Raw genomic sequence first — 137,329 nt, 5'->3', positions numbered from 1 at the left:
GCCCTTCCCTCTGACAGACCTGAGCTCCTGGGTCTGCACTGGGGACTGCCAGCGCGGGTGGGGGTGCGGGAGGGGGAGTCCGGTCTGTGCCCCCAGCTGAGGGCAGCCTTGAGATCCCCGCACATCCAGAGACGAGGGCCCTGGGCGGGCAGGGAGGCTGGGGGGACGCCGCCCCTTCCCACCAGGGGCTCGGGCCCAGGGGCAGCGTCAGGGGCAGCAGCATGGCTGGGCCGTCCTGACCTGCGCCCGCCCCTCCAGGACGGGAAGGGCCTCACGGGGAGTCCTTTGAGACAGGAAGGCCCGTGGACAAACACACTCTTGTGAGAGGCCTGAACGCGCACCTGCAGAGAGCAATTTAGATTAAAAAGGACCACTCCTGGGAAGGCCTCGCGGTGTGAATTAAGTTAATCAATCTGGCCTCTTCCTGAAGATGGAAGACGGGAGACCAGGGTTCTCTGGGCGGAACGGAGCCTGGGGAAGAACTTACTTTTCCTGTCTGCCCGGCCCTTCTGTATTTCCGTTTTGGGGGTGTTTTGTTGTGTTGTAAAATCTCTATGGCATGAAGCAGCATTTTCAGCCATTTTAATATGCACAGCTCAGCGGCATTAAGGACACTCACACTGCTGTGTGAACACCACCCCACCACCCCCAGAACTCTCTGGTCTCCCCAAGGGAAGCCCTGTCCTCAGCATCGCTGACCCCCCTCTCCCGCCCCAGCCCCCAGCCTCACCTCTCTGCTTTCTGTCCCCGAGACCGGGCTGCTCGGGGGCCTCACAGAGGGAGAGTCCGGCAGGCTGTCCCTTCTGTGTCTGGCTCAGCTCACTGAGCACAAAGCCCTCACAGCTTGCCTGCGCTGTCGCGGAGGCCAGAGCATCCTCCCGTTCCAGCTGGAGCCCCATTCTCTCCTGCGTGCACACCACGGCTGTGGATCCGCCAGTCCGGCGATGGCACCAGGATGTTTCCACGACGCCACTGTGAACGCAGGTGCACGGAGTCCGTTCAGGCTCCTGCTTTCAGTTCCGCTGGGTCCACAGCCTGGAATGGAACCTCTGAGTCAGGCAGTAGCTCTGATTAGTTTTTTGAGGAATCACCAGGCCGTTTTCCGCAAGGGCTGCACGTTTTCTGCTTTCATCAGCCGTGCACAAGCGCTGCTCTTTCCACATCCTCGCCAACACTTGTGATTGTCTGGGTTTTTTTAACAGCCATTCAGATGGGTAAGAAGTGGCATCTCTTGTGGTTTTGATTTGCGTCTCCCTGATAACCAGCACAGCTGAGCATCTTTCCACACGCTTACTGGCCATTCATATGTCTTCTTCGGAGAGATGACTTTCAGACCTTTGCCCACTTTTTAGTGGTTGGATTTTGTTGCTATTGTTGAGTTGTGGGTGTTCTTTATATATTGTGGATACTAATCCCTCATCAGACGTATGAGTTGCAGGCACCTCCTCCCATCTGTCGGTTGTCTTTTGACAGTGTCCATTCATGCCCCGTGTTCGTAGTCACCCCTCTAATCACTATACTGGGCCAAGAGTCAACCCTGTGGACACACCTCTGGAGTGCCAGCCCAGGCCTGTTTGGGGCCACAGCCCTGCTCACAGGGACAGAGGCCAGGTGGGAGGGGGAGGGCAGGGAGCCAGAGGCCAGGTGGGTACTACCCACGGGGCGCAGGAGGGCAGCCTGAAGTGGGCGGCCACAGGGGCCCCGGGGCAGAGCTGGCCTGTGCACGCAGCTGCCAGTGGGTGAAGGGCGTCGCATGGCCACCGACAGGGACCCCCTTGTGCCTATTTGCGGTGTGAGCCGGCACGTGTGGGGTGGGCAGAGAGGGCCCAGCCAAGGCATTGAGGGCCGGGGCCCCACCCTGCCGCCTGACACAGGCCCTGGCTCTCAGGAGCTAAAGCTTCTATTTAAAGAAAAGCTTGATGTGTAAAGGGAGCTGGTGCCTCAGAACCTGTGATGCCCCCTGCCCGGCCCCAGCCCCGAAAAAGAAGCCGAAATGAATGTTCCATAGCAAAGAAGGGAAGCCAGGGACGCGCTGCGGGTGGTTTAAGCTGCAGGAGGAATCCTCCCCCAGCTCCCACAGGGGCCCATACACAACACACACACAACAGACAACACACAGACACACACATACTAGACACACAGACACACACAGACACACAAACACACACAGACATCAGCATTAGACACACTCAGACACACACACAGACACACACAGACACACACATACTAGACACACAGACACACACATACTAGACACACAGACACACACAGACAACACACACACACAGACACTAGACATACTCAGACACACAGACACACACACACAGGCACACACAGACACACACATACTAGACACACAGACACACACAGACAACACACACACACAGACACTAGACATACTCAGACACACAGACACACACACACAGGCACACACACAGACACACACAGACACACACATACTAGACACACAGACACACACATACTAGACACACAGACACACATATACTAGACACACACGAACACACACAGACACACAGACATCAGCATTAGACACACTCAGACACACACACAGACAAAACACAGACACACACATACTAGACACACAGACACACACACACAGGCACACACACAGACACACACAGACACACACATACTAGACACACAGACACACACAGACAACACACACACACAGACACTAGACATACTCAGACACACAGACACACACACACAGGCACACACACAGACACACACATACTAGACACATAGACAACTCACAGACACACAGACAACACACACAGACACACACAGACACACACAGACATCAGCACTAGACACACTCAGACACACACAGACATTAGACACACACCAATACACAGATACACAGACACAAGCACACACACAGTGGCACACACAAATATTAGATATGCGTGAACACACACATACACACAGAAACAGCACAAAACACACTCGCTCGAGTGTTCAGAGCGAGAGGCCCGCACTTCCCTCCTCCAGGCGTAACCCCGGGAGCCTGCAGGACTCGCGTCTCACCAGCATAACACCCTGTCTCCAAAAGGACCCGGAGGGCCAAACCCTGATCAGGGTGGAGGTGGGGCGATGCTGGGGGGACGGTCCCCTGACGCGGGAAGCCAGTCTCCCCGCCCCGCCCTGGCCTCTCCAAGGGCACAGGGCAGGGCCACGCACAAGGCAGGCAGACAAGGGGGCTGACCTGCCCGGAGCCCCTCAGCCTCAGGCCCCTGGGCACCTCCCACCCCCAGGCCAGCACACCTGCCCAGGCCAGCAGCAGGAGGGCCGGAGGCCCAGAGCAGGCAGGCAGAGGTCGAGCCCACGCTGTGGGCACCGCTGAGACCCTGGCAGAGGCCCTGCCACGCCCTCACCTGCCTCTTCCCAGGGCAGCCGCGCAGCTGATGCTGTGGTGCCCGCCTCCCCAGGCCCAGGGCCCACCAGGCCACGTCACTGAGCTCCTGCTGCCCAGATGGACAGGCTGTGGTGCCCGCCTCCCCAGGCCCAGGCCCCACCAGGCCACGTCGCTGAGCTCCTGCTGCCCAGATGGACAGGCTGGCGGGTGGTCCTCACGGTCCCTTGGCCAGGCAGGCCCCACCAGCCCAGCGGGAGGCCCCTCCTGGAAGTGATGGAAGTGACAGGTGCTGTCCACTGGCCCTGAGAGGCAGGGCCTGGCCCCCGCTTCTACAATCTTCTGCTCAGGGCCTGTTTCAAGGGCAGCCCGCCTCGGCCCACAGAGACACGGAGGTGGCCGGGGGTGGTCTGGCCTCTGAGAGGCGGGGCCTCTGAGTGGTGTGACCCTCAAGGTGGGGACACAAGGAGGAGGGTAGGGGGAAGCGGGAGGTCTGGAAAGCCTACCGATCCCACCAGAGGGCCTGCCCCGGGGTCTCTCTGCAGCACCCCTCTTCTGGGAAGTCCCCACGCTCGCTGCCGGCCGGGTCCTCCCCGACCACCCGCGACCCTGCCCACCCCCAGGGCCCCTCCCGGGTGAGCTGCGTGGCCGCCTACCCACCCTGCGCGTGGGACCAAGTCGGTGAGCAGACCGCCCAGTGGCTCCTCCAGTTGGTCGCCGGTGGCCGGGAGGCCAGGGAGGGCCCCCGACACAGCCTTGGCCTGGGCCCTGCCGTGAGGAGGCGCCCCTGGGCCACTCCCCACCTGTGGGTGACGGGCAGCTCAGGACAGGTGCCCTCCGAGCGCTCCCTGGCTCAGCCCCGGGCGCACCGGTGAGACTCGCACTTGCTGCTTTCAACTTAGTCTGCGTTGTCTTCTTAATGGCAGCGTCAAATAATAGGTCCTTTGTTCTCGTCCAGTGGGAACGACAGAAAATCATTGGATTGATCCTTGGCGGGCGCTGTGCCCGTGAACTCCCGTACCGCTGGAGCCTGGCTGTCTATCAGCTGGGTAGCCAGGCAGTGGCCCCGGACTCAGCGTGATTTCTACCCCCGAGGGCTGGACGCTGAATGGGCGGGGGCGGGGGGGGGGGCAGCCGGGAGCCTGAGCCCAGACAGCTGCCCCACAAGAAGAGGTGGGTGGGGGCGGTCCTGGAGTCAGGGGTCCCTGTTCTCACACCTGCAACATAGAGGACGCTGGGCAGTGCCCTTCCTGCACATGAGTGTGAGCACGGAGACAGCAGGAGGCCAGCGGAGGGCGTCCCCAGGGGCACAGGCCAGCACAGTGGGCATCGAGGGCATCACAGCAGGCGCCGAGGGTGGGCATCACAGAGGGCGCAAAGGGCATGACAGAGGGCGCCGAGGGTGGGCATCACAGAGGGTGCAAAGGGCATGACAGAGGGCGCCGAGGGCAACAAGGCGCGGGGCGGGTCGCGCCCCCTGCTGGGCCCTGCCGCGTGGGAGAGCAGCCCCATGCGGGACGGTGCCCATCGGGGTCCAGTCAACAGGCCAGGCTGAGGCCCCTTGGCCCAGGCCGAGGCTGTGTCGGGAGCCCTCCCTGGGCAGGGGTCCACGGGGAGCCCGGTGCTGAGCCTCTCGCTGCCGCGGCCCCAGACCGTACACCCGTCCACCCTGGTTCCCCAGAAGGGATGCAGGCTGGCACGACACCCCAGAAATACGGAGTGGCTCTGATGCGCACTGCTCAGCGCCTGCAGAATCCACGCTCACAGGAGACTTGGTCTGTGGGAGTGGGGAGGCCCCTCGGAGGGAGCGGGGAGGCCCTTCAGAGGTGGGGAGGACCCCTCTGGTTCTGGGGTTGAGGCTGCAATGCAGGTCAGTCATTAGGTGCCCACGCACCCCCCACCCCCACCCCGGAGCCCAGGAAATGGCTCCGGGCCGAGAGCAGGACTCGAGACCCAGTGGCCTGACCAGTGTCCGATGAACCAGCCCTCCGAGCAGATGGGGCGGCCACAGGTGCCTGCGCCATCGCCCTCGTCTGGGGTCTGGAGGCTGAAGGTGAGGCGCAGGCAGGGGTTCAGGAATGAAAGGCAGGGGTGGGGGCACTGGGGAGGACACAGCGGGGACTCGGGCGGGGGCTGGCGGTCCTCCAAGCACCTCAGGCTGCCGGAGGGGCCAGCGTTTCCTTGGTGGTCCCCGAGTCCCCGCCCCTACACACCATAGCTGAGTTGGCCTGGACCCTGCACTCCCAGAGCGGTGATGTCACTAAGAGCCTGGGGCTGTCACCAGCCAGTCCCCAGGAACAGCGGCCCAGGACGGATTTCTGTCCGGAGCCCCGCGACAGGTAGGGGGACCGTGATGAGGGGCGCTAAGCCAAGGCCCTCCCCCGCCCTCCCCCCCCCGGGGAGCAAGGCAGACGGGCGCACCAGGTGAACCCCAGTTCGACACCATGCAACCACCCGCGGCGGCCCTGAGGTCAGCGCCCCGGAGTCCTCCCGCCGGATCCCCGGCCACCGTCTGAGCTCCACGGCGCCGGCCCGGCCCTGCGCCCCGGACGCGGAGGAAGCGGCGCCCCGAGGGGGCGACCTACCGTAGTAGCGGCTCGGCTCGCGGCAGTAGCGCAGGATGGGCAGCGCGTCCACCGCCGGCGGCTCCGGGGAGGGTGCGGGGTCCGCGTCGGGGCCCCGGCCGGAGCTGCAGCTCTGACCGCCGCCGCCCCCAGGCCCGGGCCCCGCGTCCCCCGTCCCGCCCGCCGCGGGGGTCACCACAAAGCGCTGGGACATGGTGGCCCCAGCGGCAGCCCCGGTCTCCGGGTGCGGGCGCTGCGAAGGCGGCGAGGACGCGGGCGGGCCCGGTGTGGGGAGGGCGGGGAGGGGCGGGGCCTGGAGGGGCGGGGCCGGACGGGCTGCACCCGAGAGGCCAGTGGACCCTGAGCCCCTGGGACCTAGGCCGGCGCGGGTGTGGGCGCCGGGGGCCGGGCGGGCGGGGCAGCCCGGAGCGCAGAGAGGGACGCGGGCACCGCGGAAAGCCGTCCGGCCGTGGGCAGAGGCTGTGCCCACCTTCGCAGAGCGCCCCTGCGCTCCCCAAGACGCTGAAACCTTGTTCTGGAAGCCGGTACTGTCTCTTCAGGAGAGCGCAGTCGCGGGGTCTCCTTGCAAAACCTCGGAGACCCCGCCCCAGGCGCCAGGGCTGGTCTGGGGAGAGACAGGCCAGGGACGCTGGAGGTCCGGCGGGGTATGGGGAGTGCGGCCACCCCCGAAGCAGCCGGTGGCCTGGGGACCTTGAGAATGCCCACTGAGGGCCAGGACCAAGACTCCCCAGTGACCAAGGGTGGAGGCCTCCCACGGGGAGACTCTGGGGGCTAGGGACCCTGGCCTGGCATTTCCCACCCCCCACTCTGGCCTCTTGGCCACCAGGGTCTAGTCATTCAGCCCAGGAGGTCAGGCAGATGGCCTCCCTCAGAATTCTACCTGGTAGAAGCCCCGGGAGGGCAGGAGGGCTAAGGTGGGGCTGGGGAGGCAAGGGGGCCCTGGGCAAGAACTAGCCACCTGTCCCTGGGTGTCCACGGCAGGGCCCCCAGGGGTGCCCAGTTTGCTTTCCCTCCAGCCTCAGGTTCATCCGCCTCGCACCTCACTCACGTGCACCACTTCACTCATTCATTCATTCACTGAATGTGTACTGGTGCCTAGCAGAGCCCAGCCCTGGGATGATGCAAGGAGGCCGGAGTCCCTGCAGCTCTGAAGCCTGAGTTCCATATGAGAGGCAGCGACAAGAGCTCTGAGTAAGAGACAGAAAGAGAAGGGGTCTGGGGGTGAGATTTTAAGTGGGATGTTGCAGCAGTGCCAGAAGGTGGTGACATTCAGTCAGTGACTTGAAGGAGGTGGGTGTTCAGCAGCAATAGTTTCCCTTCATTCACCTCTTGATCCATCATAGCTGCTCCTGGTCCAGCCCTCACATTTGTATTCCAGTAGTGGAGGGAGGAAACAGTGGAAGGGACAATCAGCACCCCTCCCCAGAACGTGGCCCAGAAACCAGACACCACACCGTTAGCCAGAATGTGGTCATGTGGCCACACCTGCCTGTTGAGAAGACTGGGACATGGACCTGCCAACGTTTGGAGATCTGCTAACGAGGGAAGATGAGAAGTTAGGGTTAGAGGCCCCCAGAGCACAGGGGGAGAGGTGGAGAGCTGTGGGTGAAGACTCCCCTCTTGCACTCACCCTCTCGTTATCTCCCTCACCTCCAACCACATAGCAGCAGAGAGGGTGAGCAGAGCCCTGTACTCACACCCGCAGGCACACCTGGCCTCTCCCATCTCTCTCCTGCTCACACTTACAGGCACACCTGGCCTCTCCCATCTCTCTCCTGCTCACACTTACAGGCACACCTGGCCTCTCCCATCTCTCTCCTGCTCACACCTGCAGGCACACCTGGACATTCTCATCTCTCTCCTGCTCACACCTGCAGGCACATCTGGACACTCCCATATCTCTCCTGCTCACACCTGCAGGCACACCCAGCCTCTCCCATCTCACTCCCGCTCACACCTGCAGGCACACCCAGCCTCTCCCATCTCGTTCCTGCACAGCCTTCCTGGCTTTTTCTAGGTGCTCAGAAGGCCCTCCTGGCAGAAGTGGGGTCTCCACAGACCCTCTGTTCCCCAAGATTCACAGGACGGCAGTCCTGCCTCAGCACCCCCACCCCTGGTCTTCAGTATTCTCTAGGCCATTTTTGCCTTCAATCTTTTCCCCTCAAGACGAATATTTGAATCACTGTGGAAAGTTTTCCCCCAAGTGCCGTCATGTTTTGATTGAAAAGGCATTCACTCTAAAAGTAAACTTGCTGGAAACTGTCTTTAAGGTGTTTAATCTTTCCACCCGGGTCCCACAAGTCTTTCTCATTATATTAATTCACGCATGTTCACATTTTTTGTTGCTACTGTAATGGATCTTGTAATTATGCTGAAATGTAAAAACCAAAACAGGACAAACATTACTGGCTGTTGTGTATTTGTTTTGTAACCTGCCACCTCCCAGAACTCTAAATTCCATTTTTCGCTTGTTTTCCCAGTTTCCTCTGTGGTTTGCAGGGATTTTTTTTTTTTAACCTGTAAAGAATGATAGCTTTGTCTTTCTTTGTTGCTTTTACTTCTTCTGTTTTCTTCCCTCCTTTTGTTCTTATTTTGGAATTTTCTAGAAATTCTGGGGAAATATGAAATAACGCGTTTTCCAGAACTGAAAAGGGAACAGCCCTGGAGGTCATCAGCAGTCATCAGAAGCACCCAGCTGGGAAAGGACCACTGAGCCCTCCTCTGCCCTGACACTCCACCCTGAGACCAGAGGCGGCTGTGGGCAGGCTTGACTCGGGAGGCCTTCTCTTCCCTCTGTCCAGGGCCCGTCAGGTGAGGTGCCCTCCCGGCCTCTGCCTGAGGACAGCCTGCACCCCCAGCCTTGCCTCTGCGGTGCCCACAGTGGCCTAGCCCAGCCAGGCTCCCTGTCTGTGGTCCTGGAAGTCTGGAAGACTCTGGGGCCGCGCTGACTTTGGCCAGTGGACCTCAGGTGAACAGGCCCACTGCACCCCCAGGCCCTCGGCCCCGTGTGGGCAGGGGCTGCGCTCTGAGGATGAGCAGGGAAATGGAAACAGACAATTGCAAAGCAGACGATAACAGTTGCGTCCCAGCCATACAAGCGTGCTAGGGGAGCACGCACGCACCCGCAGCCTAGCTTCCAGAAGCCAGGTCTCGTGGCAGCGCTCGGGCTCTTTAGGGGACCCTAAAGGCAAGTGTTGGAGTGGTTTGTGGACAGAAGGTGATGGGCTAGGCCTGGGAGGGGGGCTCTGGGCATCCACGGCAGTCAGTGCCATCAGCCATCTGAACAGGAGCCATGCTGCCCGCCTGACCGCCTGGCAGTCACTCAGGAGGTCAGGCGGCACTGGCCTCTCTGATGGGAGTGGCCCTCCTCGGCATGTCCCACTGGCCCTGCCAGGGCAGCCACAGGGTCAGACCAAGGCGGGCCCCCGCGGGCTGTAGTCCATGCTGGCCCAGGGGACCCACCGTCACCTGGAGCTGCCCAGAGACCCCGCTGCATCGGGAGGGACGGGACCGTTGTCATCTGAGGAGAGGAGCTGACAGCTTGGACGGTGGCCTGTCTCCAGGTCCCATCCAGACGGCCCAGGCCCTTTGGAGCCATCCTCCAAGACAACACATGTGTGGATACACGCGCATGCACACACACATACAAGGCACCTGGGGGCTTCATTCCGTTGCCAGGGAGGCCTGTGGTCAGAGGCCTGAACAGTCACTCCAGGGAGCTGGGCTCTGTCTGGTGGGAGACCGCAGAGGGGCTCGTCACTGACCTGGAGGCCGCGCCCCTCCCCATCAGCAGCTCCTCAGCTCCTGTGAGCACCTCAAGAAGGCCAGCGTCTCCTTGGAATGTTCCCCTGCCCCCCCACCCCAGAGCAGGCTCCCAGGGAGAGAGGGCTGCAGTGTGAGCAGAGGCTGATGGGGGAAACAGAGACAGAGATAGAGATCGAGAGAGCGATACAGTGGGGTGGGGGGCAGGGCCGCTGGCCTCCTGCTGTGCCTGAGCTGGGAGGCCTGCACTACCCCCTGAACAGCTGCGCTCAGGCCTCGGGACCCCTCTGGGCCCTCATGGGGCTGACCTGCCTTCAGAGATGCAGACAGGACGGCTGGGGCGGAAGTGAGGAGCGTGCAGAGCCGTGGGGATCAGGGGGCTTCCCCCAGCATGTGAGGCAAATCCCAAGCACCCGTGAGCACCCCTGGGGCTGGCTGGAGCTGGGGCTGAGCCTCCCCAGGGAGGTGCCCCTGGGGTGGAGGGCTGGTCCCGGGGGCTTCTGAGGTCTCAGGCTCAGATGACCTCTGCCCACCCTTCTCCAGTCTTCTCACCGCTGACCAGGGCTTTCAATTTTGTTCTGCTTGTGACTGTATCTGTAAACACCAGTGGGAAGAGCCTGCTGGCTGGGCCTGGGCAGTGGGCTGAGCTGGGTCGATTCCCAGCTGCCTGGAGGGGAACAGCAGACCCGAACCCCCGGGACCCAGGAGCAGCTGGCGAACCTGGGGTGGCGGGAAGCCTTCAGGAGTGGACCTGACCCGGCCCCGTGGGCAGCCACGAGGTCAGACGGGGCTGCAGATGCTGGGAGGGCCCAGCCCTGTGTCCGCACAGTGACTGCGCTGAGCCCTGTGGTCATATCCCTAGGTGGGCCCACTCCTGGGGGCAGCGACGAGGAAGCCGTGCAGCTGGGCGTCCCTGCTGGGGACCAGGAGCCACTGCAGAAGCAGGGCCATCACGGGCACTCCCCTGCAGCGCTTTTCTGCAGGAGTCTGACCGTGCGAGGCAGATGGCCTGAGCTGACGCCCGTCCTGCCCAGGCTCAGCTGCGTCCACCCCACCCGTATCATCCTGAACGATACCCAGAGTCCCAGGGTTTCACCTGCGAGCATCCAGACGGCCTTGTATTTAGTAAACCCCCTCCCTCCGTCTGTGGACTCAAGCCTGATGCTCTCTAGCTGCCCGAGACCACGCCCCCTCCCAGAGGAAGGCGCGGCCGCTGCGGGGTGGGGGTGGGAGGGAGGGTCAGCGGGGGCCCCCCGCTCTGCAGGTGGGTCCCTGAAGTGGGTGCTGCCTCTGCCTTCTAGGGCCTCTCCTTCCTGTCTTCTGAGCCAGGGGTCCGGGAGCCCCTCTTCCCCCGGGAACACTCAAGTTCACAAGAGAGTGAAAAGGCGTCGTAACAGCCGAGCGCTGACAACGAGGAGAGCGGCTCCTCAGGTGCCCTGAACTGCAACCCGTTCGGAAACTGTGGCGGGAGGCGGTCCATCCTCTCCAACAGATTCGTCTGCCATACTAACGCTCCTCTAAAAATAAAGCCCACGAGTGACGTCAAGAGGAAGGGGGAGCGTGAGCGTCCTGCGTCCGCGGGAAGGCCTCCCCTGGAAGGGGCAGGGTCTCCCCGGGCCGAGCCCCCCGTGTGTGCGTGACGGATGGTGCCCACTGGGCCTGGGGGCTCAAGGCGCCATCCTGCAGCCCGGCCAGGGCCCGAGGGCACGTGGCCTCCCTGGGCCGGATGCTGGAAAGGGACTGGGTCCGGGGCAGCTCCCACAGGGACGCCCGCCTCCCTCTCAGGCTGCAGGGGCGCCATGAGGGGGCTCCTTTGCCCAGAGCTGCAGGCTGGAGCCCGGGGCAGAGCCAGGCGGCCAGTCTGGGCCGGCCCCGCTGTCTTGGCCTCGCCGCCCCCTGTGGCTGGGGTGCTGAGTCACAGACTGCCCCCAGGAGATGGTGGACGAGGCTCCTTTGTCCCCCAGGGCGGGGGCATCGTGCGCCCGCTGTGCTGGGCTGCCCAGGCAGCCTTGCTCCCAGCGTTGCCATGACAAGCACGTGCCTGGCCGGCAGGCCCCGGGGGAGCACAGCCCGGAGGGCGCTGGACGCCCCCAAGGCCTGGAGCTGTGGCCAGTGGAGCCCACTGAGGGTGTATGAGCTTGGCAACCAGGGTCGCCTGGTGCCCCAGGCAGGTGCCCCCAGGGCCCGGTTAAGAGGCGGGGGTGACGCGGGGCCTCCCGCGGGGCCAGCTCCAGGGCCAGGTGGGTCAGGTTCCCGGGAACAAACTGCTCGGAGCAGCAGCAGCTTCCAGCCAACGGCCTGCACCCTCCTAGTCCTGCAGGGCCAGGTGAGACACGGGCCACCTGGGGTCCCAGCCCCGCAGAGCCCAGGAGGCTCCCTCTGGGTCACTGTGAGGGAGCCCTCCCCACCCCACAGGGGCGCCTGGGGTTGCGCCCTCTTGCCCGGGAGGCGGCTCCTCTCACTGCCTCCCGTTTCAGTTTCGCTTCCTTTGTGGCTCCTGGCTGTGAGGGCAACTCCCGCCCCTCCGGGCCTGCAGAAGATGAGGCTTGCTCTGGGCCCACTGCCCCTGTGAGATCCTCTGCAAGGCTGGGCTCCCTTGGCAGCTCTGAGACGCTTCCCAGTGAGGGGTGGGCTAAGGGTTGGGTGTGTTTCAGGGACAGCACTGCCCTCGGGAAAGGAGGCCCCTGCGGCTGCAGGATGCAAAGCCCGAACCTGGGGGGATGGTGTCCCCAGCCCCGGGCAGCCCCCCGCCTCAGCCAAGGCGGACACAGACCCGCAGCCACCGCATCTCACTGACTTTGGGATGCTCCCCTGGGCCCTGGCCAGCTGCCCAGCCCGACCCTCTGTGGCCGCCCATCAGGAGTCCATGGGCAGGCACAGTGAGGGGGGGTTAGGGGTTGGGGGGGTGGTTAGGGGTGAGGCGGGGGTTGGGGGTGGTGGAGGTGCAGACTGAGGGGTGTCGGGGAGCTCAGCAGGGATCAGGAAAGTCCCTGCACCCCTGAAAGGTGATGCCGGGCTGTAAGGCCTTCACTGCCAGGAAGGGGCGCCCCAGGCTTTTCGAGGATGCATAGTTGGACCCCAAACATGCAGGGCCCCCTGGACAACACCCGGAGGACTGGCTTTATTTTTGTGTCCATCCCCCACCTTCAGAACGTCCTCTTCAGGCTCTGAGCCACCCCAGTGCCCAAACCGGATGGTACCCACCAGCCCAGCAGGACTCCGGGGCACAGCAGCAGCCTGTGGCCCTTGATTCTCTGTGGACACCGCTGTATTATTTCCTGCTTCGCTCCAGCACCCAGGACGGTGCACAGTGCCTCGGACATTCAGAAACTGATGTGGAATGGTGGGTGGATGGAGGGTGGGTGGATGGAGGGAGGGATACAGAGATGGTGGATGGAGGGAGGGACGGGTGGTGGTGGAGGAGTAGATGAAGGTGAAAGGGTGGAGGGGGTGGATGGTGGATGAAGGGTGGATGGAGGAATAAATGGAGGCAGGGATACAGAGATGATGGCCGGAGAGAGGGACAGATGGTGGCTGGGGGTGGATGGCTAGTAGACAGAGGGGTGGATGAAGGATGAGAGGAGGGAGGGTGGACGGACTGATGATGGATAAATGGAGGGACGAATGGGTGCAGGAACCGTGGAGGAATGGATGGTTGATGGACAGTGGGCGGATGGACAATGGGTGGAAGAATAAACGCCTGAAACTCCCCTGACAGTGCAACTGTGCTTCGTCGCTCAGTCGTGTCCAACTCTGCGACCCCATGGACTGGAGCCCGCCAGGCACCTCTGTCCATGGGATTCTCCAGGCAAGAATAGTGGAGTGGATTGCCATACCCTCCTCCAGGGGATCTTCCCAACCCAGGGATCGAACCCAGGTCTACCCCATTGCAAGCAGGTTCTTTACCGTCTGAGCCATAAATTGGCACTCGGTAAATGTCAATTTTCATTCTTCTTTTCTTCTGAAACCTGTCGAAACAGCTATTATCTGCCCTAGACCCTCAAGGCTGTTTGGCTTAAGTTCCCGTCTTCTGCCTTTAATTGTGTGCTGAGCTCGGCTAGTGTCATGATTGCCCTGGGGGAGTTTAGATGAGGACGGGGAGAGGGAGAGAGGGGCGGGCACCGCGGGGTGAGGCAGGATGGTCCAGGGGTGGCGGGCTGGCCCTGAGGCTGCTGGGATGGTCCCGGGCGGGGCAGGACAGGAGACCACCCAGCAGGGCAGGTCCTGGCGGCAAGGGTCCCCGCAGCCCCGTGTCGCCCTGTCCTGCTGGGGAAGCCCGCATTTGCCCGGGCGCCGCCTCTCTGCACGGCCTCCCACAGGTGCCAAGGCCCCGAGGCCAGGCCTGAGCCCTGCCCCCCGGCTGCTGCTGGTTTGGCCATGGTGGGTGACGAGGGCTGGCTGGTAAACGGTGGGTGGGGGTAGGTGAGGGCTTGGGGGACATTTCTGCAGGGCCAAGGAGGAGGCCCCAGTCGGGGGCATCTCCTCCTCAGGCTAGGGCCAGGGGTACTTGGTCAGTGGCCGGCAGGAGGTGGGCTTTGTCCTCGCCGAGGACCCCCCAGCAGCAGAGTCCAGAGCTGTGGGGGTTTGACCAGCCTTGGCTGGGCTGACCTGGCTCTGGAATCAGGCCCAGGGCCCCAGGTCAAGGTGCTCAGACTCCCCACTGGCCCTTCTCTCACCCCCCGACCCTGTCCCCTTTGCTCCCAGGTCTTGGGGTCAGCCCCCAGCTGTAAGCCCCTCCCCAAGCCACACCTGCCCCACTTTGGACTCATGGACATGGAAACTTCGGCCACCTGACCCGCCACCTGGCCCAGCACGGCCACCCGATGCGTTGGGCTCCTCCCACCCCCATTCCCTTGGGAGGTCAGGTTTCCTGGGCTGGGCATCTCAACCAGCTCCAGCAACAGGGCCCCCAGGTAATACTGGCCCCGATCCTCCCCACGGCACCTCCCATGGCTCTGGCGACAGGTGGTACCCGGAGCCTGAGACCTTCAAGCCTCAAGGGATGGCAGACTCCAGCCAGCCCTGCCTTCCGCACCGGGTGGCCCGGGCACTGCCTGCAGGTGGGCGATCTGAGCTGCAAAGAATCCTCACGCCACGGCCAACTGGCTCCTGGAGGAGCTCTCAGACAAGGCTCCCAGTTCACGCAACCTCTTTGCACCCTCCAGCTACCTGTCCACTCATCAACCAGCCATTCCAGCTCCCGACGGTCAAGGCAGGCCTTCCAGAGCCAGGCCTTCTGGGCTTCAATCCGCAGTGGCCACAGACAGCAAGCACCCAGCTTCCTCAACGTTCTACAGTGGTTGTAAGAGAAAAAGCAACCCCTGCCATCCCTTAGAGCGTCCAGCACTGTGACCGCTGAGGTTGGCAGGAGCCTGGAACCCAGGGGAACGGCTGGGAGGGAGAGGGCTGGGCAGGAGGTCTGAACAGCCACCCTGCAGGGAACAGGCTGTTTTGGGTCCCGCCACTCCGAGGCCTGCTGGTCATCAGTTCTCCATGGTGTGTTTTCTGGTGACATTGTAGATAAATGATGACACTTGAGAATGTGGCTTTCAGTTCAGTTCAGTTCCTCAGTCGTGTCCGACTCTTTGCAATCCCATGGACTGCAGCACACACGTCATGAACCCCCAGCTTGTTCAAACTCAAGTCCATTGAGTCGGTGATGCCATCCAATCATCTCATCCTCTGCCCTCCCCTTCTCCTCCTGCCTTCAATCTTTTCCAGCATCAGGGTCTTTTCCAGGGAGTTGGTTCTTCGCATCAAGTGGCCAAAGTATTGGAGCTTCAGCTTCAGCATCAATCCTTCCAATGAATATTCAGGATTCATTTCCTTTAGGATTGACTGGTTGGATCTCCTTGCAGTCCAAGGGACTCTCAAGAGTCTTCTCCAACACAACAGTTCCAAAGCATCAATTCTTCAGCGCTCAGCTTCCTTTATGGTTCAGTTCTCACATCTATACACGACTACTGGGAAAGCCATAGCATTGACTAGATGGACCTTTGTTGCGAAAGTAATGTCTTTGCCTTTTAATACTCTGTCTAGGTTGGTCATAGCTTTTCTTCCAAGGAGCAAGTACCTTTTAATTTCATGGCTGCAGTCACCATCTGCAGTGATTTTGGAGCCCAAGAAAATAAAGTCTGTCACTGTTTCCATTGTTTCCCCATCTATTTGCCATGAAGTGATAGGACTGGATGCCATGATATTAGTTTTTTGAATGTTGAGATTTAAGCCAGCTTTTTCACTCTCCTCTTTCATCAAGAGGCTCCTCAGTTCCTCTTCGCTTTCTGCCATAAGGGTGGTGTCCTTATCTGAGGTTATTGATATTTCTCCTGGAAATCTTGATTCCAGCTTGTGCTTCATCCAGCCTGGCATTTCACATGATGTACTCTGCATATAAGTTAAATAATCAGGGTGACAACATACAGCCTTGTCGCACTCCTTTCCAAATTTGGAACCAGTCTGTTGTTCCATGTCAGGTTCTAACTGCTGCTCCCTGAGCTGCACACAGGTTTCTCAGGAGGCGCGTCAGGTGTCTGTGTTTCCGTCTCTTTCAGAACTTTCCACTGTTTGTCATGGTCCACACAGTCAAAGGCTTTAGCGTAGTTGATTAAGCAGAAGTAGATGTTTTTCTGGAACTCTCTTGCTTTTTCTATGATCCAATGGATGTTGGTAATTTGATATCTGGTTCCTCTGCCTTTTCTAATCCAGCTTGAACATCTGGAAGTTATTGGTTCACACAGTGTTGAAGCCTGAAAAGAAAGTGTTAGTCTCTCAGTTCAGTCAGGTCCAACTCTTTGCGACCCCATGGACTGTAGCCCACCAGGGTCCTCTGTCCATGTGATTCTCCAGGCAAGGATACTGGAGTGGATTGCCATTTCCTTCTCCAGACGACCTTCCCAACCCAGGGATCGAACTCAGGTCTCCTGCAGTGCAGTTGAAACCTAGCTTGGAGAATTTTGAGCATTACTTTGCTTGCGTGTGAGATGAGCGCAATTGCACGGTAGTTTGCACATTCTTTGGCATTGCCTTTCTTTGAGACTGGAATGAAAACTGACCTTTTCCAGTCCTGTGGCCACTGCTGAGTTTTCCAAATTTGCTGGCATATTGAGTGCAGCACTTTCACAGCATCGTCTTTCAAGATTTGAAGGAGCTCGGCTGGAATCCCATCACCTCCTGCGGGGAGAGCCACCACAAATGCCGACCCAGCTGAATTGGGTTTTTGTTTTTAGCTCAATTGTGAAAATCTGAAGTCAGGCTGTGGCTTCCAGGCTTGGGGACTCAGGGTCTGTCTGTGTAGGGAGCGTGCAGACCCGCCAGGGCCTGAGCCTCACCCTCCCTGCGGTAAGCCAGTGATCTGGGTGGGTCTGAGCCCACATGGACAGCACCATCCTGCAGCCATTCCCGCCACAGCTGCGGAGCACACCCCTCCTGACTCAGGCCCTAGGGGTGTCCCTCCTGCTCCCACTGCTTCCTCTCAGGGCCCTCTGCCCTGACCCTCCCCTTTGCTGGGCAACCACCCCTCCCCTGGAGCATGGAGCACCCCCCAGTCTCTTTCCACCAGTGGGCCTGGGAGACAGAGAGACAGACAGAGAGACAGGGGCCGGGTGTCATTTCAGTGATTTTGGAATAAGAACTAGTGCCACTTGCTAAAGAATGAACAGTTTTAAACTTTAGTGAGACTTTGGGACTTACGTCCCAGCCTTTTCTCTTTTCCTGAGGAGCGTCAGGAGAACCTACGTGAAAGCCCCAGGTGGCCAGGGAGCCGGCAGCTGAGTGACCCTCGGCCCGGTGCTCCTGCCCACTGCCTCGCCCTCCACACGGGGCTTCTCTGCAGAGCCCTGAGCTCAAGGCAGAGGGCGCTGGCTTCCCTCTCCTGGGCCCCATGAAGCCGGGGCTGGGAATGGACCGGCGCGTGGATAATGGCCTTGCAGCAGCAGGGCTTCCAGCAGCTGATGTGCAAACCCCAGTCTCCAGGGAGTCCTGGGGGCCCCGCTGGGGTGCGTGTGTGCACACGTGAGCGTGTGTCCCTCTGCCTGCGGGCGCTGCGTCTCTCTGAGCGCCCGCACCCCCTGCTGGCCTGTCCAGACATTACCGTCAGCAACGTGTCCTCTGGGTGTAGTGACCCGCTTCAACCAGGACAGGCTTGTCTGGGAGTGACCCTCACCCACCCCTATCCCGCCCCCAACCCTAACCTCCCCTGGCTGCCCGCTTCATGCCAGCGCCCCAAACAGATCTGGAAGGCGATCCCTGGGGTCCCACCTGGTGGAGAAGGTTATGGTACAGTGAAGACACAGGAGCAGCCCGAATAGGCCGTGTCCATCAGGGGTGGTGCCTGGAATGAATGGAAACCCTGGTGCATCCAGGGCTATCACAGGGCAGCGGTGGGGGGACGTCCCTGCTGGTCCAGTGGTTAAGATTCTGCGTTCCCAGTGCACAGGACACAGCTTTGATCCTCCGTCCAGGAACTAAGATCCCACATTCCACATGGTGTGGCCAGAAAAAAAGGGGGGGGCTGGGGTCTCGGCACCTGGCAGGCTGTGCAGAGAAGTGTGGTTTGTCTGCTTCATCGGTATTCGCAGTGACCACGATCTGCGGGAACGTCGCCATGAAAGGAATTGGGCTGCCTTAGCGCCCAGACGGAGGGACCCTCTGTCCAGTGCAGGCGGCCTGCAACCGTGCTCCTCCTCCGAGCACTGCCCCCGCCTTTATGGGACCCCCTCCCCTCCAGCCGCTGACCCAAAGGTGCCCCTAGCCTGGGCAGCCAGCTGAGGAGGGGCCGGTGACCTTGATGGGCGTGGCAAAGCCGGGTCCTCCCCACCCCTGCTGGGGGCCTCCATGTGCAATGGGCCCTCCACCCTGGGTCTGCCCACACGTGCCACAACCACTTCCTTCCTGGTGCCTGGGCTCCTCTGGGGCACGCTCCCAGCCCAGGCAGGCTCCTCTGTGCTGTGTCCTCCGCCCAGCCCCCCAGGGGCCTCGCTCTGTCCCCAGGCTCAGTGACCACCTCTCACTAGGGACACTGCTTGGCCCTGCAGTCTGGGAATGCGGGTCCCTGGCCCCCAGGAAAATGCTCGGAAGAGGGCAATGCCCAGCCCCCACCCCCGAATCCAGGCCACCCCTGCCTGCTCATCCCCAGGGCCTCTCTCCCCAGATTTAGCCACCCATGCTGAGGCTTTCAGCAACACCACACAGCTGTCCCTCTGCCTGCAGTGGAGGTCCCCGCTCCTCCCGGGAGGAGGTCCAAAGTCCCGGCAGCAGGACCCGCCCCTCCTCCTTCCGGGCCTCAGCTCGGGTCCAGGTTTAAGATTAGCAGCACCACCAGGGTCATGACAAGAGCCAGAGACGAAGGAGCTGATCCCGGCAGGACAGGCCGATTCCTGACTCGGGCCACAGGCGGCCTGCCAGGGCTCGCTCTGACCTTCCTCTCCGCCCGCCTGCGTGCCCGTGTGCTCTTGCCTGCCCCGAGCTCAGCTGTGCAGGTCCTGACCTGGGGGGTGACCAGCCCTCAGTCCTGAGCGGTCACCCTGCATGGCTGGTGAAACCCTTCCGACTTCCCCCGGGAAGCTCGGAGGCCCTCAGAGGACGCCTGGGCCCCAGCGCACTCCTTGCTGTGGACAGAGTTGCTTCCCCAGATTCACATGCTGAGGCCTGACGTCCTGTGGTTGCGTTTGGAGGTGGGGCTTCTGGGAGATATTAAGGTTAAACGAGGTCAGGGGTGGAGACCCGATCCCACAGTGTCAGCGTCCTTATAGGAGGAGGCCCCAGGGAGTCTGTCTCTCCCAGGGAGGACACACAAGACGGGGCGTCTGAGCCAGGAAAGGCCTCCCCAGGAGCCGGACTGGTCAGCACCTCGAGCTCAGATTTCCAGACCCCAAAAAACGACTGCTGTTTCAGCCTCCAGGCTACAGGTTTGCCACAGTGGCTGAGCAGGCCCAGCAGGCCCACCCCTGGGGTCCTTGGCGATCAGGAGCCGAGATCCACCAGCTGTCCAGTGGTTCCGAAGCCCCAGCAGCCAGGGAGGCCCGGGCAGCCCTTCAGCCCCACTGGCGTCCCTGCAGGGAGCTCCCCCCAGCTGCAGGGCTGGGGTCAGCTAGGAGCAGAGCAAAACATGGATCCCCACCACCCCCACCGTAGGCCCAGGAGACGGGCAGCCTCCAGGCCGGCGCTGACGGGCAGCATGCCAGCCCCCAGATGGTGCCCTGGGCCGACGAGGGGCCTTGAGCCTGCAGGCCTGCTGTCTCTCAGGTCAGCCGTTTCTGGGGTCTGGACTCGTTCCAGGGAACCCATCCCTTATCCTTAGCTGTGAAGTGAGTTTCGGGGTCAGAAACACCCCGTGGAGAATCTTCTGAATAAACATTCAGGCGGACGGGGTGGGTGAGTGAGAAACCCTCTGGGTGGGGAAGGCGGGTGGATGCCCCAGCCAGCACCTGCCCAGCAAGGACGCGTTTCCCTATGTCCCCAGCTGCAGGGTGGACCCTGCTGGTTCTTGGGCACTGAATGGTGCACCCAGCCCTGGCTGCAGCCAGCAGGGCTCCAGAGAGGGGAGGCCAAGCCTCCAGCCCGCCGGGTCTCCTCTCTGCCTCCTCTGCCCTGAGCTCCCCAGGAAGGGTGGGGAAGAGGCGGTTCATCCACAGAGAGGAGTATGTCATCCACCTTTGCGCCGGGCTCCAGGTCCCTCTGGGGAACATAAACAGGGGCAAACATCCTCTGGCACTCTGTGATCTGCACAGGTCCATCCGCAAAGCACCTCCCAGGCCACCTGGTCGCCAAGCCCCTGGTCACCTTCCCTCCAGGTTGACCATCAGCCAAACAGGTAGTGGTCCCCAGGCACTGGTGTGGATGGTCCTCTAGCCATTACTCCTTCATTTTTTGGGGCTCCAAAATCACTGCAGATGGTGACTGCAGCCATGAAATTAAAAGATGCTTGCTCCTTGGAAAAAAAGCTATTACCCACCTAGACAGCGTATTAAAAAGCAGAGACATTACTTTGCCAACAAAGGTCCATCTAGTCAAGTCTATGGTTTTTCCAGTGGTCATGTATGGATGTGAGAGTTGGACCCTAGAGAAAGCTGAGCGCCAAAGAATTGATGCTTTTGAACTGTGGTGTTGGAGAAGACTCTTGAGAGTCCCTTGGACTGCAAGGAGATCCAACCAGTCCATCCTAAAGGAGATCAGTCCTGGGTGTTCTTTGGAAGGACTGATGCTGAAGCTAAAACTCCAATACTTTGACCACCTGATGCAAAGAACTGACTCAATGGAAAAGACCCCGATGCTGGGAAAGATTGAAGGCGTGAGAAGGGGGCGACAGAGGATGAGATGGTTGGGTGGCATCACTGACGTGATGGACCTGAGCTTGAGCTCCAGGAGTGGGTGAAGGACAGGGAAGCCTGGGGTGCTGCCGTTTGTGGGGTCGCAAAGAGTCTGACAGGACTGAGTCACTGAACTGAACTGATTGGCTGTGCTCTGATTGCCTTGTGCCCTGATTGACTGGCGTCAAGAAGAAGCTTTGTGCATCGCCAACCTTCCGGCTGAAACTCATCTGGGGTCCTTGCGCTCGCAGTCAGCCGCTTTCGTCTGGTGGGGCCTGCTTCCTGCAGAAACACTTAGGAATGCATGTCAGGCCTTCGCCCGCGCCCGCGTCTTCCTGGCCACGGGGCCCGCCCTCCTGCTGAGAGGGTTTGTAGCCGGAGGCGGCGCGCCCCTCGGCTCTGGGTCGTCGTCGTGGTCGTCATGCCGGAAACCCGGCTCTTGGGGAGCTTGTCCCCTGGGGCCTGTCAGGCCTGCTCGCCCAAGGCCCTTCCTCCTTCCTTATACAGAGTGGTTTGCCTTCCCGCCTCACTTGGACGCACAGGTCCAGCGCGGCCTCCCCAGCCCCGCCTCTCCAGACTCGGAGAGCCGGCAGCATCCGCCTGGGCACAGGCTCCGTGGCCTGTGGCTGAGAGCTGGCTCTGCCGGGTGTGCATTCAGGCCCTGAAGCCGCGAGACCCAGGGTTCCTTCGGGGTTCCAGGCAGCCTCACATCTCCGGGAGCCCCCAGGAATCCCTGGGGGCCACAGCCCACTGGCCGTCCTGCTTCCACGCTGACCCCACCCGGCGTCTTACCCCAGTGGCCGTCTGACGCGCGCCTTCCATGCCACCCACAGCCTGCGGTGGTCTCTCCATTCACGGCCAGGAGCTCAGGCAGAGGCCTCGGCAGCTGGGGCTGCCCCGCAAGGCGTAGTTGGGGGTTGCACCTGGGCTGGGCGGGGCCGGAAGGTCCAAGAAGATCCCCCCTGCCTGTCACCTTGGTGTCCCCCACCTGGCCCCTTTCTCTCTCCAAGTGACCTCATCTCTCTCCGTGTGACCCCATCTCTCTCCACCTGGCCCCTTTCTTTCTCCGTGTGGCCCTGTCTCTCCGCATGGCCCTTCTCTCTCTCTGTGGCCCCGTCTCTCTCTGCGTGACCCCTTTCTCTCTCTGCATGGCCCCGTCTCTCTCTGCGAGAGCTGGTCTCTCTCCAGGCCTTGTCTTGCCTGAGCCACGTGGTTACCCGGCTCCTCGCTGCTGAGCAGTGCAAGCTGCAGCCCGGTCTCCATCTGAGGGGCGACCACGGGCCTCAGCACTTGGCGGGACCTGGGCCGAGTGCACCAGGAGCGGAGGAAAGCAAACCCAGGACTCCCAACACCCACAGGGGTGACATGAGTGCAGCCCTGCCGTTGCTGGAGAGTCACCAGTCAAACGTCCAGACCAGACACCACCGTGGAGCATCTGCCTCTGGGTCCATCTCAGCGTTAAGTCCTCAGCCAGCAGGGGACAGGAACACAGAACCCTCTAGCCTTCCAGGCAGGAGGGGCAGCTGGCAGAGGCTGTCCATCTCAGGACACCTGGGCTGCGGGCTGGGCCCCGGTGTATCTGGAGATGTGGGAGGCCCCCTCCTCCTGTGCCTGGAGCCCACATGCCCGCTGCGTCCAGATCTGGGTGCTGCCTGGGCCAGTCACCCACTGCCCATGATGCTCTGTGAACACAGGTCCCAGTGCGAGGCCCAGGAGAGAAACTTCTCTGGCTGCCCAGACACTGTACCCTCAGAGAAGCAGACTGGGCCCTCATCCCAGGGTGTGGCATGACTCCCGGGGACCACAGGGCCTGGCCCCTCACTCAGGCGCCCTCCTGTTGTGTGCGGGAGGGGCAGGGGCTGAGAGCACGTTCGCCTCTCCCCTCCTGCAAATGTCCTGGCGGAGGGCACTCAGGGGAGTTTGGCCAGACGAGCCCCCATAGCCCAGGCCCGTCATCACTTTCCAGACTCCGACCACCCACCCTGCATGACTGTCAGGGTCTCTGCCTCTCGTGGGAACAGAGGCAGGTCCCCCATGGGCTGTGTGGAGCCTGGCACCCGCGCCCACAGCTACCATGAGTTGTGGGGTCTGATCGCCCATAACTGACACCGTTGTTTCTTGTAGCTTCTTAATAGCTCATTATCCATCTCCCAGCACCTCCCGTTCTCCACTTCCCACAGTTCTATTAATACACAAAACTACGATACTTAGTATTTAGGAAAAATGTTATTTTTAAGAATGGCCGACTTTCCCCTGGATGCCCTGAACTCAGAATCAGTCAGAGGCTGTCACACCAGCTCACAGTGATGCTGGGCCTGGGAGGATACTCAGCTGGGAAGTGACATCATTCGTGTTCATGGCCCTCTCCTCCCTACCCTCAAGCCATGCCCCTCCTCCACCAGGCACGGGCACCGGCCATGACTCTGCTTCCTCCTGGTCCCGGTCCCTTGCCTGTCCCCGCCTCCACCGCCCGCTGGGGCCTGGCGACCTGAGCCTCCCAGCCCGTGCACGGTGGGCAGGTGTGGGTGCAGCTGCAGCTGCGCGGTTCAGGCTTGCAGCCCCGCACCCCGCACCCTCCCTCCATCTCCTCCTCCCTCGCCCCTCCATCCCTTCCTGCCTTCATCTGTTCCACTGTTTGTCCAGCAAACACAGCCTCAGCTCCCGCCACACTGGATGTTGCGGGAGCTCTCGGTTCTCTGCAGAACTGAGGAGCAGTCCATTGACTCCAGCATCAGGACCACCACGGAGCAGATAGTACGCTCACCTCCTTCACGGGAAACTCCCCTCCAAAGCCTAGGGCCTGAGTGGGGTCCAGGGCCAATGGGGAGCCAGCCCACCTGCCTGGCCTCTGAGCAGAGCAGTGACAGAGTTCCGGGAACAGTGGGACAGAAGAGGGGGGAGCTGGACACTTGTCCCCAGAGGGAGGGAGAGACCACAGTAGGGGAGGAGGGGATGGAGGTGGGTCTGTCTGTGCCCACAGCAGGGTCAGCGGTGGCAGAGGTGTCAGGACGCCCTCCACTGTACGGGAGGAGCGAGGGGAGAGGAGGGAGCCCTGGGCGGGTTCCCCGATCGAATGTCCAAAAAAGGGACCCCCCCACCTGCGGCACCCGGGCCCTGGGTGAGTGCGCGGGCATCCAGGCAACCGCCATGGGCACCTCTGGGAGGGAGACGCCCCTGGAGGGTGTAGAGGTGGGGGACCTGTGCCCCCACCACTGGACTGGGGTCTGGGGGGGGCACCAGGCCCCCTCCCCACCAGGACAGCGTGGCCCCCAGTGCATTGGGGTCTGGCGGGGCACCAGGCTCCCTCCCCCACCAGGACAGCGTGACCCTTGAAGACCCTCCTGATGACCCCACCAGGGCAGATGGCTGGGGCCAGGGTCTCCCTGAAGCCCCTCCCCTCCCAGGAGGGGAGCCCAGGGCTCCCCACCCCCTCCCTCAGGTCACTGCTGGAACCCCCGGCGCCCCTCCTCAGGCGCTCCCACCCTGCCCCCCTTGCCCTGCACACCAAGGGGGGGCCCGGCTTGTCTTTCCAAACTTCAGAGAGGAGTAGGGGGCAGGGCGGGGCTCAGGCAGGCCCCAGAATGGCTCCTCCTGGACCCTCGTCCTGGACCGTCGTCCTGGACGGTCCCATTTGGCACCTTCGGGCTGGCAGAGGCCCTTCGGGCTGCGCACAACAGGAGAGAGAGGGCATGGGCCACAGCGACTAAGGGTCTGTGGTGGGGCCAGGCCTCAACGTGGGCCAAGGTGACGCGGGGGATGAGCCATGGGGGCTGGCTCCAGGCAGAGCCCCAGGGCCGCAGGGGGCAGAGGCTGCTGGGTCACAGAAGGGAGGGCGGGAGGGGGCGGGCTGGGGGTTTGGATTCTCTAATGAGCCTTGGACAAGGAGAGGGGAGCTGGCTCCTGACCCCGGAGTGAGGAGGGGCCTTACCTGCTCGGGGGAACTGAGGACATGGGCAGGGGCTTTCCTGGGAGGCTGTCCCCTCCAAGCCCTGTGGACTTCAGGATGGAGGGCCCACCTGCTCCCCAGCCACCTCTGACCCTGCCTTTCCCAAACCCCAGTCCGAGCGGCCCCTCCTTCTTCCTCCAACCTCTGACCTGTCCCCCGTCTGAAGACCTTGGTCAGGCGCCCCACCCTCCTGGACACTTTGCCAGCCTCTCACGTGTTCAGAGCTGACTCAGGCACAGCCTGCCCCACGACCTTGCCCTGTGAACGCTGGCTGCCACCCAAGGCCACACCCTGGGCCTGGGCCAGTGGACCCTGCAGCCCGGTGAACGCAGGGCAGGCTCCTCCCTCACACCCGGGGCCCTCCGGCCGCAGGGCTCCCCAGCCTGGCCGAGTCCACCTCAACTCCCGGCCCTACCCCAGCCCTCACTGGTCCTGCTGCTCTAGAGCCTTCACCCCAGCAGCACCTCCAAATCTCCTGCGTCCGCTTCGCTCCGGGGCAGGGCTGTGTCCCGGGGGTGCGCCCCTGATCTCAGGAGGGTCCCCAGAGCTTGGTCTCCTTCCCCTGCCCACCTCAGGCTTTCGGTGGTGTCGCCGCCGCTGACGTCCACCCCAGCCTCTGCTGACCACCCTGACGTCACCTCCTGCCCAAGGCTCTGGGGGCGGAGCCTAGCTGCCTGGGGGCGGAGCCTAGCTACCTGGGGGCGGAGCCTAGCTGCAAGATCTGGGCGGCAGGAAGCTGATCACAGCGGTGGTGCTGTGCACCACGTCCCTGCCCAGAGCCAACGCTCCTCTACAGGAGTTCCTACAGAATGTGCGAGAGTGAGCTACGAGAGAGGCCGTCTCAGGACGTCCTCCCCTGTCTTCCTCTCTTCATTCAGCTCTCTCTTAGGGGCCACTCTTGACCTCTAATCCTGGACATCCCTGAGGTCTGCCCGTCCACCCCGCCAGGAGCCCCCAGACTGCCCAGTGATGGGTCGCTTCCCCCACGCAGCTGGAGCTGGCACTCAGAGGCGGGTCTCTGCAGCCCCTTCTGCGTCGTTCCCAGGGCCCCTCAGTGTGAGCAGCCAGCCCACCCTGGGTTGCCCCGCCCCCAGCCCCACACTGTCCCCTCAGCCGCTGCAGCCACACCATCTCGGCCCCGGGAGCTCCAAGGGGCCCCCAGCCTGCGGCTCGGATGTGGTGGGGGTGGTGAGCAGCCCCACTGGCCTGAACCCAGCTCTCCTCCGCAGCCCAGCTCTGACCCCAACCGCCTTGGTCATCCTTGAACGTGGGGGCCCTGGGGGTCCTTGCCCGGCCCCTCACCCCCACCTACGGCGACCTGTCCTGAACGGCGCCTGCAAGGAGTAGGCGCTCCGGACAGGGCGCTGCAGGGCCACTGTGCTGAAGGTGGTCAGTGGCCACTCCGTGAGGTGTCCTAAGGCCGGAGCCCCACAAATGTCTCCCTTTGTTCAGCTGTGCCTTCCCTCACAGAGGCTGCAGGAACCCAGCGGAGTCCAAACCTGGGGAGCCGCTCTGGCCCATGGTTCGCGCAGCTCACAGTGAGGACTGTTTCTGGCCCTGGGGCCCAGGGAACTGCACGTTCACGCAGATACGGTTCTCAGTGGTTGTTTGGGTGAACCTCGAATTTCATTCTCATGATACAAATGCTCCCTGCAAACTACATCCCCTCCCAAGCAACCGTGGTACACCTGAGGGGCAGCGGTGCCAGCTCCCCCCCACCCCTACCGCCTGGCAAACGTTAACACTGCCTCGGGTCAGATGCTCCCCAAAGGGCAGTTCCTGCCTACGTGCAGCTTCCCAGGCTGCCAGCAGCCGGGTCCGGCCCAGATGCCCTGGGCCTGGGACCAGGCACAAAGGCACAGCTGCTGAGCTCGGGGGACCCCCCCCCCGCCCCCCGCTCCATGGAAGACCCCACCCTCCCACCTGCTCTGTGTGGTCTCTGTCACCTAGGGTCTCCTCGATTGCTGAGGGAGGAGCCCTGCCCCTCCCCCACCCCAGGGGGACTCTGGGTCCCTGGGGAGGAGGGGGTGAGGAGGGCAGCCCCAGGGTCCCCTGAGTCCCTCCATGGGGCTGAGTAAGGGCGCTGAGTCAAGGGGAGCTGGGATGCAGGACGGGCTGACCTGGAGGCGGGGCTGCAGCGCCCGAAGGCTCTGGGCTGGTCTGGGGCGAACTGGGGAGGGGGCTTGAAAGGCCAGGATTGGGGAGAAGGGACCTGGGCTGCAGGTGCCCTGTCCAGGGGCACACGGGGCCCCCTGAAGGGGCACAGGTGGGAAGGCGGAGTTCCTGGGCTGCCCTACCCACCCAGGCCCCTGCCCACCTCGCCCCGGGGGTTTTCCCCAGGGACACTGAGTTGGGAGTGGGGTGCAGGGCCTTTTGGAAAAGTACTGGCCTGGAGGCTGCTGAGAAGTCAGTTCCTCAGGTTAATGGTTAATCTGCAGCTGAAGCGTAAAAACAACTTAACCCAAGCAGGGCAGCCACTGAGAGTGGTGGTGGGGGCGGTGTATGCGGGCCACGCTCACCCTTCTCCCTGCTCATAAACTCACGCCTCACTGCGGGGTGGGGGGCCGTGGCCAGGCCGCCCCTCTGCTCCTGAAGCCCTAGGGTCAAGCGGATGGATGTGAGGAGCCCCCACCCCCCCACCCCCACCCCAGACCCTCGGAGGCTCCTGCAGCCCAGCCCCTAGGAGAGGCTGGTGGAGTCCTTGTCCCCGGTGGAGGGACAGGCAGGTGGGAAGCCTGGAGGGAGCCTGGGCAGCAGGGAAGAGGGACGCAGTGGGTACAGCCACCAGCAGGAAGTGACTGCCTGCATCAGCGCTGGAAGTTGCACCACTGCACCATCACCAGCAGGAGGAGAAAAGATCCTCTCCCGCCTGGCAACAGCTTAGCCAATGAGAAGCCCCAGCCTCCTCCAATGGGCTACTTGTGTTAAGGCCCCGCCCACCTCCCCATCTCCCTATAAAAAGACGGTCCTCTCCCTGGCTCCCGACTTGCCCCCAGCTGACCAAGCTCACCTTGCTCTTGTGGCCGGTGTGGCATGACTATTTATTGTTTTAGTTTAGCATAAGGAAAACTCTCCAACAGCAAAGAGACATGAAAAATGTTAATTCAGCCAGGACTCAGACACACAAATGGACCCTGCGAGATACCAACTCCTGATTCAGTTGGCAAAGGTTAAAATGATGCCTAGCACCTCAAGGCAAGGGAGACCCACACTGCTGTGCGGAGGTCTTTCCAGAAAGCAAGTTTCGTACCCTTCAACCTGACAAGTCACTTCTAGAAAAATCTGTCCCAGGATTTCAAGATGGGGGAGGTGGTTTTGAACAAAGATGCTTACTGCTGCAAGATTAACAATAACTAAAAGCTGGAGCAACAGAACTGCCCAACAGTAGAAAAAGGGGTTCTAAACACTCTAATATGTCCGTACATGGGGGCTTCTGGGCAGTGTGAGTTTTGCAGTGTGGGAAAAGAGTATGCTAACTGGAAAATACAAAATGGTGATCACTGTAAGCATGTGTGCTGTGTGCTCGGTCGCTCAGTCATGTCTGATTCTCTGCGACCCCACGAACTGTAGCCCCCCAGGCTCCTGTGTAAATGGGGTTTCTCCAGGCAAGAATACTGGAGTGGGTTGCCATTTCCTCCTCCAGGGGATCTCCCCAACCCAGGGATTGAACCCAGGTCTCCCAGATTGTGGGCAGATTCTTTACTGTCTGAGCCTGATTGTACATATAATATACTTATCATGTGTGTATATGCACATATGTGTACACGCATGCACATCAGAAGAAAAGTGCTAAGTTAGCTTTTGAAAACCGTCTATGGATGGTGAAATCATGAATGCTTTTTACCCATGTCTTGAAATTGTCCTGCATTTTCCAAATTACATTGCACATTTCCGCTACAGTAATCACGTTATAAAAATAAAAATGTGCTCATATTACTATCGACCTGACAAGACTTCTTTAGAGCATTCAGCTAATGCCTCGTCTGCTTTTTCCAACCACACAAAGTAGGTCGGAGGGCTCAGGGGGTGGACCTGGCCCCCCGGAGACTTCCCACCCCACCCCACCCCACCCCCGCCACCACTGCTCCCCGCTGGGCCGTGAGGGCAGCTGTTACCACAACAAAGGCAGAATCGCACTGCATCCTCCCTGCTTATCTGGGGTTATTTCCTCAAAGACCCAGGTTGGTAACAATCAGTTCTCTAGATAAGCCGGCAGTAAACAAATAGGCGCAGCGGGAGTGGGGCTCCAGGGGACTCTGGCCTCTGGCCGGCGGGGCCGGGGAGAGGGGAGAGCGCAGAGCCAGCATCCCCGAGCTCCTCTGGACCCGGGGCGGGGCGGGGCGGGGCCGGGGATGCGCCCGCGAGTCCCGCTCGGGAGCAGGGCGTGGGGCGGGGCCCTTCCGGCGGGGGCGGGGGAGCGTGCCGGCTGTCACCGGTCACCAGACGCAGGACCGTTCTCTGTCCCTCCCTCTCCTGCGGTGACCCGGCTCCATTTTCCGAGAGGAGACTAAGGCAGAACAAACACGGACACAGAGGGAGAGGGTCTCAGGTGGGGGGTGGGGGGCGGCGGGGGAGGCTGGCGCGAACCCAGTGAGCTCTGCTGGGGGCTCAAGACTCCAGCCCGGGGCTGGGGTGAAGTGGGGGACGGCATGGAGAAGCATCAAAGGTCCCTGGGCCCTGAGACCGCGACTCAGTAACTCGGGCCCTGTGACCAGCCGTTCCAGAGCACCCCGCCCCAGGAGGCAAAGGTGGCCGTCTGGAACACCAGCGGGCCGTGGGGCCCCACCCGCCTCTGGTCCCGGAGGCAGGCGCAGCCGGGGTGGCCGGGGGACAGGATTCACGCGTGCTCGGGTCTGTCCTGGCCCTGCTGTCCGGGCCTAGGGCCACCATCCCCAACGGCCCAGGAAAGTGGCACCGCTCGGCTCATTTTCTGAGGGTTTAAAGTCTGGGGCAACCTCTTAACAGGAATCTGAGGAAAATATGAAGCTGGCTGCCAGCCCTACTGAGATAAAATCTGATAGAAAAAACAAAATTAATCAAGGATGGAATCCACTTATAAATGCTTCAATAAGCCATCTGGTCCTTTCAACTGTATTTTTAAAAAGTGAAAGGCAAAGATAAAGCCTTTGACTATGTGGATCACCACAAACTGTGGAAAATTCTTAAACAGATGGGAATACCAGACCACCTTATCTGTCTCCTGAGAAACCTGTATGCAGGACAAGAAACAACAGTTAGAACCACACATGGAACAGCTGGACTGGTTCAAAATTGGGAAAGGAGTACGTCAAGGTTGTATATTGCCACCCTGCTTATTTAACTTATATGCAGAGTGCATTATGCAAAATGCCAGGCTGGATGAAGCACAAGCTGGAATCAAGATTGCTGCAAGAAATACTAGCAACCTCAGATATGCAGATAATAGCACTCTAATGGAAGAAAGTGAAGAGGAACTAAAGAACTTATTGATGAAAGTGAAAGAGGACAGTGGAAAAGCTGGCTTAAAACTCAACATTCAGAAAATGAAGATCATGGCATCTGGTCCCATCATTTCATGGCAAATAGAAAGGGAAAAAGTAGAAGCAATAACAAATTTAATTTTCTTGGGCTCCAAAATTACTGCAGATGGTGACTGCAGCCATGAAATTAAAAGACGCTTGCTCCTTGGAAGGAAAGCATGACAAACCTAGACAGCGTGTTAAAAAGCAGAGGCATCACTTTGCCGACAAAGGTCCGTCTAGTCAGAGCTATGGTTTTTCCAGTGGTCATGTATGGATGTGAGAGTTGGACCATAAAGAAAGCTGAGCACTGAAGAATTGATGCTTTTGAACTGTGGTGTTGGAGAAGACTCTTGAGAGTCCCTTGGGCAGCAAGGAGATCAAATCAGTTAATCCTAAAGGAAATCAACCCTGAATATTCACTGGAAGGTCTGATGCTGAAGCTCCCATACTTGGGCCACCTGATGTGAAGAGCCAACTCATTAGAAAAGACCCTGCTGCTGGGAAGGCTTGAAGGCAGGAGAAGAAGGGGACAACAGAGAATTGTGTTGTTATGTGTATTAGCAATATACAATGAGAAGATAAACATTAAGAACAATATTATTCATAAGAGCGTCCAAAAAAGTCAGATGCAAGAAGAAATGTGACGGAAGACCTCCATGAACTACACACACACACACACACACACACACTAAAACGGGGACTTCCCTGGTGGCCCAGTGGTTAGGAGTCTGCACTTTCACTGCTGAGGGTGCAGTTTAAGCCCTGGTAAGGGAACTAAAGACCCTGTAAGCCACGAGGTGTAGCTGAAAAATAAAAAAAATTTTTAATCTATGAAACAGTATTGAGAGAAAAAAGACCTACACTCATGGAGGGTGAGCTACACTCATGGTTTGAAAACCCTATATTGTTAAGATCCCATTTAAACCGCGCTATAGATTGAATGCACTTGAATCACAATTCCAGCAGCTTTTCTGTGGAGACTTAAAAGCTTGCTCCACAACGTATGTGTCCTTAAAGAACACGGTCGGGAGGCATGAGACCTGTGATAAAGCTTCAGAGATGAAGGCTGTGAGTCCTGGAGAAGACGGTGGACAAAAAGACTGACGGACGCCTGTGGCAAAGCCGGCTCTGCAGGAGGCAGGACAGGGAGGCGCTGTGAGCAACGGAGCCCGGCCACCCCCTCCCCCAGGAAGGACTCCTGGCCCGCTGAAGGCTGCCTTAGGCAACATGGGGCAACTCCGCGAGGATTGTTGACTTAACTTGAACGCTCCCGGACTAAACATGAGGATGTCTTCACGAACTTGAGGGGGAAAAGGTCCTTTAAAGGCAGGCATGTGGGGCAGCACTGTAGGGAGGGCTTCTCATCCCCGGCACCCGGAGTGCGAGGGAAGAGGCTCGTGGGGCCCCGAGACCCAGAGAGCAGGGCCGCGTCCTGGAGGTCAGAGGGAGGGCCAGCATCCCAGATGGAAGGACACCCGAGTGGGCTTCATGGGAGGACAGCGGTGTCGCAGGTTAAAGCCAGCACGCGCTTTGGGCCAGCAGGGTCCCCGTGGCCACAGGGCACAAAGGCCAGTGGTGACTGTGTGTGTGGAGCATTCCCAGCCGGCTGGGAGGTAACTGGCTCGGTCCCCTTGAATGCGGTCCGGCAGCATCTTCTGCGGCTGGGCCCTGTGCCGCCCAGGAGGCGCCGTCCGCCTGCGGGTACCTCCCTGAGGGCACCAGGAGGTGGACAGGGGCTTCGGGGCTGTCCTGCAGCGAGAAGACGGATGGGTGGACAGACCAGGCCCTTCCTGCTGGGAGATGGCTGGGCTGGGAGATCCCGGGGGCCTCACTGAGCCCGGGAGCAGACCCAGCTGTGCCGTCAGAACAGCAGGGGGATAGACAGACGGACGGTGCTGGGGAGGGGCAGGGCCTCTGGGAGTGGGGATGCTCTGTCTCTCTCTTTTTAAATAATGCATTTATTTATTACTGGCTGCTCTGGGTCTCCGTGGCTGGCCATGGGCCTCGCTCTGGTGGTGGCGCTTTCTCCTGGCGGCATCTCCTGCTGAGGAGCGCGGAGTCTGAGGTGTGGGGGCTTCGGTAGCTGCGGCTCCTGCTTGCTCCAGGGAAGCCCCACGTTCTCACTCTTCATCTGGGTGGTGGCTCCATGGATGTGCCCGCTTTATGAAGAGTCACCAACGTGTCAGTCAATAACAAAAGACACGTGTTCACATACACACCACAGCGGTAGTTATGAGGACAGACTGCAAACGGCGGAGATGGGCCGCATCAGGGGACGCTTCTGCAGCAGTGGGCACAGCAGACAGGGCACGTGGGACGTTTCCTGTCAGTGTTTGAAAGGAACATTTCACAAAGCGTAAACAGTAAAACAAATCTAATTTTAAGCTTAAAAACGTTTCATTAGTTTAATGAAAGGAACACTCTCAAGACATAATGTTAAGTAAAAATCACGCACGTTTTCACGTCATGGGTGAGTCTGTGTCACTCACGCTTAGAAAACTGTGTAGAATAAGGAGAAAGCTCCTGGGGTGAAGTCTCTGACTTTCCTTATCGAGCACATGTTTGTTTTGTGATAAAAGTCGTTGGAGCGAACGTGAGTGAAGAGCCGGGAGAGGTGAGTGGATACAGGACGGAGGACGCGAGCCGGGAGCCGAAGGACTGAGCCCCGAGTCCTGATCCCGGGGGGTGCTGCCAGGGGGGCGTGGGCCGGGGCCGGCGCCTGCTTCAGGGGGTGGGCCGGCTCCGGGGGGAGCAGGAGGCGCCTCGGCTGGAGGGGGGCGAGGTGAGCGGGACCAGAGGCCTTTGGCCCTCGAGTCTTGGGAGCTGGTGGAGGTTCCATGCCTGGAGCTTGGGAGGCCTGCACCCCACCTCCTGCCAGCAGCTCTGACCCTGTCCCTATGTCTGCATTTCTGTCTCCCTCTCTGCCTCTGGGTCTCTGTCTGTCTCTCGCACCATCTCTGTCTGTCTCTCTCTCTCCCCCCGTCTCTCTGTCTCTGTCTCTGTCTCTCTGTCTCTGTCTCTCTTTATGTCTCTCTCTGTGTCTCTGTCTGTCTCTGTCTGTCCCTCCATCTCTGTCTCTCTGTCTCTGTCTCTCTGCCTCTGTCTCCCTCCATCTCTCTTTCTCTCTCTCTCTCTGTCTCTGTCTCTCTGTGTCTCTCTGTCTCTCTCTCACTATCTCTCTCTCTGTCTCCCCTGCCGGCCCAGCCCTGCAGTCTGCGTCCGTCCAGGAACCAGATGTCCCTGGGAGCGTATCTGGTCTCTTTCTTCGGGCCTCCACGCTCCTCAGACTTGCCTCCCCCATCCTGGGGGTAAAGGTCAGGGTCCTGACCGCCCCCTCCATGATCCCCACCCGGCTTCCCTGGATGAGCTATTCCGGGAATGTCAGCGTGATCCGTGGAGTGGCGTGGGGGTGGGCAGCAGGGCTGGTCCGGGGCTGGCTTAGATGGAGCCCCGTGGGGCCTCCTCTTGTGGCCCCAGCTGGGAGGCCAGGTGGGGCCACCTTCCCGTGACCCCCTTGGTCACCCGAGAGGGTCGCCCGGCTCTCTGGACGCGCAGACGTCCCCTGAGCCTCCTGGCCGGACCGCTGCGCTCAGTGGGTGGGAACCCTGCTTCCCGCCCTAACCCAGTGCCCAGCTCAGGCTCCTAGTGAAGGGACAGAAGCCCCACCTCCTGGCGGATGGGCACGGGAGACGGCAGGGCGATGGCTCTGAGCCCCCGGGGGGGACCCCACAGGGACAAGGGCCCCGCCTGGAGGCCCCCCAGCTGAAGCCGCACTCCCTGAGGAGCGGCGCAGAGCCCAGAGGGGCTGGGCAGCATCTACCATCTGGCCGTCGGGGGTCTCTGCCCCTGGAGCGTCCCGTGTGCGTACCATGAGGGGAGGTGTGGTGGGCAGGCTCCTGCATCCTGCAGAGCCAGGTAGCATCTTACTGTTGGGTGTCTCTGCCCCCCTCCGTGTTCGGTGTGGGCAGGGGGCGGTGGGGGCCAGGCTCACCTGAGCCGTGGGTCCCGTTTGCACAGGGGCGGAGCTGACGGCCGCCTGGCTGGTGGAGGGTCCAGGCGCCTCTGCAGATAAGGCATTAACAGTCTGGCAGCCTCGCCCTTGGGATCTGCTGACGCTTCCTTTCGGCCCAGGTGCTGGGGTGAGGTGCCAAAGGTTTCCTATAAAGCCCCAGGGCTCTGGCCGGTGGCCACTCGCTGAGCTCGCAGACCCGCCCGGACCACCATGGTGAGGCTGGCGCTGCCCAACCCTGGCCTGGAGGCCCGGATCCCATCGCTGGGCGAGCTGGAGCGCATCGAGCGGGAGGAGAGCAGCTCGCGGCCCAAGTGGGACAACAAGGCGCAGTACATGCTGACCTGCGTGGGCTTCTGCGTGGGCCTGGGCAACGTGTGGCGCTTCCCCTACCTGTGCCAGAGCCACGGCGGAGGTAGGCGGGCGGCAGGCGGGCAGGATGACCCCCGCGGCCGCGGCCCACCCGGGGCTGGGGCCCCGCCCAGAGCACGGGCCGGCAGGGACACCCTCCGTGGCCTCCTGGGGCACCGGTGCCCAGCCCCGTGCATCCCGGGTCATGTGGGGTGAGGCGGACCAGGCCCTCCAGGACCCAGGAGCCCTGCCTTGACCCCAGACCTGCTCTGACCCGGGACGCTCTGGACCTGGGTCCCCACAGCCCCGTCCCTCCACCTGCCCTCCGGGTGTGTGGGGGCTGCAGGGACAGAGGTCACCCCATGGTCCCCTCTGGCCCCGCACCAGCCAGGGGAGCTGGATGCAGGGAGGAGGCCTGGGGATGCTCCTGGCTCTGGGGGCTCTTGACCCCTTCCTTGGGCGGCACAAGTCAGTTCTCATGTGGAGAAACTGCGGGCTCCCTGTGGCTCTGTGACGTGCTTGTCCTCCGGAGGAGCAGGTGGAAGGGGCTGTCCTGAGTCCCCCCGGCAACCCCCCTGAATCGCCAAGGGCTCAGCTGCCTGGCAGGGAGGGTGTGTTGTTGGAACCTCTGGGCCAGCTGGCGCTTCCTGGGCTGAGGCTGCCACCTCTGGGGCTGGGGCCCATGCAGCCCAGGAGGTCGGGGCCGCAGCCTGAGTCGCAGCCTGTGTCCAGGGGGCCTTCAGGGAGGCCGCTGCCCCTCCCTCCGCAACTTGCTGTCACATCTCCTCGGGGGCCGTCCTGGTGGAGGGTCCCCGACTCGGGCACCAGGAGGAGGGCCTGGCTGCTCCCCTGCTCGTGGGACTTGGTGGCTGCTCCGGGCTGACCCTGCTGGTGGGTGAAGGCCCGTCGCTGGCCCCTGAGAAGAGGGGGCTGGACCCCAGAGCTGGGGAGGGACTCCCAGGGGGAACATGCTAGAAGCAGATTAGGGGTCTTCCCAGAGGTTGACCGGAGCATACACCATGAGATCAGACCCCCAGGAGGCCAGATGTACCCTGACTGGGAGCCTGGGGGGGGCCTGGGAGGATGCTGCTGGCTGAACACTGCCCCCCAGCTTGGGGGAGGGGGACGCCGCAGCCCCTAGGTGGGTCAGGACCCCGCCCCTGGTACCCCCATCCCTCAGGAGGCCTGTCCACTGTCCTCTGAGCCAGCTCGTGGGCTGGGAGCCCAGTGGCCCGCCCTCCACGCCCAGGAGACCATCCCTGAGACCAAGGCGGGTGTGGCTGCTGACTCGTCAGGGTGACGCTCCCATTCCCGAGGCCCTAGCCGTGGGGAGGGGAGCAGCTGTGTGGCTTGAGGAGCCAGCCTTTGAGGGTCTTAGGGGGCCTCCCACCCCTGCCCATCTGTTCTGGTTTGGCAAAAGCTTAGTTAGTTTCCAATTATTTCCAGGAGTTTTGGGTAATTCAAAAAAGTAAATGATCTTTTGCTTTATTTTTAACTTCATATTATGGGGAAAAAAAAAAGTCTATACAAAAAAGCAGAGAGAGCCACGATGAAGACCCACGATTTAGGCTCGACCGTCAGCGGCATTGTGGTGTTTGCTGTGAGTGTGGCCGTGAGCAGCTGTGTGCACGTTGCGTGACCCTGATCATGGGGTCATCATGGTCCCCCGAGCGAGCGGGAGCCTGGCGAGCAGGCGCTATGCCCCGCTGCCCGCAGGCTGGCCGCCCTCCCGTGCTCCCCCGGCGTCTGTGCTTCCCCGGCGTCTGTGTTCCCCCGGGGTCTGCACCGGGCAGGCGGCTGGGCCTGTGAGGCTGAAGGAGCTGGCCCCTAAAGGCAGGTTTGCTCCCGGAGGCGAGGCGGAGGCGGACGCGGACGGGCCTGGGGGCAGGACGGAGCGTAGGTCTCAGCTCACTTGGGTTTGAGGAGGACCGGCTGCTGCCTCCCTGGGCTCAGGGAGGTGGGGCCCTCCCCTGGCTCTCGCACCCGGCCCCCCGTGGACCAGGGATGTCCTTCTCGTCCTCTGGGCCCCTCGCTGGGCCCGCCCCCAGGCCTGCACGCGCCTTTCTTCCTGTGTCCCTGGGTGAGCGCCCCGTCGGGCCACTGCGCCAGGGTCTGCACACTTGCTTGTAAGTCCGGTCAGCAGGCAGTGTGCACGCTGCGGTCCGCCGCTCTGAGGATGAGGCTGGGGTCTGCAGGCCAGCTGCTGGCTCAGCTCTCCGACCCCGAGAGCCAGGAGGGGTGCCCACCTGGGGGAGCCTCCACTCCCCACCCGGCTCTGTCCTCCCCAGCATGGCACCCCCACCCTGCCCTCCCGAGCCCTAGGAGGGGCGCCCACCTGGGGGCGCCTCCACTCCCCGCCCGGCTCTGTCCTCCCGAGCATGGCACCCCTCTGACCATCCAGCGAGTGCTCAGGGGCACACGGGCTGGGCGCTGCCCCGGGGACCCTGCTGAGCAGGGCCCTCGGAAGCTTGGGGCCCAGGGGTCATGACTCTAGACGCTGGGCCAGCCTCAGGCCTCCTCCCCACCCCCAGGCCCTCTGGGCAGCGCCACGGGCTCTGGAGTCCCCTGGTGCGGGGGATCCTGGTGCCTGTCACCTGGAGGCCAGCTGAGCCCCCACAGACCTGCAAGGACCGGGTCCCGGCCGCCAGCAGGGAGGACCAGGGGAGGCAGGACCTGCCACTCAGCTTTGCCCCCCGCCTCCCAGGGCCGGCTCCACAGCCTAGCAGCCCGAGTCCTGACTGACGGCAGTGGGGCGGGGGTGCCAGGGAGGCCACGGGCGAGGGCAGATGGCGGTCCTCCCCTGTGCTTTGGGGAAGTGGAAGAGGGGCCCGCGGCCCTCCAGGGCATCTGGGGAAGCGGGCAGTGTCCCAGGGAGCCCGGCCATGGGAGCAAGAAGGCCCCCTCAGCTCCTGTCCGCTGTGGGGCAGGGGGAGGGGCGGGCAGCAGCCTCTGTTTCCACTGGGCTTCCCTCCTGGAAGCCGCTGAGGGTCTGTGGTCACAAAAGCCTTGGAGACCCCGAGGCGGAATAGTGCCCCACCTGACCCTGCGCCCCGGGGGGCTCTCAAGGCCCTCGCCCCCCTCCCCTCCCCTGCCTCGCTTCCCGAGTTCCTGGAACTCCTGCCCCCGCGTCTCTCTGCACACACGTCCTTCCTGGAGCTGATGGTCTCCACTCTCGTCTCCCGGGACCTTTGGAACCCGCTGGCCGCTGGGCACTCTGTGGCTTTCCTGCCTCCTAAGACCTGCAGCCCGCCCCGCCCCTCTGTTTGACACCCCCATTCCCGCCCCTGCAGCAGAGGGGTCAGTTCACAAATGGAAGACCCAACCCCCAAAGGGAGCCAAGAGCCGCCCATCCCTGGGGAGGGGAGGGGCCTCCGGTCGGTGCTGCCAGGGCTGGGGGTGCCCACCAGGCGGGCCTCACGACGTGGGCACATGAAGGGCTCGCTGGGCCCAGCCCACCTTTGGGGGCTGTGGTGGATGTGCCCTGGCCCCACCCTCCCCGCCTCTGTAGAAGCTGAGCCTCCGGTCCTGGAGGAGCTTGTGGGGGTGGCTGGGGGGCTGGTGTAGGTGCGGGGACCACGGGGAGCAGAGGAGGCTTCCTGGAGGAGGGGCTGTCTGAGTGGGGTTTTCAAGGATGCATAGGAGTTTCCCAGTGGTGGTGAAGGAGCAGGGAGTCCAGGGGGGAAAGTGGCATCATGAGAGGAAGGGACAGGATGGGGAACTTGTTTTCTTCTTGGTGGTTTTGCCCAACAGGTTTTCAAATCCAGCTCCTGAGAACCTCAGAGAGGCAAACCTTACTTCACCTTTACCTCCACGGACAGAGGGACGGGCGCTGAGCCCGCAGCTGGCCGAGCCCCAGACCCCAGGCTGCTGGCTCCCCTCCATCGAGGGGTCTGGCCTGGGGGGGCCCATTCCTGGTGCCTTTCCTTGCGTCCCAGCCCACACCCTCGTCTGCTGACCCTCGGCACACTGCTCCCCGCCCCACACAGCACCAGCCCTGGAAGAAGCTTGTGCCTGGAGCCCCAGGTGGGCGGCCAGGCATGCGGCCAGTGGCCCTGCAGCTTCCTGGCGTGGGGACTGAGGCCAGTCCACGGGTGGGAGAAAGTGCCCCTGGCCCTGGGGCCCAGAGGCAGACGGAGGAGGAGGAGAAAAGGCCAAGGGATTAGCCCAGGAGCCAAGAGGGGAGCCGGGTGCAGAGACTGGGAGCCCCCTGCCCATGTGCTCCAGGTTCCCCTCAACACACACACACACACACTCAGGCATAAGAGTACACATGGACACACTCAAACACACCTACACACACACTTTTACCTGTGCACACCCATGCACGCCCATACATACACAAGGACACACATGCACACTCATACACACATGTCACGCTTACACCAAGTGTCTGGATACATGTGGAGGCACCCACATGCTCACATATATGCACTCAGTCACATACACATGGATACACACACACACGTGTGGATAGACACATGCACGTACACATTGATTCACACACATGTACACACATGTATACACAGTGCCACGCCAGTGGGGACCTCAAGCTCAGGTCTGACACTCACACTGCCCAGGAGGCCATGGTGGGAAGGCTGCGGCCTGGCTGGCATCTGGGAGAGAAGCAGGCACAAGTGAAGGATCTAAGCCCTTTGAGGGGGAGCAGAGAACGTGTGTGTCGGGAGGTGGAGGCGGGGCGGAGAGGATGAGGGGAGGTGAGCAGAGGAGGGCAGGGAGACGGGGCTGCACAAACTGGGGTGAGGGGGGTATCTCACTCCTCGGCAGCCCGCACCAGACCCCGGGACAGAGGGGGGGACCTCAGCCCACGGCAGGCCACGCGGGACCCTGGGACGGAGGCAGGGACCTCACTCCTTGGCAGGCTGCGCCGGACCCCAGGACAGAGGGGGGACCTCAACCCACGGCAGGCTGCGCTGGACCCCAGGACAGAGCAGGGACCTCAGGGCGGGCGTCCCAGGCCACTGCTGGCGGTCCCGGTAACCAGGGAGCCCGACCACGAGGCCCCCTCAGACTGGACCTGAACACACTCTTAAGCCCTGAAGCAAGTGTTTCCAATCCTTATCGGCCAGTTTCAGCTCCCGAGCTGCCTGCCGACTACAGCCTGCGACCTTTGGTAACCGCGGCCGTGCTAATATCAGCAGGACTGCACTCGGCTCAGCACGGGGCCAGGCCGGGTGCACTGGACGGGCTGCCTCCCCCTGGTTCCCCCAGAGCCCAGGTCAGGGGGAGGAGCCCGGGCAGCTGGTAAAACCACGGACTGGGGCCGAGGATGGAGCAGCAGGAGGGGGCTCACCCCTTCAGGGGTCTGGGATGGTGGGCCCACGAGCACCATGAAGGCAGGTGTTCACGGGCCCCCTGCTTGGGGCCAGGCCAGGCCCTGGGACCCATCAGCAAGGGCGGACACAGACCCCAGGTCCAACTGCTCCCTGGCCCAGAGCGGGGTCCCCAGAGCTCAGATGCAGACCCCTTTCTGCGCGGGGTCTGGGCTGGCTTCTGAGCTCCTGGCCTTTATGCCTTCCCCACCTTCCACTGAGGATGCTGTGGGTCCACACCCCCAGGGAGCCTACCCTGGCGCGTGCCCCTCCCTGGACTCCTCCCACAGGCGAACGCCATCCTAGCGCTCCAGGGACTGGGGGGCAGGCAGCGTCCTGTGGGGACAGCGGATGAGCCGGCCACCTCGAGGAGAAGGCACAAGCTCCCCTGCAAATGACCGTCAAGGGCGTGGTCAAGGGCGAGGTCCTTAGTCACGTGACTGCCCTGACCACGCCCCTCCGGCCCCCGCAGGAGCGTTCATGATTCCGTTCCTCATCCTGCTGGTCCTGGAGGGGATCCCGCTGCTGCACCTGGAGTTCGCCATCGGGCAGCGGCTGCGCAAGGGCAGCGTGGGCGTCTGGAGCGCCATCCACCCAGCCCTCAAGGGCGTAGGTGCGTCCATGCCCAGGCTCAGCCTGGGGTCCGGGCTGGCAGCACACGCTGCCCCCTCTTCCCTCTACCTTTCAGGGAGGAGATGGCCCCGGGCTCCACGGCTCCCACCCTGAGGCTGTTGCCACCCCTTCCTTAGACTCTGTTGGGGGGGGGGGTGTGGGCTGGAGAGGCTGTCCTGGGTCCCCAGGGAACACAAGGCCCAGTGGGGGCAGATACAGGGGGAGAGCAGAGCCCCCCACTTCCTGCCCAGAGCAGGGACTAGGAGGGACGCTGACGGCAGGGGCGCCTTCCTGAGGTCAGGGACCCTTTTGTTCACCCACACTCAGTGGGCCAAGAGGGCCCCCCAGAGATTGCCTTTACTCCAGCACTCACCCTTCATTCCACAGTGACCACCTTCCAGTGACCAGCACCCCCATCCCAGCAGTGATCCCCTACCCCAGCAGTGACTGCCCACCCTAGTCGTTATCCCCACCCTGGCACCCCCATACTCCAGCAGTGCCCCATCCCAGCCATGACCCCCTCCACAGTAGTGACCCCCACTCCAGCAGTGACCCCCCATCCTAGAAGTGACCCCCGCCTCCAGAAGTGACCCTCCACTCCAGCATTGCCCTCACCCTAGCAGTGAACCCCACTTCAGCAGTGACCCCCACCCCAGCAGTGACCCCCCGACCTGAGCACTACCTCCACTCCAGCAGGGACCTCCCATCCTAGCAGTGAACCCCACCCCAGCAGTGACCCCCCACCCGAGCACTGACGTCCCCTCTCCCCCAGGCATCGCGTCCATGTTCGTGTCCTTCATGGTGGGCCTCTATTACAACACCATCATCGCCTGGGTCATGTGGTACTTCTTCAACTCCTTCCAGGAGCCCCTGCCCTGGAGCCAGTGTCCGCTCAATGCCAACCAGACAGGTGAGCCCTGGGTGGGCTGGTGGGGGCGGAGCTGGCCCGTGAGCAGCGCCTCCTGAATCTCTAACATCCACATGGTTGTCACCCAAGTTTAGCAAAAACGCGAGCACAGAAAGGGGCATGGCCTCCCTGTTGCACCCAGGGCCCTGCAGGGGATGTGGGCAGGGGTGGGGTAGGAGGGTCTGCCAGGATTAGACCACTCCTGCCTTGGCAGAGTCTCACTGGGGTCCCTGAGCCCAGGGGGCAACCAGGACCCTGGGCTGCTAGGTCTTGAGCAGAAAGAGTGTGTGAGGCTGAACACAGCCACCCAGTGTGGGCTCTGGCGTGAGACTCCAAAGACTGGTGACCTCCTGAATGACTGCGTGTCGTGACCAGGGCACTGACTCCCAGCTAAGCCCTCGGTCTGTGCCTGCCGGGGGCAGGGTTGGGGGAGGGGACAGGTAGTCAGAGCCCGGTGCACACGCTCCCTGTGTGCACAAGTGTGTGCACGTGTCTGCACGTGAGTATACATGCAAGTCTGTTTGGTGTGTGCATGCTTATGTGTGTCTACAAGTACGTTCGTGGGCACACGAGTGCACAAAAGTGTGCCTGTGTGTGCACACAAGTACACGCATGTTGTGCATGCTGTTGGGTGTGTCTCTGTGTGCGTGCACACACGTGTATGTGGTGCATGCTGTCTGTTGAGTGTGGGTGTGTGCACACGTGTAAGTACGTTGTGTATGCTGTTTGCGTGTGTGTGGGTGTGGGTGTGCACACACATGTGTGAGTTCATTGTGATGCTGTCTGTTGGGTATGTCCATGTGGTGTGCACACACGTGTGTGAGTTCATTGTGATGCTGTCTGTTGGGTATGTCCATGTGGTGTGCACACACATGTGTGAGTTCATTGTGATGCTGTCTGTTGGGTATGTCCATGTGGTGTGCACACACGTGTGCAGTGCGTCCTGGCGTCTGTCAGTGTCCTGGGCCCACGCTCTCCATGGCCCTCACTGGTGTGCTGCGGTGTCAGGTTACGTGGACGAGTGTGCCCGCAGCTCCTCTGTGGACTACTTCTGGTACCGCGAGACCCTCAACATCTCCACCTCCATCGATGACTCGGGCTCTGTGCAGTGGTGGATCCTGCTGGCCCTGACGTGTGCCTGGAGCGTGCTCTACGTGTGCACCATCCGGGGCATCGAGACCACAGGGAAGGTGCGAGGCTGTGGGCCTCCGGGGGACCGGGGGCCCCTTTAGCAGCTCTCAGGGTTCGGCCCCTGCCCGCCGCCTGTCTGGGCAGCGCCCCAGATTCAGTGCTGGACCAGACGGCTCCCAAACACACGCTTCAGAAGCCGCAGGCGGGAGCGACGGTGGTGCCCGTCTGGGTGGTGGGAGCTAAACGGTGACCATGGTGACGAGAGGACACGGAGACCAGAGAGGGAGGCGGGGCCCAGGGTGCGGGAGGAGGGGGCACGGTCCGGGGCTCAGCCCTCCTCCTCGCGGTGGGCCCCCAGCCCTGCCCCCCAACAGCTGCCGCCTCCCCCAGGCCGTGTACATCACATCCACGCTGCCCTACGTCGTCCTGACCATCTTTCTCATCCGGGGCCTGACGCTGAAGGGAGCCACCAACGGCATCGTCTTCCTCTTCACGCCCAATGTGAGTCTAGGCTTCCCGCCCACCCCTGGGCTCCACGACCCTGCTGGTCCCTGGACACCGGCCGGGCCTGCGAGGGCAGCGCGTGCCAGCTCGCGTGTGGCTCAGGCCACAGGGCCACCAGCTGTCGCCTTAGGGTCGTTTCCTTCTGGCCTCTGCTTGGTGGCCTCAGCTGTCATCTGGCCTCCCAGCTCCTGTCCCCTCCTTGGACGCCCCTCCTGGGATCCCCCCACATCCCGTGGTGCGCGGCTGAGGGTCTCTGTTTGGCCGCAGGTCACGGAGCTGGCCAACCCGGTCACCTGGCTGGACGCAGGGGCCCAAGTCTTCTACTCCTTCTCCCTGGCCTTCGGGGGCCTCATCTCCTTCTCCAGCTACAACCCTGTCCAGTGAGTATGCCGGATGGGGGTCCCATGGGGGCGGGGGGATGCTCCTCCAGGCACCTGGCGCGCAGAGCCCCAGTCTCCCCCTCGGACCAGCTGTGAGGCTGGAGGTGGGTGGGCACTCGCCAGAGCTGAGGCTCCGAGTCTCCCAGATCATGGGCGATGGGGCTAGAGGCAGGCAGGCCGGCTCCCAGCTGAAGGCGTTCTCAGGAGCTGTGGGGAGCAGCTGCAGCCGGCCCCCGGCCCCCCGTGCCATGGCCTGCGTGTCCGTCTCTCTCCCGAGGCTGGGGCGTCCTTGGCCTGCATGTCCGTCTCTCTCCTGAGGCCGGCTTGACCTTGGCCTGCAGCCGGGCCTCGCTGGGCCGTGCCCGCTCTCTGGCTGCTGAGAACGTCTGTGCTCCAGCTCCGTGAGCACCTGTTTTCGTTCCCCGTGCGTGTGCCCCAAGGCGGGGGGCCCTGGGCTTCGTGGCGGCTCCAGGTCTAAGCGTCTGAGGAGCTGCTTCCCCTCTGCAGTCCCTGTAGGGCGTGTGGGAGCGCTGGGCCCTCCCCGCCCTGGTCTGTGCCTGTCACTCTCAGATGCTTGGGTTCCGGCCACAGGGGAGGGCGTGGCGGCTCACTGAGTCTCGTGTTTGTTTTTTTGTAGCAATTTCTTTTTTTGCCTGCGTGAGTCTTCGTTGCTTTGTGTGGGCTTTCCCCAGTTGCAGCGAAGGGTGTCTTCTCTTGTTGTGGTCCACAGTCTTGGTTGCTCTGCGACCTGCACGATCTTCCCAGACCAGGAATCAAACCTGTGTCCCCCTGCGTTGGCAGGCAGGCTCCCATCCACTGCACCACCAGGGAAGGCCCTCACTGGGGTCTGATTTGCGTTTCCCTGGGGGTTCTTGACAGAGGCACCTGGAAGGATGGTGCCTCAGCGGATGGGAAGTCAGGGGTCATGCACCGAGCTGAGGGAGGCTTTAGGTGTCGAGGTGGATGGAGATGGGGTGTCCTCAGCCATGAAGGCCTGGGGTGGGCTGGGGGCAGCGTCTGTGGGGGCAGAGAGGGGGTAAGGAGAGGGAGGGAGGCGTCCAGGCCTGGGGATGGGGGCACCCGGCCCAGGCTGCCTCTTCGCGGCCTCTGTGGCTGGTGGTTGGAAGGTCCAGGCTGTCGTGCGTGAGTAGCGCTGATGCACCACCTCCTGAGCCCAGAGCAGACGCTGGCCGAGCAGAGACCTGAACACCAGCATCTTCAGCCCCGGCTCCAGGGTCCCAAGGGCGCGGGGGCACCGAGGAGCCTGCAGGCTGCAGCAGGCATGGGGGCCGTCACCTGGTGCCCGGCGAGCCCTCCCCACTCCCTGCCCAGCGGTGGCTCAGCCTGTCCGGCTGGCCCAAGACACAGCTCTGACCACCTGTGCCGACGTGGGCTGGCTGTGTGGACACCGCGCCCCCTAGCCTGTCCTCACCAACGCCGCTTCTGTCCACAGCAACAACTGCGAGATGGACTCGGTCATCGTGTCTCTGATCAACGGCTTCACGTCCGTGTATGCGGCCACCGTGGTCTACTCCATCATTGGCTTCCGCGCCACCGAACGTTACGACGACTGCTTCAGCACGTGAGTGGCCAGCGGCGCCCCGACAGCTGCGGGGCTCCACCTCCGAGGAGCCCGCCCGGACTGGTGTCAGCCTCGCTCTCTTTCCAGGAACATCCTGACGCTCATCAACGGGTTCGATCTTCCCGAAGGCAACGTGACGCAGGAGAACTTTGCTGAGATGCAGCAGTGGTCCAACGCCTCCGACCCCGTGGCCTACGCCAAGCTCAAGTTCCAGACCTGCGACATGGACACCTTCCTCTCAGAGGTAGGGCCACAGCAGCGGGCGCCTTGGGTGGACACCGAGCCTCCCCTGGGAGTCCAGTTTGGACAAACCTGCCCTGTGCCACACGGCTGCCCACCCTGGCCATCCTGCCCCGCAGGGTCCGGGCACTGGCTCTAGGGCACCAGCATCTACTGGGCCATGAGCCCCGCATGTGAGACCGTGAGATGCCCTCCATGGGCCTGACCTCTCCCGTGGCCTCGTGCCAAACACACAGAAACACCCCATGGTCCACTTTTACCGTAATTTCTCCTACACAAAGGTCAGACTCATTGTCACTGTCCTTCTGAAATCACTGGTGGCCATCGGGCTCCCGGGAGTCCCTCCCTGACACACACAAGCTCAAGTGCCAGCCCCCAGGACGAGCAACATCTGCTGTGATTGCTCGTGGGCCGGCATCTACTACTCTTAGCTTTGCAATTCTCTTATTGGGAGCCGCACAACATTTCGGGGTTGTGTTGAGCATTTTTGAGGGCCTGGCACTGCTTCTCCAGTGACAGCGCCATCTTGCCAGGAGTGGACACAGCAGAGGGTCCTCCCAACTTGGCTCTCCCTGGGGAACGTCACAGGGACCACGAGTCTCAATCCCCCTACCTTTTAAAAAGCGACCTTCTCAGGTGCCGGTTCTCACCTGGAAGCTCAGTTTGTGGGGGGTTAGTGAGTTTACGCAGTCATTTTATGCCCTCCTGCACCCCTGGTAGTCTTCCATTGGCCAGAAGCACCCGCCCCCCAGCCCTGGGCAGTGCTGACAGGCTTCTGCTTTCCCACGGATACAAGGATGTTAGATCCGGACTGCTCCTCTGCGATGTGGGCTCCATAGTGCTGTGACGACCCCCTGCAACCTCCCCATGGCTCTCTGAGTCCTTGTGTCCCAGGAATGTGTGCAGATGCCGTGACGGTGCCATGGGCCCTGCAGGATCCCGCCAGATCCACTGGCTCGTCATTCAGCCCCTCTGAGCTCAAGGCTCTCTGTGGAGGTTCAACCCCCGGGAACCCTGAGCCTCGAGAAGGGGGCCCAGTGCCCGAGGCCTCACTTACCTGCGTGGGCCACTCCGTGCAGAGTGTCATCCTTACGCACCCACAAGCACGTTTATGGCACTGCCTGCCCCGCGGGCCACTCTGAGCACTGGTGGGCGCACGTCCAGGGGGTCTGTTTCAGCTCTCACTCAGGCCCGCTGAAGTCGGCTTGCGTGATGGCCTCGGCTGTGGGTGGGGTGGGGGCACCCACCGGCGACCAGATGGCAGTCCACGCCCATCTGCCCAATGTTTCTGTCTGGGCTGCATGGGGCCCCAACCACCGCCAGACAATGTGGTCAACTTCCCAGCGATATAACCAGCTCAGCCTTTTAAAATACACCTGGAGCTAAAAGACAAGAGCTGCACTCACTCCACAGAATGGCCTGAATCATCCATGACTGTGTGGGTGCCGGCCTGGCGGGTGCAGAGCCGTCCAGTGTCAGGGCCAGACCGGCCAGTGGGCACCTCGGAGGGCCCTAGGTGACTCGCCTGCCACCCTGCAGGGCGTGGAGGGCACCGGGCTGGCCTTCATCGTCTTCACCGAGGCCATCACCAAGATGCCGGTGGCGCCCCTCTGGTCCGTCCTCTTCTTCATCATGCTCTTCTGTCTGGGCCTGTCGTCCATGTTCGGCAACATGGAGGGTGTGGTCGTGCCCCTGCAGGACCTCAAAGTCATCCCCAAGAAGTGGCCCAAGGAGCTGCTTACAGGTGGGCGGGGCCTGTGGAGATTGTGGGTGGGGCCGTGCGGAAGGGGAGTGGGGTGGGGTGGGCTGTGGGCAATGTGGGCGTGGCCTGTGGGTCGTGGGCGTGGCCTGTGGGTCCGTGGGCGGGGTCTGTGGGTCTGTGGGCGTGGCCTGTGGGTCCGTGGGCGGGGTCTGTGGGTCTATGGGCGGAAGCTGTGGGCGGGGTCGAGGCCATGGCGCAGCCTCCAGAGGGGGACTGCGGCAGGCATGGGGCAGACGCCCGTGACGGCACCCCACCCTCTGCCGCCATAGGCCTCATCTGCTTGGGGACGTACCTCATCGCCTTCATTTTCACACTGAACTCCGGCCAGTACTGGCTGTCTCTCCTGGACAGCTACGCGGGCTCCATCCCCCTGCTCGTCATCGCCTTCTTCGAGATGTTCTCCGTGGTCTATGTGTACGGCGTGGACAGGTAGGGGCCGGGGGCGGGGAACCCCATGGTAGGGGGTGCGCAGGGCCGCTCAGGTGTCTCTTCTGTCAGGCGTGGGGTGGGGGTGGCCTGAGCCTGGGAGGGCAACGGAGAGGCCATGGAGCTCACGGGGGTTGCAGACCCCGCCCTCTGCAGCGTCCAGATGCCCGCAGGCCTCGGGAAGGGCGCTGGCAGCAGCAGCAGGAGGCAGCCAGTCTCGGGGCGAATGGGAGAAGGCAGGACGGTGCACAGGCATTTGCTGTGGGTCGATGGGGCTTCCCCAGGACCCTGCCTGGAGGAGGGAGGAAGCTGGTGTTTTACTCCAATTCCCACTGCACTGCCAGGCCTGCCCCCAGGGGTCTGAGCAGGGCTCCTCTGCCAGACAGAGGCTCAGGCAAAGACAAGCGGACAAGTGTGGCAGGGTCAGCCGTCCCTTGGCCAGTCATTCAGGGCATCACGGATTGGCACGGTGTTGTTAATAGGACTTGGACTCACCACCGCTCCATAAACGATCTGGTGAAATCAATTAAGATTAAATGCACAAGCCCATGCAGGGGGCCCTGTCAAGACCCCCAGCGCTGCACCGCTAAGAGTGCTGGTGAGGCTGCCCAGGGTCAGAGCCACTGCCCTGCCAAGGAGACTGAGACAGGGAGCCGGACAGCTCCCGTCCTCGGTCCCCAGCAGCTCTGATCTGCCCTTCACATCAGTGTCAGCCTGGGGCCGAGGAGGACGTGGCCTCTGACGAGAGTCCACATGTCCAGCCTGGCACTAGCACCGTGGGATGGCGGAGCTTCCCAGAGAAGGCGTGTCTGCCAAGAAGGATGTGAGAGGTCAGAGTGCAGCATCGCAGAGGAGAGGCCGTCTCTCCAGGCATGGAGAGGCTGCCACCCTCTGCCTTCCGGGGACTAACGGCCCCTCGGCCTCTGCTTCCAGGTTCAACAGGGACATCGAGTTCATGATTGGCCACAAGCCCAACATCTTCTGGCAGGCCACGTGGAGAGTGGTGAGCCCCCTGCTTATGCTGGCCATCTTCCTGTTCTTCTTCGTGATCGAGGTCAGGGAGGAGCTGACATACAACATTTGGGACCCAGCCTATGTGAGTCCTGGGCCTCCAAGGTGGGTGGGTGGGGGCAGGCTCCCCCTCCCTCTAGAGGCAGGAGTGAATCACGAAGGGCAGGCGCGTTGCCCCGAGTGAGACCCCGGCTGCCTGGTTTGCTCACCTGAGGCCACTCTCTCTCCAGGAGGAATTTCCCAAATCCAAGGAAATCAAGTACCCAGGCTGGGTGTACGCCGTGGTGGTCCTTGTTGCTGGGGTCCCCTGCCTGGTCATCCCTGGCTTTGCCATCTACAAGCTCATCAGGAACCACTTCCAGAGGCGAGGGGACCAGCGGGCGCTCGTCAGCTCACTGTCCGCAGCCTCAGTGAACGGTGGCCTGTGGTCCTAGGCAGCCCAGCCCGTGGGGTGGGGGTGGTGTCTGAGGAGGGAGTGGGCTGCACGTGTGTGCACATGTGTGTATCATGTGAGGGTGCATGTGTGGGAGCGTGTACACGTGGGCGTGTGTGTCTGTGTGTATTGTTCATGTGAGTGTGCAAGTGTGAGAGGGTATCTACCGTGTGTGGGCATGTCCCTGCATGTGTCTGTGTGCATATGTGAGTGTATGTGTACATGTGTGGATGTGTGTAAGCATGTGTGCATAACAAGGGACATCCTCCTGGTGTGGTTACACACGTGTGAGTGTGCACATGGATGTGTGTGTGTGCATGTGAGCACATGTGTGAGCAGGTGTATACCTGAGCCAGTATGTGAGTGTATTTGCACACGTGTGAGTGTGTTCCAGTGTGCATGCATCTACATATTGTGCATGTGTGCTCATGCTTGTGTGTGTGTGCACAGCTGTGTGTGTACATGTGTGTGCGTGCATGCCTGAGGCTTTGCTTGCACATACATGTGTTGCCTTGCAGCACACCCGAGGGCCTGGGAGCTGAGGGCGGTCCACCTCCACCCGCTCCCAGAGAGTCAGCTGCCGTGGGGTGGGGCCAGCTGCGTGCGCCCCACTCATCTCGGCCCCTGGGAGCCAGTCTTGGTGCCTGTGCCCTTTCCTCTCAAGGTCCCCTCTGACCTTGGGATTCTTGTGGTGAGGTCGGGGCTTTCACCCCGTGACCAGGAGCAGCCTTCTAAGGCCCGTCCAGAAGAGGCCAGTGAGCTCGACAGAACTTGGCCAGCCCGGTGGGGCCCCACCCGTCTGACAGAGTCTTGGCCACACCCGGGTGTGATCTGAAGGCTGATCTGCTTAATCCCTGCAAGTGGCTGCCAGCAATAGATGAGCAGTTAAATAAAACTCAGCTCGGGTGACTTAAGGCAGACCCCCTGCCCCCACTTTGTACGTTCTTGAGAGGACATTAACTGCATGAATATTTAGCCAGATGTTGGAAAAGACGGGTTGTAGGATAACTTGGCCTTGGCCACCGAGGTGGAGGACCGCCCGTGCGTCCCGAGCGACGTCAGGGACTGTGAGGGCAGGGGGACTGTCCAGCTGTTGCTGCTCAGTGAAGCCGGCGTCGGCGCCTCCCTCCCGCGGGGGCGGGATGCCATGTCCAGCTTCATCTGAAGTTATGTGAACTTGGGTGTTTGTTTCCAAGAACCAGTCACCTCCACTTTCCATGCAAGAATCTGCAAGTTTATGTTGAACTGGACTTTCCAAGGATTCTCCGTGCAGGACCAGGGGGCCGAGTGGTGGGTGGGAGACTCCTGGCCAGCATCCTTGGCATCCACCTCCTCTACTCCCAGAGCTGTCTGACCCTGTTGGGAAAACTGCTCAGGACCCCTTAGATACACCCCGCTCCACTCCACCCCCAGGGTGCGTGGAGGGGAGACACACTCCCAGACGTGACCTGGGCGGGGCTGGACCGTCTTTGTCTCTTGGTGACGGGTTCTTTCACAGATGTGATGTTTTGCAAATTGTTAGAAATTTGGGTTTTGTGGATGTCATGTGTGCCTGTGTGAATAAATCACTCTCTTTCATAGTCTTTGCCTAAGTGTTGTCTAAATGAGAGACAGACGAGCCCCAGCCTTGAGGGGCTGCTGCAGGACTGCAGGTCTGCTGCATGCATGGAGGGCCCCCTCCCCCCACCATTGCCCCAGGCTCCCGGCCAAGTGCCCTCATGTTGGGGCTGCTGGTGAGGCCCCTGGGCGGGGGCACAGGGAGAGGCCAGGCCTCGCCACTGTCTTCCCTCTCCCACGCCTTTCCATCTGAGTTGCCCTTCCTCAGCGGGACCTGCTTCCGGGGCCCGGTGTTTGGGACCATGCAGCCCAGCTGAGAGAGGAGTATCCGAGGAAAGGGAGATTATGGATAAGGGGCCCAGTCCTGCCCTGGTGGAGGCGTCTGCTGGGTGGTGGGGGCAAGGGTCCAGGGAGCCCCCAGGGGGAAGCTTCAGCTGAACCCACCGTGTTGGCTCGTCACGGCTCCAGCCCCCAGACAGGAGGGAACCCGAGCTGAGGGAAGGGCTCGCATACCCCCTGAGCCTGGCCAAGCCCCTCCCCATGCCTGGCATCACCCCACCCTGCCACCCTCCCAGGGAACCCCTTGGGGACACAGGTCGCCATCCCACCACAGCTCACAGTGGGCTCACACCGGCAAGGATTCCTGGGCTAGGGGCTGGCAAATGCCAGGGGAGGGGAGGTCTTCTGGAACTCACCTGGACATCCTCTGCAGAGGAGCACTGGGAGCCAGCTGGAAGGGGAGCACTGGGAGCCAGATGGAAAGGTCACATTCAGACCATCTGAGAGGTCTGGACATCTTTGGAAAATAACTGGCTTAAAAGTAAACATGGCACCTGTCTTGGCAGCCCTACTTGGGCATTCACCCATGTCCACGCAAAATCCCATTGCAGATGTTCATTACAGCTCTTCCTCATGGCCACCCTGGTCAGTGCATGGTGGACACAGCACCCCACGGGCCATATAACCGCCCGCCAGGCAGGTCTCCAGAGACCAAGGCCCGTAGCCCAGCTCACACCGCTTACACAACGTCCCTCTCCAGGGAGGGAGAGCAGAAGCAGGCCGTCGGGGGTGCAGCCACACAAGGGACGGGGCCCCTCCGGGGATGGCCATGTCCACTGCGTCAGCCGTGATGCTGGTAGGTACCTGCAGGGTGCCTAGTGGGGGCCCGTGGGCGCTCGGAACTGCTCCTCACAGCCACACGTGAGCCAGCGGTTATTCCAGAAAGTTTATTAAAAGTGAACAACATCTATGGAACAGGTAAGCGGGGCCCAGCCTCAGAACCCCTGAACTTCTCGCGTTGGTGATGGCAGCCAGACGTTGGGCAGGAGTGGGCGGGGGAGGGTCCAGGGTCGGGAGGGGCGCTCGGTTGGAGGGGGCTGTTACCGATTAACCAGCTTTACTGGTTTTCCTTTAAATCACAAAAAAGCACACCCACAGGGCAGAAGGCTGGCAACTTCCTACCGCTGCGGAGGCTCCGGGCTATGGCAGGCATGGCGGGCACCCGGGGGCCCGACCCACCTGCGGATGGCAGCGGGGAGGAGCGGCCAGCGTGGGACAACAAACTCCAGTACCTGTTGAGCTGCGTGGGCTTCGCCGTGGGCCTGGGCAACCTCTGGCGGTTCCCGTACCTGTGCCAGACGTACGGGGGAGGTGAGCCTCCTGGGTATGCCCCCCCCACCGCGGCCTCCGGGGTGTGGGAACTCCCACCCGCAGGGATCTGTCCCCCGGGGCCCAGCTGGCGACAGCTTTGCGGTGCTGCTCAGCAGGCCGCCCGCCCAGGCTCCGTCAGGGTCAGGGCGCCGGGCCCCCCTCGCCAGCACTGTGTCCTCACTGAGCAGACCCCAGAGGGCAGCCAGGGGGCCGCAGCCACATGGGGAGCTGAGGTGCACAGCTGCCCTCAGGGGATGCACATGGGGTGTGGCTCGCTGTGTCCCCAGGCTCAGGGCGGAGGGCTTCCTGGGCACAGTCACCCCATTGTGGTGTCTGACCCGAGGCTTCCCCGAGGCCTGTGCTTCCTAGCGCCCGCGGAGCTCCCAGCCGACGCAGGCGCTGGTCGAGTGTCCCCTGCAGGGCAGCGGCTCTGGCCTCCTGCCTCGGAGACGGGGAGGCCGAGGTGGTGAGGATTCAGCCCATCTCCACCCAAAATGGGGGAGCAGGGGATCAACACAGAAGGCAGAGCTGCATGAGCACCGCCCACCAAGCTTCCTGGTCATGCAGACACGGCATCTTTGAGGTCTCCTTTTCCTGACAATAAGATCTGGGGCACGTGGGAAAATCTGAACATGCAGACAAATGGCCAGACATTCCTCTGTAACAGCTGCCCTGGCGCCAGAGCCTCCGTGGGTCCGGGGTGGGGAGGCGGCCGCACCTCCGTGAGCGCGGCGTGGAGAGCATGGAGCTCCCTGGAGCACCGGCGGGGACCTGAAGCAGGGCGCCCAGAGCTCCCAGTGCCTGTCGTGCGAGGCCAGGGCCTCGGCGACCCTCCACGCATGGGGCTCTGCCCACAGCCTGACCCGCTGCCCAGAGCGGCCGGAGCAGGGGCCCAGGGCCCCCGCCCCGTGGACACCGCCTGCCTCCGTCCAGACATGGAGGCCGCGGGCGCCACCCGCCATGCCCGGGGCTCCGAGACACGCCTGTACGGTCCAGGATCCAGCTTTCCCAGGCTGGAAGTGCTTGACCAAGTGCCACGAAACAAGCTTCTCACGCTGCGAGAGGCCCTTCTCCGTCTGCTCTGACCACCTCTGGAGACCCTGAGACAGGGCATCGCCTGGTTCGCACCCGCAACCCCCTGACGTCAGGACTGTGCCTCCACGTCATGGAGGGAGGCAGCGTCGTCACAGAGCTGAGCGGACGTGGACGCAGGGCCGGCCGGGGCGTCACATACACTCCACTCCGCAACGAGCAGAGGAGGCAGAAGCACGGTGTCCGGTGCTGACCCCGGCTGCTGACCGCAGGGCTCCAACCCGGGGGTCCCCCAGGGAGCTGCAGAGGCCCCGATTCCTGCTCTGCCCTGGAGGCCTATGGTTTAGTGTGGAGCCCTGGTGTCCAGCAGAGCGAGCCCTCTCGGCTCTTCCTTTAAACTCTGCCGCCGCCTTCCCGCATAAACTGCAGCCATGGCACGCGGGCCGGGGGTCGGGCCTGGCGTCCGGTGGGGTGTCCGGCCTGGCCCCTGCAGTCTCCACGGGCTTGGGATGCAGGTCTCTCCTCACCCCGTGTGCCCCTCTCCTTCCATCCTCCCGTGGCTCTTTCCTCAAGATCACGGGCGTGTTTCTCAGCAGCCCACAGGCCCTTGCCACTGTTCCGACCAGAGGCATCTTTTCTTACTGGACTGAACGGCTGTGTGCCGTGCCCAGCACCCCCCGGGCTCCGCCCAGACCCGCCCGCAGGGGACGGTACACAGCGGCCGGCCATCTGATGACTGTGTATTCCTTGTCACCGGCTCTGCAGTGGCCCTTCAGCTCTCGGGGCCGGAGCACCGAATGTGCGAGGCTTTCCCCACACTGACCAGGCCTCTGGTTCTCAGTGGACGCCGACTGGGTGCCCCAGAACCTAACCCCACCCTGCCCGCACAGGCTAAGGGCGGCCCCACAAGATGCCCCCTAACCTCAGATGCCAATCTGGAGTAGCAGGTCCCCAGGTTACCATGGCTTCTTCCGATTCTTTACAAATTCAAGGGGTCCCACAACCCCTCTTAAGACAGCGATTTGCTGGAATGGCTCGGGAAAACACTCAGGTCTACAGGTTTATCATGAAGTGTGCAACCCAGGAATGCTGTCCGGGAGCGATGCAGAGGCGGGGCCCCCCAGCACGGCCCCCTCCTGTGCCTCCGCCAGGCAGGCACCCTTGACGGGGCCCTGGGCCGCTGGCTGGTGACTCTCAGTCTGCCGCTGGGGGAGGGCCAGGCTGGGAGTCCCAGGTGTGGGGTCGCCCTGCCCCTCCATCTCCCGGCCTGTGGGGTCAACTGGGTGAGGTTGAAGGACATCAACAAGCTGTGCCCCTCGCCCGACCCCCCGACATGCCTAGGGAGCTCAGGGGCCGAGCCAGGACAGGACCAGACACACTCCTCTCAGTTCAGCACAGCATCCCAGATCTGGGGCCCCAGCACCGGGGTCCACGAAAGGTGGACCAGCTCTCCTCCTGCCTTGTAGTCTGTCAGAAACAAGCCTGCCCCGTGCCACCCCCATTGGCTCCTCCTGGAGTCAGCATGAGGGGCCGGGTGCCCCCCTGGACGTAGAGCCCCCAAGCCTGGCCCCCAGCACCCCAGCCGGGCCTGTGATCTGGGACCCCGTCCCCACGGTGGTTACGTTGGGGCTGAAATGAGCCTGATGCACAGGCTGGACGCTGCTCAGCACCAGGTCACAGAGATGCCTCCTGTCCCCCTCTCCCCAGAGCTGGGAGACTCGGCCACGGGCCAGGCCCCCTGTCCCTCCCCTCCCTGTCTGTCCCCTCTCCCCAGACCTCTCCTTGGGCCAGACCCTCTCACGCTGCCCTCAACCAGCCCCTGAGGCCTCCACCTGGACCCCATCCAGCTGGGGCCTCCCCCTCAGACCAGGCAGGGACGGGGAAAGGGGGCCAAGGATCAGTCAGCCTGGAGGCCTCACCCTTCCCGGATGGCGGCTCAAATGTGTGGGACTCAGGCCCTGGGCGTGCGGCCATTCCATGTCTGCCTTCGCCATGCTGCAAGGAGTGCGTCCTGGGGCCTGAGCGTGCCTCAGGAGGGCGCCTCCATCAGTAACCTGGACCCCGGGTCCCTGGTGACCCCTGGCCACAGCCCCCGCTGCAAGCCCTGCCCGCAGGGGCCCTCCTGCCCCTGGGAGGCCATCCCGGGGCCTCTGGGGCCTCCACCTGGAACTTAACTCTCTAATGCACTTTGCCTTTTTGCTGCTACGTGGGAGATACTGAGACGCACCGTCTGCCCACATGCTGGCCCCGGCGGCCCGTCAGGCCGACGTGGCCCAAGAGCTCCATGGCCTGGCTGCCCCCAGGGCTCTGACTCTGCGTCCACACTTCGGATGGTGATAGAAAAAGCCAGCACGAAGCTGTGCTGGTGAAGAGCACGGGGCCTTGGTTCGTGGGAGTGGCTCTCAGAAGCTGAACCCAAGCTTCCCGTGGACAGTGGGGAGAGCCGTGCCCACAGCAGCCCATGCTGTTGGTCGGGGCCTGATGGTCTGTGCTGCTCCCTGGGGTCCCCTGGACCCATGCAGGCAGCGGCTGCGGTCAGCCAGGCAGCGCTGAAGCAGCCACACGCTCCGGCCCAGGGCAGGCAGGTTTCCAGGGTCTGGACAGAGGATGTGCGGCTGAGACTCCCACAGCGCACACAGGGCCGATTCCGCCTCTGGGCACTCAGTCCTCCTCCCGACAGTGCGGGAGCATCCTGTGGGGACCCGCGTCTCTCCAGCAGGCCTGCGGGCTCAGGGGTGCCCAGCCCCCCGCCACCTGCCAGGACCCACGCCATCTACGCGGTGCAGAAGGGAGCCGCCGTGTCTGCCTGCCTGCCCTCAGGTTCTTGCCGAGAGGCAGCTCTGTCTGAGGGGCCTGGCACCCAGGCCCACCCTGCTGTGTGCACCCCAGCGTCCGAGCAGGAGTGAAGGGTTGGGAAGGGCTTCCCGCCTCAACCCAGGGCACAGCTTGGGGGACCTCCGGTGACTACCTCCTGCAAGGCCCTGCCGTGAGCAGACCAGCTCCCCGTCCCAGGAGCCCGGGAACCAGGGGTGTCAGGGCCCCAGTGAGAAAGCAGCTCGGCCCACGTGTCAGTGGGAACCCCACACAGCCCCAGAGGGTAGGGGACTACAGCTTTAACACAAGCAAACCCCCGACGTCAGGGCTGCCTCCCTCGGTGGCCAGGAATGCTCCTCCTTATCCCCCCACAGCGGCCTGTGTCGCCCTCACCAAGGCTGGGCCGGGCAGAGGGCAGGGCCCACTGACAGCCGCATCTCTGCAGGCGCCTTCCTCATCCCCTACGTCGTCGCCCTGGCCTTCGAGGGCATCCCGCTGTTCCACATTGAGCTCGCCGTCGGCCAGCGCCTGCGCAGGGGCAGCGTCGGGGTGTGGACGGCCATCTCGCCCTACCTGGGGGGTGTGGGTACGTGCCCCCCATGACCCCCGCCTGCAGCTGCTCCGTGGTGGGGGGGGCGGGGCTGCGTCTACGCGTGCTATGCGTGTTTGCTGGGTGTTCGCTTGTCACACCAGTGCATGCCCAGTGGTTCGGAACGGAAGGTGCAGGGGTCCCGGGCACGCAGGTACCCAAGGCAGGAATCAGGCGTGACAGCGGAGGCAGGAGTCCACCCCAGAACAGCAGCTCGCTGGCCCACGGTGCCCAGTCCATGTGCAAGGGGCCCTGAGCGCATGCGACCTGGGACCTCATGGCACCTGGGGAGACTGGGCAGAGGGCAGCCCTGGTTCCCCGAGTGACCGTGAGATGGGCTCTGCCGCAGATGGCCCCAGCGTCACCGGCAGGCCTGTGGCATGCCTGGTGGCTTCGGGCTGCCCGAAGGCCCACCTAGAAGTGGGCCAAGGCTGGCGGACGGGCCGCTGAAGGCCAGCCAGGAGGGTGCTGGCCAGCGGGCGGGCAGCAGGGGCCTCAGGGTTGACACAGGGAGTGGAGACACGGGCTGGGCGCGAAGGGGTCCATCGGGCCGCCCAGGGAGGCGCTGACCATGCCCGGTGCCCACAGGGCTGGGCTGCTTCACCGTGTCCTTCCTGGTCAGCCTGTACTACAACACCATCCTGACCTGGGTGCTCTGGTACCTCCTCAACTCCTTCCAGCACCCGCTGCCCTGGAGCGCCTGCCCGCTCGACCTCAACCGCACAGGTACTGCTGTTGGGAGAGATGCCCAGCGTGGCCGGCCCCCTGGAGCTGGGTCCTGCTACCCCGCGCTTGCCCGTTTGCTGTGGGACCCTGGGCCCCCCTCACTAAGTAGCACCCAGGCCCTCGAAGCTGCTCACACACCTGGCAAGGAAAAGCGTGTGGGTTGGGCTGCTCATCCCCCTGAATTAGGTCTTCAGGGGGACACCCCCCCAGCCCAAGTGCATGCCCTCTGCGGAGACCTCAGGTGTGGGCAGCCCTCTGCGGAGACCTCAGGTGTGGGGAGTACTCACGGTTTTCAAGTGCGCTCATGACCCCGGGTGGGCCTCTGTCCCCGAGGGCCCGCTGTGCCAGCTCGTGCTAGGCACCTGCTGGACAGGCTGAGCAGCTGCAGAGGCCCCCGGCGGCCAGCCCCCCGGGCCCGCTCCCAGGGTGGCGGGGTCCTGCCGGGTCCCTGTGGCCCGCGGCCCACCTGTGCGGGCCCTGCCGGCTCCAGGCCTCGTGCAGGAGTGCCGGGACAGCAGCCCTGTGAGCTACTTCTGGTACCGGCGGACGCTGAACGTCTCGGCCGACATCGGCGACGGTGGCCCGGTCCAGTGGCGGCTGCTGCTCTGCCTGGCGGTCTCCTGGGCCGCCGTGTACCTGTGCATCATCAGGGGCATCGAGACCACTGGGAAGGTGAGCCTGCGCGGCCCTGCCCCCGGGCCCCCCGGGCCCCGAGGGCCCCTCCTCACTTCCATCTCCTCGGCCTCTGGGGTTCAGAGGTTCTGTCCGTGTCCCTGGAGAGCTGGGCTCCTCTCACCGTGAGGTGAACCTCCTCGGCTCGGCGACAGTCTGCACTGAAATCCTCTCTGATGTTAGAACAGCCATTTCGGCTTCCTTGACTAAATTAATTTTTTTTCCAGCTCTTCTTCTTTTCGTCTGTTTGGGTCTTTGTGTTTAAAGTGTGGTTCTGGTAGACAGCACGCAGCTGGGTCTCGCTTTTCCCCCAGGCTGACTGCCCCGGCTTCTTCCTTTGGCGTGGTTGCGCTGCCCGCGCTGTCCATCTGGCCGGGCGAGGCCCGTCACCTTGTATTTATCTTCTGCTCGTCCCCTCTGCTCTTTGCTCTCGTGCCACTCTTTCTCTGAGGTGTTTTGGACGCCTCTCTATGTCCTTTGCTCGGCGGCTGTAACTCGGTGGTTGGATTTGGGGCTGCAGCCCACTCTGTCTCCCAGCAACGCCGCGCCAGGCCACAGAGGAGCCTCAGCATCGCCCTCTCCCCTCAGTGGCCACGCTGCCATCACACCTTTCGCTACAGCGTCATAAGCAGCAAGCGCAGTCTCAGCACTTCCTTGGTTCTTTGCCTCTCAGCCTGTGGGGTCTTAGGTCACCGATCAGGGACTGAACCCAGGGGCAGTGAGCGAGGTGAATCTTAACCTAGGGAATGCCTGCATTCTCAGCGTTTTTGTTTTAAACACTGCATTATCTTTTAAAGAGACTGAGGCAATGAGAAAAAATACTGAAAGTCACCTCGCTTCCACACAGAGAGGACCAGGGGAGCCTGAGTCTGTGCCTCCCACGTTTGCCTTTCAAACTGCACCCAGCTCCAGCTGCCCACCCCTCTTCCTCCTGGGCTTGGATGAGTCCGGTACTTTTCTCTTCCTCCCGGGCCTGGATGAGTCCGGTACTTTTCTCTTCCTCCCGGGCCTGGATGAGTCCGGTACTTTTCTCTTCCTCCCGGGCCTGGATGAGTCCGGTACTTTTCTCTTCCTCCCGGGCCTGGATGAGTCCGGCACTTTCTACGTTTGTCCTGACTTCAACGAGTGTAACTACACTCCATGCGTCTCTGTGGGGCCTCCCGACGGTGGTTGTGGAGGTCTGCGGGTCTGAGTGTGTGTGAGCTCCTGTACTTTATTTCAGTTAATGTGTGGAGGTGATAATTACTCTCAGGTGAGGGGCTCCAAGCTCGAGGGGATTGGAATTTCAGACCCAACCAACCAGCCAGAAACCCAAATAGTCCTGCACGAACGTCCCTGAACATGACCTGGGTGGCCCCACCGTGTCTGCATTTGGGGTCTGGGGCTCAGGAGGGAAGGGTCCCCGTTTGCCGATTTAATTTTTTGCAGACGCCATGTGTGCAGAGCCCTCCCCAGCCCTGAAAGAACTGGGGACTGGTCCTGCTCGGGGAGAGCGTGTGGGCAGGTGTGCGCCCCACGGACCCCATGAAGAGGCCCTCTGGGGCCTCAGCATAGAAGGAGGAGGGGCCTGTGGACCAGAGGGAGGCCACTGCCCACCGCGGTAGAACCCTCACGTGATCCTCGGGGCAGCCCAAGCCCCTGAGCGTGACTGGGGCCCACAGCCCACTGTCTCCAGTCAGACCCCACAACCCGGCAGTGGCCCGAGGCCGCTCCCGAGCCCCACTGACTCAGGAGTGGATGCAGAGGAGACTGATGACTGGCCTTTTCAGGCCATTTATTTCACGGCCCTGTTTCCTTACCTGGTGCTCACGGTCTTCCTGGTCAGAGGGCTTACGCTGCCCGGGGCGATGCAAGGACTGACCTACCTGTTCACCCCTGACGTAAGTGGGCCCCACACCCAAGCTCCCCCGCCCAGGCTCAGGAAACGAACAAGCCGGGCCCCCCCAGCCTGGACCCTCCCCCCTCAGCCAGGGGAGCAGAGACGGCCACAGGGAGGGGTGGTCCGGCGTCTCAGGGGTCAGGTTTGGAGGGCGGGGAGCAGAGAATGCGGCCTGGGGTGCGGGGGCGTGTGAAATGGGGGTGTGGGGGAGAGGCCTGGTGGGGACCTCGGTGTCCCCCGCAGGGTCCCAGACCCCACGTCTCTGAGGGGCTTGTCCAGGAACATGAGCCGCCAGGAGAGGAGCCACGGGGCCATTCCATGGTCTCTGGAGCCACAGGGGCCGCACAGCTTAGCACCCTCAGTCTCCCAGGCCGGGCCCCTTGCTGGGCACATGGGTGGCGTCTGTGGGTCCCCCAGTGGGAACACCAGGCCCTGTGTGCAGGGGGTCCCGCCTGGCCCGCGAGTCCTCGAAACCCCCAGCCTGCAGGGAGCTGAACCGACCCCGGATCTGACTCCCAGCCCCGAGAGGGCCGTCCTCCTGTGGATGGGCCCAGGGGGCATTCCGCATCAAAAGCAGGGAGCCCGAACTGGCCGTGTCATCACGTGCGCTCCTCACGAGTGGTCCCAAGCTGTCTTGGGGCCTGGGTGGGCACACGGCTCGTGGGAGCGTCCCGGGGATGCTGGGCACAGTCTTGACCAGGAGGCACCAGGCTGGGGGCCTGTCTGCGACCACGGGTCCCCATTCCCTTCCAGCTGCGGGTCCTGCAGAACCCCCGGGTGTGGCTGGACGCCGCCACCCAGATATTCTTCTCCCTGTCCCTGGCCTTCGGAGGACACATCGCTTTCGCCAGCTACAACCCGCCCAGGTAGGCTGGGGCTGGGGCCAGGGGCCGCGCTGCTGAGGGCGTGCCGAGCAGCTTGTTGTGACATCCTTCCTGGAACGTGGGGTCAACCGATGCGAGCCTCTGATAAGCACAAGCTCTCGGGGTTCCGGCAATCACTGAGTCACCCCGAGGGCCGGGAGGCTGCCGCCTTCTGAAGCAGCAAGTTCTGGAGCAGCTGCCGGAAGGGAACTGGGGTCATCAAAGCCAGGAACAAGGCTATAACCAGGGGCTGCCCGTGTGACACACGTGGCCATAAAAGCAGAAATACAGACTGTGTCAGCCTCCCGGGCACTTAGACGGCCGGGCGCCCGCCTCCTCACGACGCCCAAGCCTGACCATGGGTCATAAAACATGGCATGAGCGATGGCGCGCTGACAGCAGCCTCCGCGCGGGTCCGTGGGGGCAGCGGGCACGCGGGTCCGTGGGGGCAGCCTCCGCGCGGGTCCGTGGGGGCAGTGGGCACGCGGGTCCGTGGGGGCAGCCTCCGCGCGGGTCCGTGGGGGCAGCCTCCGCGCGGGTCCGTGGGGGCAGCCTCCGCGCGGGTCCGTGGGGGCAGCCTCCGCGCGGGTCCGTGGGGGCAGTGGGCACGCGGGTCCGTGGGGGCAGCCTCCACGCGGGTCCGTGGGGGCAGCCTCTGCACGGGTCTGTGGGGGCAGCGTGTGCGTGGGTCCATGGGGGCAGTCTCTGCGCGGGTCCGTGGGGGCAGCCTCCGCGCGGGTCCGTGGGGGTAGTGGGTGCGCGGGTCCGTGGGGGCAGTGGGCACGCGGGTCCGTGGGGGCAGCCTCCGCGTGGGTCCGTGGGGGCAGTGGGCACGCGGGTCTGTGGGGGCAGCCTCCGCGCGGGTCCATGGGGCAGCGGGCACGCGGGTCCGTGGGGGCAGCCTCCGCGTGGGTCCGTGGGGGTAGTGGGTGCGCGGGTCCGTGGGGGCAGCCTCCGCGTGGGTCCGTGGGGGCAGTGGGCACGCGGGTCTGTGGGGGCAGCCTCCGCGCGGGTCCATGGGGCAGCGGGCACGCGGGTCCGTGGGGGCAGCCTCCGCATGGGTCCGTGGGGGCAGTGGGCACGCGGGTCTGTGGGGGCAGCCTCCGCGCGGGTCCATGGGGCAGCGGGCACGCGGGTCCGTGGGGGCAGCCTCTGCGTGGGTCCGTGGGGGTAGTGGATGCGCGGGTCCGTGGGGGCAGCGGGCACGCGGGTCCGTGGGGGCAGCCTCCACGTGGGTCCGTGGGGGCAGCCTCCGCGCAGGTCCATGGGGGCAGTGGGCACGCGGGTCTGTGGGGGCAGCCTCCGCGCGGGTCCGTGGGGGCAGCCTCCGCGCAGGTCCATGGGGGCAGTGGGCACGCGGGTCTGTGGGGGCAGTCTCTGCACGGGTCTGTGGGGGCAGCGTGTGCGTGGGTCCATGGGGGCAGTCTCTGCACGGGTCTGTGGGGGCAGCCTCCGCGCGGGTCCGTGGGGGTAGTGGGTGCGCGGGTCCGTGGGGACAGCGGGCACGCGGGTCCGTGGGGGCAGCCTCCGCGCGGGTCCGTGGGGGCAGCCTCCGTGTGGGTCCGTGGGGGCAGCCTCCGCGCGGACCCATGGGGCAGCGGGCACGCGGGGGGTGGAGGGCCCAGGGGCCTCCAGTGGTCGCTCCTGCTGTGCTTCTGCCTCCGCTCTTGGACGGCAACCACTGTCGATTCTCACCTGGAGACCAGGCACCCACACCCAGGGCCCCCAGCTCGCTCCTGCCCCGAGGCCGCAGAGGAGACGGGCCCTGAGGGTTGGCACCAGCTGCCGCCTTGAGCTGGGGTCCCGGGCGGGGTGGTGGGGAGGGCTCTGAGAGGCCGCGCCCTGCCCCAGGCCTCCTCCCTGGGGCCCTAAGGCCGTGCGTGTCTGCGCAGGAACAACTGCAGGAGGGACGCGGTGAGCATTGCGCTGGTGAACAGCATGACGTCCCTCTACGCGTCCATCGCTGTCTTTTCTATCTTGGGGTTCAAGGCAGCCAGCGACCACGGGCGGTGCCTGGACCGGTGAGCGGGGGCCCTTGGGCACTGAGGAGTCAGGGACGGGGGCGGTCCGCCTGGAACCAGGGGCAGGACCCGAGCTGGAGGCTGGGTCTTGGCCGGGAAGACAGGTTCCAATGAGGGAGTTGTGGACAGGATGGGCCCCCGGCCAACGGCCGGTATCCTGACGGGAGGAGGGGCACACGCAGACACGGAGGAGGGGCGGGCTACAGGGAGGCGGCCACGGTGCAGGCATACCTGGGGCCCTCCCCTGGGCCATGGGCGACCCCAGCCCTGCCCATGCCTCGTCTTGGACTCCCTGCTCCAGAGCGAGGCGGTCACCGTCCTGTGGCGTCCAGTCGCCCAGGCTGCGGTCACTTCTCACCACTGTCCGGGAGCCGACCCCGTGAGGACGGCCCCACGGGGGAAGTCACCACATGGGATGGACGGCCCGGTGGCCTCCCGACGCAGGTTCCTGGGAGAGACCCACCAGAGGGGCACAAGCCCGCCCTCTGCCTGCTGCTGGAGGTCCAGGGCAGCTCGTGGATGATGGACTCGTTGGCAGTGTCAGCAGGGCACAGGGGAATGCCTGCCATGAACCCCTGGCCACGCGGGGGAGGAAGGGCAGTCACCCGCACCCCAGGCACAGCAGAGCACGTGCGGGGCTCGGGGACCCCAAGAGGCCGCAGTGGCCACAGCGTCCAGTGCGTCCCAGGGAGCAGCGTCCCACCACAGGCCAGCTCTTCCCGCCGCTCCCCCCAGACGCCCAGAGAACAAAACCACAGAGTGGCCAACACCAGCTCCCCACGGCCGCACCTTGGGAAGCGTCAGCACCTTCTTGCTGCCCCAGGGCCACTAGGCTGCGCACACAAGCAAAACCACAGACAGAACAGACGGAACGCACACGCATGAGAAAGCCACGGCCCCAGCCAGCCTCTGAGAGGCTCGTCCACGGCCCTAGGGGCAAAGTGTCCCGGGGCCTGGCAGGAACGGGCGCGTCAGCCACCCCAGTCACCTCTGCAAAAGGCTTTGGGACTCTGCTGGGCGAGGTGACAAGCATGTTCTAGCGAACAGTCTGAGCCGTGATCCCTGAGACGGACGCGGAGGTGTGAGGTGCTTGAGGCCACCCTTGCTGAGGAGGCTGGAGCCCACAGGCCAGGGGTCAGGAGGCTACGTGGCCTGTTTGTACCCTGGCCTTAGGGGCCGGATAGCCTGTGTCCCCCACATGTGTACAAGACCCCGGGCGCCCCGCAGAGCCCGACCCCCGGGGGCAGCTCACCCAGCCTCCCCGCCCCCGCAGAAACATCCTCCACCTCATCAACGCCTTCGACCTGCCGGAGCAGAGTGTGTCCAGGGACGCCTACACTGCGGCCCTGGCACGTCTGAACGCCTCTCAGCCGGCACGGGTGGCCGGGCTTCCCCTGGAGGCCTGCCGCCTGGAGGACTTCCTGGACAAGGTGCGCAGGGGCCATGGTGCGGCTGCAGGGGGCTGCAGGCGTTGACCTGGGGTCAGGGCTGAGCCCTGGGGCCTAAACGCAGCTCCTCTGACAGGCCCTGCTCTGCAGGTGGGGTCCAGATGGGGAGAGCGGGCCTTGGGGCTGCCCAGAGTCCAGGGAGAGGGGCGTGAGCACAGCCCCGAGCCAGGCCACGGCCAGCCGATGTGGGGCAGGGACAGTGGCTGGGGGTGGGCAGGCCCCTGCGGGAAACTGTTGAATGGGCTCCTGAGCCCCAACCCCGGGGGCGCGCGTCCCCCGCCGCAGGTGATTTAGGGGACAGGGCACCTCCCCGCAGAGGTGCACCCGCAATATGTGGTAACACGGCCCGGACGAGGCAGGGTCACCTCTGCCTGACCCAGGAGGGCGCCCTGGCCTTCCAGCAGGGAGCGTGAGGGTGGGTGTGCGTCCTGGCGTGGCCCCTGCTGGCACACGCGTGTGTCCTGGGGGGAATGCTGGCACATGCGTGTGTCCCAGGGGCATGCTGGCACACACATGTCCTGGGTGCATGCTGGCACATGCGTGTGTCCCGGGTGGAATGCTGGCACACGCGTGTGTCCCGGGGGTGTGCTGGCACCTGCGTGTGTCCCGGGTGGAATGCTAGCACACGCGTGTGTCCCGGGGGCGTGCCGGCACACCTGCGCCGTGTTGCAGAGTGCCTCGGGCACGGGCCTGGCCTTCATCGTCTTCACGGAGGCCGTGCTCCACATGCCCGGTGCGCCGGTCTGGGCCGTGCTCTTCTTCGGGATGCTCTTCAGCCTGGGCCTGTCGTCCATGTTCGGGAACATGGAAAGCATCATCACGCCGCTCCTGGACCTGGGGGTCATGCCCAGAAGGGTCCCCAAGGAGGTGCTGACAGGTGAGTGCACAGCCAGGCCTCCTCGCTGGACGTCAGATGAGCCTCCCCCACGGGGGCTTAAGGGGTGGTCCCGGCAGCTCAGGCTGACCCTCCGAGGGCCAGGGAGCATGGGCGGGCACTGCGTCCCGCATGGCCCCCAAGGGTGTCCTCCAGGCCGCGGTGCAAGGCACACGGGGGGGCACCGGAGACGCCTGACAGGTCGTGTCCAGGCCTGGCCTGCCTGCTGTGCTTCCTCGTGGCCACCTGCTTCACGCTGCGGTCGGGGAGCTACTGGCTGGAGATCTTCGACCAGTACGCCGCGGCCCTGAACCTGATCCTCCTGGCCTTCTTCGAGGTGGTCGGGGTCGTTTACGTTTATGGGATGAAGCGGTGAGTCAGCCGCCTGGCCCGCCCCTCTGCTCCCGGCGTCCCGTGGTCCCTGAGTGGGACTCAGGCAGCGGTGGGTGACACGGGCCATCTGAGGTCCCCCCAGCGAACCTGTCCACAGGCATAGCCTGGCACCACCGCCTGGCTGTGCGGAGGCCCATGACTAAACAGTGGTCTCCAGCCACCTGCGGGAGCTCCCAGTGTCCAATCACAGGTGGACCCCAGGGCAGGAGGGCCTGCCCAAAGCGCCAAGAGCCAACCTCCCCTGGAGGCCTCCGAGGAGACCCAGCGACATTCTACCACCCTCACCCGGCCCAGGCCCGAGGCACACACACACACACACCTGCACTCACCTGTCACCCTGTCCAGATAGGGACCCTAGAGGTTGTGACCCCGACCTTTGTTCTAAGAACTCCTGGGAGGCCCTGAATGCGAGCCTCCATGCTGCTCTACGGGCAGAGGGACAGTGGGCTTGTCCCCAGGGGACACGCCCACAGATCCAGCAGTGGTGTGGGGGACAGTGCACCCCTGGACTCGGGGGGCCACGTGGTCTCAGAAGGGGACCCTCAGGCGCCCTGCGGAGGAGAGCTGGGAGGGGCGGGGACAGGAAGGGCCCTGGGGCGGGGTCCGGAGCAGCTCCAACCCCCTCCCATGTGTGCCGTGGCCGCTGCACATCCTGGGCCTCTGTTCCTGCCCTGGGACCCCAGTCAGGTGTCGCGTCCCCCCCACAGTTGGTGGGGGCTTCTCTGCGCTCACAGAGCTGGAACTCTCCGACCGGGGCCAGACCCACAGGTCCTGCTGCTCCCTGGGCTGGGCTCAGCGACCCCTCGGGCCTTTCCCATCCATTGACCTGGGGGTGGGGCGAGTCCTCACCAGAACCCAGACGGCTGCCTCGTCCAGGGGCCACTCGGGAAGACAAGGGACGGAGGTCAGAGTGGAGGTGGGGACAGTCCCTTGGGCCACATCCTGGTGGACAAAGGCTGCCGGCCGAGCGGATGGGGACTGAGCCCAGGCTCTGTGGCAGGTTCTGCGATGACATAGCCTGGATGACTGGGAGGCGGCCCGGCTTCTACTGGCGGGCAACCTGGAAGGTCGTGAGCCCCCTGCTGCTGCTGACCATCTTTGTGGCCTATGTTGCCCTCCTGGCCAGCTCGCCGCCACGCTACAAGGCCTGGAACCCCCGATACGTAAGTCCTTTGGGTAGGGGGATGACCCCAGGGCCCAAGACCCAGCCTCACCCCCCTCCCCGGTGCCCACCAGGAACATCTGTGCGCTGGGGCCCACGCGGGCTGCTTTTTCCCTGGGACCCCAGGTCCCTGGCCCTTGATGTCCCCTGGGGCATCGGTGCTGACTCCGGCAGCCCCAGCGACCTTGGGCTGACCTTGGGTGCAGGCCTCGGTCAGCGGCGGGAGGGCAGTGCAGGCTCCACACTCTGGTGACCCCGTGGGCCCCTGCAGCCCCTTCCCCGGGGACGGGGGCTGTGGGGCCGGCTCTGCAGATGCCTGGCCAGTCTCAGATGGGACCCGCCGTCGAGCCAGCCAAAGCACAGGGTGTGGCCTGGACTCTGGAGCCAGCTCTTGGCCCCAGGCTGCGCGCTGAGCCCATGAGCTCCACCAGCCTGCTTTCCATCTGCCAGCTCAGAGCCGCCCCTTCTCTGGGGTGTGGACGCAGCCGGTTCTAAAATCTCCCCAGAAAGCAGCTGCCCAACACGGCCAGACGGGCATAGGAGGAATGGCGCCATCTTCTGGGGGCTCCCGCCCTGTTAGAGTGACCACGGGCCTGAGATCGGGCGGGTGGTGCTTCCCTCACGGAGGGAGAACGGAGTCTGACCAGGCCCAGCAGTCAACCCCAGGACCGTGCAGCCCTTCGGGTGGTCCAGGGTGGCTCTCTCCAGAACGCGGCACCCCAGGTCCCCGGCCTGCCTCTCGGAGCCTAACCCCACAGGTGGCTTGGCTGGCCAAGTCCCCGAAACTTCAGCTGCCCAGGTGCCCACTGCTAGGGAGCGGCCCTGGCCAGGCGCCTTTCCCTCCACCCGCCCTAGAGGAGGAGACGGGCTGAGCTGCCCCCCACGCTCACGGCCCCTAGGGCCGAGGGCCAGCCTCCTCTACACAGGGAGTGCGCGTGGGGCGACCTGCCTGCTTCCCGGATGCCCCTCTCAGGCCTTGTGTCCTGCAGGAGCGGTTCCCCTTGCGGCAGGAGAAGCCCTACCCGGGCTGGGTGCTGGCCACCTGTGTGCTCCTGTCCTTCCTGCCCACCCTGTGGGTCCCGGTGGTGGCGCTTTGCCAGCTGCTCGCCCGGTGCAGAGAGAAGACGTGGGACCCGCCGCAGGACAGATGCCCAAAGCCGCGGGGCGGCAGGGCCTGCTGAGCACGGGGCCAGGGTGGCGGGAGGCCTGCCTGTGCCACAGCCGGGGCAGCACCAATACACGCATGCTTGGCCCCGAGGGCCCGTGGTCATTGTTCCCGACGCTGTCGTGCCCTCCGGACCCGCTCACGGCACCGCCCGACTCCCATGTCAGTCCACGCTCCTCTCCAAATGGGCCAAGTCCATTGTCCGCCTCCTGGGCCCTGTGGCCGGCGGTTCTGCATGGGGCCCTCGGGGAGGCCGTGCACTGAGTCCACGGGCAAAACGCTGGTGGTAGGGGGAAGGGGGTCTGGGAAGGCCCACCTGCACCCCACACCAGATGGACAGCGTGAGGCAGGGCCATCTGCAAGGAAGGCCGCAGGGCTGGGATGGAGGCCCAGCCCCACAGAAGGACCTTTCTCCACCTGAGCCCTGGTCCCAGGGAGGGTCTATCCTGGGCGTGCGTGATGGGGACTCAGGGCACCTGGTGCACAATCATCCCAGAAGCATGGGCCGCTCCCTCCTCCCCAAAGGCCACGGAGCTGGGGCACCGAGATGCTAGCTGCAAGGCTGGCTCTTCGCAGGCTTAGCTTAGACACACTGCCCTTTACTCTTCCGAGACTTTCAAGTCAAGGAGGGAAGGGAAGGCCGATCGTCACGCAGGTCTCCATTCTCTCCAGGGGAGGAGGGCCAGCCTCCTTCCCGAGCATGGGTCCCTCCCTGCACCAAGCCCCACTCCCAGCAGCCTCAGACAAGACCTGCCCTTTCCGGGGCCCGTTCGCCTCCCCCCGCCCCCCTGCGCTCTGGACCTCCTCCACCAGCCGGGGACAGTCCTGAGGGGCCCTGGACACACAGGTGAGCTTCCGGAGACCCAGCCTGTCCTCCGCGTCGTGATGGGAGCGCGGCCCTCTGCGCCCAGCCCCAGGCAGGCGAGTGCTGTCCGTGGTGCTGAACCAGGCCCTCTGACACGGCCCCGTCGGAGGCCGGCACTGCGCTGGGGCCCCGGGACCCCAGAAAACGGGGCCGGTCACTGCTGCATGCCTAAGAGGAGTGGGTATTAAAGCCGGGTCAGCGCAAGTTTGCCCCGGAGTGAGCCCTAAGCCGCATGGGGTGGGCGGGGTCTGCACTTCACCCCCATGCCGCCCTCAGTGACTCAGGGCCCCCTCTTCCAGAGAAGCACCAACACTGCGTCCACCTCAGCCTCCCTCCTCCACGTGCAGGGACCCCAGGCTCACACTAGCCCGCCTGGGAGGCAGGTCCAGGCCAGCTGATGATCACTAATCCCCGTGATGCCCTTCCACCACGTCCAGGACAGGCTCTCGGGCTCTGGGGTTCAGATGTCCGGTTCCCTGTGCATATTTGGGGGTCACCACCTTGCCTCCCACCAGCACTTGGAGGGCCCTGAGCTGAGGGGTATGGGAAGCCCTCTGCCCCATGCTGACCTTCACAAGTAAGCATGCCAGGGCCAGGTGCCAGCACATGCCAGGGTTACAGCAGTGAGTGGGGGGCAGGCATATGGGGCCAGGGGCCCCGGGTGTGGCCTGTGCCCTGCTTTCTCTCCTGCCTCCTTACTCGTTTCCCGCCTTGACTCCCGGAGGCACACAGACCTGGGGGCGCATGAGCATCTACTTCACGTGCAGTTTAGAGCTAGTGAAGTCAAAGTTGACCCGTTGTGTGCAGCTCTTTCCAACACCATGGACTGTAGCCTGCCAGGCCCCTCTGTCCATGGGATTCTCCAGACAAGCACACTGGAGTGGGTAGCCATTCCCTTCTCCAGGGGACCTTCCACCCCAGGGACTGAACGCAGGTCTCCCACATTGCAGGCAGATTCTTTCCATCGGGGCCACCAGGGAAGCCCGTCTAGATCTAGGGAAGCCTGGAAACTAGACTCGCTCAGAATTCTATCCTTTTCACGTTTCACTCTGAGGAGCCGCACGGTGGTTTTAAAAATGATAAATCAGAGCAAGATCTTAGTTGAGCCCGACCAGAACATACGCCCTTTCCAAGGGTTTTACACTTCAGGAAAAATACAAGTGATTGATTGTGAGTAAAATCGGGATAAAATGCATTTAGTAGACAGAGTTTTAGAGGCATGTGGATGCTGGAAAGCTGAGTGATGACTGGCCTTTATGGAAAGGCCAGAAAGAGGTTTGGGGCGCAGGGAGCCCACAGGTGGGGGTCAGCGGGATGCAGCTGTGGGGTCTTGGTCACCTTCCCCTGCCCGAAGCACCTGGCACCCTAAGCAGCAAGTCAGTCCTCCCCAGAGGGGGCACCGCCAGGCGGGCACACCAGGCAGGCAGGTGGGGCCGGTCCCTCGCTGTTTATGATGTGCGCCTGGACTTGGGTCCATTACAAACGAACGCACCAACCCAGTCACTCGGACGCAGCCTGCAGCAGCGGCAGTTGACAGGCGACGGCCATAAACGCGGCCGGCCGGCACCGGGCACCGCGCTCAGCGGCAGCGGGCTGCTCCCACAGCGACCCCGACCAAGCTCCACTTGACAGCCCCTGCCTCAGTGCGCGGTCCCGCCAGCAACACCCCAGAAGGGAGCCTCGGGAATCGGCCACTGTCATCAGGATGAGCTTGTGCCGGGCACAGGGCACAAGGCGGCCAGCCGCCCAGGTGGCACCCTGAGCTGCCCCTCCTGTTCTCATGCCCGCAGGGGCCTAAAGGCAAGGACAGAGCAGAGCAGGGCAGGCCAGGCCCGTTGTCCTGATCAACACCGGCAGCTCCTGATGATGGATTCTCCTGGGGGGAGGGTGCCCCACAGACCTGGGCCCAGGGGGACGTAGAGGCCTCCGACAGGGCGCTGAGGAGGGGACCCCCACTCTCACACAGGTCCCTCCATAACCTCACACCCCTCTTCCTGCTGGCTGAGTCGCACGCCCACCACCTCTCCCTGACCCACCTCCAGCGCCCTGACCCTGGGCCCACGGCCACTGAAGGCTCCGCCCCAGGGCCACTGCAAGGGGGACAGTCCCCAGGGCAGCCTCCAACCTCCCCACCCCTCAGACAGCCTCAGCAGCGTGTGGGACTTCAAGATTCACATGCCCAGACCTGCTGAGCCAGAGGTGAGACAGGGGCACCTGTGTGGCTCACCCCCCACCAGACTGGGGACCCAGCACCTGTGTGGCTCACCCCCCACCAGACTGGGGACCCAGCAGCCGTGTGGTTCACACCGTCCCCCAGGAGGCCAGGGGGGAGCATCTGTGTGATTCACCACCCCCGACCAGGGGACCAGGGACCCAGCACCTGTGTGGTTCACCCCCTGCCCCCCACCAGAGGGCTCAGGTTGAAAGCTGACCCTTGCCTCTGAGCCCCAGCCCTCCTGGGACAACTTCTCTGGGACAGCTGGCCACCACCAGGTTAGGAGCTCGCCGCACCTCTCCACAACCTCAGGGCCACCTGTCTGCCCAGGCCCTCCATGTGGCCCCCAAAGCACAGCCCTTGGCCTCGAGCCCCGTGTGGCCCCCAGAGGTCTCACCCTCGGGGACCCAAGCAGTGCCCACCGAGGAGCCTCTCTCTGCGCACCCTGGCCCAGGCCTCTGCTGCTTCTCCACAGGCACTCCGCCTGAGTCCAGCTCAGTGGACAGAACGGCACGTGAGCAAAGGAGCCCCCGCGGTCACAAGGAGACAGGCGCTGGTCACCCGGGTGACAGGGGGCAGCCCACGCGGGCACACAGGCGCTGGTCACCCGGGTGACGGGGGGCAGCCCACGCGGGCACACAGGCGCTGGTCACCCGGGTGACGGGGGGCAGCCCACGCGGGCACACAGGCGCTGGTCACCCGGGTGACGGGGGGCAGCCCACGCGGGCACACAGGCGCTGGTCACCCGGGTGACGGGGGGCAGCCCACGCGGGCACACAGGCGCTGGTCACCCGGGTGACGGGGGGCAGCCCACGCGGGCACACAGGCGCTGGTCACCCGGGTGACGGGGGGCAGCCCACGCGGGCACAGGCGCTGCTGCCCAAGCCCGTCCGCCTGCCCAGGTCCCGCTAGTGGGGACAGGTGAGGGGACAAGCACCCTGGGAGAGGGCCAGGCCCACGCCTGGACCCGTGTCCATGGCCTGCGCTGTCCACTCCACGGGCCCTCTGGAGAGACGAGGAGTCCAGGGCCTGCTGTGAAGGGACAGGCAGGGTCAGGGGTCCTAGACCTCGGAATGTTTGTGTCCACCGTCTCCCGAGTGTGCATAGGGCATGACCAGGCTGCTGCAGGCAGGGTGGGCGCTGGTCCGGCCTTGAGGGGCATCCTCTCCGGTCCCCTGGCTCCTCCAGCCACACCCTGCCCCCAGGATACCCCCCTCCAACTCCTGCCAGGCCAGGGACCCGGGAGCATCAGACACCCCGCGGGTGTACATTTTTATAACCACAGAAGCCGGTACTGATGGACATGCCCTTTAATACAAACATCCAGAGAAAAACAGCAACAAGCTGTGGAGATGGAAGGCGGAGGCTCGCTGGCCTCCTTTGCCACGGTGACGTGGGGGTAGGGGACAGGAGGAGGCGCAGATGACCCCGGCCCAGTGCTGGGTGGGGACCAGCTGCCCGCGGAGGTCAGGGGGGCAGGCGGGCATGGGGGACGGCGGGGCCCCCAACAGCTGACTGCAGGGAAGGCCCAGCAGGCTGGACTTCGAGCTCAGCGGGTGGAGGAGGCAGGCGTGGACCGAGGGCTGGGCGGGGCGCAGGTGCACTGTCAACAGCAGGCAGGGCCCACTCAGCCCCCGAGCGCCCCCCAAGCTGCTGGACAGATGTGTGTCCTCGCTATAGGGCAGGGGAGAGGGGTGACAACCCCCCCAACTCCCTGTTCCGACGCCTGACCACCCCGCCAGGCTCTCCCACACGTCTCGCTGGGCCCGGCGGTCAGCCGCTGGTGATGGATGGTTTCTGGAGAGCCACGGGGCAGTGGCCCCGCTCCCGTGAGGATGTGGGGCCGGCCCCCCTTTCCGGGGCTCTCGGGGGGGCCCAGGCTTCGCCGTGGAGCGGGCCCCTCCCGTGGGCTCCGGAGCCCATCCCTGGCTGTGGGCAGGGCTGACAGTCAGTCCAAGATGGTCTTGAAGTCCGCGGTCAGGGCGGGGTCGGCCGCCGCCTCCAGGGCGGCCCGCGTGGGCCCCGGGAGCTGCCGGTGCAGCCGTGCTCGGGCTGTGGAGGGACTGGACTCAGAGCTCCTCGTGGGGGATGCCAGAGACCGCCGCTCACCAGGCACACCGCTGAGGCCATGCGGGCACCCATGCTGGGCCAGCTGTGCGCCGGCAGGCTTGGGGATGCGAGCCTCAGCAGGGGGAGACAACCCATCACGCCCGGGACCACGGGGGCAGCTGGGCAGAGCCTGAGGGGACGCGGGTAGGGGGCTGGTGGGCAGACGCCGCGGGGAGCAGAGGCCCCCAGAAGGGCAGTGAGAGGTGGCGGGACCGGGGTGGGTGTGCCCTGGGCGGGGCAGGGCTGTGACCCCGGCTCCTGGGGACTCCTGGGCCCACCCACCTGCCCGAAGAGGCTGCCTTGTGTCCGCCCACACCCACCTGTCCGGAGGGCCCCCAGCAGGCGGCTGTAGGTGACACGGTGGCGAGCCAGCTTGTGCAGGAAGGCATGGAGACACAGCCACTGCGCAGCTTCAGACGGGAACAGGCCGGAGGCGCCCCTGGCCCCCAGCGACGCCCCTGGGGACACAGGAGACTGAGGCCCCACCCGACACTGTGCCGGGGAGACCGGGGGCCCTGCAGGTGGAGAGCATCAGTGCGGTTTTGGGGACAATGTTGTGGGGGGGGTGGTAAAATAGCCATTTTGTTTCAGGAGCCACCCCGATAGGAGCCCGGGGAATTCTGACAACGGAGATGTTTTCTTCAACTTCTCCAAGAAACCTCCACTAACAAGGGGCTCAACCGCGGAGCGTGGGGGGCGTGCAGCCCAAGTCCGCGCCCCCCGCGGGCCCTCAGCCCCGGGCGCCCGAGCACCTGCGTTCCTGGCTTTCAGGAGGGCGTAGCCGCGGGACGCGGTGTCCGCGATGACCTGGAGAAAGAACGCGGGGCTGCTCCCGACCGGCTGGCTGAAGGGCAGCTGCAGCACGCAGGCGTGGAACCTGGGGGCGGGGCCCCGTCAGGACACGCCCCCTGGGGCGGGGCCCCGTCAGGACACGCCCCCCACGCCCCGCGAGGGGCTCCACGGAGACCGCTCAGGCTGAGCCTGGCTCGGGTCCCGGTTATGGGTGGGTGAGCCCCGGACTCCACGGTCAGCTGCCTGCGCCCCGGCTCAGCTCCTGGAGGCGGACATGGCCCCAGGGAGGGGAATGTTCCGGAAGCTGGTCTGCGCTGATTGGTGCGGCTTCCCGCTGCCCCTCCTGGGGGCACCTGAGGGCTGGTGGCCACCGCAGGCAGCGCCCTCTGCTCCCTGACCCACCCTGCCTGGCCCTGCAGCCCTCCCCCCGCCCCAACCCCTACGGACCTGGCCCCCGAGTGCTCCCTGGGGAAGAGCAGCGTTCCGGGGTGCACGAGGACCCCAGGACACAGGCTGCCTCCTCGCACGGGGAGCAGCGTGGCCCCCCTCCCCGACGCACCTGTAGGCCTGCAGCAGGAATATCTTGTAAACGTTTGTGAAGACCGTCTGGAGGCTGTTCACCTTCAGAAAGAAAAGAGGAGAAAACACTGCTCCTGAGTTTGCTTTACGGCCACATCAAGCGGAGCAGGAGAAAGGGTCGCCCTGGTAAGAACCCCACGGCCTCTCCGAGAAACCCACCAGGTCCCCCGGGGCCCTCAGAGGCAGCCAGGCCCGCGGGAAGGGTAAGGGCGGGAGCCTGGCCGGACGACGGCCCAGGCCCCATGGGGACAAGCAAGGGCCACAAAGGCCCGGCCCCAAGGGGACAAGCAGGGGCCAGGCGAGGACAGCGGGGTGAGGGCTGTGGGCACATGCATGCACACAGCTGCACACACGTGCACACCCACATGCTCGGTCATACATACATGAGCACACACATGTGATGACTAATACCCTTTCACACACAGGCACACACACACACCCGCATGCTCAGTCATACGTACACGAGCACACATGTATGTGATGACTAATATCCTTTCACACACAGGTACACACGCACACCCACACGCTTGGTCATACGTACACGTGTGTGATGACTAATGCCCTTTATATCCTTTCACACACAGGTACACACGCACACCCACACGCTTGGTCATACATACACGTGTGTGATGACTAATGCCCTTTCACACACAGGCGTGCACCCACACCCACCCCCCCAGGATCTACAACACATGGGGTACCAGCTGCCCCCGTGCCCCGCGGCCCCGCCCCCCACCTGCAGGTCCAGGAAGAGCCCGTGGCACTTGAGCTGCAAGACCGCCAACAGCTTGCGACGCATGTTCCTCCCAGGCTTGAAGCCCTGGGTGAAGGTGAGACTCGCTCTGATGGACGTCCGGGCGTAACTGTGAGACAGGATGGGGTCCTGGGAAGCGCGTGTGTCCACCCTGCATTGACCCACACTTGGATGTCCCGCCCCTCGGCTACACTGATTGGCCAGGAAGGCCGCCTGTCCCCCACACGGTCACAGCTTCACAGGCGGCCAGGCATGACAGTGGGCGGGTCACGACTCGCCGGTGTGTGGACACGCGAGGGGGTGTCGGGAGCAGCAGGTGGACACACGGAACCGCAGACGGAAAGCGTCCGCCCCTGCGTCTTTCCAGGGAGTGCCCCACGAGGGAACGCCCGGCGAGGGGCCGGGGGCAGACCCCAGCTCCCCAGCAGGACTGGGCTAGCACCACAGGACAGGATAGCCCCATCCAGCAGTGCCCTGAAACTGCTCATTACTCACAGAGCAGAGGACACGCCTGCATCCACATTGCTCCTCGGGCCTCCACGTCTGTGTAAAGCCTGGGGCTCGCTGCACCATCCCAGGGCGGGGCGGGGGGAGGGGAGAGGGCCGCCAGGGGCTCAACTGTGTCCCCAAACTCACAGGCTGAGCCCCGCCCCCGCGACCGTTCGGGGACAAGGCCTTTGAGATGGTGACTAAGGTCAAAGAGAGCATAAGGGGGGCCTGAATCCACTGGGACGGGGGCCCCAGGAAGAGACGCTGAGACGCTGAACACAGAGAGTGACCACATGGGGGTTGGGGGCGCAGATGCGTCCACACGCCCCGGAGAGGCCGCAGGAGGGATCGGCCGGGGAGGGACCTACAGAGCCGACCACGTGCCCCGAAGCTCCGTCCCCGACGGACCAGAGGGGACCACGAACCCCAGAGCCCAGTGAGACCTGGGGTTCGTGTCTGGCAGGTCCTGCCTCTCCAGGTCACAGCCACACGCCTCCCCAGGGAACACGCTCGTGCCCGAGTCCGCTACATGGTTTCCTTTCATGAAAAACGCTCAGAAAACCGCTGCCTTGGAGAGCCGGTCCCCGCTGCCCACCGTGTGGCCTCTGACCCCCAGGGCCCGGGGTCTGTCACTCACCTGGAGTGGTCGCCATGCACCTCCAGGGTGCGGGTGTCCAGCAGCAGGCCGCACCAGGGGAACAGGCAGTGGGCCGGCAGCTGCAGGGGCGCCACGCCGCCCAGGGCCCCGGGCTCCACGGGGAAGTTCACCACCGTCTTCCGCAGGTTCACTTGGCAGCCGTACTCGGGCACACCGCGCACCAGCGTCCTGAGGCCGGGCGCCGTGTGAGCACTGGACGGACAGGGCCGCACTGGGTGTCTCGGGGGCGCTGGGCAGCGTCACCCAGAGAGACAGGCAGGCCACTGAGGGTGGGCTGAGACCGTGGGCCCCCGCGCAAGGCTGGAACGGCCCGGCTCTGCGGAGCGACCTGCTGCTCGTGATCAGGGGCCAGGGAGGCTGGTGGCAGAGGCGCCCCAAGGACCAGCCCTGAAGCGTGAGTGGACGCTGGGACTGTACGCCAGGCTCTTGGAGCCCTGGGACTGTGCCGTAGGACGCTCCCCAGAGGCGCAGGGATGCACGGGAGGACCGTGTTCACACGCCTGCAGGACGTGTGCTGGGAGGCGCGTGCAGAGAAGCACACACGGGGGACCTCACCTGAGGAAGTCTCTGGCCCGCGTCAGGTGAGGGGTGACCAGCAGGAAGTCATCCACCAGGCGCAGAAGCACCCTGGGCACAGAGAGACCCCACAATGAGGGCAGACCCTGAACACACCGCTGTATGCCCACACACAGCGTCCTCCCGGGGGCTGGTGAACGGTGCAAGGCTTAATGTCTGAATTCAGCCGGACGTGAATAAAGTGACCTTCTCCAGAGAAGCCAACCACAGACCGCTGTCCGTGGGATTTGGCTCCGGCTGGGACGAGCAGGGCCCAGCAGTTGGGCTGGGAGCAGACGGGCTCAGTGCCGGCCAGATGCCCTGGCCATGCTGCAAGCCATGCTCACTCCCTGCTCGAGGCCTGCTGAGCACCACCCCCAGCCCTGTGCAGCAGCCCCTGCACCCAAGACCAGAAACAGAGGGGCCCCAACAAGGCCACACCTGCCGCCACGGGGGCCACGCCTGCCGCCACGGGGCCTGTGCCTGCCAGCATGGGGGCGCACCCGCCACCATGGGGCATCCCCATTGCCACGGGGCTGCGTCCACTGGCCCGGAGGCTGTACCCGTCCTGCTGGACTCCAGGGAAGAGCTTGTTCTCCATGTCCCCGTAGCAGAAGCTGCAGAGCAGGGTGGAAAGGATGGAGCCCTGGGGGATCCCCTGACACTGGATGTAGGACCTGGGGGGCAGGATGTGGTCAGCAGGTGGGCCGGCCACGGCGAGCCTCACGTTCACATCATACACACACATGCACCGACACAGCCACACGCACACACAGGTGTGCACACACCACTCCCACCTGGGGGAATGCGAATCAACACATTCGTCACACCCCCCACGAAGCCCTGCCACACGCCAGCCCGGCCACACGCGGCACGACCCCGCTCCACGAGGGGTGGTGGCCCTGGGGAGGAGTCAGGCTCCAGGCCTTTCACGCAGAGAAGGATCTCCTCCCCCTGGTGCCATGTCCACGCGTGTGCAGACCTGTGCTCTCGTCAGAACTCGCCCTTCGGTGCAGTGGGCGCGCGTGCCTCCCCAGGAGTATGTGCGAGTTTATATTTTACTGGACCTGCCTTGCCATAAGCATTGTAGTTACTTGGAATGTAATAATAACGAAGGTACATACTTTAGGCAGAAAGTTTCCTGAGCCTGGAGCACGTTCACAACCCCTGAGACGGCCGTGGCCACGAGCCCGAAGCCCCCTGGACCCCTGCGACCCCTGGACCCAGAGGGCTCTCACATGGACGCCACCAGAGCAGATGTGGTTTCACACACATTAAGAGAATGACCAGCTGCCTTCTGACCTCGAGCACGTCCCGTAAGTGGAGGGCCGTGTGCGGCCGCCCTGGCCATGGGGCTGGGGCGCCTCCTGGGCACTGAGTGGGCAGGCGGGGCCCAGACCTACCTGCCCCCGATCCTGATGACGTGGCTGCGGACCAGGTGCAGGAAGAGGTTGAAGAGGCTGCTGCCAGGCTCGTTCAGGGAGCAGCTCTGCAGAGGCAGGCGGGCAAGGGGCTGGAGTGGACGCTGCTCTGGGCCGGCATGTGGCCCGGGGGAAGGGGCCCACACCCAGAGGGAGGCGGCAGGGAGCCCCGAGGGCCCAGGCCCCGCTGGGGAATCTGCTCATGCAGGAAGTGCGTCCCCACAGGGCTGAGTTGGGGGCGGGTCTGTGGGGCAAGCCCTCTGCCCTCCTGGAGGAGGTGGACACGCGTTCTTGTGTACTCAAGGCCAAAATGGAGGGAGAAGACGGGCAGCAAAGCGCAGAGGGGCCACGGACGGCAGGGGTGCAGGAGGCCCGGGAGCAGGAGGAGGTGCCCAAAGGCAGGGGCGCATCTGCACTGGCCAGCCCACGAGGCACGGGCGCCCACACCCACCTGCTCGATGACCACGGTGTCCCTCAGGGAACCCATCGCCTGCAGATGCTCCACGAGCTGCCTCAGGTACGGCTGGAAGTCCGAGAAGGTGGACACCTGCTGGCCGAGGACGGGGTGAGGCGGATGGACACCCCACCCCAGACAGCATGGGTGCTCAGGACGGGGGTCAGACCTGGGGGGCTGGCCACGGCCACTGTGACCGGGCAGAAAATGCCGGGCCGCCGGGGGTGCCCAGGAGGTGCGGACACAGACGGACTGGGGTCTTGGTTTTCGGGGTGCATCCTGCTTTCCCCTGACCTCTCCCCAAGGCCGGGATCCACTGAGCAGAAAGACTATGGGGTTCTGGGCCACGAAGCAGCAAGGACGAGTTTGGGTGGACCCCGGGAGCTGGTGATGGACAGGGAGGCCTGGGCCATGAAGCAGCAAGGATGAGTGTGGGTGGACCCCGGGAGCTGGTGATGGACAGGGAGGCCTGGGCCATGAAGCAGCAAGGACGAGTCTGGGTGAACCCCGGGAGCTGGTGATGGACAGGGAGGCCTGGCGGGCTGCCGTCCATGGGGTCGCAAAGAGTCGGACACGACTGAGCGACTGAACTGAACTGAAGCAGCAAGGACTGACGGCATCCCCGGGGGAGCTTGCAGAGCAAGGGCCCTCACTCAGGCACCCCAGGAGCCACGCTGAGCCGAGCACGTGGTCCTAGCAGCCAGGGGGCTGGGCCCGGGGGCCCCTCGCAGTGGACACGGGGGAAGGGGAAGTGAGGCAGGCCAGACGCCACGCTGTCCACAACGAACCCTTGCAGGACTCAGGTCACAGCTCCACTGTCAGGGAAACACCACCCACCCTGGAAGAGAACTCACAAACCCACACGTTAACGTTCCTAATCACAAAGTCTGGCACTTTGTGGAAAAACAGGCCCAGGTGTGACCAAAACCTCTCACAGGACAGACAGACGAGAAACCTGCCCGGGGGCTGGGGAGGCGCCAAGTTTCTGGAATTTTTAAAATCAGTCAAGATAACACTGCTAACAAAACAGAGGCAAAGCAGAGGGACTTAACCAGAGACCGGGAACCTGTGAGAAAAAACAACTTCTAAACCTGAAAAACAGGCCAGCGAACTTAAGGCCTGGTTAAATGCGCAGACGAGTGAGCCAGAAGACGGGCCTGGAAGAGCCCAGCCTGGAGCAAAGACGGGCTCAGAACAGACCCTGGTGACTTCCCTGCGACCCAGGGGCCACGACGCCAAGCTCCCAAGGCCGCGGCCCAGGTTCAGTCCCTGGTTAGGGACTCACGTTCCCCACGCTGGAACTAAGATCTGGGGCAGCCTAATTAACTAATTAAGATAAATCAGCCCCGCCTGAATGAGGCAGCTCGAATAACAAACATCCCGACAGCACTGGGGTCAGGCAGCCAGCAGGCGGCGGCGCAGGCACGACACGGTTTCAGCCCAAAACGGCAGAGAAGCTGGGTCCGTCAAAATGAAAAACATCTGTTCAAAGAGACTCGCTTGCGACGGCAACGGCAGGGTAGGCTGAGACAGCATCCACGACCGCCCAGAGGCGCGTCCCCAGAACATGGGCTCATCCCCTCGACGACAAAGGAGACAGACAGCCCCACGTGGGGAGACTGGACGGGCGCCCCCCAATTCCCCCAGAGGACATGCCAGCCGGCAGCTGACACATGAGGTGCCCAGAGCCCGGTCCACCGGACCTGGTCCCAGAGACGGGCCCGTGTGGTCCCACCGGGCTGCCCGGCCACATGCTGCAGCCCTGCCCTTCCGGGCCCCCAACACGGCCCGCTGGACCCCCTGAGGCCCGCAGGACCGCACCTGGCACCTCTCGGGCGACGTCTCCTAAAATGACACAAGCCTGGAATCCACCCACGGGATTTGGGACGAGGGTTTGTCTCCACAAACAGCGCATCACAGTGGTGCTGGCAACCGCCTGGATCCACATCCGGGCACGAAGCAGCAAACGCCCACCCCGCGGAAGGCCGGGCCTCACCCAGTAGCATCAGAGGCCGCCACAATGGCCCCAGACACCCGAAACCGGACCGGAGAGCTTGCTTGCATGTATCACAAGGTTAGACGGGTGAGCCTGCTGCCTGTCGGAGGAGGGGGCCTGGAGGGCGTCCTGCGGGTGCTGCCTCACCCGTGTCAGACGCCCAAGATCCCCCCAAGCTCCCTGCATCACACACCCTGGACTCACAAACGCGCTCAGCGGTGCCTGGGCCCAGGTTCTCTGTGCGCACTCCCCAGCGCTTCCCGGGAGCCCAGCCACGTCTGTCTCCCCAGCGCTTCCCGGGAGCCCACCCACGTCTGTCTCCGGGTACACACGCTGCTCTGGGCGGGGGACAAGCGCTAGGAGCCCCCGTGGCCTCGGGGTCCACCCAGCGCCCGCGTCCTCTTCCAGCCCTTCCTGGCCTGAGATCCCCATCCCTGGGGGGAGAAGTGCCCCACCCACCCCATGAGGCACGTGCGTGCAGAAGGCAGAGCAGCCTCCGAGTCGCAGGCAGGACGCCCTCCCGCCCCGCCTCCCCGCCACGGGACACACACACGGTCCTGCTGCGTGGCCACGGGGACACCTCAGGACACCCGTGTGGCTCTGCTGCCGCCAGGGTCCCCCGCTCTGCGCAGCTCACGTGCAGTCAGGCCTAGGGGAGGGGCGGACCGGACGGGAATACCGGTAAGAGTAGTCCTAGGGGCTCCACAGTGCTGAGCGTGCGCCCCCCGACCCGCAGACCACGCCCCGCCGCCCCGCACTGCACCGGCCTGTGGGGCTTACGTGTCTCTTGAAGGACTTGCGCATGCGCCCGCGCGCAGTCCGGACCATGGCGCAGTGGCGCACACAGTACGTCTTCTCCTGCGGCTGCAGCACGTTGGCGATCACCTCTGCCAGCTTGTCCTGGGGGAGGGCATCGTAGGCCCCCACCACGTCCACCTATGCGGGAACAGGGGCCTGAGGACACGTTCACTTCTAACCCCGAGCTTTGGGTTCGGCTGGTCCTGACCTGCCATCAGCGGATGCTGGGGTGAATCGAACATGAGGGATGGGGAGACCCAGTACCCCCATCCCTGCCCTCCATGGGCTCTCTCTGAGACACCCCACAGCCCTGGACTCTGAGCACCCCCAGGACTAGCCTGCGTGCCCTCTCTGAGCTGCAGGCTGGTGTCCCAGACAACCAGGGCATGACACAGGGCACCCGGCACTGGGGTCTGAGCAGGTTTCTCCTTCCCTGGAGGAGATCCCTGAGGGCAGGAGCCCCGGGGAAGTGGGGTGCACTCCCAGAGTACTCCAGAGGCACAGAGCCTCTGCCCTGGGAGCCAGGCCCCTCCCTGTCTTGCAGCTCGCAGGAGAAGCTGCGAGTCATGTTTACCATGGACGTGGCTCCACCAGGGGTGGCCCGTCGCGGCACACGGGGCTGTAGGAGGTGGCCACTCCCCTCATCAGCTGCGCCGGGCCCACAGGCTCACCTGCGGGCCCGCTTCTCTCCAGAGGGGTGGGAGCGGGCACCCACCTTGACGAAGTAGAGCGGGGGGGCTGGGCCCCGGGCCCTCAGGGGCAGCACGAAGGCCCGCCAGGCCCTGTGGATGTCGTCCATGCCCAGCACCGAGGCCCCCAGGAGGCCGGGCCGCTGAGCTCGCTCGTAGTTCAGCACCGCGAACAGCGTCTTGATCCGTGAGCTGAGATGCTGCACCTGCAGGCCCAGCCCAGACGACAGTGTCACCTGAGCAGCGATGGCCAGGGACTCGGGGTCAGACCGCCCCAGGGGCCGTCCCCAAGGGTCACCAAGCGTCAAACAGCCCCCAGGGGCCGTCCCCAAGGGGACTCGGGGTCAGACCGCCCCAGGGGCCATCCCCAAGGGTCACCAAGCGTCAAACAGCCCCCAGGGGCCGTCCCCAAGGGGACTCGGGGTCAGACCGCCCCAGGGGCCATCCCCAAGGGTCACCAAGCGTCAAACAGCCCCCAGGGGCTGTCCCCAAGGGGACTCGGGGTCAGACAGCCCCCAGGGACAAGGGGCAGGTCCCCTGCTCTCTGCTGCCCCCTGTCCACCAGCCCCCCTCAGACCCCAGAAAGACCATGTGGCCAAGCTGCCCACGCCCACTTCAGACCCCAGGGTGTCCCCAGGGACCTATCCTGGGATCACGGACACCAGTTGTTGAAATAGCAACCAGCCACACGCTGGGTCCCTCTCCTCACCTGGTCCCCCCACCCAGCAAAGAGGGACGCTGCCTCCTGGGGGAACACTCCCACAGCGGGTGAGCGATGCCTCACTGCTCGTGGACAAGCCCCCACCAATAGTGATGGCTTCTCTTTGTCACTAATCACCCCAATCACTGCAGGGGGCTCTGGCAGGGGCGGGAGCTGCTGGTGACACAGGGGTGGCTGGGGGGGGGGGCGGTGGTGCGGGGGGACAGTCACAGGGGCCAAGCACAGGGGTGAGGTCCTGGGGACCCTGGCAGGCTGGTGACAGACGTCACATACCCCTCTGCCCCGGCACCCAGAGAGCACACTGCCCCCCTGCCCTAGGGGATTCCAGGAGCCAGGGGGGCACAGCGGGGTCTCAGAGCCGGGCCGGCACCCCGCAGGACAGGCCTCACTGGGAGCTCCTTCTCTGGATCCAGGAGTCCTCCGGCCACGCCCCCTGGCTCCCCAGGACCTCACCGCAGCCCCCAGACACCCTGGGACTTTGGCCACAGCCACTGGGCCTGGGTTTCAATGCACTTTGCCCAGAGCAACGCGAGCAGCGACCTTCTTGTCTCTGGGCGGCGCCTGGGCGCCCTCAACACAGCCCACGTTCACGATGGGCCGCAGCCCGCCGGGCTTGGGGACGAAACGGAGCCTGGATGTCAGCAGAGCCGGCCTGGCCTCCTGGTGCTGCCTGACCTCTGCTTCTGACAGTTCTTGAAGCCGCACACGGTCTAAGTGTTGTCTGAAACAGAGGTGCCCGCGGGCAGCCAGGGCAGGTCAGCCTGGTGGGCGTCCATGCCCATGCAGCGGGCAGAGCTCATGACCGGCATGCCCGGTTCCTGGTGGACAGAGCTCTGACCAGGACTGGACAGGACGGCTCGCTGGGGAGACCCTGGGGTCTGGAGTGGGTGTGGGAAGCTTGGCCACCAAGTGCTTCTGGGGTCTGAAGGAGGCTGCTGGGCAGGGACCCCACGTCCTCCTCCTGGAACAGGCAGGGGGTGCTTGGTGGAACCCCCAGGAGGAGCAGAATCATCTCCCCACGGACCAGCCTGAGCTTTAGCCTTCACCCTAAAACCATCCACAGGCATGGGCAGGGGTCCTCCCACCTCCTGGCCACTACGGGGAGTATGCTCCCCAGGCTGGTGGCCCCGAAGGAAGCCCATGGTGGGACTCGAGCATCCACCAGGTAGGGGACAGGCCGCAGGGGCCCCACAAGAAAAGCCGGGCTGCCCACTTCAGTTTACATGCTAGGAAATGCTTGAATGGGGTACCCTCAGTCAGACCCACGGTAAGGGCCTCCAGAGGCTCCCCAGATGCCGGAGGACACGGGCCCCGGCCCATGTGCTCAGGGACCCCTGATCCACCCCTGACTCAGGGACCCCAGCCCACATGCTCGGGGACCCCCACTTAGCTCCTGACTTGTGACTTGGGGACCCTGGCCCACGTGCTCGGGGACCCCCACTTAGCTCCTGACTCGGGGACCCCAGCTCTGCTCCTGACCCAGAGCACCTCCCCTGCCCAGACGCTCAGCTGGGATCCCTCTCGCTGGGCGCCTGGACAGGCCCAGCTCGTGTCTCAGGCGGCCCCCCCAACCCGTCCCGGCTGGGTCCCCGTCCACTGACAGCCACCCAGGCCTTCACAGAGGACACAGATGGCGGGTGGGGACAGAGCTCGTGGCCGCCGTGTAGGCACTCAGCCCCTGGGTAGCCTGCTTCACGGTGCCCCCAGCACCCCCAGTGGCCGGCGTCAGACAGGTGGGTCCGAGCGTGCGGGCGCGGGCGTCCCCCTGCGTACCTGACGCCCAGGCGCTGCAGCTGGCTCCAGACGCGCTTCCGGAAGAAAAAGAGCCGGTTCTTCTGGAACGTGGTCTCCGTGACATAGAAGAAGCTCCTGAGCAGCTCCACCACGTAGGCGCCCATCAGCCAGCACAGGAAGCGGCCCAGGACAGCCTCGCGCCGGTGGTGCTCCGCGGCAGGCACGCAGCGAGCCCCTGCGAAGAGAGACACCGGTGCTCACCCTCCACGCTGCCCACCGCAGGCCAGGATGGCTGCCCACGGCCTCTGAGTCCACGGCGACTCGGAGCAGGGGCACAGGAGAAGGCGGGTAACTCAGCAAGGAGCTTCCCCGGGTCACGGGCTAAAGAGGTGCTACCGGATCTCTGCGCTTTGATAGAAAATGTTTTTAAATGAGGTTCCCCTTTCTTTTTACTTTCCTCTTGTGGCTACTGTAAGATTCTGAATGAGGCATGGCGCTCACGTATGTTCCTGCCGGACAACGTGGACCCGGAGCCCCAGCACTTGTCCCTGCGCATGCAGACTGGGGGAGCCGGGGCTGCTCTCCGTACGGGGGGCTTGGGGGGGCTGCGCTGCAGTTTCAGGCATTGCCACAGGGCTGCAGGGGCTGGAAATGCCCAGGGGTTTGCAGGCTGAACACAGGGGGGGCACGCAGAGGCGGTCGCAGGCTGAGGAATGCCCAGTGCTGCCGGCTCCGGACACACGCCCCGCGGCCCTCTGTGGTTTACGCTGTGCCACAGGGGCCTCAGCACCAACAGAGCCGGGGCCTCACCGGCCGAAACCGGTTCAGAGGACAAGGAAGGGGGCCCGGAGATGGGTCTGGGGCAGGACGGTGAATAGCCAGCGAAGGAAAGAGGAGGGGTGAAGCCACGCCCACACTGACCGAGGGAGCAGGGAGAGCAACGTCTAACTTGAGCCACGGCTGGCTGAGCCGGGAGACAGTTCAACTGTGATCCGACCCCAACACGAGAGGCTACAGTTGGAAGGAAACCACCCCGAGGGCAACAGAGAACACAAATCTAATTCTAGACGAGACACCCACACACACACGTGAAAAAATGCACATCAGGAAACGGAATAAAGACACAGGAAAAGCAGGCAAATCGGGAAGATGAGAAAGACGCACCCAGGCTCGCCGGTCAGCACAGAGAAGTATAAGTGCAGGGAAGCGGCAAAGACGGTCAGACGCGATCAGAAAGACTCAGCGCTGCGACCTGACACCTACGCTATGCATCCTCACAGGACAGGAGAGGCTGAAGTTAAACACTAGATAACGGAAACCGCCTCGTGGGGAGGCAGGGAAACAGACTCTACGGTAAAGAGACTCACTAGACGCTCACGAGAAAAGCTGGCGCACGGGTCAACGAGGGGGCCGAGCCATCACCTCCCTCCAGATGCCAGGCTCTCAGGAGTTTAGGGCTCAGACTGGGCAGTGCACAGAAGGGGCTGGCCCTGCCGCTCCTGGCTCTGCCCTGCGGACATGCTGGGTGGCGGCTGCACGGGAGGAGCCCCACATCAAACCCAGACCGCCACACAGGGAAGGACCCCAAAGGCCCAGCTTCACAGAAAGTCCGCTGCACCCCAGCAGCTGCCCACTGTCCTGGGACCCGGCTGGCAGCCAGCTCTCCCCTCTGTGCCCGCCCAGCCCGGGGCCTCGGTCAAGGACACAGTCCTCTCGTACCGGCTGCCAGTGGCCCTGGCCTGGTGGACGCACAGTAGAACTCACTGGGTCTGCAGACGGCTGACCAGAGCTGGCTGGGGAACCCCGAGCCTTACCTCCCAACCCCACCCACGGGGGTTCTCAGCCCAGTTCCCACTTCTATCAGGGAGCATCGCTCAAGGCAGCTAACCTTGAGGTCAGAAAGGGATGATGAACCCCCGCAGCCATGCCCACCGGGGCTCCAGGTGCCCCACCTGCCATCTGCGAGTCCCCCCCTCCACTGCCCCTTCCCAGGCCCAGAACCTCCATGAAGTCCAGTATCCACGCAAGCGGGGTGGGAGACGGGGTCAGAGGTGGAGAACTGAGGTGCGGAGCTACCAGAAGCCCCCGCCCCCTCCTCCGGGTGCCTCACCTGGGCTTGCGCGCAGCCAGGAGCAATCCTGCACCTTCATCTTCCACGTGAGCTCCTGCTGCGAGAGCCTGCCGTGCTTCCCCAGGGAGAGGAGCTTCTTCACGTTCCGCAGGAAGCGCCGCTCGTTGTGCCGGGAGCCCCAGAGGCCGGAAGGCACCAGGCGGCGAAGACAGGCCCGCAGGAGGCCGTACACCTGCCAGGGGCTGCTGTGCAGGCGGAGCAGCTGGACCAGGCGCCCTGAGCTCGCCTCGCCCTCGGGGGCAGCCGCCGGCCTCTCTGCGGGGCAGCCGCCCGCACCAGGGCGCTTCTGATGGTCTGGCCCCGCCGGGGCCGCAGAGGCCGGCAGCGGGCAGTGCGCCCTGAGCAGCGCGCCATAGGGGCACCGCGAATGGTTCCCAAGCAGCTTCCGGAACAGGGGCCGCATCTGCCAGTAGCGCGCGGGCAGGCGGCGCGGCCGGCGGGGAGCCCCTGGCGGCCCGGGCTTCGAGTCCAGAAAGATGGTTTCCACGAGTGTCCGCGCCCCGGCCAGGCTGGGAGGCAGGGAGCAGAGCAGGAAGGAGCGGCGCAGCTGTTCGCCACCGCCGGAGCAGTAAAGGAACCGCTTGGTCTCAGCGCAAGCTCCGGCACCCGGCTCGCCCTCCGGGGGTGACAGCCGCCAGGACGCGGAGCCGACACCCCGCTCGCCGCCAGGGAAGGGGCGGCAGGGCCCGGGCACGTCGCCCTCCCGAGACTTGGCTTCCGCAGCGTCTCGGGTAGGTGTCACCACGCGGGGCGGGCCGCGGGCCGCCTGCCCTTCGAGATCCCACCCGGGCTCCAGGCCGCGCCTGGGCCTCTTGGCTGGAGGCAGTCGTCCCCGCGCGCTGCCACGACGCCGCCTCGCGCCCTGGGCCCGCGCCTCCAGGAGTCTTTCGGCCTCCCCGTGGCCGCGGTTCGACGAGGCCGGGCGCGGGAGTCCGAAGCCCGCCCGGATCCCGCCCACTTGCCGCGTGGGCCGAGGAGCGGCGGCGGCGCGGAGGTCGTAGAGTGGCGGCCCACACACCTGGTAGGCGCAGGTCGGGGGCACCAGCAGGTAGAGCGCGCAGCGCGACAGCAAGTGGGTGAGCACGTCGTCGCCCACGCGGTGCAGCAGCAGCCCCCAGGCGCCGCTGCCGCGCAGCGTGTCGGTTACCGTGTTGGGCAGGTAGCTGCGCACGCTGGTCGTGAAGGCCACGGGCGGCCCGCCGCGGGCCCCGGCCAGCAGCGTGAAGCCGAAGGCCAGCACGTTCCTCGCGCCGCGCTCGCAGAGTCTCTGCACGACTCTGGCCACCAGCTCCTTCAGGCAGGACACCTGCGGGAGACAATCCGTGAGTCGCTGGGGACACGGGGACGCCCTCCCCCACCCCCTCCGCTATCACCCCGCCGGCCCCGCCCAGGCTACCCGGGGACGGCCCACCTGGCGGAAGGACGGGGCGGCAGGGGGCGGCTGCGCGTCCCAGGGCACGCACACCAAGCACTGAGCCACCAGCGCGCGGAAGGCCGCCGGGTCCCCGCGCCGCACAAGCCGGTGGCCCTGGGGCCGCAGGCGCCGTACGAAGGCGGCCAGGGGCAGCACCTGCCGGTAGCTGGCCCGCAGAAGGGCGCGCACGGCCCGGCACCTGGGCGCGCGCGGCATCGCGCGGAGGAGCAGGGGTCCGGGCGGAGGAAGGGGCGGGGCCGGGCGGAGGAAGGGGCGGGGTCTCGGATGCCCGCAGCCCCGCCCCCTGCGCGCCCTCGGGGCCCGGACGGGGGCCCGGTGTTTGCGCCCAGGTACGACGAGGACCCGGCCTCCTCTGCGCGGCTGCTTCCGGGCGGTCTCCCCCGCCCCGCGCCACCAGCCCTCCCAGGGCGCAGAGGTCGCGCGAGGGGTAGCACAGTGGAAAGGCTCTGTGGTACCAAGGGAGGGGACCAGAACGCGGGGTCCCTGGGGGGGCCTGGTGCGTTCGGCGTCCCCGGGGAGCAGGTTCTTCGGGTTGGTTGCTTTAACACCCGGGCCATGACCGTGCAGCGAAGGATGATGCTCTGGGGTCCAGAAGGGGCTCATGGCAGCGAATGCGTAGCTTTGTGCGAAGAAGAGAATGGACTGCCGCCCCTGCCTGGCGGGCCTGGAGAAACCAAGGGGGCGCAGATGCATCCTCGAACATTCCTCAGGGGAGTTTCTGGAGCCTTCCCCGGCGCGGGCGGCGGGCGGTGGTCAGCGGGCAGTGGGCAGCGGGCAGCGGGCGGTGGTCAACGGGCAGCGGGCGGTGGGCAGCGGGCAGCGGCAGCACTTGCCTTGCGGGCTTGGTTTCCTTGGCTCCAAGCTGTACTTTCTCTTTGCGGGATCTTCCGTGGTTCTCACCATAAACGGAAATCCTCAGACCAGTTCTCTGTTAATCACCCATCCCATGGGTAGGGCAAAGGAAGGGGAGAAATGGAGCCACGGGTTCCCTGGGGCACCACCTGCAGGCTCCTGGCACCCAATCATGGCTCCCTTTACACCCAGAGCCACCCTGCCGTCTACAAGCACCGTGAAGACGAAGACGGGTCAAGGGCCTGCCCAGAGGCTCACAGCCCCAGGAGGATCGGGGGCCTCACCTTCCTGCCCAGCCACAGAGACCCTCCCAGGCCCAAGGGCACGGTTCAGAGCCTATTGACGTCTCACCCTTACTCAGACGCTTGCAGGATGTTTAAGTAGAAAGAGTAAGCTTCTGGGTCTTGGGAGGCTTGCACAAATGATACACCTGAGTTCCGCAAACACTGAATGGCTGAACAAATGGTTAATATTTCATAACATTACAAAACTTGGTCAGAAATTACTTTTCTTCGTGGCCATAGCATTTAAAGAGGGCTCCGCTTTCCCTCCGTCAACAGCGGTGTTTCGTGTCCATCCCGCTTGCTCGGGTTTGCCCCGCTGGTAACACTTGGGACCGTGGGTGGCTCTCCTGGAAGTTCTCCGTGTGAGCGCTGCGAGGTCTCAAGCTGGCTTGTTTCCGCCAGTGGGGGACTGGGCGTAGCCTTGGGAAGTGTGTTCTTCTCCAGCGACTAGAAACCAGCATGGAAAACAGTTTAAAAAGGAGAAGAAGCAAGCTATGTGATTAGTACCATGCTAGCTAAGCCATAAGGGAAGCCCGAGGTAGGGAGACTTTTCTAGAGTGAATGGAAACCGTTCACCTCCTGAACACGGTCTCCACTGCCGCATGGACGGCTGCTCTGTCTCCGGAAAGCTGACAGTGGTGTTAGTCACTGTGTCGTGAAACACGAAGGTGTTCTTGGAAAAAATTTCATACTGTTGGCTTATGACAAAATGCAACAAAATCCGATTCCAGAAACTTCCAGAAGGCAGTGGGTGAGTACCACACTTCACACCTGGATGTTTCTAAACAGGGAACTCTGTCGTTCAGTCACTAAGGCGTGTCCGACTGTTTGCGACTCCATGGGCTGCAGCACGCCAGGCTTCCTTGTTCTTCACTGCCTCCCGGACTTTGCTCAGACTCAACTCCATTGAATTGGAGAAGCCATCCAACCATCTTGTTCTCTGCTGCCCTTTTTTCCTCCTGCCCTCAGCCTTTCCCAGCTTCAGGGTCTTTTCCAATGAGTTAGCTCTTTGCTTCAGGGGCCAGGATTGGAGCTTCCGCGCCAGTCTTTTCAGTGAATATTCACGGTTGATTTCCGTAAGGATTAACTGGGTTGATCTCCTTGCAGGCCAGGGGACTGTCAAGAGTCTTCTCCAACACCACAGTTCAAAAGCGTCAGTTCTTCAGCAGTCAGCCTTTTTTATGGTCCAACTCTCACATCCGTACATGACAACTGGAAAAAATCATAGTTTGTTGGCAAAGTGACGTCTCTGCTTTTGAATATGCTGTCTGAGTTGGTCATAGCTTTCCTTCCAAGGAGCAAGCGTCTTTTAACTTCACGGCTGCAGTCTGCACAGTGATTCCGGAGCCCAAGAAAGTAAAATCTGTCACTGCGTCTACTCTTCCCTTTCTATTTGCCATAAAGTGATGGGACCGGATGCCATGATCTTAATTTCTTTATTACTGAGTTTCAAATCAGCCTTTTCACTCTCCTTTTTCACCTTCATCAAGAGGCTCTTTAGTCTCTCTTCACTTTCTGCCATTAGAGTGGTATCATCTGCAATCTGAGATTGTTGGTATTTCTCCCGGCAATCTTGATTCCAGGTTGTGAGTCATCCAGTCCGGCATTTCACAGGATGTACTCTGCATAGAAGTTAAATAAACAGAGTGACAATATACAGCCTTGTCATACTCCTTTCTCAATTTTGAACCAGTCTGTTGTTCCATGTCTGGTTCTAACTGTTGCTTCTTGACCTGCGTACCGGTTTCTCAGGAGACAGGTAAGGTGGTCTGGTATTCCTATCTCTAAGAATTTTCCAGTTGTGATCCACACAAAGGCTTTAATGTAGTCAATGAAACAGATGTTTTTCTGGAATGCCCTTGCTTTCTTCAGGATCGAATGGGTGTTGGCAGTTTGATTTCTGGTTCCTCTGTGGATTCTGTGCTGGGAGACAAATACTGATGTGTCATTTGTCACCTAAGGGGCGAGTGGAGACCCCCCCCCAATTACACACAAACCCAACTGCGAAGCTTACAGAAGCACGTGCAGCGGCTGGCACGGGACCCCTGGGGAGCTGGCGGGGGTTGCAGGGCTGGCCATGGACCATCACCCCTAGTCTGTGAGGAGCTGCCGCAAACGGTACAGAGGGTGCAGCTGGGCAGAGGGAGGAAAGGGGTCCCAGAGACTCCGACCCCCCGGGGAGCGTGGCCGGAGGCCTGGCTGGGGTTTAGACGCTGAGCAGGCTGTCCATGAGCAGTGGGTTCCGTCCTGTGCTCACTGCCACTGGCCTTGGAGGCACCGCAGCCCTGAGGGCACGGGCAGCCAGCTCTGGAGGGCAGCCCAGGGCGGGCCACAGTGGTGTGCCCGGCACCGGCCTGTGCCCACTGGATGGCACACCTGGTGCATGGTACTTGCCCCCCGACCCAGGCACCCTCAGATCTGTGACCACGGTGTGGGACGGCCAAGGCTGCGACCAGGACCCAAATGGGTCTCAGCGGAGAGAGAGGGTGAGACAGCCCTCGGGCCCTGCCCCCTCCCTCAAGCTCCCTGAGTTCAGCCTCTGCCTCCAAGGCCCCATTTCCCTCCCGGACCCTGACAAGGACCTTCTAATTCACTCAGGGTCCGCCTCATCCAGGGTCATCCCCTGCCTCAGGTCACAGGCCTAGGAAGGAGCAGCCTCTGCCCGTGAGACTCAGCGCAGCAGAGAGCGTGCGGCTCTGCCCTGGGTCAGTGTCCACTTGACACAGGCCGGGACTGGGACCCTGCCCGGTGGAGCGTGGGGCTGGAGGGTGACGTCGTTTTGTCCCCCGTGTGGACTCGTGTGACCAGCCCCGCCCTGGAATACTGAACTGTCCCAGCACCTCCCGGGCATCAGTTGTGAGATCTCGGAGCAGCGTGCTGGGCCAGCCTGGGCAGCCGGTCCAGCCCCTGGCCCTGCGGTGGGTGTTGGGGTTTTCCCCGCTCTGGAGCCCTTACCAGCTGCTATGAAGGGCTGCGTCGGTATTGGACATCGGGTGTATAATCACATGACCTCTCGTCGCTCAGGATGGACGCCCAGGGGTCTGGTCGCCCCGTGAGCTTACGTCTCCTTTCCTGTCTTGCATCTCGATCAGCGACGTGTGACAGAGTCCTTGGTGGTGTCGCTGGTTTTCACTGCAGGGGCTCAGGCAGGTGTAGACAGGATGGACTGGTCCCCGGGGGCCTGGAGACGCCTGGGAACGGGTGCCAGTGCGGCAGCAGGACTGCACATGGGTGGAAAACAGAGGCACGTAATGCCCAGAGCACTGCCCTGCGTGCAGCTCGGGGGAGCGCTTCTGGGAAGGCGTTCAGGACATGGCTCCCGGAGCAGCAGAGGGCGGAGGGGCCGGACCTCCTCTCCGCATGGAGGGACAGCCCAGGGGCGCTGGGAAACGATGGAGCAGAGGACACGGGCCGGTCCTGGTGCAGGGACCCCCAGGAGGAGGGCTGCCCCAGGGAGCTCCACTTTGGCCCGGCACCCAGGTTCTCTGAGGCCGGGGGCCCCATGGTCCCTGCCTGGGGACTCAGAGCGGCCTGTTTTAGCATGCCCTCACCCGGGTTCGTGGGTCAGGGGCCTGGGGGCTCTGTGGGAGCTAAGGGTGTTTCACGTCCCTGTTTTGTGGGGGTTTGTCCTGTCTTGGGTTTACTGAGAAGGTTTTTTAATTCTTAGAAGGGAAGATAGGTTACAGGAAGCACGGTCTTTGTTTACGCGGGGCTTCATGATTTATACAGCCTCCTGCACACTGGCTCCGGGCAGCCCTGGAGGAGGTGGGCAGGTCATCGTCCTGCCCCGCAGGCGCAGGGGTGCTGGCTTCCTGAAAAATCCGGATAACTCGGGGCAGAGCCAGGACAGTGTCCCCCACACTCCTGGCTGGTGCTGGGAGACGCCAGGAGAAAAGGCAGTGAGTTGGGGGAGCAGAGGGGCTTTCTCGGGGCCCAGCTGGTAAAGAACCCACCCGCCAAGGCAGGAGATAAAAAATGCGGGTTCAATCCCTGGGTCGGGAAGATCCCCTGGAGAAGGAGATGGCAATGGCCCCAGTACTCTTCCCTAGAGAATCCCAGGGACAGAGGAGCTAGGCGGGCTGCAGTCCACTGGGTCACAAAGCATCAGACATGACTGAGTACGCACGCACTTCACCTCATTTTGGTGGGGAGCGGGGTCATGGGGACAGCTCCAGGGAAAACCCGCATCTCCTCCTGGCTCCTCAGAGCACGAGGCCTTTGATCTGCCCGGCAAGGCGGCAGGCCAGCCAGCTTACCACTTCCGTGCTTTTGTGTACTTTCTCTTGGACCTTAAACCGCCTGATGAAAACCAATAAAGAGTGCTTAAGGCTGAAAATCCCTCTGAACGGGGCACCACGTCCCCGCACTTTGGCAGACATGGCTTGGCTTCTGCTATGCACACACCTCTGGCTTTCCACACCCTTGAAAGTTATTTGATGAAATTTAAGAAGGTGTTAAGATGAAATTACCTACTCTGGTGCTGAGCTGTGGAATTTACTTACATAATTAAGCATTTGAATTGCTCCTGGCCCAGCCACGACCCAGCTTCCTCGTAGGCATGGCCCAGGGTGGGGCAGGGGTGCTGTGGGAAGCCCTTCAGAGGAGGGGTCCTCTCCAGGGTCACCAAGAAGCCAGGCCAGGCAAGTTTTGAGCTTGGGGGCTGCTCTGTCCTGGGACAGGAGCAAAGGGGGAGGGGGAGGAGAGGCCAGGTCTGGCTCCACTGATAGGAGGCATGAAACAGGTCGTCCCCACGGACACACTTGGTCCCAGTGGGGACACACGACACGGACACACTTGGTCCCAGTGGGGACACACGACACGGACACACTTGGTCCCAGTGGGGACACACGGCGCTGCAGCCCCTTCTGGGCCCCAGCTGCACTCAGAGAAGCCCAAGTGAAACCCTGTCACCCCCCAGACCCTTCTGCTCCTAGACTGAAGTCCAGCTGCAGCACCCACTTCAGTTCCGTTCAGCCGCTCAGTTGTGTCGGACTTTTTGAGACCCCGTGGACTGCAGCACACCAGGCCTCCCTGTCCATCACCAATTCCCGGAGTTTACTCAAACTCAAGTCCATTGAGTCAGTGATGCCATCCAACCATCTCATCCTCTGTCATCCCCTTCTCCTCCTGCCTTCAGTCTTTCCTAGCATCAGGGTCTTTTCCAATAAGTCAGCCCTTTGCATCAGGTGGCCAAAGTATTGGAGCTTCAGCTTCAGCATCAGTCCTTCCAATGAACACCCAGGACTGATCTCCTTTAGGATGGACTGGTTGGATCTCCTTGCAGTCCAAGGGACTCTCAAGAGTCTTCTCCAACACCACAGTTCAAAAGCATCAATTCTCTGATGCTCAGCCTTCTTTATAGTCCAACTCTCATATCCATACATGACTACTGGAAAAACCATAGCTTTGACTAGACGGACCTTTGTTAGCAAAGTAATGTCTTTGCTTTTTAACATGCTGTCTTGGTTGGTCATAGCTTTTCTTTCAATAAGCAAGCATCTTTTAATTTCATGGCTGCGGTCACCATCTGCAGTGATTTTGGAGCCCCCCAAAATAAAGTCTGTCATTGTTTCCATTGTTTCGCCATTTATTTGCCATGAAGTGATGGGACTTGGTGCTATGATCTTTGTTTTCTGAATGTTGAGCTTTAAGCCAACTTTTTCACTCTCCTCTTTCACGTTCATCAAGAGGCTCTTTAGTTCCTCTTCACTTTCTGCCATAAGGGTGGTGTCATCTGCATATCTGATGTCTGCATATCTGATATTTCTCCCAGCAATCTTGGTTCCAGCTTGTGCTTCATCCAGTCCAGCATTTGGCACGATGTACTCTGCATATAAGTTAAATAAGCACGGTGACAATATCAAGCCTTGACAGACTCCTTTCCCAATTTGGAACCAGTCTGTTGTTCCATGTCCAGTTCTAACTGTTGCTTCTTGACCTGCATACAGATTTCTCAGGAGGCAGATAAGGTGCTCTGGTTTTCCTGTCTTTTTAAGACTTTTCCACAGTTCGTTGTGATTCACACAGTCGAAGGCTTTAGCATAGTCCATGAAGCAGAAGTAGATATTTTTCTGGAATTCTCTTGCTTTTTCGATGATCCAGTGGATGTTGGTAATTTGATCTCTGTTTCCTCTGCCTTTTCTAAATCCAGCTTGAACATCTGGAAGTTCACAGTTCAGGTACTGTTGAAACCTATCTCGGAGAATTTTGAGCATTACTTTGCTAACACGTGCTGCTGCTGCTGCTAAGTCGCTTCAGTCGTGTCCAACTCTGTGTGACCCCACCAGGCTCCCCCGTCCCTGGGATTCTCAAGGCAAGAACACTGGAGTGGGTTGCCATTTCCTTCTCCAATGCATGAAAGTGAAAAGGGAAAGTGAAGTCGCTCAGTCATGTCCGACTCTTCACGACCCCATGGACTGCAGCCCACCAGGCTCCTCTGTCCATGGGATTTTCCAGGCAAGAGTACTGGAGTGGGGTGCCATTGCCTTCTCCGTGCTAATATGTGAGATAAGTGCAATTGTGCAGAAGTTTGAACAGTCTTTGGCATTGCCTCTCTTTGGGATTGGAGTGAAAACTGACCTTTTCCAGTGCTGTGGCCACTGCTGAGTTTTCCAAATTTGCTGGCACATTGAGTGCTGAATCTGAATGGTGGAGTGGAAGGACATGTACTCATCTTCTCCTGCAAGAACTCCAAAATTGCAACTAACCGCTGAATAACCATCGACAAGAGAATGTTGGATCCCACCAAAATATACTCCCATCCAAGGGCAAAGGAGAAGCCACAATAAGTTGGTAGGAGGAGCAAAATCGTATTTAGAATGAAACCCCATACCCACCAGAAATGCTGGGAGGGCTCAAATGAAACCTTGTGCGCACAGGACCCAGAGACCCCACAGAGACTGAGCCAGACCTGCCTGTGAGTGTCTGAGCATCTCCTGCAGAGACAGGGGGTCAGCAGTGGCTGCCGCGGGGACAGGGGCTCTGGCTGCAGCAGCCCTGGGAGGCGTAGCGTGTGGCCCAAGTCCTCTTGGAGGAGATTGCCATTATCTCCATCATTGAGCCACTGAGCAGACAGCCCACAAACTGCAGAACAATTATACCAAAGAAGTTCTCGCACTGTTACAGAAGTTCTAGGGCACACAACAGATTTGCCAACCTGGGGATCCAGCAAGGGGACTGAGAACCCCCAGAGAATTTGACTTTGGAGGCCAGTGGAATTTGATTACAGAACTTCCACAGCACTAGGGAAACAGACTTTGGGGGCACAAACAAAAGCTCGTGTGCAACAGGACCCAGGAGAAAGGAGCAGTGACCCCACAAGAGACTGAGCCAGACCTGCCCGTGAGTGTCCAGCAGTCTCCAGTGGAGGCGTGGGTCGACAGTGTCCGCTGCGGGGCCAGGGCTCTGAGTACAGCGGTGCTGGCCTAAGTCCTTTCGTGGGAGGCTGGCCTTACTGCTTTTCCCCCTGCAGTGCTCTGGCCTCAGGCCAAACTACTGGGAGGGAACACAGCCCCACCCATCAACAGAAAGCTGGATTAAAGGTTTACTGAGCATGGCCCAGCACATCAGAGCAAGACCCAGATTCCCCCACAGCCAGTCCCTCCCATCAGGAAGCTTCCACAAACCTCTTATAGCCATCATCTATACACATTCAGGGCAGTTCAGCCGCTCAGTCGTGTCTGACTCTTCGCGAGCCCATGGACTGCAGCACACCAGGCCTCCCTGTCCATCACCAACTCCCGGAGTTTGCTCAAACTCATGTCCATTGAGTTGGTGATGCCATCCAACCATCTCATCCTCTGTCGTCCCCTTCTCCTCCTGCCTTCAATCTTTCCCAGCATCAGGGGCTTTTCCAAATGAGTCAGTTCTTCTCATCAGATGGCCAAAATATTGGAGTTTCAGCTTCAGCATCAGTCCTTCCAATGAATATTCAGGATTAATTTCCTTCAGGATAGACTTGTTTGATCTCCTTGCAGTCCAAGGGACTCTCAAGAGTCTTCTCCAGCACCACAGTTCAAAAGCATCAATTCTCTCGTGCTCAGCTTTCTTTTTTTTTTTTTTTTTTCGTGCTCAGCTTTCTTTATGGTCCAACTCTCACATCCATACGTGACTACTGGAAAAACCATAGCTTTGACTATAGGGACCTTTCTTGCCAAAGTAATGTCTCTGCTTTTTAATATGCTGTTTAGGTTGGTCATAGCTTTTCTTCAAAGGAGCATCTTTTAATTTCATGGCTGCAGTCACCATCTGCAGTGATTTTGGAGCCCAGGAAAATAAAGTCTGTCACCGTTTCCACTGTTTCCCCATCTATTTGCCTTGAAGTGATGGGACTGGATGCCATGATCTTAGTTTTCTGAATGTTGAGTTTTAGGCCAACTTTTTCACTCTCCTCTTTCACTTTCATCAAGAGGGTCTTTAGTTCTTCACTGTCTCGCATAAGGGTGGTATCATCTGCGTATCTGACGTTATTGATATTTCTCCCGGCAATCTTGACTCCAGCTTGTGCTTCACACAGCATAGCATTTTGCATGATGTGCTCTGCGTATAAGTCAAATAAGGTGGTCTGGTATTCCCATCTCTTTAAGAATTTTCCAATTTGTTGTGATCCACACAGTCAAAGGCTTTGGCATAGTCATTAAAGCAGAAGTAGATGTTTTCCTGGAACTCTCTTGCTTTCTTAATGATCCAACAGATGTTGGTAATTTGATTTCTAGTTCCTCTGCCTTTTCTCAATCCAGCTTGAACATCTGGAAGTTCTCAGTTCCATGTGGAAGCCTGGCTTGGAGAATTTTGAGCATTACCTTGCTAGCGTGTGAGATGAGTGCAATTGTGTGGTAGTTTGAGCATTCTTTGGCATTGCCTTTCTTTGGGATTGGAATGAAAACTGACCTTTTCCAGTCCTGTGGCCACTGCTGAGTTTTCCAAATTTGCTGGCATGTTGAGTGCAGCACTTTCACAGCATCTTCTTTTAGGATTTGAAATAGCTCAACTGGAATTCCATCACCTCCGCTAGCTTTGCTTATATGGATGCATCCTAAGGTTCACTTGACTTCACATTCCAGTATGTCTGGCTCTAGGTGGGTGATCACACCATCATGGTTATCAGGGTCATGAAGATCTTTGTTGTACAGTTCTTCTGTGTATTCTTGCCACCTCTTCTTAATATCTTCTGCTTCTGTTGGGTTCGTACAATTTCTATCCTTTATTTTGCCCATCTTTGCATGAAATGTTCCCTGGGTATCTCTAATTTTCTTGAAGAGATCTCTAGTCTTTCCCATTCTATTGTTTTCCTCTATTTCTTTGTACTGATCACTGAGGAAGGCTTTCTTGTCTCTCCTTGCTATCCTTTGGAACTCTGAATTCAAATGTGTATATCTTTCCTTTTCTCCTCTGCCTTTAGCTTCTTTTCTTTTCTCAGCTATTTGTAAGGCCTCCTCAGACAACCATTTTGCTTTTTTGTATTTCTTTTTCTTGAAGATGGTCTTGATCACTGCCTCCTGTACAATGTCATGAACTTCTGTCCATAGTTCTTCAGGGACTGTGTCTATCAGATCTAATCCCTTGAATGTATGTGTGACTTCCACTGTATAACCGTAAGGGATTTGATTTAGGTCATACCTGAACGGTCTAGTGGTTTTCCCTACTTCCTTCAATTCAAGTCTGAATTTTGCAATAAGGAGTTCATTACCTGAGCCACAGTCAGCTCCCGGTCTTGTTTTTGCTGACTGTATAGGGCTTCTCCATCTTCGGCTGCAAAGAATATAATCAGTCTGATTTCAGTGTTCACCATCTGGAGACGTCCATGTGTAGAGTCTTCTCTTGTGTTGTTGGAAGAGGGTGTTTCCTATGACCAGTGCGTTCTCTTGGCAAAACTCTGTTAGCCTCTGCCCTGCTTCATTCTGTATTACAACGCCAAATTTGCCTGTTACTCGGGTAGCTCTTGACTTCCTACTTTTGCATTCCAGTCCTGTATGACGGAAAGGACATCTTTTTTGGGTGTTAGTTCTAGAAGGTCTTGTAGGTCTTCACAGAAGCGTTCATCTTCCGCTTCAGCGTTGCTGGTCGGGGCACAGACTTGCATCACTGTGGCAGTGAGGGTTGCCGTGGAAACGAGCAGACATGGTTCTGCTGCTTTTGAGACTGCACCAGGTGCTGCACTGCAGACTCTTAGTCGGCTATGAGGGCTACTCCATTTCTGCTAAGGGATTCCTGTCCACAGTAGTAGATATAATGGTTATCTGAGTTAAATTTGCCCATTCCAGCCCATTTTAGTTCACTGATTCCTAAAGTGTCGACATTCACTCTTGCCATCTCCTATTTGACCACTTCCAATTTACCTTGATTCTTGGCTCTAGCATTCCAGATTCCTATGCAATATTGTTCTTTGCAGCATCAGACTTGACTTCCATCACCAGTCACATCCACAACTGGGTGATTTCTCTTTGGCTCCGTCTCTTCATCCTTTCTGGAGTTACTTCTCCCTTCTTCTCCAGTAGCATATTGGGCACCTACCAATCTGGGGAGTTCCTCTTTCAGTGTCATATCTTTTTGCCTTTTCATACTGTTCATCTATACACATAGACATCATCTGTGCCACCCCTGGAGGGTCTCCAGGCACTTCTGCCCACAGGCCTGGCTCTGATCCTCCCTGGAAGGAGTCACCAACATGCTGGCCTCAGATGAGCTTTCTTTTTAAAGTTTATACTCATTTTATTTTTGGCTGCACTGGGCCTTCGTTTCTGTGTGCAGTCTTTCTCTAGTTGTGGAGCGCGGGCTTCTCACGGAGGTGGGGGGCTTCTCTTGTTGTGGAGCACAGGCTCTAGGCACAAGGGCTTCGGTGCCCCGTGGCACGTGGGATCTTCCTGGACCAGGGATCAAACCCACGTCCCCTGCGTTGACAGGCAGATGCTTAACCACTGAACCACCAGGGGAGCCCCCCCGAGATCCATACTGAATATGAACACACAACCAAAACCCTCCAGCATACAGCAGGAAGGACACAGTGCCGTGAGTGAGAGCAGACAGACCCCAGCATGCAAGGCAGCAGGATCGGCCTGCAGGCTGCTGCAGCCGCTGGAGGACGCTGCCCCCGGTGCTGGCCTGTCCTCTGTGCAGACACGAAGGCAGGCAGAGGAGAAGGCCTTTCAGACAGACCAGGTAGCTTAAAAGAAACAATTAGAATCAAACAGGACATCGGGAGCCGCATTACTGAATAATGAAAATTCAGTACATGAACTAAGTACCAAACAGAGAACATGAGTGCTGTGGGAACAGCTCTCTCTCTGGAATGCCCCCGAGTTCAGCACAGAGGGACCCAGAAGCTGAGAACAGGAGGGGAGATGAGAACAGGTCACTGCAGAGGAGCATCGCATGGAGGAGGCACTTCTGAGAGACGGGCCCAGGGCCCCCACTGCCGCCAGAATCAGCGCTTTGCCTGGAGAGGGGGACGGATGGGATGCTACGCTTGGCGGAGAGCGCCCAGGCCTCAGACGGGAGACAGCCTGGAAGGCCGCAGGCTGCGTCTCTAGGATGAGGGTAAGTAAGGGCACTCATGCGGGCAGAAACCCGGAAGCAGCCAGTTTCTATAGGACGCGCTCCAGGCGGGGAGGTCTGACCTCAGAAACGTGGGGTAGGGAGTGGAAGCACATGGGTGAGAGCTCGGGCAGAAACAGATGGGAGTCTGTGGGCCGCTCTGGGGTGGGGGCAGAGCACAAGGTCTGTCTGACTTGGGTGTGCAGGGCCTGGGCGGACATCCTGCTCGCTCTCCTGGGAATGGCACCTGCGTGCTGGTACCCTCTGTTCCCGAAATGCCAAGTGAAGCCGCTGGAAGCCATCTGGCCCTGGGCTTCCTCATGGGCGTGGGTGGCCTGTCTCTCCAGGGATCTGTCCATCTCTCCACGTGGTTGGCTGTGTGGGCACAAACTGCCCTGAGGCTCTCTTGCCGTTGTTCACACGTGTGCCATCTGATGCTGTCGCCTGCCTCTTAACTGACGCTGTGGCTGCGTCTCTTTTCCTCCTCCTCAGTCTGGCTGGAGGTTTACTACTTTTATTGATCATCTCGAAGAACAAGCGTTCCTGTTAATATTCTGCACTCTCTTCTCCACCGTCACGGACTTCGGCTCTCACACGTGCTGTGGTCTCATCTGCTCTCTTGGTTTCCGAAGGCGAGCGCTGAGGACACGTGAGTCTTTCCCTGCTGGAGGTCTTTAGTGCTTCAGCTGTGCCTCCGTTTCCCCATCAAGGACCATGAACGTGAGTATTCCGTGTTCTCATTTTCATTCAGTTCAAGATAATTTCTCATTTCCCTTTTGGCTTCTTTGATGCATGGTTTATTTCAAAGTGGTGATGTTTAATTTCTAAATATTTGGAGATTTTCCCAGATCTGTTATTGATTTTTAACTTAATTCCACTGGGGCTGAAGAACGTAATTTGTATGTCCTGAAAGCATTTTATAGTTGTTTAGGCTGGTTTTATTGTGCAGAATATTCTTGGTAAATGCTCTGCACGCTTTTGAAAAGTGTGTACACTTCTGAATTTGGGAGGAGTGTCTGCAACAGGTCATGCAGAGTCCAAGTGTTCAGGTCCCCTCTGTTCTCAGAGAGCTCTGCTTACAGTCCTGTCAGTTCTGACCCAGCACTGAAACTGCCCCTGGACTGGTTCTGCTTCGTTTCCTAACAGTTTTGTGTGATAGGTTTTCAGTATGTTCAGCATTTCAACATGTTTATGTACCCAATAACAAACTATTATGTCTTTTTAATACTTTTTATAAAAACACTTTATTTCTTGGTAACATTACTGATACTTCTCTAAAATACACGTTCCTGGTGTTAATGTGGTGGATGTCTCCGTGTGTCCCTGGGGCCCGCTCTGCCTTTGGTCTCGTCATCTCTGCCTTCCGGCGGGGGGATCGTGCGCCTTTACCAGGATCCCCGCCACGCGGGGCGGAGCTGCAGGCGTCGACCTGTCCCGTCTGCTCTCACTGCTCTTCCGTTGTCCTGTTTAGCCCTGCACCGAGCATGTCTCCCCGCTGGGCCGATTCACTTCGGAGGTCGCGTGTCTGTAACCCATCGAGGTTCACCTGCAGTCGCGTCGTGTCTTCACCCCCAGTGTAAGTACCTCCCTGCCTGGCTCTGTGGAACCTCACAAAACACCATTATTATTTTAGCTGTAAGTGGTTTATTTTAGATAACCTAAATGACAAGTGAGTCGAGACACACCCACACGGCTGCTGCCTCCGGGGCCTCCCATCCTTCGCCAACATCAGATCGCTCCCGCTGCCCTCGCCCCTGCTGGAAGGCCTCCCTGTGAGGCTTCTCAAAGAGCACATTTGCTGCGAGGAGTTCCTCCTGCTTCTGCTGTCTGTAAAGCCCGTCATGTTACAGTATATTCTGATACACTTTCAGGGGTGAAGCCTTCTAAGTCAGCAGCTTCTCTCCTGTAACAGGGCAGCGCGTGCTGGCAGCTGGCTCCTGGGTGTGGTTCTCTGTCTGGCCTCGAGGACTTGCAGGAAGGACGCACAGATCTGACCCTGAGAGCAGCCTCGACGCCAGCCCACAGCTGGCCCCACGTTCTGGCCACGGAGGGGCCCTGGATGCATGCCTGGAGACACCGCCGGAGGCCACAGCCCACCAGTGTAGACATCGGCAAAGAGAGATGTCCCCTGAGCCAGGCTCAGGGGCCGAGGTGCTGATGTGCTCACGTGCCCACACCGTGCCAACAGGCTCCAAGGATGAACATCAGGGAATACGACTGACTGTGTCACCCACCAGCTCTCACCCTCATCTGCCCTGTCCGCGAAGACACCTCCCCGCCCTGCTCCTCCCTCTGCAAGCCCTAGGGCGTTTCCCTAACAAAACTCGTCTACTGACCCCCAGGACACTGCGATGACTCAGCTTTAAAACGAGACGCAGACACGAAAGACTACTTGTGGTCCGAGATTCCTGAAATCTTCTCCTGTTGACACACACACACACACACACAACACACACACACACACACACACCCCATCGTGCATTCACTTCTGGGAATGGGATAAACGCCACTATATGAAACCTACGTCACATCAGCCCAAGAAAAGTGTACAGCCAGAGAAATTTATTTTAAAATAGAAACATACGTACATTAAGCTGTAAAATAGTCAAATTTAAATGAAAAGGAAAAAACCCATTTGATCCCAGAGTCTACACGGAACGGATTCAAGGAGGCATGTGAAATCCCTGTGAGGAGCGCCCACAGACCCCGGGAGACGGAATCCAGGGTGGGGACCCCGCAGGAGCGGCCCAGCACCCATGGGCACCAGACCCGGCGACCAGGACGGACGTCCGTGCGGGGGCGTCATCAGCGCCGTCGGCACCGCGGACACGACGTGGAGGCACCCGAGGCCGTGAGGTGGACGCACCCGAGGCTGTGAAGGACACTCGGGGGTTTGGCAACGTAGAGGCTGTGATGGCGGGAGGCCCACCTGAGCCGCCGACCCTCTGCAGCGGCGCCTTGACTGGCTCAGTCTGTGTGGGGTTTCCGCTGGGGGGTCTCCTCGTAGGACTCCCCAAACTCATTCACTCTACTCTTATCCACGGGATAAAGCCTGCAACGAGACCATGTGTGCATCAGGCTGGCTGGCACGCAAGGGCGAACACGCGTGTCCTGGGTGAATGAGAGCCAGGACTCGGAAGGTCAGTCCCCGTGGGAGAGACCGGCGCGGGTTTGCCTTGTGCCCTCTCGACGTTCTTAGAACAGTCAGGCCAGACCTCTGCTCCCGAGGCCGCCGCCGACAGCTGCAGCCACGCTGAGGCTCCTGACGCGCGCAGAGCGGGGCCGCGGCCCGCCGCACGCTCTGCCGAGCAGGGGAGCCGCTGGCGCGCGCAGGGCGGGGCCGTGGCCGCCGCACGCTCTGCTGGGCAGGGGAGCCGTGTGCTCGTGGGGCGGTCAGACAGACAGCAGTGCTCCTGCGTGGGGAGCCAGGCCCCGAGGCCCCACCTGCCAACGTCTCCCCTACAGGAGCAGGACTGGGGCACACTCACCACCGCTGGTACAGGTACACGAGAAACACCACGTCGTCCCTGAAGCAGGCCAGCCGGTGGGAGGTGGGCATGGTGATGATAAAGGCGAACACGTCGTCGATGAAGGTGTTGAAGGCCTGCGGGCGGGCAGGGCTGTGAGACCAGAGCCGCCTGGGCACGCGGTCACCCGTGGGCACTCGCCACCCAGTGACCTGAGCACCACCACAGCGGAGAGCAGCAGGGGTCCTGGGCCCAGGGTGACCCTGGCACAGACCCCACGGCCGGGCGTCCCGCCAGCCCTCCGCAAACAGGATGGAGAAGCACCACCCAGGAGCGGTGGTGGGATCACAGAGCCGTCTGCATGGAATCCCCGTGCAGATCCAAAGCAGAAGGAAGCTCTGACCATCCCCACGCCCGACCCGGCACGCTCTAGTTCATGGTCACTGGAGGGTCACGCAGCGCCAGCCTCTGCACGTGGCTGGGCCACGACATGCCCAGACAGCCCTTGGCCAGCTCGGGCCTGGGACCACTGGAGCCGCGGTCTGGGGGACAGGGACCCAGCACGCGACACCAGCCAGCGGGTCAAGAGCACCCACCTGCTGCAGGATGTGTGGTGCCAGGAAGCAGCAGGGCTGTCCCTCGGGAGACCGGCTATGGGGCTGGGGCAGGGACCCCGGGCTTCCAGGGCCACTGCGGGGCTCTGTGCTTGAAGGAGAACCCCCCGCCCAGCCCCCAACGCCCCTGCACAGAAGCACGGTTGACACGACGGGGCCACGAGGGACGGTGCCCAAGGGCCTGTGCAGGCAGCACACCGACCTTGTAGGTGAAGGCCTTCCAGGGCAGGTGGGCCACTGACTTCATCTGGGGACAAGGAGACAGGCGCGTCAGGGCTGGGCGGCCCAGGGCGCGGCCCACGGGTGAGGGGGCGCGCGTCTTACCTTGTAGTTCACGAAGAGCTGGGGCAGCATGAACAGGAAGCCGAATGCGTAGACCCCTGGGGAGACACGGGCGTGGAGGCATGGGGCTGGGATGCTGCCCCTGCCGCCGGGCATCGGAGCTACCGACTCCAGACGCCTGGGAGCTCTGCCTGCCGTTACCCACCGCCTCCTGCCCGGGGCAGAGACGGGCCCCTCCCACCCCCGGTGAACACGCCGAGCCGGGCCCGGCGGCCTGCGAGCGGCAGCTCACCGTCTGGACAAGCCAAGCGGGCCGTGCTGCCCCGGAACACGGGGCTGGGGGCTGCAGTGCCTGCACCGACTACCCCATGAGAACACGATGCCCACAGCTGACCCCACAGGCCCAGCAAGGGGGACGCGGGGTGCGGCAGGCAGGGCCGGATGACGTGACCCGCTACAAACGCTGCTGCCGAGACGGGAGACTCACCGTTGACGAAGCTGTTGATCAACCAGGAATACCAGCTGGAAGGCAAGGGCAGGTGACGGGGGCGCCACTCGGCCTGTCGTGACCGAGGCCCCCGGCCCCTCCGGTGCTGGGGCCGCAGCGGGGGCTGCTCTTGGTGGGCTAGCCCGGGCCACCTGCATGGACGGCGGGCTCCTTAGAGCCCCCACCGAGGGGACAGCAGAGACCCGGCACCTGGAGCCCCCACCGAGGGGACGGAAGAGACTGGGCATTGAACACTTCCCCTGACGACCTCCAGTGGGACAGAACTACAGAGCCCGTGGGCGGCCCTGAGCCCGGCCCGAGCACCGGTGCCGCTGGGGGTCACCCGCGCTGGGAGAATGGGGCCAAGACAGTGCAGAGGCCCTGGCCTCTCTGGACACGGGCTGTGTGGCCAGCAATGAGTCTGCTCCCGTAAGGGCTCCCCAGCCTGCTGGGACCAGATGGCCGCGCGGGGCCAGCAACGGGCAGCCAGGACCCCGGCTGAGGGCGAAGCTGCGCTGGACCCGCAGCCGTCAGCAGAGTGCTCTCACCTCTTGTACTTGATGTTGAGCAGTGAGTAGACGGCACCCCCGATGCAGAGAGGGTAGAGCAGGTAAGATAGGTATTTCATGGCCTGGGGGACAGAAGGTGCCCAGTCAAGGCCCGTCCTCCGAGCCGCCTAGACCCACAGACCAGAGGGCACAGCGGCGGGACGTCCAGGGCAGCAAAGCTGGGCTGCGTGGAGGATACAGGCTGGCGAGCATCTACCCACAGGACGTCCACCATGAACGCGTGATGGATCCACACCGGCCCCTGACACACAGCCAGACTCACAGCGTGACTGGGGGCAGGCGGGGGACCAGACGTCCAGCAAAGGACTCTGAAGAAAGGCGCCAGGCTCCCTGTTGGGGCCACCTGCCCATTAAGGCAGCCTACTACCCTCGATTCCCATCTGGGCTTTACCAAAACCTGATGAAGACTGGGATGCGGCCGACGCCCGTGAAACCAGAACACAAAATCCCTGCACGAGGAACGTGTCAACCAACCCGAGAACCTCGTGGGAGGGGGCACCCCACGTCGTGGAACGGGCCCGGCTCACAGCCCCACGGGCACCCACGGACCCGGCTCACAGCCCCACGGGCGCGAAGACGCCTCCCAACAGGACAGCACGTGGAGCCGGCACCACAGGACTGGGACCTGGGAGCCCCCAGCGCCCCCCCCGGGTCAGAAGACCAGCAGGCAGCTTCCAGGGGTCGCAGTTAAGGCGGGCGGGTCCCACACCCAGGATGGGCCTCCTCCTGGCAGCCACAGCCCGGCCCATGCCTGCAGGTGAGCACGCCGCGCCGCCGCTCACCTGGGCGTCGTACTCCTCTGTCCTCCGCTCAGACTCACTGTAAGTGCCAAACTGCAAAGGAGTCCACACAAGCACGTCACCCCAGGGGCCAGGCCGGCGCCCGGGCTCAGCCTGGCTGCGGGCTGAGCGGGAGGAACCCCCAGCCAGGCACGGCAGCCCTGAGCGCACCGCCCGAGATGCGAGGCCGTGGCAGGCCCATCAACCCAGACGTTACGCGGCATGGCCGCTTCCTGCCCCCGTCCTGCTGGGCTTTCAGTAAACGCCCTGCTCCTCCTCAGCCAGGGCAGACGCATGGGGTGACGCGGACCACAAGCTGCACCCCACCGCCGTGTGACCCGCCCTCGACCTGCACGCCTGCACCCTCACAGTCCCGGGGGTCTGCACGTGAGGCCCGCCACAAAGAGCGGAGCAGCCGCCCGGCCATCACCTCCCACTGCCGCCCCAGGAAGCTCGACAACGGAGAGCCCCTCAGGGTGTGGTCAGGGCGGGACCCCACCCCACGGGGGGCTGCACTTGAGATGGGCTAACCAGCGTCCTGCCTGGTCGTGGGGTGGGGGGTTGCTGCTCCTATGGCTGGGGACGGGGGATCCCAGGGGAATCAGAGCCCAGGGGGCTTGAGGGCAGAGCTGCAGAGGGGTGAGCCGCCCCGCCCACACCAAGACACCCCCGCGTGTCCCCGCGGGCCTACAGGTGACCATGAGACGGTCACCCGCCCTCAGGACTGTACGTGGTGGGGCGCAGCCAAGGGACGCGCGCAGCGGCTGGCCTGTCCCACAGGTGCGCTGCGACGGGACCAAGTGATGGGTCCCTGAGAGGACATGGGGGGGGGGGTCCCCTACCTGAAATGTGGGCCATAGGCCTCTCCAGATGACGGTCATCTTCAAGGCCTTTTTCACTTTCCACAGCTGAGAAAGGAAAACCCACACCTAAGGTTCCAGGACCCAGAAGAAACCACGGCCTGCTCCTTGGACGGTGGCCGATCAGGACACGGGCCACTCATGCCCCGCTGCACCCCAGGTCAGCCTGACCACTCGGCGGGCCCCTGACCAACGCCCGTCTCCAGCACAGACCCAGCCTGTCCGCCCTTGGGGACCACCAAGTCCCCACCTAGTTCACCTGTGCCTGGCCACCCCCACCACCTCCAGACTTGCCCTGGCACCTTCTTCCAGCCCCCCAGGCAGCACAGAGTCCTGTGTCCTGCCACGGCTGGGTGTCTCCAGGTGGCCGCCCCCCTGAGGTGGGGCCAGCCCAACAGTGAAGTCGGTGTCCACACGACTTGTGGCTGCAGGAGGGTCCAGCCAGCACTTCCCAAGGGGTGCCCACAGGCAAAGGCCTGGACAAAGCCACGCTGAGGGTCCTGGTGAGGGTGGTGCCGGAGGCCCAAGGGGCCCTGGACTCCAGAGAGGGAGCATCCTGGCCCATCACTCCCACATCGCCCATTACCCATCCTGCTCCACACAGCATCAGTTCAGCGACAGCCACGGGGTCCACCCACCGAGCTACCACATCTCGTGGGCGGACAGGACGAGGAAGCGTCCAGGTGGAGACACACGGGGCTGTGTGGAGCTCCGCTGGAGGAGCCAGACAGTGGCGCCCTCGCCCTAGCCAGGCCAGCCAGTCCCCAGGAAGACGCCAGTCCCGACCCGCGATGAGCACCCGGGCCCCAGGACCTCTGAGGCAACACGCAGACCAGCGCCCAGGTGGGCCACTCACCTCGATGGCGGCTCCAATGCCCGCAGGCACCAGCACCAGGAGGCTCGTCTGCTCGTCCAGCAGGAACAGGAAGATGACCACGGTGCTGAAGCAGCGCCAGAGCACTGGGGACGGGCGGGCGGGGCTGAGCGCAGGGCGGGGCCAGCCAGCTGCACCCACACACACACCCACACAGGTGCACACACGTGCACACTCCTAACAGGTACATACGTGCCCACAGGCACTCAGTCCCCAGGCACCAGCACCTTCAAGCGCGTCTCCCCTCTGCCCACTGAAAGGGAGCCGTGGAGCCATGAAAGGCTGGGACCCAACAGAAAGCCACCTCAGCCAGGACGTGTGTGAGCCACACGCACTGACACAACGCGCGGACGGGATGCTGGGGACACGGTTCCTAACGGGGACCCGGAGCCGGGCCTGTCTTCCCAGCGGAGACTCAGGAGCCACCACGGCTGTGGGAATGTCCCCTGCAGGTCAATGCCCGCCAGGAACGCGGGCTCCAGGCCCCACAAACCCTGCTCACACCACAACGGCAGAGGCCAGCAGAGGGCCTCAGCGGGGTCCTCCCCTCCGAGAAAGTCAGAGGCGAGGACAGAAGACCCTGGGACCTGGATGCAGGGGCCGTCCAAGCACCCCAGGCCCCGCCCTCAGAGTGACTCCACGGGAGCTGAAGAGCCACCTCCTGCTGGGAAGCCAGCCTGGCGGCCCGCAGGACCACGAGCCCATGCAGACAAGCACCGAGAACCGGACCCCGAGCCCCCCGCCCCAGGCATACGGGGTGCTCACCACGGCCAAGAGGCTGCCCTCACCCTCCCAGGCTGCTCCCACGGGGACCTAAAAGCCCGTCCCAAGCAAGAGCCGCGTGGGTCCCGGGTGAAGACCCCTGTGGGCGTCCAAGTGAGCTCATCACCCGCCCATGTGGCCCAGCGGGGGGCACCTTGGAGGACACGAGCGAGTCCCGAGCCACTACCTGCTTTGGTGGACATGCCGATCATGCTCTTCTTCTTCTTCCAGAAGCTGATGTCGTTTTTAAACGCCAGGAAATCAAAAAGCAGCTGGAAGAGGACAGGACAGCGATGAGCCCCCATGCTATGTGGGTGAGCACGGGCTCGATTGGAGACACTGTCCACTCAGGGAGACCTCAGCCCCAGCGCGGCCCTGACAAGTTCTAGCTTCTCTGGTGGCTGGTCCCCTGGCCTGTGGACCCACTGTTACAGCCGGGAGCCGGGCCTCACCCCCACCCTCCACCCCGAGCACAGCTCCACGCAGGCTTTCCTGGCAGTCGCCAGCCACAGCGTCTAACGGGGACCCTCCCAGCAGGACCTGACTGTAACTCTTGGAATCACCGTGCCAGACCTCAGACAAGGCAACACCTATTTTGCTAATCTCATTGATTTTGATTTGTTTTCAAAACGGCTCCAAACAGACGAAGCCTAGCCCTTCAGCTAGTCGAGCCTGAGTGTAGACCCCTCTCCTGCGGGGCGGGGAGAGGGGAGGCTGCACTGGAAAACCAGGAGCACTCACGTGGAATGCAGCCACGAAGAAGGTCAGCGCCAAGAAATACAAGTTGGTGTCGACAAAGATCCCCTTCACTTCGTCAGCATCTTTTTCTGAGAATCCTAAAGGGGACCGAGGACCCGAGTGAGGAGCGACATGGACCCGTACTACAGAGCCCCGAGGGGTCACCTCGTCTGGAAAGGAGCTCCTTGGACCCCACGGGGCCCAAGGGGGACAGCCTCACAGGTGGACAGGTGCCGAGTTCTGGGCTCCCCCGACTCCCCACTGCCGGGACACGCCCGGCAGCCTCACCGAACTGCTGCAGTGAGTACACGGCGTCCTGCATGTGGATCCAGAAGCGCAGCCGCCCCAGCGAGATCTTGTCGTAGGACACGGTGAGCGGCAGCTCAGTGCTGGAGCGGTTGATGACCTGCGGCGGAGTGGTGGCAGTCCGGCCCTGAGCCAGGCTGGGACCCCGCGGGCCCGGCACCACACCGTCCTCTGGGGACCTGCAGGCACCTCCTCCAGGAAGCCCTCACTCCTCGAGCTCCTCTCCATCACCTGAACCCTGTGTGTCTCTTGTGACCACAGCCCTGGCACCTCCTGGGCAGGCGCGGGGACCCACGTTGGCAGCTGAGTCGAGCAGAGGCCCACGGGAGTCTGAGCCCCTGCCCGGGGACCAGATGCCAAGGCTGCCCTGAGAAGAACACAGGGGGGCGGCCACACTCACGGGGGCGGCAGGAGCTGCAGGGAGGAGTGGCCCCTCAATAAGGCCCTCGAGGACACTTGGAACTGACGTGTGACTGTGTGTGGAGGGGAGGTGTCCCATGACACCCGACCCTGCGGCCCCCACAGCTGAGCTCTGCCCAGAGACGCTAAGCAGCAGGCCTCCGCGGAGAGGGCACCTCCCTGACCCTAAGTGAGGCCCTGCAGGTCGGGGACACGGTGACATGGTGGTTTGGGTGCTGCGAGGCGCACAGCACGGTGCCTGCAGCGGTAAGCAACCTCAGGCGTCAGCTGTTAGCCCAGCCCATCCCTGGGGGTGCAGGTGACCGGGCGCCAGCCTGGAAGAGGCAGGCTCTGCTCCAGATGCCTCCACACCAGAAACCCAGGCTCCCGCGGAGCCACGGCCACAGCCACTTGAGGGATAAGTAGCCCTCCCAGGGCTTCGTGCTCATCACGGGTGGGACCCGCTGCCCGCAGTATGCACGCTATGTTGGGGTCGGCAGCGGCAGCCGACTCACCATGAGGTCCTTGACGCGGTTGCTCAGCTGGTCAATGAACAGGATGGGCAGGTACTGCACCGTCTTCCCCAGCTGGATCCTGGGGGCAGAGCCGTCTCCAGGTCACTGGGGGGCTCCCGCACCCGGGGGGACGGAAGCCCCAAGATGCTGGGTCTATCTCACAGACCGCTCCCCCAACCGCAACTCCAGCGGCTTCTGGTTGCTGGCAGGCCCAGGACGCGCATTCCCACGGGGAGTGGAGGGGCCCGTGCGCCACATTCCCCCCTCACAGCCGACACTGGAAAACGCAGTGAGGCTGGGCACCGGGCGCTCAACGGGACGCCATTCAGGACACAGAACGAGGGGCCGTGCGTGCGCCCACACGAGGGTCCGGGGTGCGGCAAGACGTGCGGGCCACAGGCTTGGGAGGGGGCGGGCAGGGGCCTCGCGCCCCGCGGCCCTCACGCTCCCAACTACGCACACACCCAGCATTAAAAAATGAGAACTTTACAGAAGGCAGAGTGTCATGAGCGCACCAGAGGGGCCGCTGAGAAGTGTGTGAGGCGACAATTCTCATCCGAGTTTCTGGGAGCTACGTGTCGACCTGGGGCCAGACCGGCGTCGGGGTTAGGGCAGGATGCCCTAAGCCGGTTTCAACGGTTATGCTTCTGATGGCAAGTGACGGAAAGAGGGTGACCTAACGACCAGCATTTAAGCTTAGGGAGTGGCGTGAGGTCACGGGACACTGACAGGGGATTGCCTCGAGGGTGCAGGGTGACTCGGCCCAATCAGGTTCCCCACTGTCCCTCCGAGACGAACACCTGCTGCTCCCTCTTCCCTCCCGGTCGTGGTGGCAGCTGGGACCAGCGAGACCTCCAGGAGGCAGGATGGCGGGGGCACTCCAGGCAGCCCCCGGCTCCCCACCACAGAGGTCTCAGGGGTGCAGGTGCGGCCCATCTGCTCCTGGACTGTGGCTGGCCACGATCCCGGGGGCTCCCCCACCCACCGGATGCCCCCTCTGCTGTTGGCTCAGGGAGTGCACGAGTGATGCTCAAGCTGGGCGCGGGACCTGCAGCGGGCCTGCCCCGGGGCCTCAGCGGCACCTACATCTTCATGTAGCGCTGCACGTCCGCGGGCAAGGAGGCCCCGTCAAAGATGAAGTTGTCCACCATCACGTTTAGGGTCAGCCTGGGCCTCCAGTGAGAAACCGGCTCATCCAGGGCACTCGTCGGCCTCTTCTCGGCCTCGATCTGCTGCTGAACATGAGCGCTGACTCAGCAGGGAAAGGCCGGGAGGGGCAGGCCCTGCGGGTCTTGGGGGCGGGGTGTGGAACCCTCACCTGGGAGAGAGTGCAGCCCCGAGCCGGCCCGAGAGGGACCCCGGCGGCCCTCGCCCAGACCCTCACTCCCCACAGCCTGCTCATGGCAGAAACCGAAGGCCTGCTGTTCCAGAGCTCGTGATCCTGGGTCTCATGGACTCCTGCCCCGGGAAGGCCGAGCCCTGAACAGTCACAGGAAGCGGGGGCAGTCTGGAGGTAAAAGCCCTGCAGCCTGCAAGGAGCCTGAACCGAGATGCTTCTGAAGCAGCTCTGCCCAGCCTTCTGGAAGGGGCCTGTCCGCGCCTGGGCAACAAGCCTAAATCCACTAAATTCAGAACAAACCCTTCCTGACGGGAAGACCTTAACGCTGGACCTGAGCAGCCCCGTGAACAGCGACGCTCTATGTGTCTCCGCCCTCCAGCTCCAGTGCTGACAGCGGAGCCGTCTCCCTGAGGCAGCGACAGGGGCGGCGACTCAGCGCCCCGATCCCCCTGCGGACGGCGACTCAGCGCCCCCGATCCTCCCGGGGAGGCCCTGAGGCAGCGACAGGGGCGGCGACTCAGCGCCCCGATCCTCCCGCGGACGGCGACTCAGCGCCCCGATCCTCCTGGGGAGGCCCTGAGGCAGCGACAGGGACGGCGACTCAGCGCCCCGATCCCCCTGCAGACGGCGACTCAGCGCCCCCGATCCTCCCGGGGAGGCCCTGAGGCAGCGACAGGGACGGCGACTCAGCGCCCACAGCGCCCACCGATCCAGAGCCGCCCTCACCCTCCACAGGCCTCCAGGGGAGGCCCTGAAGCAGTGCTGTGCGGTCTGCAGGGAAGGGAACCCGGGCCTCTCCAAGGACACAGAGAAGACGATGTGGACACCTCCCGGAGAGCTGCCGCCCCTGGACGTGAAGGGCTCTCCTTCCAGGGCACACGGCCCCAACCCCAGGCTACCTCTGTTCTGTCCTCCCCTGCGGTCACAGCCAAGTGCGTGCCCACCAGCCTTCCCTGAACGTGTGGTTTTCTAGGCGTATGAGACACATTTTGTACTCCTGCCTTTTTCCTAATTTAGGTCACATCCTTAGAATCAACACCCCAGCGCTGCCTTGTCCTGCCCCAGCACAGCGTCACCAGCTCCAAGTCTGACCGTAGCTGAGGCGGGCCACCCTGCACCAACTCTCTGCCCTGCACACACGCTCCCAGGGCTCAGAGGCCCGGTGACCTGAGAAGGAATCCAGGTAAAGAAAATCACCGAAGACTCATCTGCACATCACTAACTCAACACAGATAACTGCACGTGCAGACGTGTGTGGACTTCAAGGGGCCAGCAGGCTGCCTTCCGCCAGCGCCGCTCACCTGTGCCGCAGGTTCCCCGGTCAGCAGGCTGACCTCCTCCGGCTTGGGGACCATGTAGGTGGTTAGCGGGCTCACCAGGTGCACCTGCTTCGCGTCGTTCCAGGGCAGGACGCCGGCGTGGTGGAGGAAGACGTAGGCGTACAGCGTGCCATTGTTCCTCGTTTTCTTGGGAACAGAGACGTTGACTGTCCTGAAACAACATAACCGACGACAACGCCGTGAGCGTTTTGTTCTGGGGACGTGGAGATCACGCGAGCACGTCCACAGAAAATGCTGTTTTGAACCCAAACCGATTCCTGTCGGCTGAGAAGTACTAAGAGTGAAACCCACCTGCCTAGATGTCACTGGAGTCCCACACGTAGGTTTACGCAACGCACCCTGAAGGCACAGGCGGCCGCTGCGAAGCCTGCATGCCTTCTGCTGAGGTCGCAGGCCAGCCCCAGGCATGCGTGACCCACCCCGTCCCCACAGCAGCTCTCCCACAGGACTCGGGCTCTGCCGAGTCACACACCCCAGTACTCGTCTTGACGCCTCCCAGACAACAAAGATGGAAGAGGAGGACTCGTGATGAGCACATCGCTTTTAAAATTACGTTTCTTGAAACTTAAAAACCTAGAATCATCGGTTACATGCAGCTTTAAAAAGTCACACTACATACTTCCATATTTACTCTGCTTGCTCTTTTCTGTAAAGCTACACTTCACTTAATTTTGATTTTCTGCTAAATTCTTCCGTCCGTCCTTCTCTTTTCCCTTCTAGATAACAGAACTGAATCAATTCTGTTGGGAAAACACAAGTTTTGCTGTCGGATCTGTGTAAGCTCTGTTCAGCATGTCGTCTGCACCCATCCCCATCCCTCCGGAAACTCCCCAGGGCCGAGCTGCATCCCGCAACTGTTAGAAGCTGGGTAAGCTACTTCCTAAGTGAGAAAGCTGCTACTTTCAAGTGAAACCAAGTTTGCTGCCTACGCTCCGCACGTTTGCAGCTGAAGCACTCCACCGCGCACGAGAGGGTCGGTAACGCCACTTCTCTGCGGTACACTTCTCTCACACTCTCTCTCTCTCTCTCACACACACACGCATACACTGACTCTTCAACAATCTCAATGGTCACGGGGCTTGCCTGTCACCTTGCCCACATCCGTACCTTTCAAATTTGGACTCCACGTCAAAGTCCTCCACGTTCAAGACCAGATCCACGTTGTTCTCAGCGCCCAGATTAGACCGCGTGGTGGTATACACACTGAGCTGAAAAAAGGACCGTCAAGAAAATCAAGCCTGCGAGGGCCCTGGCAGAAAGCGCAGGGCGCGACAGAGGAAGACCTGAGCGGCCGCTGCGGGGAAGGTGCCTGCCGTTCCTCAGGGGACAGGACTCGGCGGTGCCACGATGGCTGAGGGCCAGGCCTGCCACAGAGGGACACCTGCTGAAGCCTGAGGCTGGCCGCTGGACGGGGCGGGGCACAGGGGCCAGCTGCGGGCCGAGGGTCGTCGGGGCTCGGGCGGGGAGGCGGCCTCACCTGGGTCAGAGTCTGGCGCCCGGCTCGGCCCGCCCGGCCCGAGGGTGGAGGGCGGGCGGGGAGCAGGCGCTCACCTGCAGCTTGGGCCTCTGCGCCAGGTAGGGCTGGATGCAGCGGCCGTGCCCGGAGCACGGGCGGGTGTACACGATGCCGTACATGACCCAGCAGGTGTGCACCACGTACACCACGAACACGCCCACGACCAGGCTGGTGAAGGAGCTCCGGCCGCTCCACATGGCGCCGCCGCCGGGCCCCGCCGGGCCGCCTCGCAGACGCGGGCACTCCGCCCGCCCGTCGCCCTGCCGGACGCTCCGGCCGCCGCCGCTCACGCGAGAGCCGCCGCGCGCCGCCGCCACCGCCGAGGAACGAACGCGCCGCGCGCCGCGGGCAGCCGGCTGCCCCGCATGCTCGCCGCCGCCGCTGCCGCCGCCGCCGCCGCCGCCGCCGCCGCCGACCTGTCGCCGCGGGATTCGCCGCCGCGCCGCTTCCGGGCCCCGCACCGTCCGCCGGAAGTGGGCGCGCCGCGGGGCGCCCTGGGAAGGGTAGTTCCAGCGGCCTCGCGCACGCGCCTGCGTCGGGGGCGCGGTGTGGCGTCACCACCGCGCCGTCCTCCCGGCGTGCCCCGCGGTTCCGGCGGGTCGGGGGCTGTCCCGCGGAGAGGCGAGGCCGCGGGGCTGGGGGCCGGGCCGCGCGCCGCCTCCTCCCGAGGCGCGGGCGAGACGCCTGGCCCAGGGCTGGCGCCGAGTGGCGGGGAGCCGCGAGAGCGCGCGCGGTCCCTCGGCCTGAGTCTGGGGTTGGGTGGACGACGTGAGAGGTGGAGGCGGAAAAAATAGGCGCGCGAAAGGCAGCGAGCGCTTCGTGTTTCTTTTCGCTGTTGAGACAGGAGCCCCCAGACGGGCGCCGTGTGGGGAACGCGGCCTTCCAGCAGGGCGGGCGCCGTCAGAGCCCCCGACGGGCTACAATCAGAAAGAAGCAGGCCGGAGGCCCACTTCCCGGGTTTCCCTGAGAAACCGCTCCGGAGAAGCGAGGTTTCAGCACAGCTTTACATCCTGTCAAAGCCAAGAACGTCAAACAAGTCAGGGATACACTTCTTTAAGGTTTAAACAAACAAAAACAGGCCAGCACGCAGACGGCGTCAACCTGGCCTTGCACCCGGGAGGGAGTCTTACCACGGAAGGTCCCCATCCGGGTCCCCGGAGCAGCGGCTTCCAGTCTTGACTTTTCACACGGGCCTTCCTTCTGCTCAGTGTGGCCCTCTCTAATAATTAACGCAGGTGTACAATGTATGTTTGATAGACCACAAATAGGGCATTTTATTTAGTTAGCATCAAATTCAAGTGAATTGATGTATAAGCCAGAGTGACCTCTTTTATCTCAATATGTGAGCGTTGAAGAAATTAAAAAAAAATCATTCTCCACTGCGTCCTGGGAGCCGCCGTCGCCAAGGGCTGAACCCGATCCTCAAGAGCTTCCATTAGAACCCACCGCCTGCCGGAGGGACAGTCTAGCTGGGGCTCCAGGGAGGGAGGGGAGCTGTCCGGCTGTCCAGGCTTGATGGTGCTCACGTTTTCCTGTTGAGAGCTGCCCTGATGGCCTCTGGAAGGGCATGTGTTCTTCCTGTTTCCATCTGAGAGCCTGTGGAGTCAGGACCCTGGGTTCGCTGGAGCTGCCCATGCCCAGACAGCGTACCATCTGCGTTCCTGTTCACATCTACTCTCTCTCTTTTCCTTCTGTCTCAGACAATCAAAAACGTTGCTAACCATTTACAGAAGTGGTTCGGTTCAGTTCAGTTCAGTTGCTCAGTCGTGTCTGACTCGCCGACCCCATGAATCGCAGCACGCCAGGCCTCCCTGTCCATCACCAACTCCCAGAGTTCACTCAAACTCATGTCCATCGAGTCGGTGATGCCATCCAGCCATGTCATCTTCTGTCTTCTCCTTCTCTTCCTGCCCCCAATCCCTCCCAGCATCAGAGTCTTTTCCAATGAGTCAACTCTTCACATGAGGTGGACAAAGAATTGGAGTTTCAGCCTCAGCAGATCCCCTTTAGGATGGACTGGTTGGATCTCCTTGCAGTCCAAGGGACTCTCAAGAGGCTTCTCCAGCACCACAGTTCAAAGGCATCAATTCTTCGGTGCTCAGCTTTGTTCACAGTCCAACTATCACATCCATACATGACCACTGGAAAAACCATAGCCTTGACTAGATGGACCTTTGTTGGGAAAAGTAATGTCTCTGCTTTTGAATATGCTATCTAGGTTGGTCATAACTTTACTTCCAAGGAGTAAGTGTCTTTTAATTTCATGGCTGCAGTCACCATCTGCAGTGATTTTGGAGCCCCCAAAAACAAAGTCTGACACTGTTTCCAAATTTTGGAGCCCCCCCAAAATAAAGTCTGTCACTGTTTCCATTGTTTCCCCATCTATTTGCTATGAGGTGATGGGACCAGATGCCATGGTCTTCGTTTTCTGAATGTTGAGCTTTAAGCCAGCTTTTTCACTCTCCTCTTTCACTTTCATCAAGAGGCTTTTGAGTTCCTCTTCACTTTCTGCCATAAGGGTGGTGTCATCTGCATATCTGAGGTTATTGATATTTCTCCCAGCAATCTTGATTCTAGCTTGTGCTTCTTCCAGCCCAGAATTTCTCATGATGTACTCTGCATAGAAGTTAAAATAAGCAGGGTGACAATATACAGCCTTGACGTACTCCTTTTCCTATTTGGAACCAGTCTGTTGTTCCATGTCCTACAGAAGTGGTAGATGCTGTTAAAGCCCGGGTGAATTGCTCAGGGTTTCAGAGAAGCAGGTGGACGGGAGAGCTATTTGCTGAATCGGGGGCAGTGGAGGGCTGGAGGCCTCCCAGGAACAAGGCGTCAGGGCGGAGCGCAGCCGTGGCTCTGAGCCATGCCCCTGGGATACGGGCCAGGGACACTGAGGACATCAGAGACTTTTCCCTTTCTCTTATATACTCATGTAGCATCTGCTGGTGGCCCTGCCGGCCTCAGCCATTGGAATAGCATGTAGCCGGACCCTGTTCTCTGTCTTCCCCTCCAGCCTGCTCTCTGTTCAGCACACCCACCCTCCTGTTGGAAAGCCTTTGCTGACCCCTGTTGCCCTGAGTATAAAATCCATCCTCCTTAGCAGCGAGTTCTGCCCCAGCCGTCATGCCCTGAGCTCCTGCTACACTTGGGGGAGCCCCTGCAGGACCAGGCTGCTCCCCACCCCGCAGCTTTGCCCCCGCACTGCTCTGCAGCAGGGGGAGGTGCACTGTAGACCTGTGACCTGCGGGGAACACAGAGCAGCCGTGGAAACCTAAGGTGGGGTGGGTGGGAGAGTGGGGCAGGGCTCACGGCCCCCAAAGCCCGGGATGCAGGCGGCCCTCAGGGACGGGCTCTGGGTGCAGCTTCAGACCCCTGTCCCAGTCTCATCCGAGGTGGAGCTAGTTATTGGCATGCAGGGAGGACAGCTGTCCTGCACAGCTAGGTGTCCTGATGTCTGTGCATTGGCTATGGCGTGTGGGAGCTTGGGAGCCACTCAGCTTCCAGACTCCAGGTCACGCCCTGTGTCGATGCCCGGCCCTTCTGGTGAGGATGTGGTTCCCACAGGGTTCTCTTTCCCATCCAAGAAAAATGCCCACTGTTGGAAAATCATTCATAACAGCGCTCATGTATCTGAGCATCTCCTGGTGCTGGTTCGTAGGTGATATTTGGAGAATGAAGCTGGTGATATTTGGAGAAGGAACTTGGTGAACCTGGGCATTTGGTTGGGTCCTTCGAATGCAAACCATTCTCCAGAGTGAGGCTCATTCTCAGGGCCCCTCAAATGTTGGTTCTGGGCGCTGTGTGAGATCAGAACTCCTCTGCGCGTGTGCCGGCCACGCAGACCATCAGGGGCTGGCGCTCTGCACCGGCTTCTCATGGGGGTGGGGTCACCGGGGAAAAAGGGGAGGCTGCAGCCATCCAGGGCCGCAGGGAGCGCCCCGCTTCCCCAGGGGCCTCTCTATACTTCATTCGCGGTCAGCCCCTAGCCGAGAGGACTCTTGGTGTGATCCCAAGTTTTTACCGTATTTTTTGGCCCCAAGAACTACTCACCACCGCCCATGAGGATGAATACCATGGGCAGCTCAGGGTGGAGGCCGTGGACCCGGGCTCCCTGTGGCAGGCGCCCCCTTCAAGGAGAGAAGCCACCTCGGTCCTCACTTGCTTCTAGGCACCCCATCAGCTCCACCAACGTTTTTGCTTTAAACAGTCCATTATTGTTGAAGTAAAATTTACTTCTGCTCTCTTCGCTCTTTTGCGGAAAGCCTGTCTTCTCGCTGCTGGTTACTCCTTTAGCCCCAGTAACTTCTTAGGGTTTTCTTGTTCGGCAAATCAGCTGATGGTGAATTCTGTCAACCACTGCTTGAATGAGACTGAATTTAATCTGCCTTCACCTTTTTGAAAGATTTTCACGAAGTATCAAATTCTAGGTCGATGGGCATTCTTCCAGTGAGTTGAAGAATATTGTTTTATTATCTTCCAGTTTGCAATGTTACTGATGAGAAATTGGCGGTTATCCCTATGTTTGTTTAACTGTGCATAGTCTATTTTTTCTGGCTGCTTTTAGAATTTATATAACAAGTCGCTGATTTTCAGCAATTTGCTGTAGTAGTTTCCCTTGTCTGTTCTTGTAAGGGTAGAGCAAATTAGCCAAGATGGCACGGTCAGGCTCTCCCACCCTACATCCTGTCCCTCTTGCCCCACGTTCTGTAAATAATGATTATGTAACAGCCGAGATCACTTACAGCGCTGCACGTGTGCGTCACGATGTCCCCGCTTGGTCACGGGCAACCTTCCGTAAGCATATGTAAGCTCCACCTGGCAAGTCCATGTGGCTCCAGACTGGGAAAGGAGTACATCAAGGCTGTATATTGTCACCCTGCTTATTTAACTTGTATGCAGGGTATATCATGTGAAATGCCAGGCTGGACGAAGCACAAGCTGGAATCAAGACTGCAGGGAGAAATATCAATAATCTCAGATATATAGATGATACCACCGTTATGGCAGAAAGTGAAGAGGAATTAAAAAGCCTCTTGATGAAAGTGAAAGAGGAGAGTGAAAAAGCTGGCTTAAAACTCAACATTCAGAAACTAAGATCATGGCATCTGGTCCCATCAGTTCAGTTCAGTCGCTCAGTCATGTCCGACTCTTTGCAACCCCTGACACTGTTTCCACTGTTTCCCCATCTATTTGCCATGAAGTTATGGGACCAGATGCCGTGATCTTAGTTTCTGAATGTTGAGTTTTAAGCCAGCTTTTTCACTTTCCTCTTTCACTTTCATCAAGAGGCTTTTTAATTCTTCTTCACTTTCTGCCATAAGGGTGGTGTCATCTGCATATCTGAGGTTATTGATATTTCTCCCGGCAATCTTGATTCCAGCTTGTGCTTCTTCCAGCCCAGAATTTCTCATGATGTACTCTGCATATAAGTTAAATAAGCAGGGTGACAATATACAGCCTCGACGTACTCCTTTTCCTATTTGGAACCAGTCTGTTGTTCCATGTCCAGTTCTAACTGTTGCTTCCTGACCTGCATATAGGTTTCTCAAGAGGCAGGTCAGGTGGTCTGGTATTCCCATCTCTTGAAGAATTTTCCACAGTTTATTGTGATCTACACAGTCAAAGGCTTGGCATAGTCAATGAAACAGAAATAGATGTTTTTCTGGAACTCTCTTGCTTTTTCCATGATCCAGTGGATGTTGGCAATTTGATCTCTGGTTCCTCTGCCTTTCCTAAAACCAGCTTGAACATCTGTAAGTTCACAGTTCACGTATTGCTGAAGCCTGGTTTGGAGAATTTTGAGCATTACTTTACTAGTGTGTGAGATGAGTGCAATTGTGTGGTAGTTTGAGCATTCTTTGGCATTGCCTTTCTTTGGGATTGGAATCACTTCATGGCAAATAGATGGGGAAACAATGGAAACAGTGACAGACTTTGTTTTCCTGGTCTCCAAAATCACTGCAGATGTTGACTGCAGCCATGAAATTAAAAGATGCTTGCTTCTTGAAAGAAAAACTGTGACCAGTCTAGGCAGCATATTAAAAAGCAGAGACATTACTTTGTCGACAAAGTTTCATCTAATCCAAGCTCTGTTTTTTCCAGTGGTCATGTATGGATATGGGAGTAGGACCATAAAGAAAGCTGAGTGGTGAAGAATTGATGCTTCTGAACTGTGGTATTGGAGAGGACTCTTGCGAGTCCATTGGACTGCAAGGAGATCAAACCAGTCAATCCTAAGCAATCAGTCCAATGAAGAATATTCATTGGAAGAACTGATGCTGAAGCTCCAATCCTGATGTGAAGAACTGACTCACTGGAAAAGACCCTGATGCTGGGAAAGACTGAAGGAAGGAGGAGAAGGGGACGGCAGAGGATGAGATGGTGGGATGGCATCACCGACTCCATGGACATGAGTCTGAGCAAGCTCTGGGAGTTGGTGATGGACAGGGAGGCCTGGCGTGCTGCAGTCCATGGGGTTACAAAGAGTCACACATGACTGAGTGTCTGAGCTGAACTGAAAGCTATGTGTTTAAGCTTCTTGATAAATTTCTGAAGTTTCCAAATCGCTGTTAAGCTTATCTTGTGATTTTTCATTTTAAATGTTTTATTTTTCACCTCTAGAGGTCCCACTGATTTTTGTAAAACTTTCTTTAAATTGAAGGGTAGTGGCGTCACAGTGTTATGGCGGCTTCTGCTGTACATCAGCGTGAATCAACCGGAGGTATACACATGTGCTGTCCCTCCTGAATCTTCCTCCCCATCCACGCCAGTGAGTTGTTTTTTCCTGCATCAGGAGACAACGCCCTACAGCGAATAGTGATAGCCCTTCTATCTCTTCACGGCTACACACGTCTCCGTTCTGTGGTTTTGAATACACCACAGTTTGCCCAACGGTCTCCACATGTTGACAGACAGCTGGGCCGTCTCCAGCCCTCAGTTACTGAAACGAGGGCTGCAATGCGCACCCTTGAGCCCGCATTTTCTCATGTTTCCTGACTGTGTCTGAGGTGGGTTGTAGGAGCTGGTGGCGTGGATTCAGATGCTTAATGCCCGGTGTTCTCACCAGGCGCAGCCTCGTCCCCTCCTGGCGGCTCCCTGCTCAGACCCCCAGCACCTGGGTGAGCCTGCCTGCTCTTCTGAAGCTCCGCCTTCAGGGTCCAGGGTCCCCGTGGGATGGGCGAGGTGTGGTCGTGCAATGGGAGTTTTTGTGGCTGTTTCTCTGAAGAGGAGGGATGATGAGCTCACTGGAGCAGAGCCGTGGCTGTTTTAAGCCCCATTCTATGCTGACCTTCGGGTGTTTCCTGGGCTCAGGGAATGCCCCGCCCTGCACCCACTCAGCTCAGCGATTCAGAGACAACTGTGCAAGGCCCCTGCAGGAAAAATGAAGAGAAACTCCCAGAAGCGCGGTTGAGGCGCTGCCACGGGCAAACGTGGGAGCAGCAGGCACCCAGCAGTTCTGGGTGACAGGGCGGCGATGGCCTCTGGGCTCCTCCTGCCCTGGCAGTAGGTCGGCTCCTGTTCCTGGGTGCGGTGACCTCCAGAAGGGTGAGGTTGGCTGTTGTCGGGAGAGAGCAGATTAACCAAGATGGCAGTGCTCAGGCTCTCTCGCCCTGTGGCCTCTCGCTCTGGCCCCACGTTTTGTAAATACACAGTTATGTAACCACCAAGGTCGCTTGGAGCACTGTGCGTGCAGGTCACAAGGTACTCGCTTGGCCATGGGCTACCTTTGTTCTGGGAACAGGTATGAGCTCCACCTGAAAAAGCCCTTGCAGCTGCGTCGTGGCTGCATTGTGGTACTGAGGCGTTACAGCTGTGTCCGCTGGGTCGACCACGAGAGGAGAGAATACAGCGTGTCTGCTGGGCTGACATGCCAGCCCAGAGAGAACAAACGTGTCTGGTTCCCACAGCTCCTCGCAGTTTCTTCCAGCTTCCCCGTGCACGCCTTGCCTGCCTGGATGCAGCGGACAGTGAGCAGTCAGATACAGCGAGACAGCTGGCACCGTGAGCAGGGTCAGTGGGAAGCCGTGCCCAGTCAGTCCCGGACGCTGGGCATCAGGGGAGACGTGGGACCCCTCCTCATGGTGCCCTTGGTGGGATCGGGGATCCCCTGCCTGGGGAGCTGTCAGGGAGAGCGGGTGTCGGACCACGGTTTGTTGGACGGCTGCTGGGGGAGGCGGCCTCAGGAGGGCCTTGGGTCCCTGTGGCAGCTCCAACATCAGAAGCTCCTGGGCTGAGTCCTGGAGGCCGGGGGCCCCTGAGGGCCGTCTCTCACTGTGAGCACGCCCGCCCGGCCTTTGTCCCTGGCGGTGTCCTGCCCCCTTCCCCTTACGGTGAGAGCACGCAGGCTGGATTAGGGCCCTCCCTGATGACCTGTTCAGCTTGATCACCTTCTCAAAAACCATCCTGAGTCTGGGGGCTGGGGCATCCACGTGGGAGTGTGGAGGGAAGCATTTCATCCCTCGCAGCCCTCCTCCAACTCCACTGCGCATCCTTGGCCAAACTCTGCTGCTTTGGGGCTTAGAGGAGCCGGCGCGAGGGGCCTGGGGTCAAGGAAGGGTGTGGACCAGCGGGGCGGCAGCTCTTGCCCTCTGTTCCTCTGACCGCTGTCTTGGCCCTGGCCCCAGGGGGCCGTCCCCACCCTCGGGCAGCAGGGAGCGTCCTGGCCAGGTAGGGGGCTGGGGAGGGCAGTGCGTGTCCTGAGGGGCTCGGGGGCTGGGCTGGTTGACCCCTCTGCCCCCAGGGAGGTGCTGGCTGGCAGTCCACTCTGGCTGAACCCTCATCGAGGGACCAGCTTCCCAGGAGGAAAACTGATGCGCTGACAGGCTTCAGCCTGGCTGCACTCAGCTCTGTTATTATCACACAAAAAGCCAGGCAGGCCCCCCTGGTGAGCGGCTCACACGCCCCGGGTCAGTACTGGAAACCTATTTTTGAGCAAATAATAGATTCTCTTCCCTGGAATGCCAGGGGAACCCAGCAGCTTTTGAAGGCCGAGAAGTTTGAGGGGGAAGCAGGAAGAGGCCGCTCGGAGGTGGTGAGTCTGGTGCCCTGCCTGCCTGCCTCCCCGAGTTCCAGCGTTCTGTCCAAGCTCCAGGCCTGCGCCTGGCTGCTGTTTGATCAACCCCCTGACTGACCGAGGCCGACATCGCAGCCCCGACCTTCCTTGGGGAAAGTCTGCCGCAGGGGTGCAGAGCCCGCCTGGGAGAGGGCAAGGCAGCCCTGCAGCGGGCTGCAGGGGCATACAACACCAGCCCGGTGCGTGGGGAGCTGGGCCTGAGTGCAGAAAGGCCGGGGGCCCGAACAGGTGTGGCCCGGGCTGAAACGGTGTAAGTGTGTCCAGCGACGCCGTCCCCGGGACGTGGGTGTACATAAACAAGCTCAACACCCACAACTGCCCCAGAGAGAAGCAACATGCTGACCAGGAAATGGAAGCCAGAGGTGCCTGGGGCGGCAGGCCGGGTGCCTGCCCACCCCAAGCCGCCCACCCCGAGCCACCCACGTGGCTCTCGTGCTGTCCGCCGCCCCCCTCCCCGCCTGGTGTGTGAAGGGCTGGGTGGCGGAGGCCAGGCAGGCCTGCGAGGAAGGCAAAGGTGGGAAGGAGGCATCTGAGGACTTGTTGATGCGGTGGGCACCTCAGAGCTGGCAGGCGCAGGCTATGGGCCTATGGGCTTCCCATCTGCCCACAGCCCTGCAGGGCACAGGAGGGGCCGCGCGTGCTGCGCCCCAGGGGTTGAAGCAACAGGTCCCAGGTCCCTGGGCGCAGGAGGCCCTGCACACGGGGCGTCAGTGGAGGGGAGCGGCCCCGGCGAGCACGGTTGGGGCAGTGGCATCCCCGCGTGTGAGACCCCCAACGGAAGAGGGGGCTATGCGGGGCAGGGGGCGGGGGCCTGCCAGTAGAGGACGGGGTGGGGGGCACAGCAAGGCCCGCCTGGCAACTGGAGCAGGGCTCCTGGAGTGGGGTGGGCGTGGTCCTGCACACATCCCTTCCTGGCCTCTGCGCTGCCCCTGGCCGGGCCGGCTCTGAGCCCGTTAGAGCCGTGAGCAGGGCTCTCCCCAAGGCCGGTCATGTCGGGTCCATGTCCACATCTTATCACAGAGAGGATGCAGCCCTCACTCAATGGATTTTGAGTCTCCAGTGACCTCGGGGTTCACTGTGTGTGTGTGTGCGCATGCGTGTGTGTGAGTGCGTGCAGGGGACGGGACATAAACATTACTTCAATCCTTTCATACAACATTCAGAACTTGGAGCCGGAGACAATCTGCTCATGAAATAAACACAGTTCTCTCTGAATAAGCTGCATCTGTGTGGCACTGACCCCAGACATGTTGCCCAGTCACACCTCCATCCGAGCTGGTGCTCAACCACACAACCTCAGGTGGGGCCTGGGCCTCCAGAAGCACCTCGTTCCATGTTGGGCCTGCAAGCAAAGAGAGACCCGGTGACCTGGGGAGCCTCTCACCGCCTCCTCCAGGCAGCCTTCCTGCTGTCTGCAGCCATGCTCCTCCTGCTGGACTTTCGAGGCTGCTCTGTGCAGCCACTCATAACCAGATGCTCCACCCCCGCCCCCCCCCCGCCCCCCGCACCCAGGCATCTCTAGTCCCCTCCGCTGGCCACCCAGTCATCTCGTTCTGAATGGTTAGCTTTCTCTAAGTCTTTCTTTCCAGGCTGAGTTGAGGGCTGAGCTTGTGCAATTCTTCCCTGGTGGCCCCCATTTTCACCTCTCTCTTAATCTGACCTCAAGTTTTGCTTCCCTGGAAGCTGACTCAAGGCCCCTCCTTCTTGTGTGGAGCCAAATGTCTCAGATTTTACTGTCTTTCCTCCAGAAGGTCAGAAGCCCCAGGGGCCAGTCCCTCGCCCCCACTTGAATTAACAGAGAATCTGACAGGACTGTCCACGCCGCAGTCTCTGTGGGGCAGCGTCTCCGGGTCTAGCACGAACGGACACCGAGGCGGTCAGCCGACGTCCACGGCACGGCCTGTCTGGCCCCGGTGAGGTCTGGCCCTCTGCCCCTGACTCCAAGGCCTGGAATGTGCCCCTGACGAGAGCAATTTGTGCTTCCGGGGCCACGTGCTTACACCCAGGAAAGCCCTGGTGTCCGGGGCTGGGCCTGGGCGCCCAGGCGTGTCGTCCCTGTGCAGGACTCCTGGTCTCGGGCCCTGGATCTGTCTCCCCTGCACTGTGGGTTGTCACAGGCCAGGTTTGCTGAGCTGAGCCCCTGAGCTACTGGACCTGAGGGGCGCTGGAACCCTCATGCTGCAGAGCCAACAGCTTCAGGGCGTCCCCGGGACCTCTGTCCCCCAGGTGCCTGGGGCCAGGCCGGCTCCCCCCTCCCCACAGGGAGGGTATCACGTGACCCAGGGGCCAGGCTGGGCAGCTGAGGGCCGGGCTGGTGGCCATCCGAGGCCCCACAGCTCAGGGCTCGGCTGCAGGGAGCGGTGTTGAGAGGGAGGGGGGTGGCCCTGGGGGTCCCTGGGGAGGCCCTCTCTGTCCCTCGGAGGGGGCCATGGCCCTGGCAAGGGTTGCGTCCTCCCGCTGCTGATGATTGGAGGGTGTGTTCTCACCCCTGAAGGAGCAGGAGACTGGTGCTGGCGAGTCCTGGGGCCGGCGGCGCGCCCCAGGGAGGAAGACCCGGCCCCAGGAATACAGGGGAGGCGCCGTGCGACGCGGTCACGTCTGATGGACTTTCCCTGAGCAGGGCCCGCTGCGGGACAGCGGCGGTGCTCAGCTCTCACGTCTGCCGGGCCTCCTCCCAGGGGACGGCTCCTTAACCTCGGGACGGCTCCTCATTCTCGTCACGTCTCGGGGACACCGAGCCTCTCAGCCGGGGCTCGTCGCTGCCGCCCTGCAGCCACACCGAGGACGCGCCCGTCACGCAGGAACCCGTGCTGCGGGCCCTTCCTGGGCCTCCCTTCTGCGCGGGCACGGGCGGGGGGCGCGGACTGTTCTCCGGTTGTTCTGCTCCCCTCGAAGCCCCTCCCTCCCCTTGAAGCTCCTCTCTTCCCATTGACGGTCACGTGGGCAGGTGTCATTTCCCCAGGCAATTGCTGTGGTGTTTGCCAAGCGGTTGCTCTGCATCCCTTGGCCCTTCTCTGTGAGCCACAGTTCTGCCGACGGGATGTGGCTGCGCTTCTCCTTGTCTGGCATGCTTTCCCAGCTGGTATCTGTGAGCCCCGCACCCGTGGAGTGAGGCCTGACCCCGGGGACTGTAGGGGACGCGGGTGTGAGTCCTGACCCCGTGGGGTGAGGCCTGACCCCGGGGGCTGTAGGGGACGTGGATGTGAGCCCTGCACCCGTGGGGTGAGGCTCTAACCCGTGGGGGCTGTAGGGGACGCGGGTGTGAGTCCTGACCCCGCGAGGTGAGGCCCTGACCCCCAGGGGCTGTAGGGGACATGGGCCTGGGCAGGCCTGTTGGGGCAGCCTGGGCTGAGTCAGAGGGTCATCGTTCCCATGGTCATTACTGTGGTTCTTCGGTCATCTGTCGCATGTCTGGCCTTCAGGAGCTCTCTGGGGGGCTCTGTTCCTCCCCCAGCCCGCCTCCCCTTTGCAGCCCCACGAGACACTCCTACTCGCTGACGCCTCCTGCGTCTGGACTCGGGAACCAGCAGTTTCTCCAGGGAGCCCTGAGGCCTCTCACAGGACCTGGACCTTCGGATCTGCGGTCTGAGCTCTGGGAAGGCTCAGGGCCCAACCGGGTGCCAAGCCTTTCAGACCAGAGCTCAGACACGCGTCCGCCACACACGGGGGCCCAGGTCTGTCCCGCCTACGCGTGTGTGGACACACGTGTCTGTGTTACAACCCGGAGCACGTGGGGACCCCAGGCGGGGCAGCAGCCTGTCCCCATGCCTCCCCAGGCCTGACTTGTGGCCCCATCCCCAGATTCTCATTATCCAGGGATTATCCAGGGCCGCACTCGTAGGGACCTGTTCACAGCTCTGCTGATACCATCCTGAAATTCTTAACGAGTTTTGAACACGGGCCCCATGTTCTCATTTTGTATAGAACCTGCAAATTATGCAGCCATTCTGATTACCCCTGCTCGCCCAAGTCTAGAATAAACGCCGGGCAATTTCAGGGTTGCTAACTCATCTCTGTGCAAAACAAACGGCCTAACTAGGGCGCAGTTCTACGTCTTCTGGTTCTCGGTCAAAACACCATCTTGCAGAGACCCGGCCTGGCCGGGGTCCAGTGTCCATCCACCCACCTACCCTCGTGGGCTGCCTGATATGCCCTCAGCCCGGTGGATGGTCAGCCAGCCCTGCAGGGAGGGGCGCAGAGAGGGGCTCAGGCTGGGGTCGGGGGTGCTGGCCCCCATCTGCTGGGGCGGGAGCAGGTGCTGGGCTCCGGGCTGATGTCCGGGCTGTGTACACTGTGCTTCACCTGGACCTGGTCACCAGGCCGTTCAGCTTTAACTGAACCGAACTCACCGAGTGGCAGTGGCTCAGTGGACTGAGGGCGGACGGCAGCGCGGCCCCTCCCACACCGGACCAGAGGCTGGCAGCCTGGTCAGGCTCAGAGGTGACTGCCTGGACGCCTGCCCCACTGGGCGGCTCTGCGGAGGCCCCCTTGGCCCGCGTGGCCGTGTGCCCGGCCTGTTGCCGCAGGCGGGATCTGTGGAAGATTCAGGTCCTCCCTCCTCGTGGGCATGTCCTGTGCAGACTCAGGCCTGGGTGGTCTGTGCTGTCTGCATGCTCCTTGTTGGGGGGGCACATGGATGTGCGACCGAGCCTGGGGTTCCCCATGGGGCTCAGGGCATGGAGGGGAGCTCCTGGGGGGTGGCAGAAAGGGAAGCCAAGAGCACAGTCCAGACACAGCCTTGAGTGAGCACCAGGTGGTCAGAGGACCATCTGGGTCTGGCCCCTGTGGAGACGGCATGGGAGTAGAGGACGGCGCTTTGGAGCTTCAGACGCGGCCCCCTGCGCGTGCCTGCCCTCAGGAGCCCCGTGTGCTGGGACCTCAGGGGCCGGCCCCGCTTCCCCCGGAGCTCACGCCCAGTGACTGCTGTGCAGCCTGGTGGCCCCTCTCTGGCCGCTGTTTTGAGGCCCACAGGGAGGAGATCCAGCTCCTTCTACTCCCTAGTTGGCACCACAGCGGTGCAGGCACATGCCCTGCACACCTGCACACGCTCACATGCGCACCCTCACTCACACGTGAGCACACATCCACATACGTGTACACACACCCTGCACACTGAGGTCAGCCCTGCGCCGTTGCTCAGGAGGACGGTGGCTGTGTGGCTCCAGAGCTCTGGCCCCACCGGCTGTGAAAGGCTTTGGGACTGTCTTGGGGCCCAGGCGCAGCCACTGTCCAGGAGGGACACGGATGTGTGCGTGAGTCACGCTGACCTGCTTCCTGGCAGGGCCAGGGCCTGGTGGCACCTGCCAGGAAGCAGGTTAGTTCTCAGCCTGGTGCACGCAGGACCCACGTGTGGGTAATTGAACGAAGTCTCCTGAAACGACATTACCTCGTGCACGAGCGCACGTGGCGTTTTCTAATTTACTGAAAGAGTCGCTGCCCTCCTGTTGATTCCTGCACCCACTGATGGCCACACCCACAGGCCGGGGCACACAGCCCTCGACCCCTGCTTCGCAGCCTGCGTGTTCCCGGCGGGGCTCCCAGGGCGGGCAGGAGGGGATGTGCCGGCCACACCTGCCCCGTGTTGGCGCTCGCGTGGCCTCTGCACTCCAGTGTCCCTCTCAGTTCAGCGGGTCACTCCAGCATCCCGTCCTGGGCCCGCCTGCTGTCCTTGGAGCCCCCTGCCACCCCGCAAGGCCATCGGCCTCTCTGCACGCCAGCGTGAATACGTGTGCCATGACTGTTGGGCTGAGGGTCTTCCTGCTGAGCCCCCGGGGCCTGGCCGGGCCTGTCTGCGGCCCCGTCGTCTCTGCAGCCCCTCCCAGGTGCCTGGCGCCTGGCAGGAGGTCATGTATATTCCCTGGACAGAAGGATGAGGGCGGTGGGTGTCCTGTTCCAGTGGCTGGAAGTCCGAGGCCACAGCGTCGGTGTAGCGGAGTCCTCGGGCCAGGGGCTCACGTGCTCTCAGGATCCAGCCTGCCCCTGAGCCCACGTGCAGGAAGGGTCGCGGGCCCTCCCTGGGTCCCCTCAAAGGCATGACTCTCCTGTCCCGGGAGTCCTTTCCCTGCTGGACTCGGAGCACCCCAGCTGGCCTCCCCAGAGCTCTGGGGGCCTCGCGCTCCTGCCTGCTCAGCTGCTGGTCTGTGGCTTGTCTGCTGCTGTCCAGGAGGGCTGGGGGCTGGGGCAGGAGAGGGCCTCAGGCCGAGGCTTGCTGGGGAAGGACCGTGTCTAAGGCCCCTGGCTGCCCTCGGAGCAGGGGGCTCAGGACTCGGTTCGCTGGCTGCTGGCGCTGGCTGCCCGCCAGCCTGTGACCCAGGCCAGCTGCATCCTCACCGTGGAGGAGAGTCTAGGAGAACGGGCGTCGTGGCCTCAGTGGTCTGTCCCTTCATTTTTGCTGTGTCCTGCCAATACAGGAGACAGGGGTTCAAGCCCTGGGCCAGCGGCTACAGTCCATGGGGTCCCAAAAGAGTCAGACATGACTTAGTGACCAAACAAACGACAACCGATTTCATGGGGGCTGTGGGTAGAGGGGTCACCAAGGGCATGAGCTCTGGGAGTGGGGTGTGGGCATCTTGCAGGGAGCAGGTCACATTGTCACCTTTGGCCTTCGACCTTGAGCCTGGGGCAGCCCGCTGGTCCCAGTGGGTGGGTGATGTGTCCCCCTGTCCTGGGGCCGGGCTGCACCTGGGGGCAGCTGACCCCACGGGGTGGAGGGCGGGTGGGCAGCCCTGCCTCTGGGGGGTGTCTGGGAGAGGCTCCTGAACGCTGGGCCGATGTCTGGGTCCCGCCGTTGGCCTCGCGGTCCCCGCCGCCCGCCCTGCCCAGGACGGCTCTGGCCGGGGCGTCTGTGTGGCGGGATGTCTCCACAAGCCAAACCGTCAGTCTGCGGATCCTCCTGGGGTGGCGGGACCCCTGGGAACAGAGTAGGCCTGCGGTGTGGGGAGGGCCGGGCCTGGCCCGCCTGGCCTTGGGGGGGTGAAGACCTCTGCAGGGCTGGGGTGGGGGCTTGGTGGGGAAGCCTGGGCAGTGGGAGCCACGCCCTCCTGGGGGGACAGTGATGAGGCCCCTGGCAGGCCAGGCAGGTGCGTGTCGAGTCTGGTGACATGAGGAGAAGCCACACAGGGACCCCAGTGGCTGGACGGTGGTTGGCGGCTTGGAGACAACCAGGGCCTTTCTGGGGGTGGGGGTTCCCGAGCTCCGGCCCCCCACCCTGTTTGCTCCTGGGCCTGGGTGGGAGGCCTGTGCGGGCTGGGGGCCTCGTCCGAGGCTCTAACGTAAAGCCTGTTTCCAGCCCAGCGTCCCCTGGAATTTCCTCGTTCTGCTTTCACATGAATCTGGTTTTGTGCAGTTTTAATTTGAAAGCCTTGTTTCCCCCCCTGGTAAAAGTCTCTTGTTTTGCTAAAACAAGGAAGTTTCCTGACTTGAGTTCAAACACAGGGATGTTTTCTTCCATCAGAGAACCAGGAGGTCTCAGGTTTTTCCCAGCTGAAGAGTCTCAGCACAGAGTGCGGGTGTTTAAACCCTTCAGACCTGGGCCCAGAGGCCTTGCAGGGTGCCTCAGGGCTGGAGACCCAGGCTGGGCTCGCTGCGTCCTGCCCCGGGCGTCACCTCCGGGCCTTTCCCAGTGCCGGTCATGGTGTGAGGGGCGGGCTCTTGGAGGCAAGGCGGTGAGCAGTCAGTCCGCTGAGTGTCCGCGTTCTCAGCACAGGGCAGAGTGGGGGCCATGCATTGAACCCACGAGCACCTGGCCTCACCCGCTCCCTCCTCCTCAGTCCTGGAAGTCGCTGGGGACGCTCCACGCATGGGCAGGGCCCTCCTGTCCAAGGCTGTGCCCTCGCCCCCAAGGCCCCAGCCCTTGTGTCCACGTGGGCACCACATATGCCTCCAGAGTGCCCGGTGTCCTCACGCACCCACAGGGAGCGGTGCTGTGTTCAGAGAAGGGGGAACCGGCAGATACGGGTTGGATCCATTAGAATTTCCGGCATCAGAGAGAACCATAAAAGCGAACTACTGACTGGATGGAAAACAACTTTTCTCTGTGCCCGCCATAACTGGGAAGCAGTTAGAAAGCGTCGTCTCACCGTCTGGGGTACTGAGAGCCGCTGGAAACAATGCTGCCCACCAGCCACGCTCAGGCCGAGCTTCTCAGCACCTCCCTCATCCTAACACTTTCATCCTTTCGGCGGCCGCCCAGCCAGGCAGGGGGAACCCCTGCAGCAAGTGGGCAGACCGAGGCCCAGGAGGTCAGGACCCTCACCTGGGCTGCGTGGTGGGGCAGCCCCACCCTCACCTTCATCTCCAGCTTCCTCCTCAAACAGCCACGGTCCCTGCCTGGGAGGTGAAGGGTGAGCTGGCCTGGTCCCATCCCCGGAGCTGGAGCCTGGAGCACCCAGGCCAACAGGGTCATCCTCCTGGGGGTTTCATTGGCTCCGCGGGGAGCTGGACCTGCAGGAGACCTCCGTCTCTAAGGTTTCTCTGTGTAATAGAATGGTTTAGAACTTTACATTTAGTCTCTCTGTGTGAACAAAGGATATCAGAGCATTTAGTAGCTGAGGAATCGTAATACCATCTCTGAATATGCTTCTTGAAAGACTGCTCCAGATATTAACCTTTGATGCAGCAGGATCAAGCCAGTCAAGCACACTGCTGTATAAATACAGAAGCAGGTGGCTTTTAACCCAGAGAAATGTCCCCTCGGACGGGACTCTCACCTACACAAATGACTTGGAGAGAAGAGGAACTTGGGCTTCCCAGGTGGCGCTCGTGGTAAAGAACCCGCCTGCCAAAGCAGGAAACACTGAGACAGGAGTTTGATCTCTGGGTCGGGAAGGTCCCCTGGAGGAGGGCATGGCAGCCCACTCCAGTGTTCTTGCCTGGAGAGTCCCGTGGACAGAGGAGCCTGGACGGCTGCAGTCCGTGGGGTCACAAAGAGTTAGGATGACTGAAATGCCTTAGTACATACAAGAGGAACTTAGCTCCTGGAATAAGTAAAATTATTCAAATTCTAGGTAAGTGTGTTCAGCGTCGAGTCGATACGGACTCGATTCTTTAGCTCTGTTGTGTACATGGAAGCTGCCCGCCAGCCCTCGAGGAGGGATGCAGAGGGGCCGCAGGGGGCTGCAGACAGGGCCCTCCTGGGGGGGCAGGTGACTGCGGGGGTTGCTACCCCTGCCCAGGGCAGGACCCCGACTTTTGACACTGGCCTGCAGGGCCTGCCTCTCTCCCCGTCCCACCTCTGTCTCTGATGCTCCATCAGGGAGATACGGTGCACACCTGAAACACGTTTCACAAAGAGGACTCGCCCCCCTCAGGGGCACTGACTCTGATATTTTCTATTTTGTTAAAATGAAAAAAAAAAAAAAAAAAACAGTCAAGCCAGAGCCACTAAATTGGAGTGTTTCGATGTTTCCCACCCTGTGGAATGGCTGCGGCCCCGTGTGGGGCAGCCCAGTTGCCTGGCCCTGTCTATCACCCAAGGTCAGAGGCTGGGGAGGTGGCCAGGGTGACCGTCAGCTCCTATTTTGTTTTCCCAGATGTGAATGGACCTTCAGTATGGCCAGCTGGTACCCGTGCGCGAGGAGGGGTTGGTTTGCTGGACCCCGGCATCTGGGAGGTTCCAGTGCCTCACGCTCTGCTGGTGGTACTGGGGCCCTGGGGGTCCTCAGGGAGGGGGGAGGTGGGAAGTAGGCAGGTCTCCCAAGGTCAGGACATGGCAGCATCTTCTGGGGGGGACCATGGACCATCTCAGAAAAGGTGACCTCTCCTGCTATCCATGACCAGGAGACGGGTAAGGATGCTGGTCAGGTGCGTCTACAGAGATTAAGCGGGGATTGTGGAGCAAAACCAAGGAAAGCCAAACACGGAGGAATTCGTTTACCCTTTAAATCACTTATTTCACTGTTGCCAAGCCTTTATTGAAATGCTCCTCTCAAAGGAAAAATCACATGGTTTTCCTGGGCTGTAACACCTAGACTGTTTCTAAAGGTCACTGGGCAAAGAGCATCTGTCGGATGGCAACGCGCAGTGTGGATGGAGGAGCTGAGGCCCCATTGACAGACCTGGGGCGCAGGCGGCCTCTTCCCCCCCCCCACCAGGAGCTGGTTTCCGCACCCGGTCAGAGCAGGAAGAAAACACGCACTCAGGTGTTTCAAAATCGACACATTTCACTTGTATTAAAGAGCGTGGCCTCCCCTTGGAGAACAGACATCAGACACAGCATTCAGGTGGCCGCACCGGGGTGTGTGAGCCTGGGCCGGAGTGACAGCCTTGAGATGCGACACAAGACCTCCCACCACCTATTTCCACCCATCCACCTACCTGTCCATCCACTCACGTGCACACAAATTACCCACCCATCCATCCACCCACCCATCCACCTTTCCATCCATCCACCCACCCATCCATCCATCACTCATCCATCCACCACCCATCCACTCATCCATCATCCTTCCACATTCACCCATCCACCCACCCATCCATCCACCCATCCATCCATCCACCCACCCATCCACCTTTCCACATCCATCCACCCACCCACCCACCTACCCATCCATCCACCACCCATCCACCTTTCCATCCACCCACCCACCCATCTATCCATCCACTCATCCATCCACCACCCATCCACCCATCCATCATCCTTCCATTCACCCATCCACCCACCCATCCATCCATCCATCCACCCACCCACCCATCCAGCCAGCCACTCACCCATCCATCCTTCCATTCACCCACCCATCCACTCACTCATCCATCCATCCATCCACCTACCCATCCACCTTTCCATCCATCCACCACCCATCCACCCGTCCATCATCCTTCCATTCACCCATCCACCCACCCATCCACCCACTCATCCATCCATCCATCCTTCCATTCACCCACCCATCCACCTTTCCATCCACCCAGCCAGCCAGCCAGCCATTCATCCCATCCATCCACCCACCCATCCATCATTTATCCATCCAACATTCATCTATCAATCTAACCACTTGCCCATCAGCCCTCCATCCATCCATTCCTCCATCTCTCCCTCATCTGTCATTCATCCATCCACCCATCCATTTCCTCTCTTCCTCCCTCCTTTCTCCACTTCCTCCTCCATCCACCCATCCGTGCCCCTCCCTGTTGGCTCACTCATCTGTAAATGTAACTTGAGTGCCACTGCCCACTGCGTGCCAGCTCTGAGACACTGGCAGAAACACATGAGACGAGCTCAGCCCCTGCTCCCGGGGGAGCTCCTGCTCAAACTGGGGAGCAGTGAGCACTCTCCCTTCCATGGGAACCTGCTGGGGAGAGTGGGGGTTCCTGAGCACTGAGCAGGGGTGGAGCCCAGAAGCAGAGGTCAGAGCAGACTCCCAGAGGTGGCATCCAAGCAGAAGGATAAACCACAGGTCTTTTCTCTGGGCTGTGGCCAGAGCTGACAGGTATCTAGAAGGACCTCTTCTCAAGAGTGGACGAGAGATCCTTAGGGACCAAAGGCAGGGAGCCACTCAGGACTCTGGTGTCGTGTCCCCAGAAGAGGTGCTTGGGCTGGACAGGAGCCGCGGTCAGCCCGCCTGGCCGGGGTCTGGGCCTCCAGGGAGCCTGCAGGGGAGCTGGCCGGGCAGAGGAGGGCTTGAGAGAGAGGAAAGACAGACGGGAGGATGGGGGGGGACGCCCACTGGGCCACGGGTGGGTCGGGCTGAGCCTGGCAGACCTGGGCGGCCGGGGCTGCGCGTGCTCGTGGTGGGCGGAGGTGAGTGAAGGGGGTTCTCAAGGGAAGAGTCTGGGCGCCCGGGGCATCGCCTGGACAAGACACCATCGGGGAGGAACGTGACCATACAGCCCTGGCCGTCTCCCCGCGGGTTTCTTTATTGTTGGGGACAAGCACACGAGAGGCCCTGCGAACGCAGACGGACGCAGACACCATCGGCGTTCTTCACGAGCGCTCAGCGCTCCTGGAAAGAACGGGGGCCCGACTCCTCTCGGCCACACCCGCGCCCGAGCGCCACTCCACCCGTGGCTCCCGAGCAGTCGGTTCCACAGGCCTGGGCTGAGGGCCGCTCCCAGCGACGGCTGTGAGGACTCCACGGGCCTGTCCGGCAGCCTCCCGGTGGCCCTGGGCGCGCGGCCAGCAGGGCGTCCCCGGACCACGGCCACGAGCCCTGCGGACGGCAGCACCAGAGGCTAACATCCTCTGCAGCGACCTTGGCAACGTTGGCTGACGGGCTTCAGAAACCGGCCCCGCCTTCCGAGCACGGGTTTGACTCCCGGGTCAACGAGGCTCTGAAAGCCATTTCCTAAGGAAACCAGAGCTGCGGCTGCTGAGACGGGCGCCTCCGAGAACCGAGATTCCGGCGGGGCCTCCCTCC

General features: G+C 62.0%; 4 protein-coding genes and 1 long non-coding RNA gene across 9 annotated transcripts; 3 read left to right on the top strand and 2 right to left on the bottom strand.

The window, feature by feature from the left end:
* Positions 1-12,964: 12,964 nt before the first annotated feature.
* Positions 12,965-15,236, top strand: LOC129632788 (uncharacterized). The gene is made up of 3 exons (XR_008704667.1): positions 12,965-13,063; positions 13,462-13,651; positions 14,886-15,236. It is a non-coding gene; the product is annotated as an uncharacterized LOC129632788 (long non-coding RNA).
* Positions 15,237-34,671: 19,435 nt separating this feature from the next.
* Positions 34,672-50,567, top strand: SLC6A19 (solute carrier family 6 member 19). The gene is made up of 12 exons (XM_055554743.1): positions 34,672-34,897; positions 40,636-40,776; positions 41,548-41,685; positions 42,691-42,872; positions 43,204-43,314; positions 43,585-43,697; positions 45,151-45,279; positions 45,367-45,523; positions 47,059-47,263; positions 47,551-47,710; positions 48,641-48,803; positions 48,949-50,567. Exons 1-12 carry the CDS (start codon positions 34,696-34,698, stop codon positions 49,150-49,152), a joined length of 1,905 nt encoding a protein of 634 aa, XP_055410718.1. The 5' UTR covers positions 34,672-34,695; the 3' UTR covers positions 49,153-50,567.
* Positions 50,568-52,198: 1,631 nt separating this feature from the next.
* SLC6A18 (solute carrier family 6 member 18) lies at positions 52,199-72,863 on the top strand. The gene is made up of 18 exons (XM_055554834.1): positions 52,199-52,358; positions 56,650-56,790; positions 57,382-57,519; positions 58,010-58,191; positions 59,961-60,071; positions 60,824-60,936; positions 62,826-62,954; positions 64,228-64,384; positions 65,075-65,279; positions 65,489-65,648; positions 66,670-66,832; positions 67,821-67,942; positions 68,053-68,158; positions 68,810-68,843; positions 70,719-70,827; positions 70,904-71,060; positions 71,552-71,641; positions 72,819-72,863. Exons 1-18 carry the CDS (start codon positions 52,199-52,201, stop codon positions 72,861-72,863), a joined length of 2,322 nt encoding a protein of 773 aa, XP_055410809.1.
* TERT (telomerase reverse transcriptase) lies at positions 72,372-88,711 on the bottom strand. 2 transcript variants are annotated; one of them, XM_055554675.1, is made up of 16 exons: positions 88,368-88,711; positions 86,936-88,262; positions 84,865-85,060; positions 83,632-83,812; positions 82,397-82,576; positions 81,664-81,819; positions 78,885-78,980; positions 78,416-78,501; positions 77,576-77,689; positions 77,013-77,084; positions 76,437-76,625; positions 75,293-75,419; positions 74,537-74,598; positions 73,938-74,062; positions 73,506-73,643; positions 72,372-73,128 (listed from the first exon to the last, which is right to left on the bottom strand). In XM_055554675.1, the coding sequence occupies exons 1-16, from the start codon at positions 88,584-88,586 to the stop codon at positions 73,025-73,027; spliced, it is 3,372 nt and encodes a 1,123-aa protein (XP_055410650.1). In that variant the 5' UTR covers positions 88,587-88,711; the 3' UTR covers positions 72,372-73,024. The 2 variants fall into 2 exon arrangements, with proteins under 2 accessions (XP_055410650.1, XP_055410651.1); XM_055554676.1 differs by lacking the exon at positions 76,437-76,625.
* A 14,890-nt stretch (positions 88,712-103,601) lies between these two features.
* On the bottom strand, positions 103,602-116,309 carry CLPTM1L (CLPTM1 like). 4 transcript variants are annotated; one of them, XM_055554766.1, is made up of 17 exons: positions 115,942-116,309; positions 115,498-115,598; positions 114,352-114,541; positions 112,798-112,946; positions 111,712-111,790; positions 110,780-110,897; positions 110,495-110,589; positions 109,941-110,025; positions 108,974-109,077; positions 108,100-108,165; positions 107,261-107,311; positions 106,458-106,540; positions 105,910-106,061; positions 105,465-105,520; positions 105,343-105,387; positions 104,548-104,663; positions 103,602-104,111 (listed from the first exon to the last, which is right to left on the bottom strand). In XM_055554766.1, exons 1-17 carry the CDS (start codon positions 116,101-116,103, stop codon positions 104,027-104,029), a joined length of 1,737 nt encoding a protein of 578 aa, XP_055410741.1. In that variant the 5' UTR covers positions 116,104-116,309; the 3' UTR covers positions 103,602-104,026. The 4 variants fall into 4 exon arrangements, with proteins under 4 accessions (XP_055410741.1, XP_055410742.1, XP_055410743.1 ...); XM_055554767.1 differs by having other exon boundaries at positions 112,798-112,943; XM_055554768.1 differs by having other exon boundaries at positions 105,910-105,944; positions 115,942-116,307.
* Positions 116,310-137,329: the final 21,020 nt, after the last annotated feature.

Source organism: Bubalus kerabau, chromosome 18 (genome assembly GCF_029407905.1).
Source record: "Bubalus kerabau isolate K-KA32 ecotype Philippines breed swamp buffalo chromosome 18, PCC_UOA_SB_1v2, whole genome shotgun sequence".
In the NCBI taxonomy this organism is placed as follows: Eukaryota; Metazoa; Chordata; class Mammalia; order Artiodactyla; family Bovidae; genus Bubalus; species Bubalus kerabau.
This window is presented reverse-complemented; position numbering and strand designations above follow the sequence as displayed.

Bases quoted from the DNA above. Each gene is read 5' to 3' on its own strand.
- TERT (XM_055554675.1), bottom strand. From the start codon at position 88,586: ATGCCGCGCGCGCCCAGGTGCCGGGCCGTGCGCGCCCTTCTGCGGGCC. The intron at 83,813-84,864 runs GTACGCAGGGGG...CCTCTGTTTCAG, and splicing joins CTGCAGCGCCTGGGCGTCAG to ACAACACTTAGACCGTGTGC. The intron at 74,599-75,292 runs GTGGGGGGCGGG...TTCTTTCTGAAG, and splicing joins GGCTCTTCCTGGACCTGCAG to GTGAACAGCCTCCAGACGGT.
- CLPTM1L (XM_055554766.1), bottom strand. From the start codon at position 116,103: ATGTGGAGCGGCCGGAGCTCCTTCACCAGCCTGGTCGTGGGCGTGTTC. The intron at 107,312-108,099 runs GTAGGGGACCCC...ACTCCTTTGCAG, and splicing joins GCCTATGGCCCACATTTCAG to TTTGGCACTTACAGTGAGTC. The intron at 106,541-107,260 runs GTGAGCGGCGGC...TCTGTCCCCCAG, and splicing joins CAGAGGAGTACGACGCCCAG to GCCATGAAATACCTATCTTA.
- SLC6A18 (XM_055554834.1), top strand. From the start codon at position 52,199: ATGGCGGGCACCCGGGGGCCCGACCCACCTGCGGATGGCAGCGGGGAG. The intron at 62,955-64,227 runs GTGAGCGGGGGC...CCGCCCCCGCAG, and splicing joins CACGGGCGGTGCCTGGACCG to AAACATCCTCCACCTCATCA. The intron at 68,159-68,809 runs GTCAGTCCACGC...CTCCTCCACCAG, and splicing joins CGGCACCGCCCGACTCCCAT to CCGGGGACAGTCCTGAGGGG.
- SLC6A19 (XM_055554743.1), top strand. From the start codon at position 34,696: ATGGTGAGGCTGGCGCTGCCCAACCCTGGCCTGGAGGCCCGGATCCCA. The intron at 45,280-45,366 runs GTGAGTGGCCAG...CTCTCTTTCCAG, and splicing joins TACGACGACTGCTTCAGCAC to GAACATCCTGACGCTCATCA. The intron at 45,524-47,058 runs GTAGGGCCACAG...GCCACCCTGCAG, and splicing joins TGGACACCTTCCTCTCAGAG to GGCGTGGAGGGCACCGGGCT.